General features: G+C 42.2%; 2 protein-coding genes across 5 annotated transcripts; both read right to left on the bottom strand.

Moving 5' to 3' along the window:
• Positions 1-24,360: 24,360 nt before the first annotated feature.
• On the bottom strand, positions 24,361-97,755 carry LOC148010021 (peroxisome biogenesis protein 3-1-like). Of its 4 annotated transcripts, XM_087673042.1 has the most exons (10): positions 97,336-97,753; positions 96,377-96,519; positions 47,235-47,381; positions 46,979-47,082; positions 26,202-26,372; positions 25,887-26,074; positions 25,672-25,802; positions 25,395-25,537; positions 25,073-25,291; positions 24,364-24,939 (listed from the first exon to the last, which is right to left on the bottom strand). In XM_087673042.1, exons 4-10 carry the CDS (start codon positions 46,987-46,989, stop codon positions 24,696-24,698), a joined length of 1,107 nt encoding a protein of 368 aa, XP_087529168.1. In that variant the 5' UTR covers positions 46,990-47,082; positions 47,235-47,381; positions 96,377-96,519; positions 97,336-97,753; the 3' UTR covers positions 24,364-24,695. The 4 variants fall into 4 exon arrangements, with proteins under 4 accessions (XP_087529169.1, XP_087529168.1, XP_087529167.1 ...); XM_087673043.1 differs by lacking the exon at positions 96,377-96,519 and having other exon boundaries at positions 24,361-24,939; positions 25,998-26,074; positions 97,336-97,755; XM_087673041.1 differs by lacking the exon at positions 96,377-96,519.
• LOC148010022 (uncharacterized) lies at positions 53,095-62,156 on the bottom strand. Its single transcript, XM_087672854.1, has 3 exons — positions 62,036-62,156; positions 61,495-61,994; positions 53,095-53,256 (listed from the first exon to the last, which is right to left on the bottom strand). Exons 1-3 carry the CDS (start codon positions 62,154-62,156, stop codon positions 53,095-53,097), a joined length of 783 nt encoding a protein of 260 aa, XP_087528980.1.
• Positions 97,756-144,179: the final 46,424 nt, after the last annotated feature.

Consider the following 144,179-nt stretch of genomic DNA (forward strand, 5'->3'; position numbering starts at 1 on the left):
GGTATAGATCGTAGTGCAAAATATGTCCCAAGGCTCAGGTAAAGTGCCTAGTAGAAACAAAGGATGCAAATTATCGTGAAACTCAATACCCTGTTGAAGCAGATTCTTCATGATAGAATGAAACTAGCTAAAGCGAGTAGACAATGGGGTCCCCTCCTTCGTACGGAGATACATCTCTTGCAAAGCATGGCTTTGCTTTGCATAAAGTTATTGAATCTTTTCCCATATTCATTATAAATGACAGGATCTTCTTCTTCTTTCCTTACCAAGAAACAAGCTCAGCCAGTCATCTATTGTCCTACTCTATGTCATCGCTCTCAATTATTGAAAATTTTCATTGCTGGAGGGTTATGAGGAGGGTTGCTCTATTGGTGTTAGCATTGTTGGCCCATTGGGCTCTAAAGTAGCATGGCTGATTACAATTGAGGCAACAGGGTTGGGCTCCTTTGTTGGCATTGACAATATTAGGGTTATTGTTATTGGGTTGGTAGTTAGGGGCATTGTTGACAAGGTTGAGACAATCCCAATTCCAATTTCCCATCTAAAGGTTAACTCTTGCTCTTTTTGGATAGAGAAATCCATGCTCTAGAATGTGTGGGATAGTCCAAATATTGCATCAAGAAAGGGAGCTCACAATAAAGCATTCTCGAGGTTAGAAGGATTCATGGCTTTTAGCTACCTACTCAATGGTGGATTCAAGCCTTGATAGAAATGAGCTACTTGCAGTGCTATTCTTCTCTTGGGGGCATACTTAAGGAGGGTAACAAAGTGAGAGTAGTAGCCCTCCACCGTTAGACCTTGTTGCTTCAAACTAAAGAACTCATCCATCTTTAAGATTTGGCATACTAGGGATAAGCACCTTCCTTGGATGGTTGCTTTAATATGCTTCCAAATTTGAGAGATCTATGTGAGATAGCTTTGTTGGGACACCACTATTTCCATCACAAACAGGCCTCTCCCCAGTAAGATAAAGTTGGTGAACATAGCTTGATTGGCTATGCTCGTTCCAACCACAAAAAATTAATCTTCAATTTGTTCAATTAATGTTTTAGCATTGGTTTCTATTTTTAGTCTCTCACTATTGAATTCAGGAGGCTCTACTTACTTTAAAAATAGAATTTTTTTTCTTGCTAATTAGCTAAAGAGACTGGTGATGAGGGTACTTGAAAAGTTTAATTGAATTTTAGACATGACTCTTCACACCATAAAAACCTCAAGTTTTATTGCATAAATATGTACATTGTTCAAGCTTTAGAAAGAGCTTTCCTAATACACCGAGTAAAGATCTAGTCATAGAACTTGGCAAAATATAATTCCTTATATACTAGGGGTTTTTCATGAACTCTAAGAAGACTATATTGGCTTGGCTATTTGGGACCCCTTTTATGATATATTTTCTTCCCTTCAACCTACCTGTGAGCTATTCTATCACATGCTATGATATTAGTCACTTGATCATGAATGTGTAGATCTTGATATATATTTTGATCATTTACATTTATAATGGTTTTTAATCTAGGTTCCTCAGATAGTTATATCTTTAGAAGCTTCAGCTCTTCCATCCATTGAATTCTTTTTAGATTTTTTTTCAAGGTATAACAATCTTTTGGCATCATTAACGAAGCAATAGACATCATGCAGAGTATATATGACAATATAAGTTAATTTAAAAATGGCACTTTTTAAAACAATATTGCTACTTTTAAAAAAAGGAAAACCAAATTGTATTATACCATTATTTACATACAAGGGCTTTATTTAGAAGCCATGTGATATAAGAGATCAACCATGGAATTTCAATAGGGAACAATTTCATATTTAGATGGCTCACTCCTAATATCGAAGGCTAAGTACTCAATAGGGAGATTGGGGAATCCCTTCACCTGATACCTAGAATCACATGATCAGTAGTAGGTGAATACAATGTGATTGGGTCAAATGACCCAAATAATCTTCCTATAAGGGCTCAAGTCATGGGCTCACCTTCATGATACTAGATAGGACTAGGGGGGCCAAGGGAGAAAGTAAAGAGTCGAAGAATGTTGAGGCTCTTGGCCCAACTAGTCCTCCACATCTCATACTCGAGGTTGCCGATATGATCCCCACGCATATATAATATTTTGTAGAAGTCCCATACCAATCGATATACTATATCCACTAGCAGGTGTAAAAGAACTAGTAGAGCGGTAGAACAAAAATCCAATCCATCAAGTGGAAAATGTGCTCCCACAAAGGTAGACTGCACTTTGAACCTACATGGTATACCAAGGGAAACGTCAAGCGAGATTCGTTTTGCACAAGATATCAAAAGGTGTAAGGGAGTGCCTTTACAATTACTATAAGTTCATTTATGATGTTAAATATTTTCTTTCAATTGGTGGCACTAAAACGATCCTTAGAATATTCACAACTTTATAAAGATTATCCCTTTAATATTTTTACAAGGTTATAGGTCAATATATTGGGTCTCAAATTTTATTCGAACCTTGGAATTTTCATTTGCTTACAAATGAATTAATTGGCCCAAATTTATATTTTGAAAATATATAATGATGGTTTTTCTAGGCTCAACTATGTATCTACTAGTAGCAGAACCTCTATTTACATCAATGATCATAAGGGACAGCTCGATATCTGTATATTGGGAACAAAAGAGTTGTGGGGTCACATTCCAATGTGCTTATGATTTACAACGGTTTGGAAGGACCAAATGACTTCGATCAAACTAGGTCCTTCAAGGATCTGAGCTCTCATTACATCATTCTTAATGCACCTAACAACATCCACTAAGCAGTTTTTGTTTCACAATTTTAAACTTTCAACTTGGATTTTTTACCCATCCAATCTAAGGATAGCCTTCAAAGTAACCAAGGTTACATTATATGTGAATCCAAAATTTTTAGATCCACAAGCCACATTGTACATTGCATGAAATACCTCATGGCTCAAAAGTTGGTTAAAGAAATCCCCGAAAAATCACAACTATAATCAATTGTTCACAAGCACTGAATTTTCAAGTTAATATGTTTATTTATATTTAAAAAATCAATATGTACTAACTTAATATCATTCTAATAATGGAGCATACTACAATTTACGCTCTAATACCATGTAAAATATACCTGACCCAAAATTCAAGGAAGTATAGTTTGGTAGTTGTCTAGGAACTTGATCCTAGTTGCTACCATTTGTGCTAACTATGAGCACACAAATTTAGGTGACTAGGTGTTCCCTAGGTCAACAATTTCGACATGTGGGTTATTAATCTTTTAGTATTTTTTCCTCATTGAATCTGAACTTTGTCCAACTTTAGCATAAACTTTAAAATACCACCATATTCTTGTATGGTAAAGTTATATATATGGACCATTGCAATTTGCACTCTTTTAAGATCAACCCCCAAAAAGCATGTGAAATCCTATTACTATTTATGGTTGTCCTAGCAATTGAAAGTGCAAGAGATTCATCATATCAAAAATAGTATTTTTGTGCAATTGTGAATTCTTCCCTCATTTCAAGCATCAGTCTTGTGTATGTAAGAGATGTAGAACATAACATCATGTAATACCCAAGCATTCTACTACAACCATCTCCAACATATCTTATGAAGTTGTGAATGTTGGAAAAAGAAGAAGACTTACCTATTGAAGGGTCTTTTGGATAAATATTTATATGCACCCGCAAATCTATATGCTTCTTTCGTTCAAGTCATAAAAGCTACCCTCATCCCTCTGTCTAGCAATCCTCGATGATATATACTTCTCCACTTTATATTTACATGCACATGTATATGTGTTACTTGAAGAGGTATTGTTAAATATTTTAATAGAATAAAATCAACCATGTAGTTATATACATAGAAGAAAAGCAAGTGCAATAAAGAGAATGGCATAGGAAATAAACATGGAGGAATAAACAAATATATTTTTCAAAAATCTTAGCATGCAAAATTTCACAAGCTCCAAAAGAAAAATGACTAGAAAGATGACCTCTGACATGGATTAAAGAATATGGGCATTTAATAGGACAACTGACCTCTTTAATGAACCATATATTCTCTCATCAATCACATCAAAATAACCAAATTTGGATGTATATTATTCTAAAACCTCTTCTAATTAGCAACCTAATCATTTTCTTACAAGTGCATTTTTTGAAACATTTTTAGCCTAATGGAGACCATTTATTTAAGTTAATTTATGCTTGTGGGGAGAGTTTAAGAAATAGAAAGAGCCTATAAAGTTAAGAAGAAGGAACTTGAAGTATATAAAAAGTTAGATCTCTAACAACAGCCTAGCATTGAGCTAAGATGATCATGTTTTCATGAGTTGTTAGAGAGACTAGAGGTGGCAAGCACAACACTTGGTTGAAGGAGAGTGAGAAATGAAGGGGAGATGAATGTCAACCCACTAACCCCCTAAAACAGTGCTTAGCTAATTCTAAGATTCAATCCTAGGAGTAGTCATGTTTGTGGGCTTTGTTTTTAAGCTTTGGGGAAAGCCCCCTAGCTAGCTGAGTCTACCCAACTATAGGAGGGTTTTGTTAGAAAGATTGTCTATCCACTTCTCATTAATTATGTGGCATAAGCTATATAAGCAAGCATACTACTCACATTGTGAAAGCACATAAAAACATCTTCCTTAATTACTCTTTACACATGGTTGGTTGACACATATTTAAAAACACACACCAAAACAATCCTTTTGAAAACATAGTAGCTTATATTATTATCATATTTACATCCACTTCAAGAAGCAAACCAACCCCAAAATTGGATTGCCACCCTGCCCTATTCATCCCGAGTCTTCTAGCTCTAAATCATGTTGGACTCATACATATATCCTTCCCTATATTAGGGCCGAGATCAAGATTATTACCTTAGGTAAAAGCCCACTGGTTCTCTTTCACCGTAAGGGGAAAACCTTCCTATACGGACAATTGTATGTACCTAAGTAGTAGTCGCTCGCCTTAGGTAGTCTATATATAACTTTGGGTGAGGATCATCCGAGACAGGCTTGGGGAATGGCATCACGCTTCAATCCCATTTGACTTGCTAGAGGCACAAACATAATTAGAATCTTTTTCCATAAATTTAAGGCAATCATACTCAATCAAATAATTTTACAAGAACCATTTCTTCCTGAAGAAAGATCTTTAGTAAATTTGAAAAGTTTCCATGGAAAATTTCACTGATTTTTATTGATACACTAAAATTCAACTCATAAATTGATTTTAACATCATGTCCATGACCATAGTTTATCGCAACACAAGAAATCTAAATTATTATTGTTATTTGGATCATCTTTGAAAAAAATAAAAAAGAAATAAGTTGCTATTTATTACACATTTTTCACTAACTTCAAAAAACATAAATATTATGTGTGGATCTATAAGAATATTAATGATTTTTAGGCTATGATAACTAAGTAATAATAAATTTTTGATTAACCGTTTAATGGCATTGCTAACAAAACCTATCCGAGAGTCTAATAATTTCTATTTTTTTTAAAAAAAATTTTATTAATGTATATGATGAAAATAATATTTTAATTTATTTTTTAATTATTGCTAAATAACTTAATTAATTTGTCAATAAAAGTACATCTCCAACTTTTAACTAAATTTTACATATAATTTATTTTATTTTTTAATTTTATTTTAATTATTATTTAATTAATTAAAATTTATAGTATTTAAATTATATTTTCAACATTAAACCATTAGTTTTCAATAAATTTGATATATTTTTTGCTATATTTCTATTTCAAAAAGTTAACAATAAATCAAAATATAACAAAAATCAAAAAATTAATTTTCTAGTTTATGCAAATATTTGCGATTAAAAACTAAACAATACTAATTATTTAGGATTTTTGAAAATAAAATAGTATATCTCAATCATATTCATGATATTTTGGTTGGTTGATGGTCTTGTCACATTAATGCGCTTACGTTGGGCCGCCGTGGTAGATTGAAAAGGGCACTTAGAAAGAAGGGCTTTGAAGCTAGGGTGCCGATGCACAGTAACCTTTTCTTTATTGTTGTGAGTTGAAATAGAATGAGTGCATTCCACGTGACTACATTTTGAAATGGCAACTCGTGGAACACTTAAATTGCTTCTTTAAGAAATCCACATTTAATGAATGTGCTACCCATAGAAAGATTGTTTTCTAATCTTAAGTGAATTACATCAGCATGCACTTTTCAACTTGTTTATAAGGCTTGTGTAGTATCACAAGCTTTTAAGCACAGAACAAGTAGGACAATATCAGTAGACTTGATCCATGAAAGATATAATTAAATTTTCATAAAAGTCTACAAAACCATTTCATAGCTTGAGCTCAAGAATGATGTTTTAAACAACTTTCCAACTAAAATTTTAGAATCGCAAAGGTGCTAGCAACCTAACCAAATTATAAGGTTGTAATGCTCAATGGTACTACCAACCTATAATGTTGTAATTATAATGTTGCAACCTAAATTAATTATGATGTTGCAATGCTTGATGCTACCACCAAGGTCCACTTATGGCCCAATTTAGCACCACTAAACCAATGGGACAAGTGGTCAAGGACGTAAAAATAGGGGTGGCTTTGTGTAATGAACTTAAGAAAAATAGGTATAAATATCCTTAGAATGAGTGCATTCTGTGTGACTACGTTTTGAAATGGCAACCGGTGGAACACTTGGATTGCTTCTTTAAGAAATCCACATTTAATGAATGTGCTACCCATAGAAAGATTGTTTTCTAATCTTGTGTGAATTACATCAACATGCACTTTTCAACTTGTTTATAAGGCTTGTGTAGTATCACAAGCTTTTAAGCAGAGATCAAGTAAGACAATATCAGTAGACCTAATCCATGAAAGATATAAATAAATTTGCATAAAAGTCTACAAAACGATTTCATAGCTTGAGCTCAAGAATGATGTTTTAGACAACTCTCCAACTAAAATTTTAGAATAGCAAAGGTGCTAGCAACCTAACCAAATTATAAGGTTGTAATGCTCAATGGTACTACCAACCTATAATGTTGTAATTATAATGTTGCAACCTAACTTAATTATGATGTTGCAATGCTTGATGCTACCACCAAGGTCCACTTATGGCCCAATTTAGCACCACTAAACCAATGGGACAAGTGGTCAAGGACATAAAAATAGGGGTGGCTTCGTGTAATGAACTTAAGAAAAATAGATATAAATATCCTTAGAATGAGTGCATTCCGTGTGATTGCATTTTGAAATGGCAACCGATGGAACACTTGGATTGCTTCTTTAAGAAATCCACATTTAATGAATGTGCTACCCATAGAAAGATTGTTTTCTAATCTTGTGTGAATTACATCAGCATGCACTTGTCAACTTGTCTATAAGGCTTGTGTAGTATCACAAGCTTTTAAGCACAGAACAAGTAGGACAATATCAGTAGACCTAATCCATGAAAGATATAAATAAATTTGCATAAAAGTCTACAAAACCATTTCATAGCTTGAGCTCAAGAATGATGTTTTAAACAACTCTCCAACTAAAATTTTAGAATAGCAAAGGTGCTAGCAACCTAACCAAATTATAAGGTTGTAATGCTCAATGGTACTACCAACCTATAATGTTGTAATTATAATGTTGCAACCTAACTTAATTACGATGTTGCAATGCTCGATGCTACCACCAAGGTCCACTTATGACCCAATTTAGCACCACTAAACCAATGGGACAACTGGTCAAGGACATAAAAATAGGGGTGGCTTCGTGCAATGAACTTAAGAAAAAGAGGTATAAATATCCTTAGAATGAGTGCATTCCGTGTGACTACATTTTGAAATGGCAACTGGTGGAACACTTGGATTGCTTCTTTAAGAAATCCACATTTAATGAATGTGCTACCTATAGAAAGATTGTTTTCTAATCTTGTGTGAATTACATCAACATGCACTTTTCAACTTGTTTATAAGGCTTGTGTAGTATCACAAGCTTTTAAGCAGAGAACAAGTAAGACAATATCAGTAGACCTAATCCATGAAAGATATAAATAAATTTGCATAAAAGTCTACAAAACGATTTCATAGCTTGAGCTCAAGAATGGTGTTTTAGACAACTCTCCAACTAAAATTTTAGAATAGCAAAGGTGCTAGCAACCTAACCAAATTATAAGGTTGTAATGCTCAATGGTACTACCAACCTATAATGTTGTAATTATAATGTTGCAATCTAAATTAATTATGATGTTGCAATGCTTGATGCTACCACCAAGGTCCACTTATGGCCCAATTTAGCACCACTAAACCAATGGGACAAGTGGTCAAGGACGTAAAAATAGGGGTGGCTTTGTGTAATGAACTTAAGAAAAATAGGTATAAATATCCTTAGAATGAGTGCATTCTGTGTGACTACGTTTTGAAATGGCAACCGGTGGAACACTTGGATTGCTTCTTTAAGAAATCCACATTTAATGAATGTGCTACCCATAGAAAGATTGTTTTCTAATCTTGTGTGAATTACATCAACATGCACTTTTCAACTTGTCTATAAGGCTTGTGTAGTATCACAAGCTTTTAAGCACAGAACAAGTAGGACAATATCAGTAGACCTAATCCATGAAAGATATAAATAAATTTGCATAAAAGTCTACAAAACGATTTCATAGCTTGAGCTCAAGAATGATGTTTTAAACAACTCTCCAACTAAAATTTTAGAATAGCAAAGGTGCTAGCAACCTAACCAAATTATAAGGTTGTAATGCTCAATGGTACTACCAACCTATAATGTTGTAATTATAATGTTGCAACCTAACTTAATTACGATGTTGCAATGCTCGATGCTACCACCAAGGTCCACTTATGACCCAATTTAGCACCACTAAACCAATGGGACAACTGGTCAAGGACATAAAAATAGGGGTGGCTTCGTGCAATGAACTTAAGAAAAAGAGGTATAAATATCCTTAGAATGAGTGCATTCCGTGTGACTACATTTTGAAATGGCAACTGGTGGAACACTTGGATTGCTTCTTTAAGAAATCCACATTTAATGAATGTGCTACCTATAGAAAGATTGTTTTCTAATCTTGTGTGAATTACATCAACATGCACTTTTCAACTTGTTTATAAGGCTTGTGTAGTATCACAAGCTTTTAAGCAGAGAACAAGTAAGACAATATCAGTAGACCTAATCCATGAAAGATATAAATAAATTTGCATAAAAGTCTACAAAACGATTTCATAGCTTGAGCTCAAGAATGGTGTTTTAGACAACTCTCCAACTAAAATTTTAGAATAGCAAAGGTGCTAGCAACCTAACCAAATTATAAGGTTGTAATGCTCAATGGTACTACCAACCTATAATGTTGTAATTATAATGTTGCAATCTAAATTAATTATGATGTTGCAATGCTTGATGCTACCACCAAGGTCCACTTATGGCCCAATTTAGCACCACTAAACCAATGGGACAAGTGGTCAAGGACGTAAAAATAGGGGTGGCTTTGTGTAATGAACTTAAGAAAAATAGGTATAAATATCCTTAGAATGAGTGCATTCTGTGTGACTACGTTTTGAAATGGCAACCGGTGGAACACTTGGATTGCTTCTTTAAGAAATCCACATTTAATGAATGTGCTACCCATAGAAAGATTGTTTTCTAATCTTGTGTGAATTACATCAACATGCACTTTTCAACTTGTTTATAAGGCTTGTGTAGTATCACAAGCTTTTAAGCAGAGATCAAGTAAGACAATATCAGTAGACCTAATCCATGAAAGATATAAATAAATTTGCATAAAAGTCTACAAAACGATTTCATAGCTTGAGCTCTAGCAACCTAACCAAATTATAAGGTTGTAATGCTCAATGGTACTACCAACCTATAATGTTGTAATTATAATGTTGCAACCTAACTTAATTATGATGTTGCAATGCTTGATGCTACCACCAAGGTCCACTTATGGCCCAATTTAGCACCACTAAACCAATGGGACAAGTGGTCAAGGACATAAAAATAGGGGTGGCTTCGTGTAATGAACTTAAGAAAAATAGATATAAATATCCTTAGAATGAGTGCATTCCGTGTGATTGCATTTTGAAATGGCAACCGATGGAACACTTGGATTGCTTCTTTAAGAAATCCACATTTAATGAATGTGCTACCCATAGAAAGATTGTTTTCTAATCTTGTGTGAATTACATCAGCATGCACTTGTCAACTTGTTTATAAGGCTTGTGTAGTATCACAAGCTTTTAAGCACAGAACAAGTAGGACAATATCAGTAGACCTAATCCATGAAAGATATAAATAAATTTGCATAAAAGTCTACAAAACCATTTCATAGCTTAAGCTCAAGAATGATGTTTTAAACAACTCTCGAACTAAAATTTTAGAATAGCAAAGGTGCTAGCAACCTAACCAAATTATAAGGTTGTAATGCTCAATGGTACTACCAACCTATAATGTTGTAATTATAATGTTGCAACCTAACTTAATTACGATGTTGCAATGCTCGATGCTACCACCAAGGTCCACTTATGACCCAATTTAGCACCACTAAACCAATGGGACAACTGGTCAAGGACATAAAAATAGGGGTGGCTTCGTGCAATGAACTTAAGAAAAAGAGGTATAAATATCCTTAGAATGAGTGCATTCCGTGTGACTACATTTTGAAATGGCAACTGGTGGAACACTTGGATTGCTTCTTTAAGAAATCCACATTTAATGAATGTGCTACCTATAGAAAGATTGTTTTCTAATCTTGTGTGAATTACATCAACATGCACTTTTCAACTTGTTTATAAGGCTTGTGTAGTATCACAAGCTTTTAAGTAGAGAACAAGTAAGACAATATCAGTAGAGCTAATCCATGAAAGATATAAATAAATTTGCATAAAAGTCTACAAAACGATTTCATAGCTTGAGCTCAAGAATGGTGTTTTAGACAACTCTCCAACTAAAATTTTAGAATAGCAAAGGTGCTAGCAACCTAACCAAATTATAAGGTTGTAATGCTCAATGGTACTACCAACCTATAATGTTGTAATTATAATGTTGCAACCTAACTTAATTATGATGTTGCAATGCTTGATGCTACCACCAAGGTCCACCTATGGCCCAATTTAGCACCACTAAACCAATGGGACACAAAAACTCATAAGACAAAATCATAGAATTCAAACAGTTTCCAAAGTATGCAAAAAAAAGACATTGTTGAGGTTGAGAATTTGTGTAAGGGTTGGCTATCCAAGAATTTTCAAGGTCAACCATTATAGCTTCGAGTTCCACAAGGCCTTCTTTAGAAACCTAGCCCAAGGGGGTGATGGAAAAATTGATTTCTTTAAGAGACAAGGTGATCGCTAAAAGTATTATGGACCCCCCCGGTCTCCGTCACATATCGCGCTGCGAACCATCTCAACACGATATGCCAACTCGACACAACACCTCAACACGACACAACACAGCATGCCACGGCTCCCCCTTCGGGCTAGGAACCCAACTCGACACAATAATGCCACACGAAGGTCGACATAGCACGGTATTGCGTCATGGCACAACGTCGATGCATCTCAACAGTCCACCATAACACCTCCCCCCAACGGGCATGGATTTCACCATGTCACTTGAACTTTCTTGGTACTCACGCAAGGATGCACCCCCAAAACCCTTCACTATGATGTAACACCCCACTCACCTCTCACCCCACAAAAAGGCTACCCATCACCCTCACACTCATTGTATGCACTCACCATTCCCACTCTAATATTCTTGGTGGAAGCCTTGAGCCACCTAACCATGCCCAAGTGTGACACACTTTGGTTCCATGCCGCGACGCACCCTGGAGAGCAAGGCTTCAAGAGAAAGGTACCTCCACTATAAGCTGGATCGAATTTTGATGTACATCATGTGTAGTTTATTCTTGTGTTGTCTGTTTACTTGAGGATAGCATGAGTTGGGATTTATCTTCATTGAGGAGATATTTGATTAGTATCATGCATGAAACGAGCAAAATAGGGAAGAAAGATCCATATTGGGCTACCATTTGCGAAAACAATGAACTCATTCAGAAAGTGACTCCCTTGATCACTAACCAACTCAATCAACAAGCCAAAGCAAGAGTCTTTGATGAATGAGATTTTTTGAATGATCATATTCATTAATTGGTGGGCCCAAACAAGTTTCTTTGTGTGTATTCAATGGACATCATGGAGCTAGATTTTGAGTGTAGAAATTGGACATTCTAAATCAGGTATACTTTCTTACCAATATCTTTGCACATCATAGGGATTATGGGTTCATAAGCACTTCATGTTGCATTTGTTGGATACACTACACTCGGGGTGAAAGGACCTTTTATTGTGTATCCACTATTCTTTGAACACATGAGAGGTGGGATATTTATCAGTAAATTAGGAACCTTAGCTTGAGTGGGAAATGTGGTTGGGTGAGTTTGAGGGTCGTGAAGGACTCCTCTAGTTATGAGAAGGGATGTTTATTTGATCAACATCACAAGGACCATTGTTTCATGAGTGTTTGTGATATTTGGGTGGGTGGAGCAGAGTGTAACAATTCTTTCTTCCATTGAGTGATGAGAGGTGAGGTTAAGGATCTAAAATAATCAGAGAATTGTGTTTGCATATTACATGACGCACGAGCACTCAGTAGATCAGGCTAAGCACTAATCCTTCAATGCATCCATCTTTTCATGTGTTGGTATTACTTGTATGATAGCATGGCATATGTTTTGACTCCACACTTCTTCTAAAATCATGTATGATTGAGCACGAAGTTGATCTTCAAAGCTTCTTTTTTTTTTTTTTGCTGGGACACATTGCATGGTACCAAAGTAGGTACATCTGAGAAAATATCACTTGTTGAATACTCGAGGGATGTTTGGGAGCTACTTTGACAAATTTATACATTCAAGATATGTTCATGTGAAGCTAGACGAATGTTTTTGGTGTATACATATATTATGAAAAACACATAGTGGGCTTGGAGAACAAGAGAGAGAGAGAGAGCACTTGGAAAGCACTTAAAACTTTTGGAGGGACCCTTTGAAGAAGTGAAGTTATATTGGGTACATTGTTATAAATTTAGGATATTCAAGTAGAGCCCTTTTTGTTGTACTATTTGAAGGTTTCCTTCATTTGTGGGGATATAGAAATTCCACCTCCAGTCTTACTACACCATTCTTTGTGTAGTTTCTTGCAATTGAAGGTGAAGAATATAGAGATCTCACCCCCAAAGGATGCCTCTTGATTCCAATGGGTGCCAAAACCATTTTTAAATGAAAATCTGGGGACACAAAAAATTGACGCTCCTCATGTTTTTTTTTCTTGTTTGAGTCCTTTTAAGCTTCATTAAGCTTAATCTCCAAAATAACTAGTTTCATTTTGAGTGTTTACACTTGACCTCAAGTGGATTTTGACTGAACGAAGGGACAAACGACCTCTGATTTGTGAATGAACTAGATGGCTAGCTTTGTGGCATCGAGAACTATCAACCTAGCCTTATTACATGCTTTTTGGCTTCCAGGATTAGGTAGCTACTTCATAACCATAAACCTTACAGTCGTTAAATGGAGGCTCAAACAAACTCCGATTACAAACGAATGCTTGCATTGGATTCTTGGTATGGAAATGCATCTAGAAAAACTCCAACTCCTTGATTCACAACCATTTCATTTTCCATGAAAATTTGCTCTTTTACGCCTCCTTGGGTCTTTTGCACATTAAATTAGCTACAAAAATCCACTCTCATTGGTGACCATGAGATAAAACAATTCAACCTATCAAATCAATGAACTGACCTACACATAAAGAAACCATAAAGAGTATCAAGCTGCTTCAAAGAAGAATACACAACCAAACATAAACACAGCTCTCACCCTACCCTTGACAAAATCAAGGCATGAAGATCCACAAGGGATAGGCAAGTATAGTCTAACAGAGATCAAGAGCTAGTCGCTAACCAACTGCTCCAGCATAGATCAGCTAAAAAGAACTATCAAAGGCTGGACCATTTCATTCAAGCATGTACGATGGTCCTATTTGAGTTGGTCACTAGGATGAAGAGAGTAGTGAACATGAACAGGGCTTGCTGCGAGATGTAGGTGGGATAAGTTGGTGAGCTAGAGGCTGCAGCATGATCATTGCTTTGCTGGAGGGACTAGGGCTCTTGAGTTCTGCACAAACGTGTCTTGTTGCAAGCCAGTATGTGTGTGGTTGGAAGGCATGTGCACTCATTGTGTTTGCCTAGCAATGTGTTTATGAGACTTGTGGACGTGCTTTTTGAGGTAGTCTATCACCTTGGAATGTCGTGTTTGATGGAGGTGACGACCAGCCTTTCTAATAAGAGCGAATAAAGAAGAAAAGCTTTGTAAATTCATGACATGTTAGAGAAGAGTAGAAAACTATATAAACCTCAAGAATCTAGAAGTAGGGCCCTTCCCTTATGTGACAAGTTTGTCTGTGTTGTATTAAGAGGGGGATCTTATACTAAAACAAATCGGAGATCTGAAGGTTAAGCTCGTTGAAACATGGAGATTTGTTACTCGAAGAAGCCAAGGGTTGTAGAATTTGTTCCTTGTGAAAGAGATACAATATTGTTTTTTTTAAAAGATATTTTAAAAAAAACTTGAACTCAAGATCTTCAATTTTGTGCATGTTTGAAAATTTATTTAGCTTAGTTCTACTCTTTGTCAAAGTCATTTAATTTTTTAGCACTCCTTTTCTCTCGTGTCTTTGGGTTGTGTAAGAGAATTATCTTCAAATACCGCTCGTGTGATATATTTTTTTGTGCCCTTATTGAGGAATGCCAATTTGACTTTGTTTTATGATTGATTGTTGAGACCGTTCTTAATGGCTAGTTCTTTTTTTGAATTTCATGGTTCAAAAGGAGAGGATCCTTAACGATTCCTTGAGAAACTTGAGCTTGGATACATAATCCAGCAAATCACTGACCCAACCCTAAGAGTATAAATTTTAAAAATGCAATTGTTAAATGAAGGTAGAAATTGATATGAGGATTATAAAGAGATCGAGACTTCCCAAGACCTTGTGTGAAAGATAGAACTTCACTAGAAAAAATAAGAGCATAGAATTTTTTGCCCTAGAATTCACCCAGCTTTGGAATGGTTGAGATATATTTTTAAGTACATGAGAGAGAGCACTTGAAATGTTAAAAGTAAAATATTTTGTGAAAATATTACAGGGAGGTGAGAACTAAATTAGAAAGAAAAGAACCGAGCACTTTTGAAAAAGAAGTAATGATTGTGATGAAAAATGAAAGAAATTTTGAGAAACAAAAAAAGAGAGAAATTTTTAAAACACCAAACACTGAAAGTAGAGTCTAAACTTTGTAAGGGGATGGGAAAAACTATCAACTATTAGTAAGGTCAAATGCACAACTAGCTCATGAAGAGGTAGATCAACTGTCTAGGCAAATGCAAAACATGAGGTTGGGAGCATTGAGATGAAGGCCTTTAGGAAGAAGTAATGGGGGATCGATAGGACATACAAATCAAGAAAATATAGAAGGATGAGGAGAAAATGGAAGAGGTTATTTGATGAGACCATTGGTTTGTTATTATTGTAGAGAAATAGGACATATAAGCACAAATTGTCCTTATGCACCTAGAGCAGGAGGGGATATCTATCGTTTATCCCCAAAATCTTCCAAACAAACAAAATGATTATGATATAGAAATTAAAGATCATACTTCATCTCAAGCACCAAGGCCAACAAAAGAAGTGAAAAGAGAGAGAGAGTCATAAATTGTATTCTTGTTGAAAAAAAGAGTGAGGAAAACAAAACAATTGATATGATGGCTACAACCAAACATAGGAGAGACGTGGAGAGAGAGGAACTTGAAACTAGTAAGGCTAGTGAGGAAAAAGGGAGAAAGATAAAAAAAGAAGAGAATAAAGATAATAATGAAGGAGAAAAAAAGGAAAAACCAAGGAAATATGATCATGCTTTTGATATTCATTTAGGGAATAGGGAAAGTGATTATGACTTGAGAATGGATACAATGGGTAGGAAAGTAGATATAAATTTTGCATAATTAATGGAGTTGTATGCTAGAATGAGAGGACAATGGAAAAAGTTAGTAAATCCAAAAGAGAAGGAAATAAGGAGAGGAACATTATGAGTTTTAAGTGTAGAAAAACTACCAAATATATGTGATGTTGTTGATACATGGTATAAGAACCAAAAATATAGCAGAGATATATATAGATGGAGAAGCACAAGTTAATGTGATTACTCAAGCCTATGTAGAACAGTTTGGTCTTTGAATAATTGCAAGATTTAGATTTTGAATTAAGTTTGCAAATCATGCTAAAGTGAAATACATAGGAATAATTCAAGATTTGGAGGTAAAAGTCTATGGTGTAGCCATGAAAATAACTTGCCATGTTATGCCAACAGGGTTGGAAGCTTTTCCTCTTATTCTTGGTAGACCTTGGCTTATAAATGCTAGAGCTATACAAGAGTAGGGTAGAGGATCCATAACAATTTATGAGATAGAAGAGGAATAGCAAGAAATTTTGACATGGCATTAAGAAGGGAAATGGTGAATGAAGATGATAGTGAAGAAGAAAAAGAAGTAATAGCACGGAGGAAGATGAAAGTGAGAATGAGAGTTTAGAAAGTGATTTGGATCGAGAGTTTCATCAATAATATTAGAGAGTGTATTAGAGAGAAATGAAAAAATATAACCCTATAGAAATATTTTTTTAAAAAAAGAGAAAGGACACTCAGATATTAAACAAAAATAATAGTTTCAAGACTTTCTAAAATGTTTGGTAAAGGAAAGACAATTCCTTTGGGGGAAAAAAAGGCTTTTATTTTTTCTCAAGGATGAGGAAACATCAAAAGAAGGAAGAGTTTACAAAAGAAGATGAGAAAGAATAAGAAAGGCCATATAGTGTTCAAGTATTAGATGTAAAAATGAAAGAAGTTTAAGGTAGCATAATGATTGGAGAGGATGAAGAAGGAAAACTAGGGGAATTAGGAAAATTGATGAAACGATCACAAGTTTCATTAAAAAAAGAGTTGTTGGAAAAAATGTGAGTCATGTCTTGATTGAAGAAGAGATAAAACAATACCAACAGTAAGTATCCAAATCTCTTTGTAACTTCTTACACAGAAATTAGAAATATGCAAGAAAAAGGACTCAAAATTGAACTTAAGGAAGATGCAAAACAAGTTTTTCAGAAGCTGAAGCCCTTGACTTTAGAACAAATGACTATTTTTAGAGAAGAAGTTGAAAAGTTGTTGCACGCAGGGTTGGGTTTATTTATCTGGATGCACATTCTGAATGAGTAAGCACAATATTCATAGCTCCAAAGAAAATAGGAAGTTGGCATATTTGTGTAGATTGTAAACCTCTAAATACAACCACAAAGCGAGATCATTATCCACTTCCTTTCATTGATGAGATTTTGGATTTAGTTGCTAGTAATGAAAGATATAGTGTTGTGATGGCTATTCAAGTTATTTTCAATTACCCATTGCTCCTAAAGATAAAGGAAAACAACATTTGTAACACCTTGGGGATGTTTTCATTATAGAGTTTTATCTTGGACTTTGTAATGGATCAAGGAAGAGTAAGTAAAGTGTTAGCTCCTTTCCTATGAAAATTTGTGAGAGATTTCATTGATGATGTGTGTGTGTGTACATAGTTCAAGACTTGATTAGTGTAAAAAGCCAGATAAAGCTTTCAAAAGAATGGATAGTTGTGGTTGTCAATTAAATCCAAAAAAATATAAGATAGCTCAACCAAAAGTGAAACTTCTTGATCATGTGGTTTCTAAAAATGAAATAGAGCTAGATCTTCAAAAGGTTAAAACTTTGGTCACCTTAGTGTCACTTGCAAATACTAAGGAGCTTATGACTTTAACTCATAAGGTAAGATATTTGTCAAGATTTATACCTTTGGCTTCTCAATTGCTCTACCCATTGCAGGTGGTAGCTAAGAAGGATCCTTTAGAATGGACAATAGAAGCTGAGGAAGTGTTTCAGCATGTCAAAGAAAGTGCAGGTCATGCTTTATCTGTCCAAGCACTTGACTGAGAAAGGGAATTCTTTATGAATCCTTTAGTAGGAGAAGATGCTATTGGAGTAGTTCTTATGCAACAAGAAATTCTTGATATATGAGAGCCATCTATTTTGCAAGTCCAATAAAGTTGCAAGTAAAAAGCACTTATACTAAAATTGAACTAGTAATAATCCATGTGATCTTTGCTTGCAAGATGTTCATGAGGTATTTGTTGCCTAGACCCTTTACCATTTTGACTAGCTTTACACTATTGCCATACCTAGTAAATAGCTCAAATCTTTTTAGGCGAATCATAAAATGGATTGTTAAGCTTGAGGAATTTTAGTATAAATTCCAAGTTGAGGATTCAACTCAATTAACAATAACATACCTTTTGACCTATAAGGGGAGTTCATTTTTATTAAAATGAAAATATTGGGACAAATAAGAAGCTAAACCAGAGATTAAAAATTCATTTTTGATGCAGTTTGATGGATCATATCGAAAAGCACATCAAGCTTCATGGGGTGGGATTGTGGTTTATGATCCACAAGGAAATCTATATGAAAAAAAAAAACTATGAAACTTAAGACATCCAATAATAATGAAGCTAAATATGCAACTTTGCAAGAAAGTATCTCACTTTGTTAAAGAATGGGAATTTGAAGATTAAGGATTAGAGGTTATGCTCTACTCTTAGTAAAGAAAATTCTTGAAGTTTGGTAAATCTAAAATCCCAAACTTAAGAGAATGTGTGCTAAAATCAAGAGAGACTTAAATCATTCTGAAGCATGGAAGTTGAAACACATAGCCAAAGAAGAAAATCAGGAAGCTCATAATGCTACCCAAGCTACAATCTATCAAGTGTTTGCTATTAGAGCATACTTTCCTTTCTATCAAGAAGGAGAAACACTTGAGTTGAAAGAAGAATTTATTTTGACTAGAAAGGTACCATCTAGTGTTTCTAAAGAGAAAAAGTATGGGTTTTTTAGAAGAGCTGGAATGTATAAATTAGTGAATGACATTCTTTTTGCAAAAGAAGTGGATTTGATTTTAAGAAGAGCACCTTGGAAAGTATATCATATTCTTGACAGTAACCACGAGAGAGCTTATGGAGGACATTATGTCTACAAAATTACACTCAAAAAAATTTTGATTGAAGAATACATGTGGCCAAGTTTGCCTAAAGATATAAATCACTGGTGTAGACCATGTCATGAATGTTAAAGAATGACCAAAATTTTTTGAAAAATGGAGAATTGATGCAATTGCTCCTTTACCTCATACTTTAAGAGAAAAGATTTATATTATGACTACAGTTGATTATCTTTTCCACTAGGAAGAAGCCAAAGCAGTTAAGAATATCAAAGCCACTGATGTGGGAAACTTTATATATGAGGATTTATCAAAATTGATAGATTATCTTTACAAGAAAATGAAGATAACAAAATGATTTGCTTCATCTTATTATCCTCAATAGTTTGAATGAGCAATTCAATGGTGAGCGAGTTAGAATGTTGTCAAAGATGACTAAAGATCATCCTCAAATGTGGGATATTGAGCTTCCGAGAGCATTATGGGCTTACTGTTTATCCAGGAAAGAGAGTAATGGGTTTTCTCCGTATAAGATGGTTTATGGAAGAGAAGCTTTATTGCGTATAGAAGTAGAAATACCTACTTTGAGTATGCTTGAAAAATTGAGTTAAGGATAAGGATAAAGATTATTTCAAAGAGAGATTGTTGCAATTGCAAGAAGCACAATTAAATAGACAATTTGCATGCGATTATTATGAAAACCACCAATCCCAACGCATTCAAAAAATTCCTAGTGGAAGTGAAGGGAGCTTAGATCGCCCAAGAGTAGGGACAGCTAGTTCACGCCCCCAATGCATGGCAACTCAAGTAGCAACAATACAACACTAATACCTTAAGGGAAGAGTGCGTGAAGGGGATCAAGCAACCATGTAGACACACGAGCCACACACAACTTTATCACACCAAATTGTGTAGCTAACACGAACTCAAGCTGTCTAAGGCCCTAAAAGGATTAACAATGACCTTTGCGCAAGGAGAAGCAAAGGAGGTCAAGCAAGTCTTTGTAGTGCAAGTGGAAGCAAGTAAATGGAAGGCAAGACTCAGCTTTCTAGTTATACACATGGATGACTTTGAAGTCATCCTAGGCCTAGGGTTCTATGACAAATATGTCATTACAATGTTTGAAAAAGGGATTAATGAAATGATACTAGATATGCAAGGAGAGGGCGTAAGAGTACCATGTGAAAGGATGCAACTCCTAGACATGACATCAATCAAAGTGCAAATAAAGAAGAGCAAGCATGGAGTCTCATGCCAAACTGCAAAGTCAGCACCTAATAAACTAGGAGCACTAGTCCAAGTAATGCCTCGATAAGTTATTAGTATTTGGTCTCATATCATGACCTGCAATACCAAAAAATCAGTGAAAAAGGGAGACGTGTATTTATGCATGATCCAATCTATCGAGCAAGAGGTCACCAAGAAGCCCAAACTACAAGTTGGCAACAAAGAAGTGAAAGAAATACTTGAGGACTATGTGGATGTAATGCCAATAGAACTATCCAAAGGCCTATTCCCCAAAAGGGAGGTAGACCACAAGATCGAGCTAATCCTCAAGGAAATCCCACCAGCTAGAGCCCCATACTGCATGAATCACACCGAACTCATGGAGTTGAAGAAACAATTACATTAATTGAAAAAGCAAGGATTTATATGACCCAGCAGGTCTCCTTTGGTGCCCTAGTGTTGCAATAAAAAGGATGGGGAGCTTCAATCATGTGTAGCCTATAGGGCTCTTGATAAGATCACAATCAAGAACAAGTATCCCATGCCCTTGATTAAAGACCTATTAGATAGACTACATGGAGCTAAACATTTTAGTCATATAGATCTTAGGTCAAGGTACCATCAAATTCGTTTAGTGGAAGAAGACATTCCAAAGCAACCTTTTGTACCCTCGTTATGGAAGCTTCAAGTGGCTCGTCATAGGTTTCGAACTAAGCAATGGACCAAGTTCATTTTGTGACCCAATGGTTGCAGTATTCCAACCCCCCGAGATAGATATCTTTATCATTATCTACATAGATGATGATCTAGTGTATAGCAAAACCTTGGAGAGACAAAGCAACACTTAAGATTAGTCTTTGAGAAGCCAACACAAACTGTATGCCAAACCCAAAAAATGTGAGTTTGCAGTGAATAAGTTAGAATTCCTAGGGTTCATCATAATCGAGGAAGTCATCAAAGTAGACCCCAAGAAGATAGAGGTAGTGAAGAATTGTCCGGTGCTCAAGACCGTGAGAGAAGTTCGAAAATTCCTAGGGTTCATAGTATTTTGTAGAAGATTGTTAAGGATTACAGTATGGTAAAAACTCTACTATTCCACCTAACCAAAGCATACGAAAATTTCACATGGGAAAGTGAACAACAAGCCACTTTTGAGCCGATGAAAGATTGTATGAGTCAATCCCCATCCTCAAAATGTCAAACTTTACCAAACCCTTTGAAATCTCCACAAATGCATTAGATTATAGCATTGGGGGAGTGTTGGTATAAGATGGGCATCCCATAGCTTATGAATCCAACAAGTTCATTGATTCAGAAACTAGATGGAGCACACATGAGAAGGAAGTGCTAGCAATAATTCACTGCCTTAGAGAATGTAAGCACTATGCAGAAGACAAATACAAACAATTGTATTCATAGACAACATATCACTCAAATACTTCCAATCCCAGTCCAAGTCGTCTACCAAGCAAGCTAGATGGCTCGACTTCCTAGCTGAGTTCGACTTGGAGATCAAATACAAGCCAAGCTCCATAAACAAAATAACACATGCCCTAAATCGTAAGGCCAATTTGAAGGTAGTCAATGTGGTCAATAGCAACTTCCTTGAGTTAGTAAAAGAGAATTTAGAACATGACCAAGAAATGCACAAGATCATAGAAAAAGTGAGAGCTAAAAGAACGTCTCGTGGCACGTATACCTTGGAGGAAATTTTGTTTATAGGCAGGAGATTGTACATTCCTAATAGTATGGAGTTGAAAAAAATCATACTACATGAAGTGCATTATAAGAAGTTAGGGGGACACAAAGGACAAAGCAAGACACTTAAGGCCCTCCCAAAACAATTCTTTTGGTTGAACATGAAGAGATAAGTCATAGACTATGCCAAGACTTGTTCTACTTGTCAACTACTTAAGGCACCACGCTCCAAGCCAACAAGTTCACTTCAACCAATGCCAGTACCTAACCATCCATGGGATGTCATTAGCATGGAAAGTGAAACTCCCAGAATCCCATGTTTATATGATCATCTTTGTACTAGTGGGCTATTTTTCCACACAAGCCCACTTTATACCTATCAAGCCACCATTGAATGCCAAGGAGGTAGCATGTCTTTTCTTCGCATATGTCTTCAAGTTAAATGGACCACCCTTAGCCATTGTATTAAATCGAGATGGTGGATTCATAAGTGACATATGGGAGGAACTTTTTAAGACTCTGGAAACACAATTGAGATTCTCATCATCCTCTCATCCCAAGGTAGATGGACAAATAGAAAGAATGAACCAAGGCATTGAAGATTACCTCAAAGACTATGCTAGGATGGACCAAAAAGATTTGGCCTTGTATCTTGATATACTCAAGTTTCACTATAACAGCTAAATTCACTTAGCAACAAGTTACACACCCTTTGAGTTAGCAACATGAAAAAAAGTCATCACACCCTTAGCCTTAGCCTCAAGAGCCACCAAGCTGAAGATCAGAATGCAGAAGACTTTTTGAAAAAATGAAGAGAAAAAAATGCCACCACTAAGCAAAGTTTGAAAAAAAATAAATTTAGCATGACCGAACAAGCAAACAAGAAACATAAGGCAATCCTCTTCACCAAAGAAAACATGGTCCTAGTCAACTCCAAATATATGTTCCTCCCAAAGAATATGACTCCAAAGTTCAACCACCGTTGCTATGGACTTTACTGCATCACTCAAGTCCTGAATGAGATGACATACAAGCTCAACTTGCCGAAAAGCATTTACATCCACAATGCATTCCATGCAAGCCTTCTGCATCGATTTTACCTAGACACCCAATGGAGATGGCATATTCCATTGCTTCATTCCAATGGGCCCTTCAAAGTAGAAGCAATCCTTTAATGTCGACAGACAAAGGCTACCCAGAGTACCTCACTAAGTGAGAAGAATGGCCTCTCAACGAGGTCACTTGGATTTCGAAAGCGAAGACTCGCGAACGTGGCAACGAGGCCTTCACCACTTGGGTCAAGGAGAACCCTAGTAATTCTTCCAATCCAGCTTGAGTCACCACTTAACTTACCATAGGCCTAGCAACACTTTCACTTCTCAAATGTAATTGAGTCGGGAAGCATGATAGTAAAAATAAAAGTAAAAGGAGTCTAGATAGATATACACTAACCAACTTGATAAGAAAAGTTGTATTAAGATCTCGAAGTCGTAGTGCGGTAGACACTAACCAACCTGATAGAAAAGGTTGTGTTAAAACCCTGCAAATGCGTCCAGTCCTAGACCCGGTAGACACTGACCAACTTGTTAGAAAAAGCTATGTTAAGACGTCGGAATGAGTCAATAAGCCCTACCCTTAATCAATTATATGAGAGTGAGTGTAAGAGCTTTGTAGCTATACCATGTCATTGCTACCAAAAACACCTATATAGGGAGGAGTAGTGACTCTGAGCCTTGCTTGGTTTCCACTCTATGTGTGATTCCCTATATCTAGTGGTGAACCCTCACATGTGTAGCATCACAAGGTATAGTCATAGGATGTGCCTATGTTGTATTGTTTCTTTCATTGAATAATACAAGACTATACCTTGCTCTCACATATCATGTTACCATTCTATGCCATGTCGAGTGAGTAATTGACTGCAAGTGGATTACAAAAATGTTGCTAGCCCCAATCTATGGACCTCAACATCATGTGTCTCTTTAATATTCTCTATTTCTTCTATGCTGGTGCAAGCTTCCAAACTAGAAGCAAAGCTGATTGCATTCGGAGTAAGGCCTTCATCTTGAATGTGCCTAAATCATTTTAGAGCTTTAGCATCATATCCGTGCTTTGCCTACTAACTAGAGGCCAATGATCAAGGCAATACCCTATGGAACATGGTGGAATTTCACCAAGGCCTACCTTTAATAAAAAAGAAAGGGATTGCAGAGAGAAATGTTAAGTCTTACAAAAAGGCACATAATTGAACCTTTGAAATTTTCCAGCTCTACACATGCCTCTTATAAAGATTTTTTGAAAACAATAAAGAGATGTAATGGTTAAGATTTAACGCTTCATTGTGATTAGCTACATGTCTTTATTTTCATAATGTTACAAATGAACCATAGTAATCTTGCACAACCTGGCAACTGCACCATTGACCTCTCAAGCCACATGCGAAATGCATCCATGCAAGGAGAGAATACCAACTAGCATCAATTAAACAACGAATGAGATTGAAACAGGAATCCCTCAATGATCAATTTACTTCCAAAGGAGATTCTCTAACTAATCAAAGATTATGATCTCACTAAAGCACATGACAAACTCGGATAGAGATTTCTGAGTGTGCCATGCTGCATTAAGGATGGCTCATCCATCGTTACCGTTGCCTAGCAGAATAAACAAGCGCACAGAATGTTTGCAGCTGCTGCTGACTGGTGATCGATTCAATAACGTCCCAAGGTTGCTCAAGCAGCAACGACCCCACCTTTGCTACAATAGGGAGCAGCCTTGCGAAATGCAGAGTGGTCGTAGATCTCTCTTGGTACATAGCATCAAGCTGCTCCATTGCTTTCTGCAGCACCACACTCGATGACAAGGCCAGTACCTCTCTAAACTCTTTGCTGAACAAGAACCCCAAGATTCATTAACTCCGATGACCGTGAGAGATGCATTTCTCATCCACCCCCATACTTAATTGATAATGATAATGGAGACATCAAACAGCCTTTTAGGATACATGACTTTGAGACTTACCTTTCCAATATAAATTTGGTTTCACTGCGCAATTGCTCTAGCTTTTCTTCATCATCTTGTGATAATGTAGAGGAAACAGTAGCAGGATCACCAGCGAATACCTTGTGTGGTGGAAGCACAAAAGAGATCCAGTTTGCTTCATCGCTTTGAAACTCTCTCAGAATACATTCAAAAATCTCCTGTACATCCGCCAAGGAGCACACCTCTCGCAAAGACTTGCTGTGACATTCAAAAGCAAAACAACCCAAAGGTACAGATGTTCAAAAATACTTCTTTCGAATTTCTAAGAGTTTGACAAGAGGTCAATGATTAGTATACGTACCTCCCAACAGTTCGCTCCACTACTGATCTTCCAGCCAAAATCAGCCCATCCAGGCCTCTGTTGGAGAAAAACTCAGCATATGCAATGTACTCTTGTTGGGAGCTCTTTGAAAGTACTTCTCTTTGATCTTGTAAGTTCAGATCCTACATGTATAGATCAATTGAATGTAATACAAGCAACTAATGTAAAAGCGCCGCAAGTCTGAATCCGTGCATTACAGCATATTCACTTTATCAGAGAGTACTGGAGGCATTTAGATGTTCAATTGAGGTTTTACCCTTGGATCTACAGTCGAAATCTCCCGGGCTGTATCCAAATAGATATGTCTCCCTAAAATGTTGATTTGAACACGAACAAAAAGAACAAGCAATGTGAGTGCCCACATCGAGCAAGCTGCACCTGTAAAGCCTGTGCATCAATTAGGGACATTGAAGTTAGTCAATAGAAGGCTTCATAAACAACTATAAAATGTGATCTTAGGTGGAAATTTACTTAGAATCTTCAATTCCTGCCATAGTTCAAGCTTTTCTTCCCGAGAACTCTCTCTTCCTTGTGCCAGCCTTTCAGTTATAGTTGAAATATCTAACTGATCAAAAAGTTGACCTTTTAGAGAAGGTAAAATGGATGGTAAAGTAGTTGTGTCTGAAATCCGTTGTATATTCTGAAAATGATGTTGCAACCTGCAGCAATCAACATTGATGGCCGTAGCAAATACATTAATTGTTGAATTCCTGAATGCTATTCTTCCCAAAAAAAAAAGACCACCAACAATGATTTTGGTCAACTCTTAAGACTAGATATGCTTACTGATACTCAGCATGTTGTTCAGCTTGTTGAAGGAGAGACATGTTCAGTCCTCTTTCCTCAAATTCAGTCTGTCTGCCATAATGAACCTTGACAGCTTGATAGCAAGCATACCCAACAACGACTGCACCGGCTGATAGAAGAAGTTTTTTCTTATGACGTCTAACCCAATTCCTGCAGCCCGAAAAGTACCAACCAAATTAGACAATTCAATGACCCTACACTGAAAAATACATCTACAACAAACAAGATCTTCAAAAACAAAAGATGCTGCTTTCAAATAGATGTTACTTCTTAGAAACTAGAGAACCTTAAAATTCCATGCAGACAGAATATACCTACATCACCTCAAGCATGACGTCAAGTTGAGGTATGAAGTGGCAATCAAGCCATATGCACAGATTAGCACTTACATGACAATGGCCTCTCTTATACAATGAAAAGGGTAACAATCAATTCTCACATTAGGATTTTTCATCTTCTCTGAGTCTGCCACAATTTTCTTGTGGCCTCGGTATAATTTGTCACAATTACTAACTGCCAAACAACTCTCGGCAGTGTATTTAGAAGGTACAATTAAGCCCTACTACATGAGACTTTTAGACCTCCCTCTAACTGTGATGAACCACCATGGCACTTGAAACTAAGACTGTTGAGGCGGTCCTCTAGCCTCTGGAACCTCCTGGTCACACTCACATCAAATTCAACTCACTCTCCACTCTCAAATTGGCCCCCTCTAGCTCTAGCATACCAATTATTGTTGACAATATCTGGTGGACGACAAGCGGAGATGAGGGTGGTAGAAGTATAGGTGATCTTTACAAATGTTGATGACAACACCACAAGGGAACAATGAAAGTGCAAATCGTCACTAAAATGAGAAATGAGGGCTGGCTGATCTGATGGATCAATAAGTGAGGGGGCAGGCAGCCTGTAAACAGCAAATGGAGGCCGCAACTGGCATACAAGCTGCGGCCAGCCCAAAATGTGGGTGCCTATGTCAGCCTGTGCAACTGACCAAAATGGTTGATGTACCAAAAACAAAATGCAATAGAACCACCTCCGTTGATAGTTTCTAACATACATAAAATGATGGATAATCATAATATCGCAAAGCTCCTAATGTCCTTGTTTGACTCAAATTAAGGCTTGTAGATAGGGGATGACCATATATGACACACATGACTACTAACACCCCTCGCACATCTTGGATTTGGTGGAAGGCCAAAGGAGATGGAATGGATCCAAGGGAGGCAATACCAATGCCAACACTAATCAAGTTTGTCGATGAAGAATGCTAGCCAAGGAGCAAAACCAACTCCAAGGCCGCCATAGGCCAAGGGAAGCAGAGATCCCTCAAATGGATCACTCCAAAAAACTCAAGTCAGAAATGGGTGACCCACACCTTTGGCCCAGCTACTAGACAATGGCAAGGAGACATCAAAGGCATTGTAAAAGGCCAAAGAAGAAACAATAGGGACCAAGGGCCATATTAAAAGGGTATGTAAGTGGCAGGGGATGGTGGCTCAATGATGAAGGAAAGAAGCCACCACATGAAGAAAAGGCCCGAGGTGGATTGTAATCCCTAAAGAAGCTCCTCATGATCCAAAGAGTCCCCCCTTTGAAACAAAAGGCCAAGGAATATACACCGACATCACCGATATCGTCCCCCTCTAAAAGGGACGAGGGGTATGAGAACCACAAGAGGAGAAACTGGGGAATGGGATAAAACCTATTGGATGCGTGGTGCACAATTGGGAACCGGTCCAATAGAAATCTGCCTCAAAAGGACCTTCACAATGGAAGGGGAATGGAGCCTTACAGCCCCCTCTCTTCCCAATATGTCACAAGAATGTACTCCTGAAGAAGAATCCTCAACAAATACTGCCTACTCTGTGAAGACAACCCAAGTACTCAGTCTTGTAAGGCCATGAATTGAGAGGAGTTGAAAGCCCAAGTCCAAAACATGTAGGAATTCTCAAAAGAGCTTGATGGACAATCAAGCAATAGTGGCAAGGTGCCATTACTATAAATAGGCACCACTGAAATGTCACATACAATGATTGCATTCTCATATAAAGGAGATCCTGGAGCCAAACTCCTTGGGGAATTATATGACTCGGTACATTGTTGTCAATAAGCCAAGGCCTCTTAACAAACGAGGCAGCTAAAGAAGAAGACTCCATCTCCATGGATGTGAAGGAACAAAGAATCGTGAGTAATAGTAGGTGTAGATTGAGAGGTAGAGGTAGAGAAAGGCTCTGATGTCTCTTCCAACACTTGTTCTCAAGGGCAAGGTCTTTCTAAAGTGTGGACACTCTGGATATCCTTTGTGCTTCCCATGTAAATCTATATCAAAGTCTAAAAGAGAATCTAATTTCTTGGACTTCTTCTTCCTCCCTTTATTCTACTTGGCTTGTCCTTTACCTGAAGATGATGCTAAAAGGCATGGCTCTATGCACTAGCTCTACTACACACAGTCTCCCTATGCTGCGCATCCTACTCAACCATCATCAAAATAAACTCCTCCCAAGTGACAGTGCCTCTCATCTGGGAAATGAGGAGACTGGAATAAAACAGATCATACTTTAGTGATACGAGATGTGACAAAAATGTCATAGCTAGGTCCTCCAAAGACATGATCTTACCAATGGATGTAACCTCACCCCAAATCTCCTCCATCTTATTGATGTGGTCCTTCATCATAGGAGAACTATGCAAATGTATCTTACATGGATAATGTCAAAAGACAACATACCATTGAGACAGTAGGGTTTGTGGGGAGGAACACGGAGTGAACTCAGTAAACACTGAGAAGAGAGAAGAAACTCTGATGAATGGAATGAATGAAGATCTAAATCATGGAATGCCATAGCACAATATGATGAAGACAACCATGAACCATGAACCGCAATGTCCTCCTGAAGGGGTGTGAAGGTAGTGGAGAGGCTGGAGAGAAGAGGTGACGAACTAAATGAATCAGCCGTGAAGAATGAGTGACAGAGACAGCCTATAAAAAGGCAAGAGACTGTCTAGGGTGGTGCCCCAAGGGAGAGTGTCAGCTGTCTAGGGTGGTGTCCCACTATGGATGCCCAACCCCTTTTTGGAGCTATCCACTGTGAAACCCTAAACGCAAAACATAGAATGCAAAACTACGGGTGAAGGGTTTCTCAACACCCCCTCTTAGGCCCAAAAAAGGGGAACGAGAGAAGAGAGAGGTGGAGATGCAATGCTACATGCTGAAGAATGCCCATGCGGCAGGTGCCACTTGGATAGTGTCCCTCGTGGGAAAATTGTTCACTTGCCCAAGCGCCCTAGTACAAAGATGATGAAAACAGGCAATGCATAGGAGAAATGTCGGACTTTGTGTAGTGCCGAGAACCATAAGGATACGCCCGTACTCAATCTTGACAGTTGGCTCCATGCTGACCAAACGACGAAGAAAATCCACCCTGGAATTCTAGAATACCACTTGAAAGGAGACCTTTGAAGATAGTCATGAGATTGAATGAGCTATAGAACCCAAAACTCAACCTCGGGAGAGAAGCCACTAGCTCCGTGACTCCATGCTGGAAGGAATATGAAGGCCTAGCCACCAAGTCGTTGCTAAAGACCCAAGGGCCCTAATCTAGGTAGATCTTGGGTATGAGTAGAGGAAATGATTGCTCAAAGGAGAGCCACTCCTCGAAAGTGAAAGATGGTGGTGTGAGAAGAACTTCATGGCATCTCTAAATCTGAAGGAGTAGAAGTAGGAGTCCCCCTTTGAAGCTGAAGAAGAACTGGAAGCCCCCCTTGGGGACGAAGTAAGAAAATCCCCCTCTGAATCCTAGTCTGAGAGAGAAAGGGAATCCAACCACTCATGGCTCACGGACTGCAAAGCATCTGATGACAAAGGAAGTGCCGCCGGTTGTGCCGAATAAGGTATATGGGGCTCAAAATAAGATGCCGAAAAGCACCCAAAAGTGGCCTCTCGAACTTGAGTAGAAGAGGGTAGGGAGAAGAAGGCTCAAGATGAGCCAAGGATGGGGAACAATTGTACGCTCTCAGGAGAGTGAACCTTGGAGGAGATGTGGGCCGTGGAAGCCATTGTACCTGAAAGTGGGTGGGGGAAACCTCCGCCCAGTGGGGTGGTCCTCCATGAGTGCTTATCGCCTCGTAAGGTCTTAGAGCCTCTGTGTGCTCGAAAGGACTTAGTGCGCATTGGTTGCGGCTTATTGCCTTGAGCATAATACTGTGATAGCCGATGCAAAACGTTCTCTGTGGCCTAGAAAGAAAAGGTGGCACAGGAAGTGCCAAGTGGGAGACGCATATACTCCGGGAGGGTGGGGAGCAAAGGTCGAAGTCAGCAAGCATCGGTGGAATGACCGTTCTTGCGCCGTAGGAATATCCAATAGACTGGTCATTTGTTGGAGAAGAAGCCATGGGTACCATTGTGCCTTGCACAATGTGTGCAAAAAGGGATATAAGTGCAATGGAAGGACTAATAGTGAGCTGCCACTTGCAAAGAACAGCCGCCAGCAATCTGGCTGAGCTACTAGCAGCAAGGAGGAGCTACCAACAGTCTGGCTGAGCCGCCAATAGCAAAGAACAGCTGCCAAAAACAGGGAGGAGCCGCCAATAGTTTGGCTGAGCCGCCAATAGCAGAGAACAGTCGCCAACAGTCTGGCTAAGCCGCCAGCAACAGAGAAAAGCCACCAACATTCTGGCTGAGCCGTCAATAGTAGGGAGGAGCCGCTAGCAATCTGGCTGAGTTGCTAACAGCCGTCAGCAACAAGGAGGAGCCATCGGCTGATTGGGAGGTGGAGGTAGCAACAGCAACCCTGAACACAGGCTGAAAAACAGCAAACACAGAGAGCAGCCGCCAATTAGGATGTTGATGCATCGGAAGAAGAGGAGAAATGGATGTTGAACCCGCCACCAATCTTTGCCTTCACTAGAGTGGAGGAACTTTGCCATTGTTTGAGCGAATCCAACTCTAATACCATTTCAAAAGACGACATACCAACGAGACAGTCGGATTTGCGGGGAGGAACATGGAGTAACTCGGTAAACACTGAGAAGAGAAGAGAAGAGAGAAGAAACTCTGATGAATGGAATGAATGAAGATCTAAATCATGGAGTGCCGTAGCACAAGGAAGATGATGAAGACAGCCACGAACCACGAACCACAATGTCCTCCTGAAGGGGTGTGAGGATAGTGGAGAGGCTGGAGAGAAGAGGTGACGGACTGAATGAATTAGCTATGAAAAATGAGTGACAGAGGCAACCTATAAATAGGCAAGAGACTATCTAGGGTGGCGCCCGGAGGGATGGCGTCAGCTGTCTAGGGTGGTGCCCCACTGTGGACGCCTAGCCCCTTTTTGGGGTTGTTCACTATGCAACCCTAAACGCAAAACACAGAATGCAAAACTACGGGTGAAGGGTTTCTCAACAGATAACGGATAATCAATACAAGCTCAAAAATAGAAAAACGCAGGCTCTAACATTCAACTAATCCCATAAAGTTGTGGAGTCTGCAGTCGATCCAACATGGGAATCCATGGAAAGTCAATAAATAGGGACTATCGCAACATCCCAAAGGTCACAAATGTCAAGAATCTAGTCAACTTTGCACGACCATAGAGGATAGTTTGTCCCAACCAACTTCTCATATGGGGGAAGAAAGGGCACACTAGGTACCATAATCACCAATGGAAGACTAGTTGCCCCAAAAGATTGAGAAGGGAGAGAATGATGAGATGGTGGTCGGAAAGAAACCCAATCACAGTCCTGTCCTACAAACCGCATCATGATCATTGTGTCGATCTTAACCATCTAAACACCAATCCTCACAATCACAGCTTTGTACATGTGAAGATATACTAGGGTTTGCATAAGAGAACACACACATGACACAATAACTCAAACAGTAACATTATAAACGCAAAACACAAAAACTCAAGCACAAACAAAGAAGAAAGAGAACTTTGAAGTGAATGAAACAATGCTGTAAATGATGGAAAGAGTGTACAGAATGCTCAAAGGCTAATTAATGAATGTAGTTAGAGCGTGACTGGAGATACATCCCAAGTGTTGTAACCACCAATTGCAGCTGAAAGAGTGTTCAATTGGAAGGACAACAGGCTGCTAACCAAAACACAGCAGCTTGGAGGCTGAAATCTAGTAAATGCAGTAGTGTACCACCAATCAAAAGCTGGAAACTGATCACCAAGGCTGTAAATAGCAGGACAACAGCTGAGGAGGGTCAGTGAACAGGCCTGCATTGCCAAAAATGCAAGCTGGCTGCTGATACAGGTGATGATGTTGATCAGTGGGGCAGCTGGCAGAAATAGCAAACATGACAGTTCTGAGGCAGATTATGCAATTGCCAGCAACTAAATGCTATTGCCAATAGTAGTGGAGAAGCATCTAAGGAAGGGGCTGCAGTTGATGAGGGTTCTTGAGTTTGGTTCAATCATCAATTTCGACGGTCCTCATGATCCCAATCCACATGATCGCTGAATTGTTCTAGTCAGCCACAGATATCTTTCAAGAAACCTGTTAAAAAACACAAGAAAAGAATTTGCTCTGTATGTCCTCCACCTGTTTGAGGCCTGGGGGTTTGCTGTGCAATAAAATTTAATGTGCAGCAGTGGAAGAAAAGAATTTGCTCTGTATGTCCTCCACCTGTTCGAGGCCCAGGGGTTTGCTGTGCAATAAAATTTAATGTGCAGCAGTGGAAGATAACACATGGCTGGCTGAAATGCAGACAACTCCTCTTCATCATCTCTTGCTCCCAGGAAGGCACATGATACCATGTGAGTGTGTGCAACAAAAAGGAAAACAAACAAGAGCCAATAAAGGAGACTGAATGAAACGCAAGAGAAAGAAGGATCAAACTGACAAGAAGATTGAATGATACAAGACTGTAATGGCCAGCCCCAACATGCACCACTAAGCATCAGCATGGATGCCAAAGAGAAAGAGACCAACTCTAAGGTAAAATGAGAGGGAAAAAGCCTTATTGTCCCAATAAAGTTCTATTGCTGTTGGGTTAGCCTTGTTTTGAGGATAAGATATTAGAGTGCTACTCTAGTTAGAGATGTGATATTGTGATATTCTAAGAGTTAAAAATTCATAGTTCAAAGGATACGAAGACTCATAAAGGGGATGACAGAAGAATGAAGAGGGCTAGTTGATTTGATGAATCAGTCAGTGAGGGGCCAAGTTGCCCATAAGCAGGCAAACTAAGGCCACAATTGGCATACAAATTGAAAATGTGGGCGCCCAAGCCATCCTACCCAACTGACTAAAATGGTTACCTATCACCTCCACTAGAAGTGTCTAAAACACATAAAATGACAATAATGACAATGTCAAAGCTCCTAATGTCCTGGTCTCACTCAAACCGAGGCTTACAAGTAAGAGATGACTATACATGTGTCATGACTACTAACAGGGCCTTACTTTCATGTAGCAACCTCTTTCCTTCAACATTGAGCCACCATACCCTACTGCTTGCATGCCCATCCCATTGCCCTTGGTTCCTATCTTTTTTTTTTGGTAGGTTACAACGCCTTTGGTACCTCCTTGCTTTCCTTTCTCAATTGGGTTAACATCTTGACTCACCCATGTTAGGTCAATGCTCAAGTGCATGCATGCACATAGACTTACAGTCAAGAGTGAATAGGAAAAGAGGAGAGTGCTAGAATGCCACATCCACTATGCGAGAATGATAATGAAAGTACAATCCCTAAAGTACTAAAGTACCACACCTACTAACAAGTGTTCACACAAGGAAAAACCCTTCTCCAACTAGAAGGTAAATAGTGCCCATGGATAAGGGAGCGTTTGCACTAGAGCTACACATGAACATGAAAGTGTAACAAACCCCCCTTGAGTGACATATACAGGGAGTCAACAAATCAATGAATTCGGGGCTTTTTCCAATCTCCATCAAAGCGGGTGAAGGCCAATTGACTACCTAAATCAAAGGGCACATCAAATTGAAGACTTACTGGTCATTTTGGACACCAACAAGGGGAGTTGGAATACCACAAGGGATTGGGAAAATTCCATTGTACATCAACTTTTTCTTCAATTAAGTTTAAGAAATACTAAAAGGGGTGCCAGTTTTCGAGTCAACAGCATGTCCATTGTCCAAGATTATGAGTTAATTTGCATTTCTCAGTTTTGTAATAAATGTTGTTGTTGTAACTAAGTTGTAATCAAGCAATTACTACTCATCCACAAACGGTTCATTTCAAGGTTCCATTTCCGGGATACCATCAAATACTTTGAATTGATGGGCCTGTGGCACTTGATTGCAGCTTAAGACTATTGCATTAGTACTGGAATTGCTCTCAGCAATGAATTCCAAGAAGCATGTCTTCACATGGTGATATGGGATCAAGTGGGGAGAATACATCACTCCTTGGTCAATCATGTGTTGAAGGGGGAAATGCAATGACCGATGTTGGGCATGGTTCTCAACATGGACAGCAAGCTGAAAATGTGGGAAATGACCCAAATGTTGGCACGTCAATGCATAAAGAGATTGATGACCAGTTAGGGGCTAGAAAATTTGATGATAGCTTCAAGGATCAAATGCGTACAACAGCAAATCTTTTTGCTGAATTGGTAAAGAATCCTCATTTTTCTCGATTTGTGAATGCCCCAAGGAAAGACAGTGAAGGCAAAGAAAAGGAGACACCTTCTATAGCTTTGGGGACAGCCACAAGAACCAAAGGAAATACCTAAGCCTTCTTCGAAAGAGCCCAAAATGCCTAATGAGCACAAACACTTCGTACCCGTGGGGTAGTAAGTGCAAATGCATGGCCAACTTGGTAATGCCAATCCATGGAAACATGGGCAGTAAGGTAATTATGCATATGCAAGCATGGCACAACAAGGATACTTTGGTGGTGGTATCATTTTTCATGCTATGGTTGGATGGGCACCACATACGGGAATGTATGGCTCAAAACCCTATGGTATGCAGCAATCATTGCATGGCTCACAACACCCAATGTATCCGGGTAATGCGAGTGGAATGCCCTATCCCATGTATGGCAACATAGGCATGATGCCTGGGGCACAAAGCACGCCATATGGATATGTATCGTATCTGCACCCCTAGGGACTGTTGGACCACACGGATTTGGTAATGGTCATGTAGGAGATCTAATAGTGCTAGTTATCATATAAATACAGCAAATGTACCCTTTTTGCAGCAGCCTATTTATGATAACTTGACTCCCACAGCGGTAGAAGAGAAGGGCTTGCCAATCACACTAGGGTTTCACCCCCCTTTTAAAGTTGTTGGCACCATCAGAATTGCTGTAAGAGCTACCGATCAAAATATACTCCTTTTAGTTGACTCTCTCTCTCTCTCCTTTGACAATCCCTCAGCCATTCTTAGCAATTTGCAGTTTGGGGTGAAAAGCAAGTGGAGAAATTGCTGCTGAAAGCCCTAATTTACAGCTGAAATTAGGATTTCCACTGCCACCTCAAGATCAATGCCCAATTACTGAAAACCCAACACTTGTGTTGCAGCTCAAAGAAAAAAGATTTGCGGCTAAAGCAAGGGGTATCCCATTCATCAATTATTGTGGCCCACATGCCACCTCAAGATCTGTGCCCAATTATTGAAGACTCAACACTTGTGCTGCAGCTTAAGGCAAAGAGATTTGTAATTGAACCAAGGGACATCCCATTCACCAATTATTATAGCCTGCATGCAAGAGATTGAAGACCCAATCTAAGCCCAGATTGTATTACAATCAAGGGGTAAAGTGTGCCCAAGTAGTGCTGGTCATTTTATGACAGCCAGGGTAATGAATTTTGAAGGAGATCAAATTAGCTTAATATCTCATTGTACTTCAACCTTAGAACAATACAAGATAAAGAAATACCACAAGGGGAACCAGTTGTTGGGCCCAATCCAGTGTTGCTTGTCCAAGATTTAGTGGTAAAGCAAGTATTTTCAAAATTTTGTATTTAATGCTTGTTGTAATTCGAGTTAAGTCATGTTACCACCACCCTTAGCAAGCACGAAGGCTGTGTTGAGCTAAAAAATACACTAGCTTTACTTAAACAGCCCCAAAACTTGCTTAATTAATGAAAAACCTTGTTTATTTTATAAAAACGTGATCCTAGAGAGTTTCTGTGTCCCATAGCCACAAACCCACTTGGGAGGGCCCAAACTTTCTATAAATACGTATGCTGCCCTCCATTCAGTCCTCAATCTCGTTTTTATAGATTTCAGGTATTTCAGCTTGCTGCCCACACCCCGTTCGCATAGGACATTTCAGCCAAAGCTGTCCATTGCTGTCTACATCAGTTGGCACCTGATTTCCAGCCCTCTTCTCGCAGTTTGGAGCTGATCCCAGCCAAGCAACTGTTGTTCCTACACAGACCTGCTTCCATATTGCCTGCCACATTATCTGCAGCCTGCGTTTGGCAGTTTTCTCTCTCCTCCAGCTGTCGCCCAGCTTTTGCAGACTGTCCAGCCTGCATTTGCCAGTTTTCTCTCTCCTAGAGGTTGTCCTACCTGCGTTTTAGTCTTTCTCTCTACTACAGGCTGTCTTGCCTGCGTTTTTTAGTCTTTCTCTCTCCTGCAGATTGTGTTTTTAGTCTCTCTCTCTCCTCACTACTGTCTGCATCAGATCCAACTTCTCACTGCTGCGTTTGCCGGTGTTCGACATCCGAAGGCTGCCTTGCTGCGATTCAAGATCCGTTCAAAGTACAACATACTCTCCAACTCATTACCCCTGCCATGATCCTTGAGATATAGGAGTTCGAGGTTCAATATTCATTCGCTGCATAGTGTGTTTGCTACATGAGCGTTGTATATCTGGCAGTTATATCACTTCAATTATTTTTTGTGTTCATTGTCTCTGAGTTACCCTAACCCTGACTATGTTCTTTTATCAGTCTGTGCTTTGTCGTACGATTGTTATTTGTGTTTCTGTTCAGAGTATTTCTTAACATGGTATCAAAGCCTGGTACTCTCTGAGAAACCTAGGCCTTGGATCTAAAAGCTCTCTGCAAGAAGCAAGAACAACAGTAGGTTCAAATGTGACTTCGAACACATCAACACTAATTCATTCTCCAGAACAATCTATGCTGAGAACCGAGCAAGAGTGGGTAGAACAGCTTGCTCCACAAAGTTCCGACATGGTGGAAGACACTTCTGACAACACGGAAGAAAGGCTAGACAAGCTTTCCACTGAAGAATATCATGTGATAATGGACTTTAGACGAAAGAAGATTGAAGAGCTCGATCGAAGGATTGCCCTTCAAGAGAAGCTACTCAATGAAGGTATGCATGAATTTCTCTCTTCATATGTTCCGCATAAATCTGATGATATTGCAAGATCGTCGAGACCTCCCTCAAGGATGGGGTCCCCCTGTTGAAGAAAGAGATCCAGATTATGTTCTATTCTTTCATCCTCTCCCGTCCACTCCGGTGCAAGGTACTTTAGATTCGTCTTTTGTTCCTTCGTCTTTTACCTCTTCGGCTTTGCAATATACTGGTAGAAATCATGAGAAAGATAGAGTACAATCTGTTGACTATGGAAAAGGTTCTCTTGAGGACCAATTCTTGTATGTTAACACACGTCGTGGGGATTATAAGAAAAAGCCAAGTACCTCTTCTTCTAACCTTCTTTCTTTTCAATTTACTTCTCAAAATCAAAATGAATTTGGTGTTCCTATTTCTACATTGCTTGGTGCATCATCATCATCATCATTTCATTTTCAATCATTAAATGGTAAAAATGAACAAAATGCATCTGCACCTTTCACACCACGAATTCAAAACCCACCCATCCCACCACATTCTTCTGTTGCTTCTCCACTTCCTTTTACACCATTTGCATTCCCCTATCAAACACCTCATGTTGCACATCACACCGCACCGGGGGGTTATGGAAACATAGGCACTGCCTTTAGAACCTCATCCTTTCCTCAGTCAAGTGGTGTTCCACCTTCTTCTCACACACTTTCAGGATCATTGCAACCTGGGTATCCCCCCCAGTCTCTCCCGAGTGTGGATCAGTTGGTACCACAACTTGCCTCTATAGCATTACCTAGTGGACCTCCTGGTCATGTTGTCGTGCCCCAGCCAAGCTTTGGACAAGGCTTCCATGTCCCAGTGTCTCCACCTCCATCCGCACCTTATAGAAACATTCATGTTCCAGTGTCTGTGCATCAATCGGCACTCATTGGACACTCCCAGCCTATTTCTGCCTACCCACCTTTTCCCCCTCATTCTTTCTATCAGACACACCCACCACCACCATCTTATCCTCCACCTCCATCTTATCCCACTTTCCCAACACCTCCTGGTTCCAGCTCATATTTTGCCAAGCATGCTTTCAACAATAAGACTCATTTTAACGGGTTAAACTTTACCACTTGGTCGAACTTCATGAGACATGCCCTTGACTCCCAAAACCTATGGGATCTTGTGCAGGGGTTGGAACCCCAACCCGATCCCGCACTTGTTCCATATGAGGTTGTCCGCTCATGGAAGGCTAGGAATGCCTCTACTATTGTCGGGCTGATACAGGGCTTATTTCTTGAGTTTCATTCTTGGCTTCAATATTTTAACTTAGTGTCAAAACAATGGGCACACTTGACTGACCGCTATGCGGATCACGATAGAACCTGTCATACAAATCTTAACCATAAGCTCCAACTCTTTAAAATCAATGACCGGGATGACTTGAAAGTCAAGTTGGCTAAGTATTGGCAACTTCTTGCCAAATTCTCCACTACGTAGACTCCTAAGTCCTTTGACGATCAAGTCACATTGTTTCTAAACAAACTCCCCAGGAAATATTTCAATTTTGTGGAAGGTATGGTTTCAAAGCCTACCATGCCTACTTTCTATGAATTTGAGTGTCAGATGTTGCGTTATGCACAGTTGTTCGACCAATTTTATATGAATTTTTTCTCAGAGGGGACTCTTGTTGCTCATTCTCAGAAGGGGCAACAAGGAAAGGGTAAACAAAATTAAACCTCCACTCAAAATCAAAAACAAAATCAATCTAGGGAATCCCAAGGAAACTCCCAGTCACAACTCAAACAAGGGTGGCAGAATGTACCTAAAAAGAATAAGTATTGTCAACATTGTCAAAAGGCTAGTCATTTTGACGAGTGTCGATCAAAGGCCAGAGACACAACACCCAAATCTAAGACTTAAACCTTCGCCCCTCAATCGAGCAACCCCCAGTAGGGGAGACAGGGCGATGCCAAGGGGCAATTTAAAGGTCAGCCTCATACTACCACCACTCAGCCATCTCAGTCAACAACATTCTCAACTCCAGAGGGCTTGTCTAACTAGTCTACAAAGGCCCACATCATCTTCATAGAGACATCAGATGCGAGTCTCGTCCACATCTGTGAGTTCCCTCCTGACCAGGTTACCGCAAAGGCCCACTCGTCACATTCGAGCACTTCAACTCCTGTTTGGATTGTGGACAGTGGAGCTACACATCATATGACCCCTATAGAGGACATTTTCCGTTCCCTAGCCCCTGCAGCCGGGGGGATCCGCATAGAAAACAACTCCTCGATCAAGATTCACACTCAAGGTAGCATCAATTTTGCTGCTAACAAGGGTCCGGATCTGGCTTCGCTAGACAATGTATACCATGTCCTCCAACTTGGGGTGAACTTGTTATCTGTTCAGCAGCTTTGTCAATTGGGGCAAGCAGTTTTCTTTACAGTGATCACTATCGAGATCCTTAACTCTCAGACTAATTTAGTGATTGCTCACGGTGAGGCACAGCCTAATGGGCCTTTAGCATATGACTCACTTTCTGATCGAGTCGATAGCCGAGGGCTTCATGTTCCACGGCTTCCAGGCATTAGCCACATCTCGGGAGCCTACGAACAATGAGCGTCTTTGGCACTTTTTCTTAGGGCATATTGGTTATGACTCTCTTTATGAGTTATCCCGTCATCAATTGGTTGAGGGCCTTCCCTGTCTAAAACTAGCTCACAATGTCTATAAAGCTTGTCAGCTCGGAAAGCAGCACCGTACCCCATTCCCTCAGCAGTCCACACATCGTGCTGAGGAGCCTCTTAAATTGGTTCATATTGATCTTTGTGGGCCGACATCCACTGCCGCCTTAAATGGCGCATTGTACTTCTTTTTTATAGTGGATGATCATTCTAGATACATGTGGGTGTTCTTCCTCAAGCATAAGTCAGATGCTTTCACATATTTTTCTACTTGGGGGCTGCAGGTTCATAACCACACTGGTTGTCATGTTGGTTGCATGAGGAGTCATAGCGGTGGTGAGTTTATCTCCCACAAGTTTTCCAAGTTTCTACTGAAGCATGGCATCTCTCGCCGGCTCACTTCTACTAACTCCCCCTCTTAGAATGGAGTCGTAGAGCGTAGGAACCGAACAATCATGAAAATGGCACGCTCTATGTTGTTCGCAACGAAGCTTCCTGAGCGCCTTCGGCTCAAGGCTGTTAACACTTCAGTGTACATCCTCAACCAGCCGATTGCGGCTCTTCTTCAGAAGACCCCGAATGAGGCATTTTTTGGCTCTCTGCCTGTCATTTCTCACTTCAGAGTCTTCGGGTGTCATGCCTACACACACATGCCTAATGATAAGATAGGAAAGCTCACTCCCCAAGCTGATCTTATTTTTGTCGAATATTCCTCTGAAGGAAAGCCTATCGTTTGTTCGATCCTCGAACAAACAAGGTAATCGTTAGGAGGGACGTCATTTTTTGCAAGAGGGATATCATGCAATCCCCTGCCACCTATTATATTTCTCCTTCCACATCATCGGGGATCATGCCTACTAAGCCTCATCTACTTTCCGCTCCTGACATTAATGCAGATTCTTCATCTCCCAGGCCCCTTCCGTGAGATCCATTACCTCGTTGATACCAGTAGACCATACAGGATTCGAGGGTCCTACCACTAGATTCTTCTCCGAAGGAACCTAGAAGATCTACTTGATTTGCTCCTCAAGCTTCATTTGTGTCGCTATTTACAGCCAATTACATAGCGCATTCTGAGCCGGATACATGGCAGGAGGCTCTTCAACACCCTCAATGGCGAGAGGCCATGGAGAAGGAACCAATGGCGAGAGGAACACTACTTGGCATTGGTTGAGTATGCATACAATAATACGGTACACTAATCTACTAGCAAAGCACCTTTTGAGATTGTGGAAGGTGGAAAGAAACTGCCTCCCATTTTGCAGACAAAAGATAACATTTTTGAAGTAGATCGTTATATAAAAGATTGGGAAGAAGCATATGAAAAGGTGAAGTATGCCTTAGAAAAGTCACATGCTAAACAAAAAAAAGCTGTTGATAGTCATCGTCGAGAACTCTTGTTCAAAAAGGATGATTGGGTCTTATTGCGTTTTGAAAAGGCACGTTTGAGATAACAAAAGGGCAAGGAACGTTTGTTTCCAAAGCTGAGTAAGCATTACTATGGTCCTTTTCAAGTCTCAAAGAAGATCAATGACGTGGCATATAGGCTGAAATTGCCAGAGAATTGAAAATTTTATAATGCATTGCATGTGAGTCTATTGAGGTCTTTTATTGGTGAAGTGACAAAAGATATGGTTCAAGAGGAACAACCTGAAGTAGAGGAATTAGATGAGATTCTAGTTCCTGAGCAGATCTTGGCACATAAGGATAGGAAAGTGAAAGGTAGAGTTATAAGAAGATTTTTGGTGAAGTTCAAGAACTATTCACCAATGGATGCCAAATGGATGGAAAAGGCTGGAATTAGATGAGATTCTAGTTCCTGAGCAGATCTTGACACATAAGGATAGGAAAGTGAAAGGTAGAGCTATAAGAAGATTTTTGGTGAAGTTCAAGAACTATTCACCAATGGATGCCAAATGGATGGAAGAGGCTAAATTGGCACATTCGCCTCAGTTATTGCAACTTTACCGAGAAGCTTTCTAGCTGGAATCTACAGTGACTTAGAATGCTTTTTAAAGCAATGTACATTCTCTATTGTATAGTTGAATACTGCATCTCATTGAATAATGCACAATGTATGGTTTACACTTAGCATTAACATGTGTATCATTGAATGAAATCTCAGTGCTTTGAAGTTATATTTGTTACACTTCAGTTGAATGATTATACACGTTGTGACACTAATAGTTCAGGGATACATGCCATTGCCCTATGTTGCATCTGGAAACATGTATATTAGAAAGGCTCCTAGTAACCATAGTTGGATACAGGATGTGATCCACCATCTATGTGAGAGTTGAACTTGCAATGGCACAAATGGTAGTGGGAAAACTCCTACCAAATCCCAATGTCCTCTGTTAGCAAGTGATACATGCGATGGCACTAATAACATGGAGAATCTTGTTATCGTCCTATGTAATCCGTTAGCATGTGTGGCATGCAATCGAGGTCGCTTGCTTCTTTCAAGAGGGGGGTATGTCACCAGGTGGTGATACTTTTTGCAGTTGCTTTCCTTATTTACTTATATAAATATTTTATTTTTCTTTTCTTTAGTTGCTATTGCTTTCTACCCCCAGAATTCTCTTGGATTAAGCCGAGATCTTTGCATGGCCAGAAGAGGCAGTCATTGGGACAAATTGGACTAATGGTTTGTCTGAGCCTTGCGACCGGTTCCATATTGAATGGGCACTGAAGAATAGAATGCCAGTGGTTTGAGACTCGGTGCTTAGCCATTGGAGTTGGTGCAGGACAATGAGCCTGGCCAAGACAGAAGATGCACATGTGAGAATGCTCACGGAATAAAAGTCATCATAACTGAGCCATATTACACTTTTTGATGTGGTTGCAATGATAAAAGTTGCTCAAAACAACTTAAGGAATGCAGCGGTCACCATCCCTAAAATTTAGGGAGTTACTATTTTTGGACACCAGAATCTGTTCGCATCATTATCTTCGTTTTTGCACGAAGATTAATTCTCTGGTCTATGCCGAGGCCAAATTTTACACCGATCATGGAGAATTTTAGACCAGAAGGTTTAAACGGAAAAATTGTTACATGTATATCATGTGTCACAATTTGGGCAAAATTCCCGAGAGAGAGAGAGAGAGAGAGAGAGAGAGAGAGAGAGAGCATTAAAAAAAACATAATAGGCAAGAGGGGCAAATCTGGGTGTGAGGTACTTCTTGGGCTGAGGGCAGATTGCTGCAAATACATCAACTATGGAGAGTACTTCTTCGTCTCTGACTCATGTACAGAGGTAGAGCTTGCTCCCTCTGGTCAACTCTCTCTCTATTCTCAGGGAAAATGCTTTGCATGATGGGCTAATTCCATCGAACGTACACTTCTGTGTTTTCTTTGCACTTTTGTTGAGGCAAGAGCCTCACTGTCCAGGTTCACGAGCAACTGACTGCTTCTCCAATGCAGAAACTAAAGAAAGTGATGACCACGCCACACGGGAACAGGGTTTTCATAAGGCTGAGAACAGTTCAAGAAACAGGTGAAAAACAGTAAATACAAAGTTCTGCAAATTGCAATTCTACACTTAAATTATTGAATTATGGTCACAGACAGTGTTTTCCTATTTGGGATGTGGTTCTGGATACGATGTACTGTCCTTATACAGCTGAAATCTGCTCAGAAAAGATGAAAGCCAATTGTTTACAGGTTTTGTACTTTGGAACGTTTCATTTTTGTAACTTTCCATCTTTTAATTGATAAAGAAATACCAAAAGGGGCGCCAATCTTCAGGGTCAATCTGGTGTTGAGCGAGGTAGTGAGGTCTCTATTTGTGTGTATGTGAAAAGACCAGGTATTAATTGAAGGGACTACAGCTTTATGTGAGTCATAGACCGGTTTCATGTGCTGCCCTCCATTCAGTCCTCAATGTCGTTTTTGTAGATTTCAGGCGTTTCAGCTTGCAGCCCACACCCCGTTCGCGGAGGACATCTCAGCCGAAGCTGTCCATTGCTATCTACATCAGTTGGCACCTGATTTCCAACCCTTTTCTCGCAGTTTGGAGCTGATCCCAACCAGGCGACTGCTGTTCTTGCACAGACCTGCTGCTGTACAGTCTGCCATGTCTTCTGCAGCCTGCATTTGGCAGTTTTCTCTCTCCTCCAACTGTCACCCAGCTTCTGCAGGCTGTCGCCAGGCTGTCCAGCCTGCGTTTGGAAGTTTTCTCTCTCCTACAAGCTGTCCTACCTACGTTTTTATTTTTTCTCTCTCTTGCAGGCTGTCCTGCCTGCGTTTTTAGTCTTTCTCTCTCCTGCAGCCTGCGTTTTTAGTCTTTCTCTCTCCTCACTGTTGTCTGCATCAGATCCAGCTTCTCACTGCTGGCGTTTGCTGGTGTTCGACATCCGGAGGCTACCTTGCTGCGATTTGGGATCCGTTCAGAGTACGACACACTCTCCAGCTCATTACCCCTGCCCTGATCCTTGAGATACAGGAGTTCGAGGTTTAGTATTCATTCACTGCATAGTGTGTTAGTTGCATGAGCATGGTATATTCAGCAGTTATATCACTTCAGTTATTTTCTGTGTTCATTGTCTCTAAGTTACCCTAACCCTAATTGTGTTCTTTTATCAGTCTGTGCTTTGTCATACGATTGTTAGTTGTGTTTCTATGTCAAAGTATTTCTTTACAGGCTGATAGCACTAGCAGTCCAAGGAGACATGAAATGAAGCCAGCAAATGCAACAATGGAAATGATGAACAAGTAGCCGGAAAATACAGGTTGGGCAGCTCCTCTGGAACAACAGCAAGCTAGGCAGCAACCATTTGAATCAAGGCAGCAGCAAATCAGGTCCAGCAGGCAGCACACGAGCAACTCCCGCAAGAAACATCCACCAAGCGTTGGAGAGGTGAAGGTGTGATGGGGGAATGATGAAGAATGAATGAGAGAGTGAGTGTGGAGTGAAGTATGAAAGGGAGATGTGTAAAGTGATGAATGCCCATGTCCTATTTATAGGCACATGAGTCAAAAAATTGTCTAGGGTGGCACCCCAACTCTCTCAGATGGCACCCAAATACTTTTTGATTATACAAATAAAGCTTTCTTGGGGCTATGAATGGAAAGCAAAATAGGAATAATGTAATACAACGAACTTAACGACTTTGGTATCTCAACAAGCAAAGGGATGCAGAAGATGTGCAAATAGCTAGAGAAGTAGGGCGGCGGACTGCAGGCTCTAATCATAGAAGTAAGAGGTTGGCGAGAATGTTCAACGTACTACCATGACTAGACAATGATAACATGTGAGATAGTAATAGAAGAGGAACACTCCAGCAAGAAGAAACGATGAAGGCAATGAAGAGAGAACTCAATTGAATACTAGATGAAAGCTGGATAAAATGGTCAGCAACTTCAAATGCTACAATGGAGCTGCAATAAGAGCACCAAACATGAGCGATGAAGGCAATGAAGAGAGAACTCAATTGAATACTAGATGAAAGCTGGATAAAATGGTCAGCAACTTCAAATGCTACAATGGAGCTGCAATAAGAGCACCAAACATGAGAAGGCGAGAATTGTAATGACCAATTAACAAATGTGCTTATAAATAGAAAAGAAACCCTAGCAAAACTCTCAGGTGGTTTAACCCTAAAGAAACTGTAAAAGTGCTCTCGGGTGGTACCGCGGGCTAAAAAGATGTGCAAGGCCTAAAAACCGGAGCAAAGGACAATAAGACCAAAGTGACCAGAATGAGTGGACCGGGACACAGCTCCTAATGTCCCTGATGAACCCACTATCAGGTCCATATCCAGGAAATGAACAATCAAGTGACCCAAGGCTAAGGCCAATACTATAGCACCCATGTTAGATGTCCAAGGATGCAACAATTGCCATCCTCCACTCTTTTAATGGTAGACAAATTGCAAGTTTTGTGGTACACAACATTATGTTTAGAGAGAGGGTCGCATTGAAAAGATAGTCAGCTTGCGCAAGCAACATCATGCATAGAGAGATTAGCTATCCGAAGCAGCAACAAATACTTCTTTGTTGTAACAATCAAATTTATCTAGCCATAGTCAAAAACTTGGCGCTACACGCTTGCACGAAGCACAATGAATTTCAGTGTCTACATTAACTTGGATCAAGAGATAGAGATTATATGTGTATTGTTCTACAAGAGTGATGTTGCAAGCAACTTTACACATGTGCTTCATTTCCTTCAAACTTATGAGCCAAATCACTCAAGGAAATTAGGAGCTCTATCCATTTAATCGTATTTTTTGGGCATTGCACCCATGTAATTTATCTCTATCCACCAATCAATGCCCTCACTATCAATGCAAATAGCACATCGTGCAATTTGTTCATGCCTCATCTTCAACAACTTTCATTTTGCTTGCAAAACAAGAAGCTCACATCCCATGCCCTAATCTGGAAAACAAAGCAGAAATCATCCTAGTCCCTCTTATGTATCTTTCAAGACCTAACTAATAATTGTCTCTAGGAGCTGCCTCTGAAGTGTCTCCTAAACCTGATGTAACAAAGACAAGAAGATGGTCATGATCCCCCAATAAAACACATGCAAGGTTCCCTTAACGTCTACAATGAACATTTGCATTTAACATACGTGTAAAAGACTCAAAAAAGTCCACAAGACCACAAGATTTATGCTTTTGAATTCACTCATATCACTCAAAACACCATGCAGATCTGTAATCCTCATTCAAGCCATTGGCTGCACCAATAGGCCATCACTTGATGATTAACTTTGGAATTAGCATCAATAACACTATATGCTTGTATAGCTCTGCTTTGCTTTACTTGAAAGTTATCGATCAAAAGTAGCTTGGCTTTTGAATGAGGGATTAATACTTGCATTATAGCCATGATGTCTCATTCGGAGACCATCCAATTAACTCTGCCACAAATCCTTAACGATGCAGCCAACTCAGCTTCAAAGGTTTTGGATGTCCCCACTAACTGTATACAGACAAAGACAAAAAATGTCATGGATTTTATGGTGTAGCTTTGCAAAACACAGACTCACGCTGTGTGCGCGCACGCGCGTGAGAGAGAGAGAGAGAGAGAGAGAGAGAGAGAGAGAGAGAGAGAGAGAGAGAGAGAGAGAAAACCTGCTCATGGAGCCTCTAGTCGCATCCCACTCTCTTGTAATCCACCTATGCTATATTGCACATTGGCCTCTCTTTTTGTTTTCGACTTTTGACATCTGAATTACTGTTGGTTATGTTTTGTTCTTGATTTCGAGATTGGTGTTATTACTGTATAAGTATCCAGCCATAATCAAGTTTTGTTAGCATTTATGTTTGACAAAATACATTTCAATATCTACATACTCCATATCATTTCTATATACTGAATATAAATTTTAATGCAAATAAGGAGTATAACAAATATACTTACATCAAAGTAGATATCACTTGCCCATAGAAAGTTGCAAAAATTTGTGGAACACTGACTAGCTATAAGGCTAAGTTAATACCAAGTTCATACGAGTTTGATAACAAGGTTACATATGTTATGTGCATTTTAATTTGCACTTTTTCGTCTCATAATGCGCTACTATTTCTGACTCCTTTATCCTATGAAGATGAGCAACATTAGCAGTTTGGTACAAAGATGATATGACCCTACACATGCAGCCACAGTTTGGAGTCAGCTTCAAGTATTGGTGCTGTCTTGCTTGGCTGTATAGGTCCAAATCCTTGCAGAGGTCAATCAGTCTCCTAGCCATCAGAATAATCCAGCTTGTACTTCATTACTAATGCAAGGCAATTGCAGGACACTCTTTCTGAAATATTTTGTAAAGCCCACTCAGAGATTTAATATGGACAGAGATTGATCTACTTGGTGCTAATTACCAGTTCTAGATACACAATTGGAGATGTTTCAACAACAATTACTCTTCATAGGAGGTGGCTCCCATTATTGACACTTTATACAAACACCATACAATGTAAGCTGTGCAGGAACTTACCCTGAGATATCAAGGAGCAAGTGTCTGGGGGCAAAACATTTACTTTACTCTTTGAAGATATACTGCACAAGAAATTGGAACAGATGCCCATTGCCCTGCTTTTAAAGCAGCTCTTGTTCAGCTAAAGAAGGTGCATTACACATTCAATCTACCTTAGCTCATTAAACAGCTCCAAAACTCAAATTCACTAGTGTGTCTCAGTGTCTCTCAAGAAAACACCCCAATTTTTTGTTGGTTCCTCGTGTATATATAGCAAGTGTGCTGGGTCACGTGCATCCCTTGTATTGCAGGTATCCCCAGTCTATCCCAGTCTCTCCCCAATTAACATCACATGACTGCAAGCTCCTCCTCTTCCTGCTGCCCACTCGTTCCTCATCACCTCCAGTTACTGCCACATTCTTCAGCTGCCCTTCCATCCCTGGTGGACTGCATTTGTCTACAGCCAGCTGTCGCCCAGCTCGAGATTACTACACGTGACCAACTGCACTACTTTTTCAGGCAGTACATTGCTGTGTTTACCAGCTCTAGCATCAAAGACTGCTGTGTTTTAGTTTCCAGCCTGCTGCCGTGTCATTTTCAGCATTATCTCAGCTCTAGCTGGTGATTACGTGCCTCAGGATCCATCTCTAGTGGACCTCTCTATCCGATTCTCCCTCAACCCACTCCCACGAGAGTCAGTCGTTGTTTGACAACTCAGTCTTTGAGCATCTTGTCCAATCATTCATTCATTTATAGTATTCATTTATTTTCATCTAAGTATCTTTCTTCTCTACTTGTGTTTTTATATTTTTGTCTGAGTCATTGTGTTTTAGTCATGTTCATACATTCTGCGTTTTCTCAGTGAAAACTCTAGCATACATCACATGGTATTAAAGCTGGTGCTCTTCCAAAGATTTACGTAAGGCTAGCATGGAGTGCTTGGTTTGTTCTTGATTACACTATATGTCACATGGTGACACACAATTGCTCAGACCACTCCATTTTGGGATCCTCTAACACTCTGTCGGGCTGCTCATGCAATGAGTCCTTGTTGAGGCATTATGGTGCTGATTTGGAGGACAATGCTCCACATCATCGTCTGGCGCCTCATATTGCTCATAAGGTGCATATCAATTGGGAAAAAGTTCGATTTCTTCGCACTCAAGCCAAGTGGTAGGTTCATGCGATCCATTATTGTGTGATTTTGATTATGTCTACACTCCTCCTTCAGTTATGCAAGGATCAACACCTAGGAGACCCAAATCGGTATCGATATGATTTTGATTATGTCTACACTCTTGCTTCAGTTACGCAAGGATCAACACCTAGGAGACCCAAATCGGTATCGATATGGATTTTAATTACACTGTGATCAGAGAAGCTCAACAAGGCAATCCTTTATCTTTTGTTTCATTTGAGTATGAGTTGGGTACTTCACAATCACCCTCACATTTCCCACCCTTTTCTCCCACTATCACTTTACATTTAGATTTATCTACATTCCATCTAGAATCCTACTTTAGAACTACCATCAGTTATCTAATCTTAGCATACATCATCTTTGATGAAAATTTATGTCGTAGGCCATCATTACACACTCACAGGTGTACCACTTTGCATCATGATGTTTTGCAGCCGAGAATGCCACCGGTGTACCATGCACCTCCCTCATATCCACAAGTGTATCACTCTATCCTTTGGCCGGATGCCATTTCCAATAGTCATGGTCAAGTTATATTATTGAATAAAAAAAAGAGTACTAAAGTCAAAACATCAAAAAGGCCCTTCTAGCATTACTAGCCTTAAAAAAATAGTATTTCTCAATCACAAGTACGTGAATTTTTGAGAGAAATCACAAGGATATGAAATTTTGATACTCTACTTAGTATTTAGTTGAGAGTTAATCAAATGTACAAATGTGACTTGCACATGTGATGTGCAAGTTAGTCATCTCACAACGTGGGATCCACAACTTGCAAAAATCAATTGGTGCCAATAGCAAAAGTTATGGCAAGTTATGCTTGATAGGTACTAGATGGTACCTAGTGTGAGTTTGGGCCTAGAACAATTATTTGACCAATAAGTATCAATGGTGACACTAGAAGCTAGACATTAATTAATTAATTAATGCTTGCTCAAGGATAAAATAATGCACAACATTACTTGGGGGGCAAAATGGCCTACTCAATTAAGTTGTGGATGGATGCAATTAATTTTATGGGTAGGGTCAAAGGGCTGATCCACTATTTTCCCCACTTGCCTTGCGTCTAATCTCTTCATTGAGAATAGAACCATGCAAACCATCAAATATCAAGTTGGGGTTGTTATTCAATGACACAACCAATGCTTCCCATGAATCAAGCAAAGTCATGAGCAAGAAGATAGCCCTCAGTTTAGGATCAAAAGTTAGCAAGCCTGCATCCTGTAACTAACTCAAAATACCATTGAAAGCATTTAAATGCTATGAGACGGGCTTAGACTCATGAAGCTTCAAGTTGACCAACTTTTGCATGAGATGTATCTCATACGTAGCCTTGAGTTTCTCCCAAACTGCATAAGCAGTAGTTAGTCTCATGATATCAACCGAGATATCATCTGTGACAACCATTTTAATGTAAGTAATGGCCTTTTTATTCATTTTAGCCCAATCCTCATCTGACAAAGCAGCAGGCTTATGTTCTCCCAAAGCATCATCACAATCCTTCAAAAAAAGTATACCCTACATATTATCTTTCCGAAGATCAAAGCCATTGCCATCAAATTTACGAATCTCAAAGAGATTATTTGTGTCTGATGTAGATCCACTACTAGTCATCTTCAACAATAAAGGATTGCAATAAAATGTAGAATACTTTCAGCCAATAGCAAGGTTGCTGAATATAACAGCAAGTACACATCATCAACAAGACATGTTTTAAAGGGTCAAATTTCACCACTTGGTCAAACTATATGCAACAAGTGCTTGAGTCTCAGGGTCATTGGGACCTCATTGTTGGTCTTGAGCCTATGTCTCTAGCTATCATGAGAACATGTATTGTTAAAATCTCACTTAACATGTGGATTAATTTTTAATCACATGGTTAAGTAAATGTTGCACATGTGAGCTGTAACTAGGGTTAGAGTAAGTTTATAAGCCCGAAACCTAAGGAAATCACAAGATATCAAAGGCAAAAGTTGCTATAAGTTATGCCGCACAGGTACTTGGTGGCATCTAGTGCCAATTATTGGCCTACGTCATTGGTTTGGCCATAAGTGTCAGTCGGTGACACTAGAGAAGTGGCGTTTAATGGTACCTAACGCCAATCTAATGGTCAAACATAGTGTAGAGACACTCGGGAATGGAAGTTGCCTAGCCAATTTAATTATTGGCCAGTCAAATTATTTTTCTAGGTACCGAAATAATTATTAGATTAATTTTTAATATTTCGAGACTGAAATTTGATATTTAATTATGGATAATGCTGGAAAAACCATTTGGAAAGGTTGCCATTATGCAACTCTTAGTCTTTACAGGGGACACCCACAAGCACTTATAGGAAAGTGAAAAATTCTTGCGACAATTGAAACTGAGAGCTTGCCTATTCTATTTCATGTTCCTCGAAATAGTGCTAAGTGCGGAAAGGAAACCCTCCTAGGAAGACCCTTCAAAGGACGATCAAGTGTGAGGCTGATTAGATAACACACAGAGGATACACTTGACACTACCAGGTGTGAGGATAGTCACAACCTTTAGCAAGGGTGACCTCATCGAACCTCGAGGGAAAGACAAGGTACTAACATAACAGGCAAGCCTAGTAATGAGAGCAAGGACTTGTTGAAAGAGTTGATACAAGCACAGGTTGAACAACGAGAACGAATGAGTGAGGCCATGCTTGAAACAAGGAAATCGAGAGACAATGTCGAGGATGGGCTTTGGACTTATAAACATAGACCTTGGGAAAGCATTGCCATGGATTTTATTTTTGAGCTTCCTAGGAGATCTATAGGCAATGATGGAATATGGACTATCATTTGCAAGTTGAGCAAACAGGCCCATTTGATTTTAGTGAGGAAGAAAATAAAGGCTAATTATATGGCACATTTATTTTTGTAGTATATCTGTAAGTACCATGGTATGCCAGAGTCGATGATCAGTGATCGAGATCCTTGGATGACTAGTTTATTTTGGAAGGGGTTGTTTGAGAATATGGGTACCATGCTAAAATTCTCACCATTCTTTCGTCTGCATATATATGGTCAATTTGAAAAGGCTAATTCCATAGTCTTAGATCTTTTGAGGTGCTATGTATTAGACCAAACACAATGGGAGCAGTATTTGCCATTGGAGTTTGCATACAACAATACAGTGTCAAAAATGCCCATGCAAGACTAAAAAACGTCTTTAGAGGTTGGAGAGAGACATTTGAGAGAGGGAGAATATACTGTTGGTCTGATTTGCAGCCATTGGAGGACCTTTTGAGGTAGCCAAGGATAGGAGAAGACCAATCAACAACAGGTGACAGCATCTACAAGCTGTTGAGATAGGACAGCAGCACTAAATGACTGATTTTCTTTAGTTCTTTGCATCTACAAGCTGTTGAGACAGAGCAGCAACAGTAAATAACTGATTTTCTTTAGTTCTTCGCAAAGAAAGTCTGAATTTTCTCTGTCCTCAACATTCTCTCTCGTCTCCTAGCCTTTCCACCACCCTACTTTGAAGATTATAGCATTGAGATTACCAGAGGATGAGAAATTTCAGATTTCTCTACTATAAATCCTAATCTACAACAAAAACAATTAGGGTTTAGCAACAGCCTCACGAAGCGTGCCAAAAATTGGAAGCTCTAAGACTTGGATTTGTTGGGATATAAAGGCCCGGTAACCTTCGTGTATAGTGCACACACATTGTACATGTAGATGCACCCTTTACGTGCCCTAAGTATAAATACATTTTATTCTTTGTGTATCAACACATATTGTTGGTACACTCTTATCATCTCGTACTTTCACTCTGCTCACACTCTCTTAAGCCATCACACTCACTCGTTCACTCCTACTCGAGCTGCGTCCCTATCACTTCCAACAACTGGTATCAGAGCCAAGACTCTGCACGCTTCCCAAGATTCAAGCGACGACTGCTGAGCTTGCAGTAGCAGGCGTACAGCAACTGACGGCAGGTACAAGACCAGACAGCTGGGCGACTACACGTTGAAGTAAAGGACCAAGCGGAACCAGGATCAGGCGAGCAGTTGAGCGCGTAGCGACCAATAGGCAGTAGTCACAGCGTGGAGCAGGCAAGCCAGCGGGCACAACGATTCAACAAGCAGGCGACAGGGCAACAGGCGCCATGTCCAGCAGCGACCAGCGCGAGTAGGCAGGAGTTGACGCGAGTCGCTAGCAACAATGGGCACGACACGCATGCGGGGACCAGGTAGGAGCCGACGCCATATGACCCGCCTGACCCCCTGACGACCCACGTCAGTTTTTTTGGGTTAAAAATTTTTATTAAAAAATCAATCACCATTTACTTCTTAGAGGCAGTTCACACACAGGAGACATAGGTCTCAATTCTGTGCAAAATCGAGCCTAACATTTGGGGCTTTTCCCAGATTTGGCATCATTCATGCCTGTCAATGACTTTTGGGTCAGAAATTGTAGACATCGCGAGCAGTGACCTCAATTAAATTGGGGATTTTGCTAATTTTGTCAAAATTTTGCTTTTTTTGTGTAAAATTTTCTGACATTGAATTCCAGAAATTTAGGGCTTTTCATGTATTGGCAAAGCTTTACTCAGCTAGGTCAGATTGACTAACATTAATGCAATTTTGAACTTGAAATTTTGGGGATTTGCACAAAATTTGGTAAATTTCTGCATCTTTTGCCCGTTCGTCGGCTGGTTCATGTATAAACAACAGAAATTTACTTATGGTTGAGAAAAACAGGAAGGTATTTTGCCGGTTCAACTTGTGCTTCCGCAGATTAGTGCATTTACTCTTGTTTCCGTAATAAAATGGCTGCAACTTCTTCCAGTTCAGAAATCAAGAGTTTGATGGAGATTAAACAGTTTGATGGTCATGGATTTGACCTTTGGAAAGACCGTATGCAGGGCATTTTGTTCCTGAAGGATTGTGAGGATGCTTTGCAGGAAGATAAACCCGCACTAATGTCTGATGCAGATTGGGCCAAAGTGAATAAAAAGACTGTGGCTTACATAAAGATGGGTGTTACTAATGACATTCTGACAGACATTAAGGGTTTAGACACAGGTTATGCAATATGGGAGAAGCTGAAAACTACTTATGAGATCATCACACCTATTAATCAGGTGCATTTAATGCGCAACTTGGTGAATATGCGACTAGATGAGTCAAAGCCTGCAGCTGAGCACTAGAGTGCATTTACACAATGCAAATGTAGGACACAGAAACAGGAGCAAGAGCAAAGGAAAGGATAAGAGTGACATTACTTGCTATCACTCTGGTCAGAAGGGCCACAAGAAACCTTATTGCAAGTATTATAAGAAGAAACAAGAGAGAAAGAAGAATGCAAGAGATAAAAAGAAAAGGGAAGAAAAGACAGATGCATCGAAGACAACCAAAGGCAAAGAGAAGGCCAATGTGGCCTCTAGCGTGGTCATAGAAGAGCTTTTAGATACAGAGGCTGATGTATTATGTGCAATTGATTATGATACCCTTGTATGTCACATGCAAGATATGTAGATTACCAAGGCTGATGTGATTAATGTACTCTTGTCAATTGATGATGGTGTCACTCAGACTTGGATTATAGACTTTGGTGCCTCTTTCCATGTAACTCCTTGCTTGGAGAGTTTTACTATGTTCAATGCAGGCAGTTATGGAAAGGTGTACCCTGGAAATAATCATGCTTGCAGCATTGATGGGATTGGCACCGTACACTTGTCTTTAGACAATGATCAAGAGCTTGTGTTGAAAGATGTCAGATATGTGCCTGGCATTAAAAAGAGTTTACTGTCTGTTGGTCAACTTGACTTGCATGGCTATACCACACTGTTTGGTGGTGGTTTGTGGAAAGTGAAAAAGGTTTCCATGCTGATTGCAAAAGGAACCAAGAATGGCACATTGTATTGTTTGCACTATAAAGCCTTGAATGGCAAGTTTCTTGCAGTTGCTGAAATTTGCAGCCACTTGGAGTTATGGCATAAGAGATTAGGCCATATGAGCCAAAAAGGACTTGATATCTTTACCTCTCTGAAGAGGGTTGATGGAAAAGGCTCTAAACTTGATTTTTGTAATGAGCGTCAATTTGGAAAGCAAATAAAAAATTCACTTTACTCTGGTGTCTCACGTAAGCCCAATGTCTTAGACTTAGTGCATTTTGATGTATGTAGTATGCCCATGAAATTGTTGGGTGGTGCTACATATTTTGTCTCCTTTCTTGATGATTGTTCCAAGAAGATATGGGTGTATTTGCTTTAAAAAAAAAGCGAAGTGTTTGCTGTTTTTAAAACTTTTCATGTGTTTGTGACCATTCAGACAGGTAGAAAGCTAAAATGCTTGAGAACTGATAATGGGGGTGAGTTCACATCGACTAAATTCAAGTCCTTTTGTGACTTGCATGGTATTAAGAGGCTTACAGCCCCTTACAACCCTTCTTCAAATGGGGTGGCTGAAAGATATAACAGGACTTTATGTGAAAGAGTGTGGTGCATTCTGTCCACTACTAATCTCCCTCATGCATTTTGGGGAGAGGCACTCAAAACCGCGGTTCACATTTGCAACCGCTCTCCAAACAGGTCCTTAAATAATGGCATCCCTGAGGAGGTTTAGTCTAGCAAATCGGCCTCATATGACCATTTATGCATATTTGGCTGTGATGCTTTTGTGCATATTAGGGATGAGCTAAGGAATAAACTTGACCCAAAATCCACCAAAGGCATTTTCATGGGCTATGGTGATGAGGGTGAATTTGGCCTACAGAGTGTGGTTACCTCAATCCAAAAAAATTATTCGCAACCGTAATGTTGTGTTTAATGAAACAAAATTGTTGAAAGGCTCTTTAGCCTCTAATGAAGATCTGAAAAATGTGAAATTTTAAAGTTTGCAGCCACCCATTACTTCAGAAAATGAGCCTCAAGGTGTTGTACCACATGTTGAAACTGATGATCAGCCAGTTTCTTTTGAGCCAGATGATGATGGACAGCAAATAGAAGCACAAGGAGGTCATGGACAGCAAGATAGGCTTGCTGGTTATGAAAATGCAGGTGCTGGAAATGAAAATGAAGGTGTTGTACAACATGAACAGCATGCTGAAAATGGTTTACAGCAGCAAATGAATGCTGAAAATAATATACCTCTTGATGTAGACCCAATTCTTGAAAATGTTGATCATTGGGTACGCAGGTCTACACGCGTAAGAAGGCAACCACATAGGTTTGACCCCTCCTTGCATTATGTGATGCTTACAGATGAAGGTACGCCTCTTACATGCAATTAATTCTTTAACTACTTCAAGATGAATTCCTTGTGAAGTCAGCTTCTCTTCATCCTGCACAAAAACTCAAAGAACTTGCAAAAAAGCATGCACTGTTTCTTCAACTTTATCACCAACATATTATCTTTTCCTTTTGATTACATTAATAATTACATCATGGAATTCACGTTTGGCAATTCCAAGAATTTCGCCTAAGGTGAATTCGATTTTGCTTCCTAGAATTCGTTCTTCTAGGACTCGTTTGAGATCGGTTGCAGATTCTATGTCAGACTGTAATTTGTAGCTTGGCTGCTTGCCTTTCTTCTTTCCTTCGGTCTTCTTTATTTGTGGCGCATCTTCCATCTTTTGATCTGGGGTTATATTTTCAACAAGCTTTGGTTGTTTAGGCATTCTTCTAGTTACCCGTTTTGGAGGGCCAAAAAAGGAAGGCCCTGGTTCATCTTCTCTTCTTCTCTTTTCTTCAATCAAGACTTCTTTATGATTGACATCAGCCAAATATGCAAAGGCAAAAAAAGAATCTATTGGTTCTTTCCAACCAGTTATTCCTCAAATGCACTAACTGGCGTTAGCCAAATCTTCTTTGGCTTTACCACGTTCCATTTGATCTAGAGCCTGCATCCATACTTTAGATTGCACATTAGCTTTACATACTATCAAACTTGATTTAGTTGGCTCAATTTGCAGCCCATAGGTAGCTGCATCAATTGCTGCATAGACATTCTTTACAGCTAAATCTTCTAATCTTTTCTTCATTCCACCATTGCCAAAATTTGGCTCCAGTGGAAGACCAGTTTCAGCTGCATGGATTTTTCCGTCTTTCCAAAAGACGAGCTTTTGTGCTTCAGCCTCACGGAAGGCAGAACACTCCCTCTTGTCATGTTGTTGGCTGTCGCACCAAATACAATGCCTCTTAAAGCCTTCTCTCATGGATCTTTGAATTGATGATCATCCTCGTCCTTCAACTTTGACATCCAGCTTCTCTACTTTGGAACTAGTTTCTGTAAGATTCAAATGAAGGTCACGCATGTTTTTAATAAGTTTATCCATGACATCATTTTTAAAAGGAACAGAAGAAGAAAGAGTTGGTTGATTAGTCAAAGGAATAGGGGATTTTGAAGATGGAACAAGCTCCATCAATGGAGTTATTGAAGTTGAAGTAGAGCCCAATCTTAGTCGCATCCGCTCTCTTCGAGCAATCATGTTAACTGCATCAGTAACATCTGTCCATGCAGTCTTGACTCCTGATTCAGAGGTAGCATCTTCTAGGCGATCAGCAAGCTTTTCTTGTAGAATGGGATCTGCAGCCTTAAGGAATAATTCAATCTTCTAACCTTCCATACTTTGTTGGTCTTCAGCATCAAGTTGTCCAAATTTACTTTCAAATTCATGGTATAGAGCTGTTGCAGCTGAACCTTTGTTGGGTTTTTCAACCCATTCAGTGAAACTTTTCTTTGTCATAAGACCAGAGTCTTCTAAGAAGAATTCTTCGTGTAGGGCTTTTTTAAATGCAGCCCAATCCACATCTTGTTGAAAAATACCATAGATTCTTTCTTGAAGACCATGCTTGGCTAGTCTAGCAAAATAATAGCTCCATGCATGTTGCAGTACACCAAAGAAGAGCATTTTCTCAACATACAAGCAAATGAAAACAGAGACATTTTGACCATTAAATTGTTTTAATTCACGCCCAACTTCTTCTGGGGCCTTGATAGCTGTCGAATCAATATTCTCTTCTTCTTGCCTTTGTTGTTGTTGTTGTAACATTTGGATTTGTTGTTGTTGAGTCTACTGCAGTATGCGCACCAATTGTTGTAGAGTATCTCCTGAAGAATCCCCCATCTTGGAGTTCTCTTACACCAACCTTCACGTTGGGTTCACCAATGTTGCAGCGCGTAGGGTTTAAGGTCAACACAAGGATTTGGCAAGAGAAAAATGTATGGGGGTTCAAGAGCTTAGACTCCAGAGATGGTAGAGATAAGAGAAGGGTTGAAGGTTTCAAGCCAAGTTCTTGAAGATAAGTGACAACAGGGTGAAGGTACTCACTAGTATGTCATCTTTTGGCAAAGTGTATCCTTGATACCTTCAATCTTTGGGAGTTTGTTACACACCCTATTCCTTGTCCAGTGGAGGATCCTCCCATTGGATCATCAATGGATTGTGCAGCCTTATGGGATCGGCTCAACTCTAGAGTCTAATCTTCCCTCTCTATGAGCTTACAAGATTCTATCCTAGTGTATGTGCGCAAGTTGCAAAAAGCAACAGAAGTGTAGACAAAGCTTACTTCTTTGTACCATTAAAAGACATTTGCCCATCGGATTAATCTCACGAAGAAATTACGGATCCTTGCTATTAATGATTCTCCTTCCATGAAGAATCGTATTAACAAGTTGGAGTATATGAGGGATTAACTTGCATCCCTTGGAAGGATGATCTCTTCACAAGATATCGCTATGATTCTTTTGACTTAGTTGTCATCTCCATGCTTTGATGTATTCTACACCAACCCACTTACATCAAGGACCCGTAAGAAGCTTCTATGGGAGGAGTATGACGAGCGTGCCAAAGAGGTTGCCAATGGATTCACCTCCACTAAAGCTTTTGTTGCAAGTTCGGAAGGGGGAAAGAAGAAGAAACAGAAGTCAAAGGCTAAAAGATAGGAGAGTTCTTCAAGCTCACTCCAATTTGGAGAAGCCTAAATGCCCATATTGAGACGAGGGGACACATCCAAAGGAGAAATGTTGGAAGAAATACCCTCACCTTTGTCCAAGGGCGAAGGATGGCACTAAAACATCCGAGCCTTCTGCCCATAGTTGTCAAGTACGAAAGGTATGATACGGTACGGTACGATAAAATACGGTACTAATTGGTACCTTATGCTTTTATAAGGTACGATATGATATTAGTACGAAAAAAAATTAAGATTATTTTTTAAATAACAAAAATCATAAATCATTAAATGATAGATTATAGAATACATGTTTAAAGTGGAAATAGCCATTTCATTACAGAATAAGATGAATACATAAGAGTGACCATCACGGTCAGCAGTCGCATGGGCTAGCCACTACGCAAAACATGCGATACAACTACAGTCTAGTATATCTAATACAAAAAAAAAGAGACCTATGTCATATGAATCTATGATGAAACATCACTATCATCATCATCATCATCATCAAAACCGTCTGAGTGCTCATCAAGAGAGTCTGAAGATAACTTCTCAGCATCCGATGATGAGACACGCTCATACTCATCCTCACTGATGAGATTACCATCATCATCAAATGATGGCTCCCTAGGTGGCGGCTATGTAGGCAAGGGAGGGATGTTATCATGAGGCACAGGATGTGAGCTACTAGAGCCCCGCCTTACATATGTCTGCAAGCCACTCGAACCACCCATCCTCAATGATGGAGGGCGTTGAATGACCATGCCCTTGCTACCACCTACTCAAACTCCTCACCCACGAGCACGCTGACTGCGAGTGTCACGAGTATCTGCTGCTATAAGCTCTCTATAGAGCCCTGCGAAAATCATCTCCTCCTCCTCGTCCACCTCCTTATGTATACTCGGAAGAGTGTCGCCCGTCAACTTGAATGTATCAACATTCACCTACACAATGCAGTGATGCACGTAAGATTGATCATAATAAATGCTAAAGTCCAAATTGTAAAGTATAAAGTTTAAACTTCAAAGTTCAAAGTTTAAAAGTTAAAATAACAAATTTTAAATGTTATGGTTAAGTGTTTAAACTTTATTTGCTTTGGACTACCCATGCTCATCATAGCCCTCATCATGCGTAGGTTAGTGCGGCAATAGACTAGCCGCTCTAACTGTCGTATGCTAAGCCAATTACGAATCTTTGTGTGAATGAGAGAATAGGCACTCCAGTTTCTCTCACATGCACCCGAAGAGCAATCCTGGGCAAGGACCCTCATGGCTAAGGGTTGAAGGGTCTCCAATGCGTATCCAAAGTTTTGCCACCAAAATAAAGGCTTCACAAGTAACTCTCTCCTCCAACAAGTGGGAGAAGCAAAAGCCACATGTCCTCTCTGATCTGCATAGCATCCTAGCTTCTCTAGCACTGCATTGTGGTCATCCACAGAGACCACACGAGTCAAATAAGCAAGTTGGCCTGAACGGAACTCTCTATCATCCATGATCGCCAATGACTTGTAGGCCAAATGTACCAATGCGGCAAAACCATGGATGGGCTTATGCATCCACGCTCATCTCCTCTCTGCTATCTCTAAAACATGTGCACGCTGTGTCTCTGTGATCATTGTACAAGCACGTGCCTCCGCCAATGCCGCTCTAAAGAAGTGAACGAGAAGGCCCATGGTGGACCCCTCACAATCACTCATACATAACACCCTATAAAAGGGAGTCACAACAATAACAACGGCACAAACTTTTTGCCAAAACTGCTCATTAAGACACAAGCACTGCATAGCTTTGGCCTCCTCTGTGTCATGCTCATCCTACTCATTCCATAGAGTGGATACCACTGTCTAGCGCAAGGCGGGACCGCATCTCATAAAAGCGCTCCAGCAATAATCACATGTAAGCAAAGCGAGTTGAAGAAGGCTTCTTCAACTCCGTGTGTTATGCTCACAATACATCGCAAGCACTTTACATTTACTGTGAAGAATGTGACAATTGATGTAGCTTTGCGGACCACCCTCTTCACCCACTTGAGCTTCCCAATGTCCTCCATGAGCAAGTCCAAACAATGACTTGCATATGGAGTCTACACAATTGTAGGGAACCTGGCCTCAAGCAAACGGCCCATGCGCCGACAATTTGATGCATTGTCGATAACAACTTGCACCACATTTGAGGGGTCCAGCTACAACCACAATTTACAAATTACAAGTTATGTATAAATCAAATTTCAATTATGAATCATGATATTATTATAATGAAAGAAAGTGAAACAAATTTAAAACGCAAATTGCAATGTATACCTCAATGATGGCTTGTCGAATGTAGCAGTAGATGAATGCGCCCATCGTTTTTCTCCCCCTCTTGCCGGTATCTACAGCCCCCAGAAAGTAAGTGCCAAGGGGACATGAGATGAGTATGTTGATGATGCCCCGTTTCTTATGATCACTCCATCCGTCGGTGAGAATGAAGCAACCATATTTTATCCATGCGGCCCGAATAGGATCAAGGGCTCTATCAATCCTCTCCTTCTCTTCATCAATCTTTCTTGTCCTCATGTCGTTGTATGTGACACCGGTCCATCCTTCACATGGACCGACATTGGCAATGGCATTTACCATCTTCTTCCATTGCTCTTGCTTTAGGACATTGAATGCAAGATTGCACTCAATCACCGTGCGTGCAATTTCAATGTCCGCAAGTCGTTGCCTTTCTCTAAGAAAGGCAACTGATCCATGCACATGACCGGGAGCTTGAGAGAGGGATGATTGTCTCTCTGGCACCACATGAGCCTCCACTCTATCTTTTATTGGAGCCGGATGCAGATGTGGAGTCCCCCACTACCAATGGTAAAGGCCTCTCCCGCATCAATTGAAGATACACCCACATTGGATGCTTCCTCGTTAGTAGACATAGGAGTTGGTGCTGATAAGCCACTTCCTTCTCTTGTGGATCCCCCTCTCATCTTGGCGAGAATCTCCTCCGCAATGTTTTGAGGGATCTCCTTGCACGGAGCAACTTAGCCCCCCGTCTTGGAAAGATGTTGGAGAAGTCGAGTTGCACCACTTGTATAGTGCTTCCCACAATACTTGCATGTCCAGTGGTGGGAGTTGGACTTCTTTGTCTCTCTCTCCAGATGGATCGCATGCAAATTGAAGGCCTCGTGCTTCTCATGAGTCATAGTGCCGATGATGGATAAAGAGGCCCCACAGAGAGAGAGAGAGAGAGAGAGAGAGAGAGAGATGCTTGAGTCTCAACTCTTGAAAGTTGAGAGGGAGACTTGAGAGGCCCGAGGGTTGGGGTAAAGTTGAAAGAACAAGAGTGAGAGAGAGGGGATGGAAGATCAGAATGGCAAATGCTTTGATAGGGTGCAGGATAGAGAGGATGGGAGATGAGATTTGAGAATGGCAAAAGCTTCGATAGGGTGTGGGAAAGAGGGGATGGGAGGTGAGATTCAAGAATGACAAATCACAAGTCCATTCAAGAATCAAGATCCAAGAGAGGAAGGCGAGAATGGTAAGTCACAAGTGCTTGCTGAATTGGTGTGGAAGCATGGAGGAGAGGAGCACCTTTTGTAGATGAGAGAAGGGTCAAAGTTCAAATAGTCAAAGAGGGGTCAACGGTCAATTAGAGAGCTGCCACCTAGAAGGAATCCAAAGAGGGCTAGGGAGGGGAGTGCATGGCTGGAAAAGGGGGTGGGGTGAGGTATCTAAGGCTTCCCACCCCCCAAAAAGTGCCACGCAGGTAGGTGGAGTAAAAGCGGGGGTGCAAAAAACGTGAGATGCGGGATCCAGGTGCCGCAGGCAACGTGGCCCAAATAGGCCCAAAATAACGTACAAATTCATACGGTACGAACCGTATAGTACACGTGTGATCCAAGTGGCATAGGCGACGTGGCCCAAATAGGCCCAAACTAACGTACGAATTCGTACGGATACGTACCATACGGTTCATACTGTACAAACCTGTCCGTACGACGTATGAAGGCAACTATGCCTTTGCCTCTACTCTAGCAATTACCCATGAGTCAGTGTTCCTTTATATTTTGAGTTGGAGGAGCCTTCTTCAATGGTTGCCTCGTCTTCTAAGAGGCCTTGGCTGGTTGATAGTGAAGCTTCTAGTCATATGACTCCATGAGGTAATTTGTTGTAGGATCTATGTCCTTTTGAGGGTTCAGTCATTATTGGTGACATTGTACCTGTGCCTATTTGTGGTGTTGGTGCTTTGCCTTTATTTCATGTCCGTGCTTCAAGCTCCCTTTCACAAGCCCTTTATGTTCCAGACTTCCGCCTTCCATTCCTCTCAATTTATGGCCTTACTAGGCTTTGTACCCAAGTTATCTTCACCAAGCAAGCCGTTTGTATTGAGGATTCTTCTACAGGGGCTATTATCGCGACAGGTTGACATGAGAGCAGACTTTACAATCTCCATTTCTCTTATGGAGGGTCCTTTGAGGCAATCATCTGTTGCTATACCCGTTCCCCCTTATGCATTGCCAAACTTGCCACTTTGTGCCCCAGCATCATGCCAACATTGCTATACATGGGGTTATGCATATTACCAGCCATACCCGAATACCTTGGGCCTTGCACACCACGCATTGGTTGCTGCATATCATAAGGAGTTATGTCATACATCCCCATATGTGATTCCAAGCCCACCATAGTATAGAAACTAGTGCCACCACCAAGGTACCTTGGTGGCCCCATCATTGCATGCATGTCTTACTATCCAAAAAGCATTGGATTGGCACTTCCAAGTTGACCTTGCATATGCATCAATTGCCCCATTGGCACCATTTTATTATGTGCACTGCCCACATTTGGAACATCACGTTGCTGTATTACCTCTTTCTTCGGTGCATCTTACTGTCCCGAAGCTCTTGAAGATGATTTCCTCTTCTTGCCTTTGTTGCCCTCCTTTAAGGGATTCAAAAAGTGCATGAATTGAGCATCATTTGCCAATTGTATTAACATTTCAGCTGCTGTTTGATCTTTAGACTGGTCATCAAATTCTTCTTCCTCTTGCTATTCATCAGCTTCTAAAGGCCTAGAAAGACCCATCTATTGCCAAATTCTCTCATTCTCAACTTGCTTCCCATGCTTCATATCTTGTCCAAGATCAAGCATTGTATTTTTCCCAATACTTTGTGAATTTTTAGATTGAGAGGCATCATCTTTGCTTGATCCCATCTCACTATCTGAAGACATTCTTGCCATAAGGCTCAACTAAATACAATTCCAACACTAGAGCAAAGTTTCTGACCTTCAATCAGGTACCTCGAGCCTACCAATTCAAGGGAATTGATGGTACCCCGGCAATGGAACCTTGCAACCAGCCTTCTTCCTTTGATAGGGTGGTAAATAACCTAATTTAACACTAATTACAGCAAGCATAAAATTCACATGAACTAAAAATGCACACTTTACCACTTTAATCTTCTACATTGGACACCTTATTGGCCCCAAAATTAGCGGCCCTTGCAATATTTATTTATCTTATATTGCAAATGGAAGGAGTACAATTGAGATCCTCTGATCTCCTCCGCTAATCCAAGTGCCTTTTGCTATCGACATTGACTAGCAAGAAACCAATTTGCCCCTTAGTTTGCTTGGGGATTGGCCTTCACCCTACTCCTTAAAACACAAATTCAGCCCCAAATCTAAGATTGCCCGGATGACCTCTTAAATCTCCCTAAAATTCCTCTATTTCAGCTGCTAGAATTCAAGTCCTAGGCCCTCAACTCTAAGCACGCATCCCAAGGTGGCTATCAAAACCTTGATTTCTATTGTAAATTAGGATTTACAATAGATATTGACTGAAACATCTTCCCCTAATGGCTCATAACTTGAGAGATGGTTGAGGGATGATAGAGAATGCTGTAGGGAGAGAAATTTCAAAGTTTCATCATGAGAAACACTGAAAAATTGTTGCTGGCCTACTCAAACAGCCATGAAAGCTATCACCTATAGCTTAGGACCACTAGAAATATTGTTGCCTCATCCTATATGCTGTTACCTGCACCAGAAGGACCTTGGGCTGCTGTCACTTGCTCCTAGAGGACTCCAAATTGCTGTCACTTGTTATAGGACTGGTCCATGCTGGCTGCAAATCACATCAACAACCTCTCCTTGCTCTCTAACAGTCTCTCTCTCTCTCACAATGGTTGGAATAGACTTCCACAGCCCTTAAAAACGTTTTTTCCACTTGCATGGGCAAGTTTTGCCGAGTGATAGCCTTCTAATCCCATTTTTCAGCATGAGTTTCATCGCGAGAAACACTGAAAATTTGTTGTTGCTCTGCTCAAACAACCATGGAAGCTATCACCTATAGCTTAGGACCACCAGAAAGATTGTTATCCCATCCTATATGTTGTCACCTGCACCAGAAGGACCTTGGGCTACTGTCACTTGCTCCTAGAGGGCTCCAAATTGTTGTCACTTGCTATAGGACTAGTCCATGCTAGCTACAAATCACATCAACTGCCTCTCCTTACTCTCTAACAGTCTCTTTCTCTCTCACAATAGTTGGAATAGACTTCCACAGTCCTTAAAAACATTTTTTCCACTTGCATAGGCAAGTTTTGCGGAGTGGCAGTCTTCTAATCCCATTTTTCAACATGAGTTTCATCGCAAGAAACATTGAAAAATTGTTGTTGCCCTGCTCAAACAACCATGAAAGCTATCATCTATAGCTTAGGACCACCAGAAAGATTGTTGTCCCATCCTATATGCTATCACCTGCACCAGAGGGACCTTGGACTGCTGTCACTTACTATTGGAGGGCTCCAAATTCCTGTCACTTGCTATAGGATTGGTCCATACTAGCTGCAAATCACATCAACAGCCTCTCCTTGCTCTCTAACAATCTCTTTCTCTCTTATAATGGTTGGAATAGACTTTTAGCCCTTCAAAACGTTTTTCCCACTTGCATGGGCAAGTTTTGCCAAGTGGCAGCCTTCTAATCCCATTTTTCAGCATTACCTGGCTTATTAAATTAACTTTTAAAATATTACTTTTGAAAATTAATTGAATAATTATTCTAGTACTCAAAATATTAATTTCCCTAGCCAATAATTAAATTGGCTAGGCCAATTAGTCTTCCAAGTATCCTGAGCAGTTATTGACCCTTAGAGCACCATTAATTAATTGATTAATGCCTAGTCTTCAATGTCACCACTGACATTAGTGGCCAATAAATTAGTCTAGGCCCAAATTTGACACTGGATACCACCTAGTACTTGTCAGACATAACTTATTATAACTTTTGCCTTTGACACCCACTGCATCCTCAAGGTCCTTGGCCTTACCATGAAATAACTGCGATCTGCATCACATGTGCTAACTAACCTTGTACATTTGATTAATAACATAATCAAATGTTATCAACAAGATTAAAGCATCTCAAAATTTCACATCCCCATGACAGATTTTGTTAAGTTGCCACTTGGCAAAAAATCCATTGGTACCAAATGGATCTATAAACTCAAGTGCAAGGCCGATGGTAGTATAAACAAGTACAAGGCACATTTGGTAGCCAAGATTATGCATAGAAAAAGGACATAGATTATGAGGAGACATTTGCTTCTACATTCCATACAACTATAGTTAGGTGTGTCATTGCTATGGCTGCAAATTATGGTTTGAAAGTATATCAATTAGGCATCAAGACGACATTCTTAAATGGTGACCTACATGAGGATGTTTATGTTCCACAACCTCCAAGGTTTGTCGTGAAAGGCAAGATCACACAGTTAGCAAATTGCATAAAGCGCTTTATGGCTTAAAACAAACTCCTCGTGCATGGTATGCTTATTTGGCCAGCATTGGGTTCACAAATAGTCCAACTGCACCCACTCTCTACATTAAGAATAAAGGGATCTACTGATTTCATTCTATATGTAGATGATATGCTACTCACCAGACCAAAAGAGCAAAAAGTTGCAGATTTTAAGGCTGAACTGAAACATGTATTTGCTATGTCAGATATGGGCTATTTACACTACTATTTAGGGATTACATTCACCCAAAATCAGCATGGCATCATCATGTCACAATCACAATATGTAAATAAGCTTTTTTATAGGTTATGCACTCCTATGGAGGCTCAAGCTATCTATGCATGATGGTGAAGAGACTTATGTACCTTTGCAACACATGTCCTAACATATAGTTTCCAGTATCGTAGGTGAGCAAGTTCACACACAACCTATTAGTAGTCATGTTTGTCATGCCTTGTCATCTCCTGCCTGTGAGCCTCAGTCTGAGTCAGACGAGGACTTTAGTGTCAGAGTGCAGCGATGCGGAAGCGTAGGACTGAGAGAGAGAGAACGCAGAGAGAGAAGGGAGAGAAAGAGACAGTGGACGATGAAGATCTGCTGTATATAGAATGCTGAATACAAAGATATACAATGGGCGCAGTGCACTGGACTGCGTGTCTCCACCTCGACGATGCGACCTGCTGTCCACCTTGAAGTCTGCTGCAGTCTGCACTGTCTGCTGTCTGAAATCTGTGAACAGAGACAGAGACTGCGCATCACCGGTCTGTAATCTGCGTCAGAGAAGAAGTGTGTAGACTGCTGAAAGTGTCGACTATTAAATAGTCGAAATCTGCCACGAACTGGGGCGCCAGAAACAGGGCGCAGCCTGGAAACAAGTCGGCTGCATTAAATGCAGCCGACTGGGCTGCAGACAGTCGGATTGCCACGTGGCAGTCCGACTGCACAGTCCGACTGACTGTGCAGGCTATGATCTCTAACACCCCCTCTCAGAGCCTGGACAGGGCAGAAGCCTGAGGGATCGGGAATGTTGCCGAAGTAGAGCCTGAGGAAGCGCCTTCGTAAACAAATCCGCAAGATTGTCCTCCATCTTGCAATACTCCACAGTGATGGTCTCATCCAGAAGCTTTTCTCGGATGAAGTGGTACTGAATCTCCATATGCTTCGTCCGGGCATGAAAAACAGGGTTCCTTGCCAAGGCAATGCAACTTTCATTGTCACATCGCAGCAATGTAGGACGAGCCTGGGGGCACCCAAGCTCCTCCAACAATCTCTGAAGCCACACAACCTCGCATGTGGTGGAAGACGCGGCCCGATACTCCGCCTCAGTAGACGAAAGGGCTACCGTGGGCTACTTCTTGCTACTCCATGAAATAACACCTGCACCCAAAGTAAAGCAGTAACCTGTAGTAGACCGCCTGTGGTCCACGTCACCGGCCCAATTCGAGTCGCTCCAACCTGCAAGTACAAGATCTGACCCATCTGTCCCTGCGGGGTAATGAATCCCTAAATCAGACGTCCCCCTCAGATACCGAAGTATCCTCTGAGCAGCCTGCCAATGCACCGTCTTAGGTTCACTCGTGAACCCTGCCAAGAGCCCAACAGCAAAACATAGATCAACCCTCGTGTTGAGAAGCCAAATCAAAGACCCAATCAACTGTCAATAGCGGGACGCATCCGCCAAAGGAGAAGCTGAATGGGAAGTGGCCTTCCAGTTCAGATCCATAGGAGTAGAGAGGGCCCGACAGTCTTCCATCTCAAAAGACACCAAGAGCTCCTGTACATATCTCTGTTGAGAGATAAAGATCCCCCTCTGAGACTGATAAATCTCATGGCCCAAAAAGAAATGGAGTAGCCCCAAATCCGTCATCTCGAACGTCCGATGTAAAGCTGACTTTGTCTCCTGGACCTGCTGTGCATCATCACCTGTGACAATCAAATCATCAACATATAATACAAACAACACACAACCATCCTCGGAAGTGTGAACATACAGCTGAGGATCGGCCTTGGACCGCCGATATCCCAACTGAGACTGGAGGAACGAATCAATCTTCTCGTTCCAAGCTCGCGGGGCCTGCTTGAGGCCATGCAGGGCCTTCTTCAACCTGTAGACTTTCCCATCGGAAGAACCAAAGCCTGGAGGCTGCTCAACGTAGATCTCCTCCTTCAAATCACCATTCAGGAAGGCCGACTTCACATCCAACTGATAAACAAGCCATCTCCTATGGCCAGCCAAAGCAAGAACAGCTCTAATGGTTGCCATACGAGCTGTGGGGGCAAAGGTGTCATGACAGTCAATCCCTGGGCGCTGTGCAAAACCCTTAGCAACAAGGCGAGCCTTGTGCTTATCCAAAGTACCATCACTGAGATATTTGGTCTTGAAGACCCACTTGACTCCAATCACTTTCTTCTTCGGGGGGCGTGGCACAAGTGACCAAGTGCCATTCCTCTCAATAGCCTCCAACTCAGCTTCCATAGCTTTCTTCCATGGGGCGTACTGTAAAGCCTCCTTCACGGAGGTGGGCTCTCGATCCTGCATAAGACGGGACATCAAACAATAGTTGGAGCAAACAAGCTCCGAAGAATACGCCTGGTGCCTCCGTGACCGCCGCGGACCATCCTGCGGTCCCCACTCCTCAGGAACCCCCTCGATCCCTGGATCACGGAGTGTGTCACGGGCCCAGCGAGGAGGAGGCCGAACCTCCCCTCGTCGTTCTCCATCAGCAGAAGACTCTGGAATATCCACCGGTGGTAACTCCTCAGAGGTGACCGGTGGAACAGTAGACTCTGTGTCAGAAACAGAATCATAATCAAAAGGCACGGGCTCCAGTGGAACGGTAGAAGGAGCCCAACTCTCCCCTAGATCTCCAAGAACGGGATGCTCCTCACCCGTTGAAGTAGCCGGAACCTCCACAAACCGCACATCACGGCTAGTGTACACATCCCGCTTGACGGGATCATACAGTCGGTAGCCTTGGGACTGGGAGCTGTAGCCAACAAATACCTGTTTTCGGGAAGCCACTTCAAATTTATCACGGTGAGCCTTGGGAATGTGAACATAGGCATCACACCCAAAGACTCGAAAGTAAGAAACATCTGGCTTCGCCCCAAAATAAGCCTCAAATGGGGTCATCCCTTCCAAGGCCGAAGTAGGGGATCGATTAAGGATGTGGACTGCAGTAGCCACAGCCTCGGCCCACAGAACCTGCGGGGTCTGTCGGTGCTCCATCATGGTGCGCGCCATCTCGATCACACTGCGGTTCTTCCGTTCTAGAATACCATTTTCTTGAGGAGTATTGGTATTGGCAAACTCCTGGTGAATTTCTCTATCTGCACAAAACCGAGCAAATTCATTAGACACAAATTCACCTCCCTTGTCGGATCGCAAGGTCTTCAACTTCCGGCCTGATCGGTTCTCCTCAAAGATGAGCCAATCCTTGAAGTGCGAGAAAGCTGCTGACTTTAATGCCAAAAAGTAGGCCCAAGTCATCCTGCTGTAGTCATCCACAATCAGCATGAAGTACGAGCTCCCACGCAGGGACTCATTCCTCATAGGGCCACATAGATCCGTAGATACTAGCTCCATCGGTGAAGTAGACCGCCGCAAAGCTGTGTGGGGAATAGCATCTCTATGCTGCTTCCCCCGAATGCAGGAGACACATGGCTGCTGGCTCACCACTATATCCGGCAACCCTCGAACAAGCTGTCCACGTGACGCCCTCCGAAGATAGTCATAGTTCAGGTGACCAAACCGAGCATGCCATAACTCTGACTGTGACTGTGAGGTAAGAAAAAGAGTAGAGAGGGCGGTGAAAGACTTCAGTTTGTAAATGCCGTTCTCCTCATATCCAGATGATAGAACCTTCCTCGATTCACGATCAAGGACTCGCACTGTAGTACTGTCACACTCCACCAGAAGACCAAGGAAGCAAATCTTATGAACTGAAAGGAGATGGTACCCTAGTCCTGGTACATGCAAAACCTCTGAGGTATGGGTACCACCTCGTCCATCCGGAATAAGCTGCATCTTATCCTGACCTGCAACAGAAACCGAAGAGCTGTCTCCAATGAGAATCTGCCCACGCGAGGGTGCAGCTGGGCAACACCATCTGATGAAGGAGTCATGTGCCGTGAGGCACCACTATCAACAATCCACTCTCGAGCTTGGGGAGCCGTCATCGCAGCATCAGAAGCATTCGGTGAAGCGTCCTCAATGACAGCTAGATGAAGAAATGCAGCTGATGAGGGTGCAGCCACCGCTCCAGAATCCTTGGTATCCTTCTTCTTGGTGTCCTTCGTGTCTTTGTCATGGCAATCCTTCTTCCAATGGCCAGTCTTTCCACAAATATGACATGTGGAGTCTTTGTCCTTGTCCTTCTCCTTGTCCTTCTTGGACTTGTTATCCCCCTTCTTCGTCTTTTGGTCCTTCCCCTTCTTCTGAGAGGCTTGACCTGTCAACGCCTCCGACTTGGAAGCATTCTGTCCCTTTAACTGTTCCTCTTGGTCCAAGACCATAGGAACCAACTCTTCCCACCGAAGAGTAGACTCTCGCCCCAAAGCAATGAGGGCAGAGTAAAATGTACCGAATCGTGGCGGCAACTGGGACAGTAGTGTGATCGCCATGTCTTCGAAGGAAATCGGCTTCCCCGCATTCTGAACCTGCATCTGAAGTTGCCTTAGCTTGTTAATGTGTTCCCTTAGCGAAGAAGACTTATTGACGGACAAGGTCCGCATCTGTACCTCCAAAGAAACCCTCTTCATCAGGGTCATCCGATTGTACATTTGATCAAGCTCCAGCCATATCTCACGAGCCACCGTCAAGTGCTCAATGTGAGCGATCACGGCTGTAGTGCATGATAGAAAAAGAAAGGATCGAATCCTGGCATTCAGTTTGTCCCAATGAGACTGGGCCCTGGCCAACTCCGCACGAGCATCGGAAGAGAGTTTGGACTCATCTCTTACCGAGGGCCGGTCAATCTCCTCCTGTACCAACTCCGCCAAATCATAGGACTCAAGGATGGCCAACATCATGACACGCCAAATGCGGTAGTTGTCGCCGTCGAGCTTCTGATCTGTAGGAAGAGCCGGTAAGACAGGCACCTTCCGGTCCATAATCGCCTGGAACTCCAAGTCCATCTCTGTAGACATCTTCACCTGCAATGCCTTCTCAAACGCAAAAGCAGCCCCCTCTGACTGGGTAAACTCAGCCTGCTAAGGCTCTTCCGCGTCCTGAAGCTTCTTCACCCGCCGGAGGCGATGAAAAAGCAAAACCTGCACTATTAGGCTGAAAACTCAAACTTCCTCCGCGTCAAGCAGCAGTAAACAGCAGCAAATCCACCACCTGTACTCCTTTCCTGTGCGCCCACACTCGTTTCAGCCTTGTTCCAAGGCGCAGCCCTCCTGTCTGCCCTTAAACGCAAAAAACGCAAATTTGTGTCGCGATGGAAACTCCTCTTCAGATTGATTCTGCGCTCAGTCAGCCCTCAAACACTGCTCTGATACCATGTCAGAGTGCAGCGGTGCGGAAGCGTAGGACTGAGAGAGAGAGAACGCAGAGAGAGAAGGGAGAGAAAGAGATAGTGGACGATGAAGATCTGCTGTATATAGAATGCTGAATACAAAAATATACAATGGGCGCAGTGCGCTGGACTGCGTGTCTCCACCTCGACGATGCGACCTGCTGTCCACCTCGAAGTCTGCTGCAGTCTGCACTGTCTGCTGTCTGAAATCTGTGAACAGAGACAGAGACTGCGCGTCACCGGTTTGTAATCTGCGTCAGAGAAGAAGTGTGTAGACTGCTGAAAGTGTCGACTATTAAATAGTCGAAATCTGCCACGAACTGGGGCGCCAGAAACAGGGTGCAGCCTGGAAACAAGTCGGCTGCATTAAATGCAGCCGACTGGGCTGCAGACAGTCGGACTGCCACGTGGCAATCCGACTGACTGTGCAGGCTATGATCTCTAACATTTAGAAGCTCTAACTTGTCTATCACTTGTTTTGAGAGAGGAGGTAGCTCATTCTAGAGCACTCAGTTTATTGCATTTCAGTGCATTTTCTCCTCTAGTCGAGATTTTATGTGCATTTCCCGAGGCAGTTTCTGCATTCTTCAGCCTGCCTCACCTGCCAGACATTGTCCACCCTTTCCGGGATTTTCTGAGCATTCCTAGAATTTTTACCAGCATTAAATGCTGGTCGGATCAGTATTAAATGCTGGTCGGACATATTTATGGCCTCAAATTTCAGGTCGGCCAGTTTTTGGGTTTTTTGGCTATTTATAGCCATTTCCCACTTGGCAGTCAGTTGTATTATCATCTTCCCTCCTTCCTTGGCAAGTGCACACTCCAACTCCGTCATCTTCCTCCGTCTTCGGTGCTGCTGTCATCATCAGCCTGATCTGGTGCCCTCACTGACGCTTCGGGCTGCGTGCAGGGACTGATCAGTCCACAGTTTTGTGTTCAGCATTCATTACAGTCAGTGCAGATTTTCTTCCTTCATTTTCTGCTTTCTCTCTCTCTCTCTCTCCCTCTGTTTTCGTGTTTCTTCTTCCGTTGCGTACTCTCACATGGTATCAGAGCCAAACTGAGAGCACAGAGGAGAGCTTCCATTGTAGAGGAGGACACCATCAAGTGCAGCCTTTCTTCCCTCCTTTCCAGCCCTTGGCGGTGCTGTCCAGGCTGAAACGCAGCCTTCCATACCTGCATTTTGTTGTTTTGCAGCATCAGGAGGAGTAGGTGACAGTTTTCTAGGTGTTTGCAGGCTGCGTTTGCATCAAACGCAGCCAACAGGAGGTGGTCAACATTAGCAGAGGAAAAGGCGTCATCATCTGGAGGATAGGCGTCAGTTTTTCTCTCCAGGCGGCAGCATTTTCTCTCTCCTCTTGCAGGCGACAGCATCTTCTAGGTCTTTTCTGACATAGGCAGCTCCATCTTGATTGTCTGTTGGTCACAGATTGTTTGGTGATTGCAGATATATACGAAGATGTCTTATCACCAATTCTTTGCTAATTCAGAGGATGAGGTCTCTATTCCTTCCTCTGAGAGACGGAGAGACTTTCGTGCTAGTTCACGCGACGACCGGAGGTCACCTAGCCCATTTAACCGAGATCCCTCTATTCCCCATTCTCTCCATGTTTCACAGAAGGCTCGTTCTACTGGCCTTCATATGCCTTCCATGGCACCCTCTATACAGGTGCCTGTACTCCGTTCTTTTCCCAAAGAAGACCAGCTTGATGGTTCCAACTACTCGCTTTGGTCGTGTAAGGTGGAGTGTATCCTTGATACCTTTGATCTTTGGGAGTTTGTTACCCACCCTATTTCCCGTCCAGTGGAGGATCCCACCGTTGGATCATCGATGGATCATGCGGCCTTATGGGATCGGCTCAACTCACGAGCTTGATCTTTCCTGTTTATGAGCTTACAAGATTCTGTCCTAGTGTATGTGCGCAGGTTGCGGAAAGCAGCGGAAGTGTGGACAAAGCTTGCTTCTTTGTACCATCAGAAGACTTTTGCCCATCGGATTACTCTCGAGAAGAAATTACGGATACTCGTTGTTGATGATTCTTCTTCCATGAAGGATCATATCAACAAGTTGGAGGACATGAGGGATGAGCTTGCGTCCCTTGGCAGGATGATCTCTTCCGAGGATATGGCCATGATTCTTTTGACTCGGCTGCCATCTCCCCGTTTTGATGTCTTCTACACCAGTCTTCTTACATCGAGGACCCGTGAGAAGCTTCTATGGGAGGAGCTTGCCCTGCTTGTTTTGGAGCATGACGAGCGCGCCAAAGAGGTAGCCAGTGGATCCACCTCCATCAAAGCTTTTGTTGCGGGTTCAAGAGGGGGGACACAGAAGAAAGGAAAGTCACAGGCTAAAAGACAGGAGAGTTCTTCAGGTGCTGACTCTGACTCGGAGAAGCCTAAATGCCCATACTGTGGGAAGGGGACACATTCAGAGGAGAAATGTTGGAAGAAGTACCCTCACCTTTGTCCAGGATCGAAGGATGGAGCTAACACATCCAAGCCTTCTACCTCTACTCCGACGATTACCCATGAGTCAGTGTTCCTTCATATTGAAGACTTGGAGAAGCCTTCTTCAGTGGTTGCCTCATCTTCTAAGAGACCTTGGCTGGTTGATAGTGGAGCTTCTAGTCATATGACTCCCCGATGTGATTTGTTGCAGGATCTATGCCCTTTTGAGGGTTCAATCACTGTTGGTGACATTGTTTCGGTGTCTATTTGTGGTGTTGGCACTTTGCCTTTATTTCCTGACCACGTGTCGAGCTCCCTTTCCCAGGCTCTTTATGTTCCTGACTTGGACTTTCCACTCCTCTCAGTCTATGGCCTTACTAAGCTTGGTACCCGGATTGTCTTCACCGAGCACACCGTTTGTATTGAGGATTCTTCTACAGGGGCTGTTATTGCGACAGGTTGGCAGGAGAGCAGGCTTTATAGGCTCCATTCTCCTTCTCTTATGCAGGGAACTCCGAGACAGTTGTCTATTGCTACACCCGTTTCCACTTGTGCACCCTCTTTTCCACAGGTTCCTTCCCATCCCCCACCCTCTCCTTCGGTGGTTCCCTCGTACCCCCCATCCCTTTCAAAGGGGGACGATCTCGGTGATGCGGCTGTGGATTTCCTGGCCCCTACTGTTTTAGAGGGGGCTTCCCAGGATCGCAAGGAGTTTCTTCATCGGCAATCTTCATCGACGGACTTCATCGACCTTGGCATTCCTCTTGCCACCCCATGATCTGTTTCTCCCTTGGCCATCTGCCACATCCAGGATCTGAGAGGAGGTGTTAGCAGTCATGTTTGTCATGCCTTGTCATCTCCTGCCTGTGAGCCTCAGTCTGAGTCAGACGAGGACTTTAGGAGCTCTGACTTGTCTATCACTTGTTTTGACAGAGGAGGTAGCTCATTCTAGAGCACTCAGTTTATTGCATTTCAGTGCATTTTCTCCTCCAGTCGGGATTTTATGTGCATTTCCCGTGGCAGTTTCTGCATTCTTCAGCCTACCTCACCTGCCGGACATTGTCCACCCTTTTCAGGATTTTTTTGACCATTCTTGGCATTTTTACCAGCATTAAATGCTGGTCGGACATATTTATGGCCTCAAATTTCAGGTCGGCCAATTTTTGGGTTTTTTGGCTATTTATAGCCATTTCCCACTTGGCAGTCAGTTGTATTATCATCTTCCCTCCTTCCTTGGCAGGTGCACACTCCAACTCCATCATCTTCCTCTGTCTTCGGTGCTGCTGTCATCATCAGCCTGATCTGGTGCCCTCACTGACGCTTTGGGCTGCGTGCAAGGACTGATCAGTCCACAGTTTTGTATTCAGCATTCATTACAATCAGTGCAGATTTTCTTCCTTCATTTTTTGCTTTCTCTCTCTCTCTCTCCCTCTATGTTCGTGTTTCTTCTTCCGTTGCGCACTCTCACACAACCCACACACAGTACATTGGCAAGCTATCAAGGGATCTTTAGATACATGCAAGGCACTTAGTCATATGCTTATTATTTTCCAAGGAGGAAGACTTGCACTTACAAGCTTATAGCGATTTAGATTGGGCTAGTGGTTCAAACACTAGGCAGTCTACAAGTGGACATTATTTCTTTCTAGGGCGCTCATGCATTTTGTGGCTAAATAAGAAACAAGTAACTACCACTACCTCGTCTTATGAGACTAATTACAAAGCAACCTTCACAGCAACAGTGGAATGTGTATGGCTACATTGATTGTTGGCTAATCTACAAATTTCTTTGGAGAGTCCTACACCCATTCTTTCTAACACTCAAAGTGCTGGCATAGAATCTTGTGTTTCATGCTCAAATGAAACACATTGAGGTACATTAACATTATATTAGAGAGAGATGCTATGTAGGAGAGATTAGTTTGATGTATGTTCCTACACAGGAAAATGTTGCTGACATTTTCACCAAAGCACTACCTTGTGAGAAATTCAAGGCTTTTCGAAAGTCCTTGAACTTACTACCCTTTAGTGATTGATCTTTCTGTACTCCCATCACATTGGCACTACAAGGGAGTGGTAGAATTTGCCAATTCTATGCGTAGTGCCCAATGATTTAGCCAATTAGTTTGGAGTGTGACCACAACTAAGTTAATAAGTTATGTGACTACATGTAGAGTTAGTTCAAGAGTTAGCTAACTTCAATTGGATTAGGGATTTGGTCACCTAAGACTGTACTTTCATTCTATCACTTTCAGTTCAGTAAGTACAGTCTATCATTTTCAACTCACATGGTCTACTCCACTGTCTACTCTCGCTCTTTTGTTTCTCTCTCCTCCATAGCCAGTTTAGTCTCCAATATGGCTACCAAGTTAGTGAAGATAAAATTAACTCTTGCTTCGTTGTCAAAGAATATCAATGCATGCTGGTCCCTAATTTTCCCCCATGCTCTAGAAAGCTTAGTAGCATTATTATTAGGCTGATCACTAACTACATCAAGTACCAATCCAGCTGATAGTTTAGGCCTCTTAACCTTTGCATCCTCTTTATTTCAGCCTTGTCTTCTTGCTATTTATTAAGACAACTCCTAGCTATGTGTCCCTCTTGCTCACAAATGAAGCATTTATTTTGTAGCTATAAGTTTTCTATGCTAAGCAACACTTTTCCAAGTTCTTTCTTCCCTTTTTTGCTTCTTTTGGAACCTATTTGCAGATCTGCCCTTCTTTTCAGCCTTAAAAGTCAGCTTTCATGACTTTTAGCCATCACCTTGAAAGTCTGAAGACTTTCCATGCAGCAAAGCATCAATACTAGTACATGCTGTCCCAATGAGTTGTGACATGCTGGTCATGATGGTTTTTATGCAAAAATCCTGAATCTCTTTAGGCTGCCCACAACAATACTTTTCAATCTGCTCAGAAAGGGAGACAGCACGATAAGAAGTAATGGGCAACAACATCTCCCAAATCTTCCTATTATATTGCTCTAATTCTTGCATTGCAATGCTTTAAAATTATGCCATGTGGTCACCACATCCACTTCAAAAGTACTCGTCAACCATGTAGAAGCAAAAATTTGCTTAAATTGAATCCACGATGACGGAGCTTTCCTTACATCAAGATGGTAGACCACCACTACACTGCATTCCTTTTCATAAAGCAGCTTTCAAATTGTTAAATGAAAGTCAACATTTCAATCTATCTTGTGCCCAACTAAAGACTTCAAAGTTTCCTTATCCACCCTTATTGTATTCCTTTGCTTTGCTCATCAGTGCCGATTTCTAAATTGTTATAAGCAAGTGGCTGCAAAAAGGGTGCACTTGCTGTTCCAACATTTTGACCAGCATTAAAATGCGCATTTACATAACCAGCCGTTGTTCCATTTGTCTTAAACATACCAAGTTGCATGGATGCATTACCAAACATGGTACTTTGTGCCCCAAGCATCATAAAAATATAACTACACACGGGATTTTGCCATTCACAAATATACTTGGCTTCTCATTCCTTGCATTGGTGGCTGCATACTATGAACATTCAGTTGAAGCATTTCCATGGCTGAAGTATTTCCAGCCATTTGATTGGAAAATTGCTGCTGTCCTCAATCAATCTTTGACTTTGTCATCATATTCTTCACTTTCTTGCTGATCATTAGTATCAAGAGGCCTAGAAGGACCTGCATTTTGGTCAACACCGACATTTTCAGATAGTTGCACATGTTGTGAGTCTTGTCCAAGATCAGCCAATGCATTTACCTCTTCATTTGTGAATTTTCAGAGCAACAAGCATCATTATTACTCAATCCCTTCTCACTGTATGAAGACATTTCTTGTTGTAATGCTCAATTGAAAACAATTTCATCACTTAAACAATGCCTCTGATTTCAATTAGGTGCCATGGGCCCACCTATTCCCTAAAATTCCAAATTTCAATTGCAGAATTCCAAGTCCTAGGCCTTGAATTCTGAGCACACTTCTTGAGATGGTTGTCAAACTCTACTTTTTGTTATAAAATTAGGGTTTATAGAACAAGAGATCTTTTGAGACAAGCTATGAAATGGCTGAGCGAATAGAGAGGAAACAGCAGAGAGAGAGATTTTAGAGATTTGTTGTTTACAAGAAATTGGTGAAATTGAGGCTTTGTCCCTATTTTCCAATCCAAATGGATTCATCAGCAACAATAGGAGCATCAAAGGCTATAATCTTTAGGAGAAAGTGTATCAACAGCAATCACCAGCTTCCCACGGTCAAGATATGCAGTCGTCTTCACCAAAATGGTCTCCAATGGTTGGGAAGCAGCCCCAAAAGCAAGTAGCAACAGTCCAACCCCTCTCTTCAACAACTCGCGATTGTAAAAACGAGATTTCCTACTCTCTTCAGCCTGATTCAGCCTCCCCAAACTTTGAATAGGAAGTTTGGCCTAGTGACGGCCTTACTTATTCATTTTTCAACAATTTACAACCTTATTAAATTAGTTTTTGGAGTATAATTAATTTGTGCCTAGAAAAATAATTAGACAAACCAACAATTAAATTGGCTAAACCAATTTGTTACCCAAGCATACTAGAGCATTTATTAGCCCATGAACTAACATTAATTAATTAATTAATTAATGCCTAGTTCCTAATGTTAACATTGGCATTAATGTCTAATAAAGTTATCTATGCCAAAGTCTATCACTAGGTGCCACCTATACCCATCAAGTACAACTTGTTACAAGTTTTGCCTTTTGCATCCACTGACTTATTAGGGTCCTTGGCTTACCAATGTGAAATAACTAACACAACCTTGCATATCACACGTGCACTTCACATTTGCACATTTATATAACAATTAATCAAATGTTAAGCAAAGCATAAAAATTTCGCATCCCTATGACAACTTCCAAACTTCGTTCAATGCGTCAAAAGGAATAGCCCTCTTTAGATCCTATGCATTGGTATACTTGTATAGATGAGGCTCGCTTGCCCACCTCATTGTCCTCACGGTCCCTTGTTGATATTAGAGAGTCATGAGGAGTGACTCTTAGCAATCATGATTGTCATGCCTTGTCATCTCCTACCTGTGAGCCTCAATCTAAGTCGGTCGAGGACTTTAGGAGCTCTGACTTGTCTGTCACCTGTTTTGACGAAGGAGGTAGCTCATTCTAGAGCACTCAATTTATTGCCTTTTAGTACATTTTCTCCTCCAGTCAAGATTTTGTGTGCATTTCTTGAGCAGTTTCTGCATACAACAATCTGCCTCACCTGTCGAACATTTGTGAGAGTGCGCAGCGAAAGAAGAACACGAACACAGAGGAGAGGAGAGAGGAAGCAGAGAATGAAGGAAGAAAATCTGCACTGACTGAGATGAATGCTGAATACACTGGAATGGACAGAACAGTCCCTGCACGCAGCCCGGAGCGTCAGTGAGGGAACCAGGACAGACTGGAAGCAGAGGCAGCACCAATGCCGAAGACGGAGACGGAGGGAGCAGTGCTGAACCTGCAGAGCATGAATGAGATGAATGCTGGACTGACTGGGGGGGCAGCTATAAATAGCCCCCAGCCAGAAAACTGGCCGACCAGCTAAACTGGCCGACCTGGCCAGATCTGGTCCGACTGGCCAGATCTGGTCCGACTGGCCAGTTCTGGTCCGACTGACCAGAACTGGTCCGACTGCCCAAAATAATGGGCAGTCACCCCAAAAACAGCCCAGAACTGGGCTGTAAAATGCCCAGGGCTGCATACATACAAAGGCAGCCTGAAAACACACTGACAGAGCTCCTCTGTCTCCTGTCAGACTCTGACAGGAGCTCACAACCAGGAGATGACAGTCTGAGACTGAATAAGAGCAGGCTAACACCCCCTCTCAACTCCTGGGAGAGACTGAAGACCCAAGAGCCGCATGTGATGAAGCAAAGAAGCCTGAGGCAAAGGCTTCGTAAAGAGATCAGCTGCATTGGCCGCCGTAGGACAATAGACCACCACCAGCTCCGAATCCACGATCCGCTCTCGAACATAGTGATACTGAACCTCAATGTGCTTCGTACGAGCATGAAACACCGGGTTCTTGGCCAGAGCAAGAGCACTCTGGTTATCCACGCGCAGCTCCGTAGGTCCGGTCTGGGTAAAGCCAATCTCCGCGAGTAAGCGACGGAGCCAAACTGCCTCCATAGCGGTCGAACATAGGGCCCGATACTCAGCCTCTGTAGAAGAAAGTGCCACAGTAGGCTGCTTCTTGCTGCTCCAAGAGACAGCACCAGATCCAAGGGTGAAAGCATAACCTGTAGTGGATCGTCGCGAATCCACATCACCTGCCCAATCAGAATCACTCCATCCAGAAAGGGTAATCCCATCTCCATACATGATCCCAAAGGATCGAGTCCCTTGCAAATAGCGAAGAACCCGCAAGGCCGCCTGCCAGTGATCCTGGGTAGGAGTCTGCATAAAGGAAGACAATAAAGCCACCACAAAGGAGATATCCGGCCGAGTGTGAAGCAGCCAGATAAGAGAGCCGACAAGGCACCTGTAACGGGTGGGATCGGTAAGAGGAACGCCAGCTGTCAAAAGCTTGGACTCAGGGTCCATAGGGCATGAGATAGGCCGACACTCAGCCATATCAAACTCCGAAAGAAGCTCGGAGATGTACCTGTGCTGCGAGATAAAAATGCCCTGTGCCATCTGATAGATCTCCAGACCTAGAAAGAAGTGAAGGATCCCTAGATCCGTCATGTCAAACTCCTGCTGTAGAATGGACCGTGTATGCTCCACCTGCTGAGTGTCGCTCCCTGTAATAATAAGATCATCCACATACAAGATGAGAAACACCGAAAGAGAATCCACAACCCGGAAGTAGAGGTTGGGATCATAAGCGGAGCGCGCAAAACCACTCTGTAGAAAGAAGCGGTCAATCCGCTGGTACCAAGCACGAGGAGCCTGCTTTAGGCCATAAAGAGCCTTCCGCAGCCTGTAGACATGATCCTCCTTCCCCTGCACAAGAAAGCCAGGAGGCTGTGAAACATAAATCTCCTCTTCAAGAACGCCATTCAGAAAAGCAGACTTGACGTCCATCTGATAGACAGGCCAACGGTGATGTGCAGCAAGAGCCAAAAGCACTCGGATGGTGGACATCCTAGCTGTAGGAGCAAAAGTCTCAAAGTAATCCAACCCTGCACGCTGGGCAAAACCCTTGGCAACAAGCCTAGCTTTATGCTTGTCCAAGGAGCCATCTGCAAGATATTTGGTCTTAAAGACCCATTTCACACCAATCACCTTCCGTTTCGCGGGACGCGGTACAAGCTCCCACGTATGGTTTCGCTCGATGGAGTCGAGCTCGGCCTGCATAGCCTGTCTCCAAATATCCTGTGCAAGAGCCTCCTCCACTGTGGAAGGCTCAGAATCCTGAAGAATCTGTGACATAAGAGCATAGTTCACACATAGTGAACTGTCCCGCTGGGCCTGTAAACGGGCTGATCGACGAGGACCTGTAGAAGAGGCAGGAAAGTGTGTAACACCTGAATCCTGCATGAGCCGGCGATACCATAAAGGAATCCTGAGAGACTCCTTCTGTGAGGGAGACCGGGGGGTCTCCGGAACCTGTAAAGCACCCAAATCGGAGAGGGACTCCCCCTCACCGAGTGAAGGTAAATCCTCCGCATCTGAAGAAGGCTGTGTATCCCGTAAAGATCCCGAAGAGGCGGTAGAAGAGCTCGTAGAAGACGAAGGCACATCCACCAAAGGGGTAAGGGAAGCCGAAGGAGGAGGAGGAATAGGGGGGGTGCTAAGGGTGATCCTGGAAGGAAGTGAAGGGAGAGAAGGTGGGGGGGGGTCCATCGATGATGAAGAAACATCGGAAATAGAACCATCAATCGGATCCTCAGAGGCCGAAGCCTCATCAAAGATCACATCCCTGCTCACCTCAACCTGCCGCGTCGTCGGGTCGTAGAGCCGATATCCCTTCGTGGTCGTACTATAACCAACGAAGATAAGCTTTCTCGACTTAGAGTCGAACTTCGTCTTCCTCTTCTTCTTGTCCACATGGACAAACGCATCGCACCCAAAGATGCGAAAATGGGACACGGAAGGCTTCTTCCCAAAGAAAGCCTCATATGGAGTCATGTCCTGTATCGCCGAAGTCGGAGAGCGGTTGCGTATATGTACCGCTGTAGCCACCGCCTCACCCCAAAGGAAATGAGGAAGACTCCTATGCTCCAGCATAGATCGGGCCATCTCAATCATGGTCCGATTTGCACGCTCCACCACACCATTCTCTGATGGTGTGTTCGGATGGGAATACTCCACCCGAATACCATGATCCCTGCAAAACTGAGAGAAAAGGTGAGAAGTGAACTCTCCACCGTGATCAGCTCGAACACCACGGACTTTGGAAGTTGTTTGGGTCTCCACAAACACCTGCCACTCACAGAAACGGGAGTACGCCTCGCTCTTGTACTCCAAGAAATAAGGCCACACATAACGACTAAAGTCGTCCACAATCAGCATCAAATACTTGGCCTTCCCAAGGGAGGCCGTGCCCATAGGTCCGCAAAGGTCGGTATGAACCAACTCAAGCGGTGAAGTAGCCCTCCTAGAAGCAACCTGCGGGTGAGGCTGCCTGTGCTGCTTGCCCCTCAAGCAGCTAGGGCACAAAGTGTGAAGAGGAGGGAAATCAGGAAGTCCCTCCACCATCTTCCTCCTAGAAGCCCGGCGAAGAGAATCAAGGTTCAAATGACCATACCGAGCATGCCAGAGTAGCCCAAGCTCATGGGAAGTCCGCGCAGCCAAGGCTATGAGCGTATAAAGCCCACCCTCCTGTGTACCTGTCCAAAGGGCATCACCTGTAGAAGCATCCTCCACTGTGACTGCATCCTGAGTAAAAATAACGCGGGTACCTAACTGAGTAAGACCATGCACAGATAAAAGGTTAAAACCCAAATCAGGCACATAGAGCACTTTGGCGGAGGAAGACCGCCTGTCAGAAAACATAGGTAAAGTCCCCACTCCATGAACAGGAACTGTAGAATTGTCACCAATGGTGACTGTACCCCCTCTGGAACGAAGATCCTGAAGCCAATCCTGACGGAAGGTCATATGTGAAGATGCGCCACTGTCGACGAGCCAAGGCTTCTCCGGAGTGGTAGAAGCTAGGGCAGTGTCTTACTCAACAAAGAGATGCACAAACGCAGATTCTGTTGTGGCTGGGGCAGCCTTCGAGTCCTTCTCCTTAGGCTTCAAATGGGGATACTTCTGCCAACACTTCTCCTCGGGATGAGTGCCCTTCCCACAATGGGGACACTTGGGCTTCTTCTCCTTCGCATCCTTCTTATCTTCCTCCTTCTTGTCCTTGGACTTCTCCTTCTTTTGTTTCTTCTTCTTGCCACCACCTGTGGCAGCCGTAAATGCCTTGGTGGAGCCACTGGCTCCCACCTCTTTGAGTCGCTCGTCATGCTCCAAGACAAGCGGGGAAAGCTCCTCCCATAGGAGAGTCTCACGGGTTCTCGTGGTGATGAGGCTGGTGTAGAAGACATCATAGCGGGGTGATGGCAGCTGAGTCAACAGAATCATCGCCATATCCTCAGACGATATCAGACGACCAAGAGAGGCAAGCTCGCCTCGCATATCCTCCATCTTCGTGATGTGCTCCTTCATGGAAGAAGAACCATCAAGACTGAGCATCCGCAACTTCTTCTCCAGGGAAATCTTGTGGGCAAATGTCTTGTGCTGATACAAAGAAGCAAGCTTTGTCCATACTTCCGCCGCAGTTTTTAACCTGTGAACATGTACAAGAACAGAATCATGGAGACTCATAAAAAGAAAGGAACGGGCTCGAGAGTTGAGCCGATCCCATAAGGCTGCACGGTCCATAGAGGTGCCATCGGACGAATCCACGGGGGGTCGGTCGATGGGCGAAGAAACAAGATCCCACAGATCAAAGGTATCAAGGATACAAGCCACCTTGCATGACCATAGGGAATAGTTGGAACCATCCAACTTGTCTTCCTTCGGAAAGGAAGGGAGAATCGGCACCTGGATAGAGGGAATCAAGGAAGGCATCCGCACAGTAGATGCAGTCTTCACTGAAGAAACCTTCGCAGTAGATGGAACCCTCTGAGATGCATGGACTGAAGAAGGCCGAGTGCGAGGAGGGTCATCCCGTTGTCGAACTTCACGATAGTCCCGCCTCCGCTCAGAGGAATGATGAGAAAGAAGCTCATCCTCTGAGTCTTCAAAGCCTGAAAACTGGTAAGACATCTTCCAATCTGCAAAATACCAAAGAAAATTGTGCCGCTGACGAAATAGGACCAACAGTGTGGTCACCAACCACCAAGATGCAGGCAGAAAGTGCCTACAGCCACCTGGATCTGCAAAACGCAAATAGATCTGATGGCGAACACCAGAAACGAGACCACCAGCACCGGGAACTTGCCCAGACAGAGGTCGCCTGCAGGAGAGGAGCAGCCAGGGTAGAAGCGACCTGTAAAACAGCAAAACGCAGGCTGTAGGTGGGTCGCCCTGCAGCAGAGGAGGTCGCCTGGCAGCAAACGCAGGGTTGCTGCGTCACTGGATGATGTGGCAGCCCCTGTGTACAGCAAACGCAGGCTGTACAGCCTTCTGATGCAGTCGCCTGGCTGGTGTAGACCTGTTGGCAGCCTCCTGAAGGAATCGCCTGGCTGTTGTGGGACTGTGAACAGCAGCAGTAAGGTATTTCTCGCGTCCTCCGTGCTCTCAATCAGGCGATGATACCATGTGAGAGTGCGCAGCGAAAGAAGAACACGAACACAGAGGAGAGGAGAGAGGAAGCAGAGAATGAAGGAAGAAAATCTGCACTGACTGAGATGAATGCTGAATACACTGGAATGGACAGAACAGTCCCTGCACGCAGCCCGGAGCGTCAGTGAGGGAACCAGGACAGACTGGAAGCAGAGGCAGCACCAATGCCGAAGACGGAGACGGAGGGAGCAGTGCTGAACCTGCAGAGCATGAATGAGATGAATGCTGGACTGACTGGGGGGGCAGCTATAAATAGCCCCCAGCCAGAAAACTGGCCGACCAGCTAAACTGGCCGACCTGGCCAGATCTGGTCCGACTGGCCAGATCTGGTCCGACTGGCCAGTTCTGGTCTGACTGACCAGAACTGGTCCGACTGCCCAAAATAATGGGCAGTCACCCCAAAAACAGCCCAGAACTGGGCTGTAAAATGCCCAGGGCTGCATACATACAAAGGCAGCCTGAAAACACACTGACAGAGCTCCTCTGTCTCCTGTCAGACTCTGACAGGAGCTCACAACCAGGAGATGACAGTCTGAGACTGAATAAGAGCAGGCTAACAACATTGTCCACCCTTTCCGAGATTTTTCTAAGCACTTCTAATATATTACTAGCATTAAATGTTGGTCTATCATATTTTGGTCCCAGATTGCAATCAGCCAATTTTTTTGGTTTGCGTCTATTTATTTGGCACTTCTCCCACCTGGCAAACAAATATCTTTCTCATTCTTTGGCAAGTGTATACCCAACTCCGACATCTTCTTCCGTCTCCAGTGCTACTGTCATCATCAACTTGATTTGGTATCCTCATTGACACTGTGGGCTGCATGCAGGGACTGATCAATCCTCCTGTATTCAGCATTCTTTCCTGGTTCAATGCAAATTTCTTTTTTCTTTACTTGCAATCTATCTCTATTTCTTTGTCTCTGTGTTCGTGTTTCTTCTTCCGTTGCGCACTCACATGGTATCATCACCACAGAGAGAGAGAACATCAGCATTTTGCAGAAAATGCATCTTTCTTTGTGCAAGTGACAATATTTCTCCCCCAAGTAGACCCTCCACATTGACTTCCTTGTGATCCTATAGCCATTTCCTCTTATTTTGGGGCTATCTACCACCAAAACGCAAATTTCTTGTGGGTGTCTTGCAGGACTTTGAAGATGCCTTACAACCAATTTCGTGGCTTTGATGATACAGATGAGGAGCCCCCTCTGCACTTCTCCGGATAGCAACAAGATTATCACGCAGATCGTGAAGACCAAAGGTCACCCTGTTTGTTCGGGAACCCTCTCCTCCCCATTCTCTCCATGTCTCACAAAAGGGCTATTTTGCTAGCCTCCATATGCTATCCATGGCACTCTCTATAGAGGTTCCCATAATCCCTTATTTGCCTAAAGAAGACCCACTTAATGGTTCAAACTACTCACTTTGGTCATGTAAGATGGAGTGTATCCTTAATATCTTCGATCTTTGGGAGTTTGTTACTCATACTATTCCCCACCCAGTGGAGGATCCCACCGTTGGATCATCGATGGATCGTGCAGTGTTATGGGATCAACTCAACTCTAGAGCCCGATCTTTCCGCTTTATGAGCTTACAAGATTTTGTCCTAGTGCATATGTGCAAATTGCAAAAAGCAATGAAAGTGTGGACAAAGCTCACTTCTTTGTACCATCAAAAAACATTTGCCCACTATATTACTCTCGAGAAGAAATTACAGATGCTGGTTGTTGATGATTCTCCTTCCATGAGGTCATATTAACAGGTTGGAGAAAATGAGGGATGAGCTCGCGTCCCTTAGCACAATGATCTCTTTAGAGGATATGGCTATGATTCTTTTAACTCAGCTGCTATCTCCCTGGTTTGATTTCTTCTACACCAGCCTTCTTACATCAAGGACCCATGAGAAGCTTCTACGGGAGGAGCTTGCCCCGCTTGTTTTGGAGCATGACGAGCACGCCAAAGAGGTTGCCAGTGGATCACATCTTTTGTTGCAAGTTTGGGAGGGGAAAGAAGAAAAAGAAAGGAAAGTCAAAGGCTAAAAGACAGGAGAAATCTTTAAGCTTTGACTCTAATTTGAAGAAGCCTAAATGCCCATCCTGTGGGGAGGAGACACATCCAAAGGAGAAATGTTAGAAAAAGTACCCTCACCTTCATCCGAGAGCGAAGGATGGAGCTAAAATATCCAAGGCTTCTATCTCTACTCTAGAGGTTACCCCTAAGTTAGTGTTCCTTCATATTGTTGAGAAGACTTCTTCAGTGATTGCCTTGTATTCTAAGAGGCCTTGCCTAGTTGATAGTGGAGCTTCTAGTGACATGATTCCACAAGGTGATTTGTTGCAAGATCTATGCCCTTCTGAGAGTTCCATCACTATTAGTGACATTGTTTCAATGCCTATTAGTGGTGTTGGCACTTTGTCTTTGTTTCCTCACCACCCTTCAAGCTCCCTTTGACAGGCCCTTTATATTTTGGACTTGGGTTTTCCACTCCTCTCGGTTTCTAGCCTTACTAGACTTGATATCCGAGTTGTCTTCACTGAGCAAGCCGTTTCTATTGAGGATTCTTCTACAAGGGCTATTATTGACAGGTTAGCGAGGGAGTGGGCTTTACAACCTCCATTCGCGGCAGTTGTCTACTGCTACATCCGTTCCCGCTTCTGCACCACTTATTCCACAGGTTCCTTCCCATCCCCCACTCTCCCCTCTGACGGTTCCCTCATAAACCCCCATTCCTTTTAGAGGGGAACAATCTCAATGATGCGGTTATGGATTCCCTGGCCCCTAGTGCTTCAAAGGGGTATTCCCAGGATCATGAGGAGCTTCTTTATCGGTAATCTTCATCGCCAAGCTTCGACATTGGCAATCCTCTTTCCACTCCATGATCTGTTTCTTCCTTCGCCTTCCGACACAACCAAGATCTGAGAGGGAGTGTTAGCAATCATGATTGTCATGCCTTGTCATCTCCTGCCTACGTGTCCCAATCTAAGTCAAATGAGGACTTTAGGAGCCCTGACCTATTTGTCACGTATTTTGACAGAGAAGGTAGCTCATTCTAGAGCACCTAGTTTACTGCCTTTCAGTGCATTTTCTCCTCTAGTTGGGATTTCATGTGCATTTTCTGGGCAATTTCTACATACAATAGTCTGTCTCATCTACCAAGCATTTTCTCCTCTAGTTGGGATTTTGTGTGCATTTTCTGGGCAGTTTCTACATACAGCAATCTATCTCACCTACCAAACATTGTCCACCCTTTCCGCTATTTATTTGGTACTTCTTCCACCTAGCAGACAAATATCTTCCTCGTTCCTTAGCAAGTGCACACTCCAACTCCATCTTCTTCCATCTCCAATGTTGCCGTCATCATCAACTTCATTTGGTACCCTCACTGACACTGTGGACTACATGTAGGGACTGATCAGTCAATGCCAGGATTATGGTGGATCCAAAGTCAACTAGTGACAAAAAAAGGGATAAATGAGCACATATGCATTTTTACATGAATAGAATGTCAATGCATGGGGTAATGCTAATAAAGATGCAAGTATTCGTGCTCATACAGAATGAGATGCAATGGTATCACTTGAACAATTCTCTCGCAAGGGAATTGTTCACTTGTCCAAGCACCCTTTTACAATCATATCATCCTAACAGTGCGGATGAAGTTACAAATGTCCATAATACATAATACATAATAAATAGATGATTGAAAGTGTAAAGTTGTAAACATCATCACTGTCACTACCAAGAGAAGGAAACTGCCCCCTCTCAAACTAGAAGAAGTGAGAGGAAAGCATCCTCTCCCCGTCAATCGAAAGAAGTAGAAGAGGGTGTACCCAAGCCAATCCATGGTAGAAGATATTGTAGAACCGGCCAGTTGACTACCTTGATTAAAATATCTGCAAAATTATCGCTTGACGCCACAAACTCTAGGCGAATGATACCTAGCTCAATCTACTCTCTGGTGAAGTAGAGAACCACTACGTGCTATGTCCGAGGGGTGATGACAGGATTGCCCGCAAGGGCAATGACACTTTGGTTGTCACAATAGACAATTGTTAGCAACTCGCAAGGGAATTGTAATGCGGCCAACAAGTTCCTCATATAGATGGCCTCCATAGTACCATCAAAGAGAGTTCGATACTCTATCTCGGCCATGGAAGCTGTCAGCGTCTCCTGCTTAACGACTAGCCCAAGAGATATGGGTCATGCCCAAGGTGGGTAGCCTTCATGGGAACACCGAGTGTCAGGATCTCTTGCCCAGTCAAAATTAATATATCCCTATAAGTATAAGTCATGACTATAAATGAGCCCATAATTATAGATATACCTTAAATATCTTAACACACGAAGACAAGCAATCCAATAAGACATTCTAGGTACATTAAAATACTAACTACGCAAACTAACTTAGAATACAAGATCTAGCCTAGTATGAATCAACCAGAGTAACTTTCCTACAATAAAACGATAGGTATGAGCATCAAAAGGCTGACCCGAGGTATCCTTGTACAGAAAGACATTGGGATCTAGAGATGTAGCCGCTGGCCGTGTTTGATCAATGCAATACTAGTCCACTAGCTATAGGGCATACTTCTACTATAACAAAACGATACTTTTCTTGAATCTAACAATCTCCATCCCCAAGAAATAAGATAACGATACTAAGTCTGCCATCTCAATATAGAGCAAAGTTGTGCCCTAATTTCTGATAGAGCCGCAAAATCTGAGCCAATGAGTAATATATCACCAACATACAACGGGTTATAGCTGACCCTCCGCACTAGAGGAGTGAGCGTATAGATTTGGATCATAGGGGATAAAATGGTATCCATAAGTCCATAAGAACTCGTCCATCCTATGGTATCAAGACCTTAGCGCTTGCTTCAACCAATAAAAAGCTATCCGTAAGCGAAATACCTTGTTAATCCGGTCAACAAAAGAAAAGCCGAGAGGCTGCTATACATAGACTTCCTCTAAGTAACCATTCAAAAAGACACTTTTTACATCTATCTAATAAATCAGCCAACCGTGATAAGCGGCAAGCACAACCAACAAACGAAATGATGTTAATCAAACGATCGGTGCAAAGATTTCTTCATAGTCAAAGCCGTGCTTTTGTCCAAAGCCTTGCACTACAAGGCGAGACTTGTATTTGTCTAAAGTACCATCAGCCTTTAGCTTGGTCCTAAAAATCGACTTCGTCCCGATAATTGGCTTGTGATGAGAACAATCCACCAATGTCCAAATCCCATTGCAATCAATACTATCCAGTTCCTTCTCCATGGCCTCACGCCACAAAGGATCCTAGAGCACCTCCTGCCAACTGTCTCACTCAAAATGTGCAATATAATCAATTGTAAATAGCAATACATATAAAGCATGAGAGGCGAGCCAAGCAGATCCTAGAGCCCTTCGAAGTAAAATCTGATGAAAGGATTTCCAAATCTTACATGGTTTGCTGGTACCAGTGAGATAATGGGTCTCGGGGAGGAGGCCTAGGAGAGCACAAGTGAGACTGTTGAGGAAAGGGTGTACGATGCTGCTCACCGAGTTGACATACTTTACAAACCTCTCGAGATAGTTTTAGGCATGGAAGGCCCTTAATTATCCCCAAATACAATAGCTCATAAAGAGAGTTGTAGCCAAGATGTCCTAAGCAAAAATGCCAAAGACGCTCAAAGTCCGTAGGCTTTCATATAGTAGCCAAAGCCTGGAAGCGATGGTGCATCAAATCATTGGCAGTCGGCTCGATAAAAAAGTATGTCATGTGGTAAAGGCCATTAGGCTATGCCTTGTCGTAAGCAATCCCGAAACTAGTGCGAGAGTTAAGAACCTTGACTGTGGTCATAATGAAGAAAACTACTCGCCCCAACTAGCAAAGCTACTGAATGGACAAGTTCACTCCAAGTTGGGGGACACGATAGACATCATCCAGTGAAGCGAGATCTGGCCCTAAGTCAATGGAAAAACTACCACGACCCTAGGCTTGAATCTTGACCGAGGAGTTGTATCCTATGTGAACACTCTCAGCTACAAGGGCTCAAGAAATAAATATGTCCGCTCTAGAAGTCATGTGATGGGTAGCTCCACTGTCCACAAGCCAAACATGTACTAATGTGCTCAGATGTGACGACTAGGCTTCTTTAGGCACCTCATCAAGAGGCAACTCGTAGATGTGAACAAGACTCACATTCGATGTCTCTAAGGAGACGATGTAGATCTCTACAAACCAGTCAAACAAACCCTCTAGAGTTGAGTAGTTCGCTCACTGTGATGACCGCCGACCAAAGGTAGTGTGAGTCCGACTTCGCCACTGCTCCTATTGAGGGTTGCCACCACCCTGCTTCCCTTGTTGGGAGTTACCCAACTGGGGTGCGGGGATCTGATTCTTGGATTTTGGTTGTGTCTCTTGCCTTAGATCAACACTTATCGTCATGATGGCCAACTTTTTCACAATGTTGATAATACCTATTTTTCTTAGGTAAATTCTGTCATCCAAGTTTAAGTATAGATTATTTGGTTTCTTAGGATTCAATAGCCCTAGTGTGATTTTGATTTTGATTTTGATTCGAGTTTTGTGTGCCCTTGCCCTAGCACCCCTCTGCGAAGATGCAACTAGAGCTCTCCCTATGAAGGATGTATTATAGAATTGATCAAATAACCGTGCATAACGCAACAACTGACACTCAAACTCATAAATGTGGGCATTGGAGGCTATGAAATCACTTGCTGCACAAAATGGAAATATTTTTGTGGCAGTTTGTTAAGCAACAAGATAACTTGATTGTCTGAGAACTTACGAGTCCCAATGATTGAGAACTCGGTGAGGAGACACCAATACTCAGTCAACTTGACTTTCAAGTCATCCTTGTCTATGATTTTGAAATTTTGAAACTCATGATCCAAATTCATACAATGGATCCTATCCCAAGCTACATAGCAATCAACTGAGTGTATCCAACACTCAAATGCTAAGTCGAAATGCTAAATCTAAGAGTGAAACTCAAGCAGCAAGCCCTGTATAAGCTTAACAATAGCAGAGGCGTTACGAGTCTTCCATGAGCAGATGACCTCATAAAGAACAAGGGCAGAATTAGGCTGGGATTCCAATCCCTGCACTACATCCCATAGATTCTAAGAGTCTAAGAAATGAATCATAAAATTTGATAATTGTATAGTTTGACCCATTAAAATGAGTCTTGTCATTAAATGCATGCTTGGTAGACAAGGAGCTAGAATCATGAGATGTCTGTGAAGATGGATAGATGGCATAAGATGAAGGAAAAGATGGCGGTGGTGATGGTGGATAAGGAGGAAGGGGGAGTAAAGGTGGATAGGCAGAAATAGGCTGTTGATATCCAATGAGTACCAACTACTGCAAGGTACCGAAACGAACATAGGTCCATATAATACTGTAGATGTAGATGGAGGCATTGGGACATAATAGCCTTGTCCAAATGTCGGTAAAGGCACAATATAATTATCGAGTGGTCCACTAGGTTATGCCATAGAAACAAACTAATATACCAAACAATTCACACTCGTGTATATCTAGGATGCACTCCTAGAGGGATAACCTAACTGTGTGTGTGTGGGAGGTCAAGCCTCTATCACGGGTACACCACCCAAAAATAGATGTATAGAGGTCCTAAAAGCTATGCCTACATGTGCAAAAACCCCCCTCCCCCCGGTGTGGTGTGTGGTGGATAATGTGGTACACTTTAATGGAAGTAGAAAGAAAGGTGCAACAAAAGATGAGAGAAAGATGGATAGGAGCCCAAATGGATTTGTGATGGATGTTGTTGCCGGAAACATGGTTGGTTTCTTTTGTCCAATAGATGCACTAGATGAAGATGTACCTATTTCATATTAACCATGAGAAATAAAATCATTTGAAGAAAAAGTAAAAGTAGAAATACTTACAAGTTTTTCTTTTAGCTTCTTATCTAGTTTTAAGTTCATAAAAAAATACACTTCCTCATTAATCACAAACCAAAGCTTGTTTTGAAGAGTCTCTTCTTGATGAGTATCTCCCAAATCCAACAAAAAATACATAATCAGTTGGCATAGAACCTGAAATAATAGAGTTCATACCTAGCATTGGAAAAAAGAAATATTGTGAAGTGATATGTAATCCGAGCCAGGTTCCACTTGTGGATGGCTGGTCCTAGTGGAGCTTCTGAAGGTTCTACAAGAACATGAGTTCTGTGTACCGAATCTAAAGAAGAAAACTCAAGCTTACCTTCAGCCTTCTGCTAAACCCTATGCATAAGAATGAGATCATACTCAACGGTAGAAATTTAATATGGTCTGTGGTCTCCATGATAGTCCAAGTTCTCTGTCCATGTCAAATCAGGTAGTAGCAAGCTGGAAAGTCTACTCTTGATAGTTTCTATCCTTTGCCTGTGGAGACTAGAAAAGTGTTATGAATGTATTTGAAGTCATTTAATCCTTGTATTGTTCCTACTTTCGTGAATTAGCTCTCCAATCAAAGACCAAAGCTTCTCAGAGAGTATCTGGCTCTGATACCATGTGAAGAAATACTCTAAACGCAAAAAGAACGAAACCAATCGTATGACAAGGCACAAACTGATAAACTCAAAACACAATTAGAGTTACAGTTAGAATAACTCAAAGATAGTGAGCACAATGAATAATGAATATACAATGCTCAAGTAGCAAAACACACTATGTAGTCAAATACTAAACCTCGAACTCTCATATCTCTAGGATCAAGGCAAAGGTTATGAGCTGTAGAGTGTCATACTCTGAATGAATCCCAAGTTACAAAAAAGGCAGCCTGTGAATGTCGAACACCAACAAATGCAACTAAGAAAGGTTGAATCTAATGCAAACAACAACGCATAAGAGAGAAATATTAAAAACACAGATACCTGAGCAAAGAGAAAATCTAAACGACAGTTGTTAGGTGCAAATGCAATAGATAGAGATGAAAGAATGTCAAGGCGGCAACCTAAAACTAAAAATGCAACATTCAAAGAAGAGAGAAGATTAGAGATACAGTTCCACACTGATGGCAATAGCACCGATGTTGACACTAGCATCAAACACAGCAACAAACTGTAGGTGACAACCCCTAGGAACCTAGCGATAGCTGCAAGTAGGAGGCAAAGGCTAGAATCAAGCGCTAGATGGTGGCAAATGGCTGGGGGAAGTTTTGACTACGATGTCCTCTACGAATAGGGTATGGACAACAGAGATACGTCTCTTGAAACCTACAAAAACGAGATTCGGAGAGTGGTGGACTGCATGTCTACTTATAGAAAGTTTGGAACACCCTAATATAAGACACAATAACTCTCTAGGATTACACTTTTTTTTTAATAAGAGGTTTTTTTTATTAGTTAAACGTGTTTTGGGGCTATTTAAGTCAAGCTAATGCATTCGTAGCTCAATACAAGACTCTCAACAAAATTACAATTCGAAATAGATTTCCCATTCTGATGATCGATGATATCTTGGATAGATTGGATGGATCCAATCTATCCAAAGTACTCAACTAGATTAACGTGAAGAGTAGCTACCATCAAATAAGAATTGCTCCTCGAGATATTCATAAAACAACATTCAAGACAACTTTTTGTTTATATGAGTTTCTTGTGCTACCATTTAGTCGCACCAACGCTCCTCTAAACCTTAATAGAATGATGAAAAGAATATTTAGAGCACATTGAAAATTTATAGATACTTTCTTTGATAATATTTTGCTTCATTCAAAAGATAAATATGAGCATAAGCAATACTTAAAAATAGTGTTTCAAATACTCCACAAACATAAACTTTGTGTGAATGGCAAAAAGAGCAAATTTTTTCTAGAAGAGATTTACTACTTGGGTCATATTGTATCCAAAGATAGGATTTTGATGGATTTAGCAAAAATCAAGGCTATTGTAAAATGGCCAAAATTGACTAGTATTCATGAGGTTCAAAGTTTCTTGAGATTGTGCTCTTATTATAGAAGATTCATTAAATGGTTTGCAGTGGTTGCTGGACCATTGCATATTTAACTAAGAAAGTTGTGGCATTCATGTGGACCAAACTAGAAAATGAAGCTTTTGAAGCTCTAAAGTTTTGTATTAGCAAAGGACCTATTTTAATTATACCTAATTTATCAAAACCTTCTTTTGGACTGCATTGGTACAGTCTTAAACCAAAAAGTATATGCAATTACTTATACAAGCAAAACGTTGCAAACAGCAGAAAAGAATGCTACTATCTATATGAAAAAAAAAAAGTTAATGGCCATCATTCAAGCTTTAAAAGATTGGAAACACTATCTTTTAGGTAAAAAACTCTCATTAAGACGGACCATGATAGTTTGAGTCATTTTCTCAACCAAGCAAAGATTTTTTAGAAGCATATTCAATGGGCTAATTATATATCTCAATTTAACTTTTAAATACCACATATTCTTGAGAAGCAAAATAAAGTAGCTAATGCCCTGTCAAAAAGACCTCAGATTCATGTAGTGTTTATGATTCATCATAAATATTTCACTACTATGAGAGACATGTATACTTTTGATGAAGATTTTAAAATCATCTAGAATAGTTTACAGCTTGGTAAAAGGATAAACTCTTATATTATCAAAAATAGATTTCTTTTTATGAAGAATAAGTTATGCATTACTAAAGATTTCATGCATAAAGTAATAGAAGAATGTCATGTAACTTCTTACATATCGCGATATTTTGGCCACAACAAAGGCACTTGAAATGTATTTCTTTTTTAGCCAAGTTTTCGACGAAACATTGAAGGATTTGTCAAAGAATGTCTTGAGTGCCAAAAGATTTAGCTTGATCGCCAAAAGCCCGCAGGTTTCTGCAACCATTACCGATTCGGAGCCAACCTTAAAAAAGCATTGCTATGGATTTTATTTTTGGCTTACCAAAAATCAGTAAAGAGCAAGACACATTTAGCAAACATGCTCCTTTCATTCCAGACAAGAAGACTCTCCTTGAGACACTTGCTTCAAGCCTCGTTGCCCTCCTATCATTTTTGCATAGCTGCTCATAGATTAAACATAAAAAATCCAACAGGCATAATGAGGGCATAATGGCATCCATACATTATTTGACAAGTGGTAAAATATTAAAACACATCTTATGCTTTTTCACAAATTCGAGCATGTACGACCAATAATCTAGTTTTGAGACTTATTCTAACTTCTTGAGACACTTGCTTCAAGCTTCGTTACCCTCCTACCATTTTTGCATAGCTGCTCATAGATCAAATATAAAAAACCCAATAGGCATAATGAGGGCATAACGGCATCCATACATTGTTCGACGAGTGGTAAAACATGAAAACACACCTCACTTTTGACAAGTGGTGAAATATGAAAAAACACCTCACAGCAAAAAGATGAGACAAAAAGGAGTGCCACTGAGAACAATCACTTAAGCAAATCAAACAATCTCAATGAAGAAATCTTCTCTATCCGTGACAAAAGCAAAACAATCAAACAAAAGCTGATGCCTCTTGTGAGTCAATGTAGAACATCAACCAAATCTACTCCTCTTTCTATTTGAAACAGACCCATTTTTCAAGTATCAAAAGAATTTCTTTTAAGCCAAGAGAATGGCATCACAACTATGTATTCCAAAACAATACACAGTAACAAGATAGAATTGTCACCTTCCAAGGCGTCAAAGGTAATCCTCCCACTATATCGCTATATTACTGCCACTTTGGTCAGTAACGTCGGTTCTAGCCCGCCACTATAACCCGTAGAATAGCTATTTACAAGGTGCCGCTGACGTAAAGACGAAGTATGACTTCCTCCAAGCTCTGTTTAGTCGACTGTCTCCACCAGCCCAAGCGCCACAACCATCACCTTCCTGAGCATGTTGCCACACCACACAGCAGACTTGCCGTCGACGAAATAGCCAGCGGCCGCCTCCAAAAATCCTCCCTGGTTGCTGGGACCTTCTCGCCACTAGCGAATGGGAAAGGAAGGAGGGAGCTTTGTTCGAGCCTTCTATTTCTATGCTTGATCTTTGCTTTTCTCTCTTCTTGTCCACCTTGCGTTCAGGAAACACAATTCACTCCTTTACGCGTCCAGCTCTTGACTGTGTTTTACTTATCTTTTTTCTTTTTTTTGGGTTTTCTTAATTAAAATATATTTTACAAAATCGTCCCCGTATTCACGACTTTTTATTTTATCTTTTTTTTTTGTTTGTGCACATGTCGTTTAGAACTCATACAAAATACAAATACTAATGAAAATCAACGCTGGAAAAAAGTTATTGTATGCTAGTGTCTTTTAATGCTACAAGTATTACAATTATCTACTCATGTAATGCTCCTACTCTCCAGTTTTCTTATGAGATTGATGTGAGCTACATCCATTGTTGCTGTCATCCTCAACACTCTGAGCTCCATCAATGTTGTTGTTCACAAGGCTACTCTCATTTGTTGTTGTTGTGGAGTATCCATCTGGCTACTCTCATCCGTTGTCATTGTGGAGTGATGTGAGCCTGTTGATCCATTTCGTGAGCTCCATCTGTTTGCTCCTATCCATTTCATTTTGTTCATTGATGATGTCCATCTCATCGTTAGTCCCCATTGTGAATGTGCATTGTTTGTTGCCTATGGAGGTGCATTGTTCATCATCATCTTTCCATTCCGCCTTTAGTATGCCTTCAATACATACAAAGACACTGGTTAATAATTAACTAATTAATTCCTTTAATATTGCACAATATACGTATTATGTTAACATAGTATTGCATGTTTTGTTAGTAGTTAACTAGTACTCTAGTTAATAGTAATTAACTAATAAATTAACTTAATAACTAATTAAGTTACTTTATCCATTATTAATTAATTAATTAATTATATGCAGTATTATTAATTAATAAGATATATAGTAGTTCTCAGTTAATTATATATTGCTTTAGTTCTTAGTAGCTAATTAATTATTAAAAGTTAAATTATGTGTGTTACTTTAGTAATTATTGCTATGTGTGGTTAATTAGTTATTAAGCAGTCTATCAAGTTTAGTTACACATTACTATATCACTATTGAGTGTTTTTTGCTTTAATGTATTTTAAATTAAAATATATTTTAGAATTGATACAAAATTATCCAATTATTGATTGTTTTATTTATCTTTTTTGTTTTCTTGATTAAAATACATTTAAGAAATGATGCAAAATACGAACACTATTTAAATTCAATGCTAAAAAATGTGAACTTTGTTCTTGTATGCTAGTGCTTTTCAATGATACTAGCATTGTCATTATCTACTCATGCAATTTTGCTACTTTTCAATCTTCTTGGGAGATTCATGTGAGGTACATCCATTGTTGCCCTAATCCACAACACCACGAACTCCGTTTGTGATGTTATTCATCAAGTTGCTCTTATTGGGGGTAAAGGCGCCTCCGCCTAGCCACCCGTGTATTACTACATTAACAGTCACCGCCACTGCACACTGCAAGTGGCAAGCGCCCGTCTATTCTTTATTCTTTTAGTGACAGTTTGAATAAAGAAAGGCCCGGTCACACATTGTGACTATTAGAGTTCCCATTTCTTGTCTCTCTCTTTCTTGCTCTTGCTCTCCCGCCATAGCTCTCGAGTGCAAGCTTCGATCCTTCTCACCTTTCAATCGATATCAGGGCATGGCTTCCGACTCTTGAGCTTGGCTCGTGGCATTCTCAGCTTCCCATCGACTCCCCACCTGCATTGGGTCTCCTTCCCGGCAGCCATAGCTCTCGAGTGCAAGCTTCGATCGTTCTCACCTTTCAACTAGTATTAGAGCACGGCTTCCGACTCTTGAGCTTGGCTCGTGGCATTCTCAGCTTCCCATCAACTCCCCACTCGCATTGGGTCTCCTTCCCAGCAGCCATAGCTCATTCTCTTGAGCTCCAGTCACTCCCCGGCTTCCTGAGCTTCTTCCCGGCCTATTGAGGCACCATCAGGGCATTCCGCCTTTTGAGCCAGTGGGAGCATCTTGTATGCTTGACCGACATTGAGTAGGAGGTTTATGCTATTTTGAGCATTTTGCAGATACTTGAGACTTCAGGATTTCTTACACTTAAATGTTCCATGATTCATGCACTGATATCTTGGAGTTGCTTTTGACCTGAGCTTGGGCTTTGTGCTCTTGTGAGCATACACCTACTGGTGTTAGGTCTTGCCAGTGTTATGTATACTTTGCCCTATTGTCCAGGGGGTATGCCTACTCACTAACGGATGCTTTGGTACATGTTTGGGTGTTTGCTAAGGGTCTTGATGACTGTTTGGTGCTGATTTATGCCCATTTATGGCTGGTCATGCCTTGGCTGTCATTTCTTGACTTGGTACAGTGATTTGGTCAGCAATTGCCTCTCACAGTACCCTACTGTCATTTTTCATGATGAAATATTCTAAAATGATGTACTTTCACTAATACTTGGTGGACAGTAGCTTTGGTTATACTTTTCTCGCCATTTTCTCTTAATTTTTGTGATTTTTTGGTCATCTTCTGCAGTAAACAGCAAGCAGTTTTGAATTGCCTACAATCTTCCAACCTGCATTATGGCGATTTCGTCCACTGATCATGCTATTTTCAACATCACTAAGCTTGATGGTACGAAGTACCCTTATTGAAAGAGCCAGATTTGGCAGGTCTTGGTGTAGAAATCGCATATCAAACCATTGAGGTTGAGCGGGCATCCGACTGCAACTATGCCAGATGAGGAATGGCTTGAGCTTGATGAGTTATGCAAGTCCACTATTGTATTATCTCTCACAGAACATGTTCATTACAATGTATTTGAGGAAGAACAGAGTGCATGGCAGTTGTGGGATAAAATCAAGAATCTCTATGACAAGAAAAGTCCAGTGAGTCAGATGTATTGGCTAAAGCAGCTTATGGATCTGCGCATGAAAGAGAATGTGACTATGTCTGCTCACTTGAGCCAGTTCCATGCTATACTCAAGAACTTGACTTCGTAGGACATCACTTTTGCAGAGGATGTTACTCCTCTTTTCTTGCTTGGTACTCTTAATGAGTCATGGGATGTATTTCACACTGCATTATGTACCTCTACTGCTACCTTGAAATTATCTGATGTTGAGAGTGCTCTTCTATAGGAAGAGGTTAACCATAAGAATTTGGATGCCTCTCGTGTGTCGCATACTATGATAGTTAGAGGCAGGAATGATGGATATGGAAAGCATGGCAGTGGCAGTGGCCATGGACGGGATTCTGAGAAATCTCGATCCAAGTCTCATGGGAAGTCACATAGCAAATCCCGTGGCAGGAATGCAGATGTTACTTGTCACCATTGTGGGAAAAAGAGCCATATTAGGCCACAATGCCATGAACTGCGCAATGAAAGGCGCAAAGATAAGGGGAAAGACAAAGTGCAGGATAAGTCTTCTGATTGCAGCATAGTGCCTGCAAAGTCCAGTGTTAAAATTAAAGAGATTAATGTTATGCAGCCTGAGGATATTGATGATGATTATATCCTTGCAACTTCTTCTATTGCTTCGCAAATGACAGAGATATACTCTATGTATGCACAGTGTTGGCTCTTGGACTCAGGTGCGTTTTTTCATGTGACACCTTGTCGAGAGTGATTTCATTCATATCGTACTGTTTCGGGTTCTGTGCGCTTGGGTGATGACAGCTCTCTTGATATTGTGGGCATTGGTGATATTAGGCTGCAGTTTCCTTCTGGCAACAGTTTTGTTATGTAGGATGTACGTCATGTACCTACTTTGATACGCGGTCTCGTGTCAGCTGGACAGCTTGATGACGCAGGTTATCATGTATCTTTTGGAGACTCTGCATAGAATATCACTCGTGGCAGACTTGTGATTGCGAGAGGTGCCAAGGCTGGCAGCCTCTATCCCTTGATTGTATCCGCTTCTTCCCTTGATCATGTTTTGTCTGTGGGTTCTATCCCACGTGTATCTCTTTGGCATGCCCGTTTGGGCCATATGTCTTTGAAGGGAATGAAAATGCTTTCTGGTTTGAAGTACTTACCGCCCCTTGATTATGCATGTTTTGATTCATGTGAGCATTGTCTTTATGTCAGGTAGACTAGGTCTGTGCATAAGAAGTCTAGTAGGCCACACATGAGTGAGCCCTTGGCATTGGTACATTCAGATGTCTGTGGGCCCATGCCTTGTCAGTCTATGGGTGGTGCAAAGTATTTTGTTACTTTCATAGATGATTTTTCATGGAAAGTTTGGGCTTATCCCATTAAGCTGAAATCTGATGTCTTGGCTATGTTTCATAAATGGCTTGCATTGGTTGAGAACCAGTTTGGGTATAGGCTAAAATGCCTCAGAACAGAAAATGGGGGTGAGTATGACTCACGTGCTTTTGAGTAGTTATGTAATGAGAGGGGTATTAAGCGTCAGTTGACCGGCCCCTACACCCCCCCCCCCCCCAATAATGGTTTGGCTAAGCGAATGAATAGAACCATCCAGCAGCGTGTATGCAATATGCTTAGCCATGCATGCCTACCACAGAGCTTTTGGGCTGAGGAAGTTAGTACAGTTGTGCATATCATAAACAGATCACCTTCTAGTGGTTTGGATTTCTAGGTTGCCGAGGAGGTATGGACTGAAAAACCTCCCTCTTATGCGCATCTCCGTGTCTTTGGATGTGAGGCATTTTGCCATGTTCCCAGGGACAAGAGAAGTAAGCTGGATGCTAAGAGTGTCAAATGCATTTTCCTTGGTTATGGAGATGCAGGCGAGATGGGTTACCGTCTCTGAGATCCGCAGGAACAGAAAGTCATCCGCAGTTATGATGTAGTCTTCCATGAAGACAAGATACATAGGCAGCCTGAGAGAGTTATTGAGATCCGTAGGGTCATATTTCAAGAGGAGTCAAGAGCGTCCGCACAGCCAATTGGACAGCTTACAGCTACAGCATATACTCATGGTGAGGGTATTGGACAGGCAGTTGGGTAGGCAGCAGAGCCTGTCGTGAGATGGTCTACTAGAGACAGACGTCCACCTGATAGATTTCAACCCTCGATGCATTATGTCTTTGTTACAGATGCAGGAGAGCCTTTCACTTATGATGAGGCTATGTGCAGGGGTGACAGTCACTCCTAGGAGAGGGCTATGCAGTTTGAGATAGACTCCTTGCATAAGAATGAGACTTGGGATTTGGTTTCCTTGCCTAAGGGCAAGAAGGCTTTGCCATGCAAATGGATATACAAGCTGAAAAGTATACCCCTGGACACCCCAAGCCAGCATACAAGGCTAGATTGGTCGCAAAGGGTTTTAAGTAGGAGCATGGTGTGGACTTTGATAAGGTCTTTTCTCTTGTGGTTAAGATGACCACCCTGTGCTTAGTCTTGGCTTTGGTTGCTCAGCTTGACTTGGATTTATACCAGATGGATGTCAAGACGGCTTTCTTATATGGGGACTTGCATTATGAGATTTATATGGAGCAGCGTAAGGGCTTTGCAGAACCTGGTAGGGAGCACCTAGTGTGCAAATTGAATAAAATTCTTTATAGCTTGAAGTAGGCACCTAGGGAGTGGTATCATAAGTTTGATGCCTTTATGCAGTCACAGGGCTACAGCAGGAGTACTATGGATTCGTGTCTTTACACAAAGAAAGCCCGTGATGGTTCTTTATTGATTTTAGTACTCTATGTGGATGATATACTGATAGTAGCAGGGAAAGCTCATGATGAGCTAGATGCTCTTAAGGCTCAGCTCAAGAAGAGCTTTGAGATGAAAGATCCAGGATAGGCCGCTCATATACTTGGTATGCACATTAGACGTGACAGGCATCAGGGACTCCTCTACTTGTCACAGAGGGAGTACATTCATAAAGTCCTTGAGCGCTTCCGCATCATGCAGGATGTAAATCCTATTGGCTGTCCATTGCCTTCTTATGTGAAGGTATCACAGGCTGATTGTCCGCAGATAGATGAGCAGAGGGCCGAGATGGCCAAGATTCCCTATGCATCCGTAGTGGGCAGTCTTATGTATGCCATGATAGCCACTTGTCCAGATATTGCCTTTGTAGTTGGTGTTGTGGCACGCTATATGGCTACACCTAGCAAGAAGCATTGGGATGCCGTGAAGGGTATCATGAGGTACCTGAAGGTCACTGCAGATATGTGCATATGCTATGGCAGCCAGGATACAAGAGTCGTGGGGTACACTGACTCTGATTATGCAGGACATATAGATAGTAGGAAGTCCACTTCCGGCTATGTATTCACCTATGTTGGAGGTGCTGCTTCTTGGATGTCCAGGGTGCAGAAATGCACGACCCTTTCTACTACAGAGGCCAAGTATGTTGCAGGCAATGAGGCTTGCAAGGAGGCCATTTGGTTGGGTCGTTTGGTTGCTAACCTTGGTATTGATGCTATCCCTACACTGCATTCAAATGAGATCTGCTCACGAAAATCCTCTCTACAGAGCGCTTTGCCTTCTCAGGAGGTTGATGGGCGTGGGATGAGATGACGTCTTTCCTCATCCTGCCGTACATGTGTACATGTTGTACTGTCTTTCTTCTTTTTTTTTTCTTTTCACTCCTCACTGGGGCAGATTCACCTTTAAGTGGGAGGTTGTTGGGGGTAAAGGCGGCTCCGCCTAGCCGCCCATACATTACTACACTAACAGTCACCGCCACTGCACACTACAGGTGGTGGGCGCCCATCACCGTCACTTTATTCTTTATTCTTTTAGTGACAATTTGAATAAATGAAGGCCCGGTCACACATTGTGACTGTTGGAGTTCCCATTTCTTGTCTCTCTCTTTCTTGCTCTTGCTCTCCTGCCATAGCTCTCGAGTGCAAACTTCGATCCTTCTCACCTTTCAGCTCTCATTTGTTCCTATTGTGGAGTATTATGAGTTTGCTGATGTTCGTGGGCTCCGTCTAGCTACTCTCATCCTTTGTTGTTGTGGAGTGCTATAAGCTTGTTGATGTTCATTTTATGAGCTACGTCTATTTGTTATTGTCCATTCTGTTCCATTTACTAATAATGTCCGTCCCATTGCTACTCCCTATTGTGAATGTGTATTGTTTATTGCCTATGGACATGCATTGTTCATTGCTATCTTTCCATTTCACCTTTAGTATGCCTTCACTATGTACAAAGTCACGGGTTAATAATTAACTAATTAATTTCTTTAGTATTTCACAATGCACGTATTATATCAGTATAGTATTAAATATTATGTTAGTAGTTAACTAGTACTTAACTAGTACTTTACTTTGTAGTAAATAACTAATTAATTAATTAGGTTACTTTGTCTATTATTATTTAATTAGATATATGTAGTAGAAGTATTAATGAGTTAGACATATAATAGTTCTCGATTAACTATGTATTACTTCAGTTCTCAGTAGTTTATTAATTAATAAAAATTAAATTATGTGTGTGTTACTTTAGTAAATATTGTTCTGTGTGGTTAATTAGTTATTAGGCAAGTTATTGAGTTTAGTTATGCATTACTATATTATTTTACTTCTTAGTAATTAATAAAGTATCTAAACAAATTAGATAATTAACAGTAGTAATTAATCATTTTACTACTGTACATACACTGGGTAACGAGCTTTTAACATGGACAGTCTATGCCTAATGCTCTTTCATGCTATTCGGTCATTCTATCAGATATATCGGTGCATGACATTGAAGATCTATGCTTGGTTATGCTATTGAATGAATTTAAGCTTTAATTTGAGCTTGGAACATTTGATATTGGTTGTCTGTTACTTTATTGGATACTTCAAAGGTCTATGACCTTGAAAGGTGAGAAGGATCGAAGCTTGTTTGGAAGAGCTATGGTGGGAGAGCAAGAGAAAGAAAGAGAGAGAGACCAAATGGAAACTCCAACTATCAAATTGTGTGACCGGGCCTTCCTTTATTCAAACTATCACTAAAGGAATAAATAATGAAGTGACGGTGACGGGCGTCCGCCACCTACAATGTGCAGTGGTGGGTACTGTCACTATAGTAATACACGGGCGGCTAGGTGAAGGTGCCTTTACCCCCAACAACCTCCCGCTTAAAGGTGAATCTGCCCCATTGAGGAGTGAAAAGAAAAAGAAAAGACATTACAATGTACACATGTACAACAGGATAAGGAAAAACATCATCTTATCTAATGCCCATCAATCTCCTGAGGAAGACAAAGCGCTCAGTAGTGAGGCTTTTCGTGAGCAAATCTGCAGGATTTTCATTAATGGAGATCTTGACAAGATCAATAGACTTGTCCTCCATGACCCCACGTATGAAGTGATATCTCACCTCAATGTGTTTCGTCTTCGCATGAAATACTGGATTCTTAGCTAGCTGAATAGCACTCATAGAATCCAAAATGCAATGTAGGTATAGTATCAATCCTGAGGTCATCAACCAAACGGCCCAACCATATGGCCTCCTTGCAAGCCTCAATGGCTGCAACATACTCGGTCTCAGTGGTAGAGAGAGCCGTACACTTTTGAACCCTGGACATCCAAGAGATAGCACCTCCAGCATAGGTGAATACATAGCCAGAAGTGGACTTCCTACTATCTGCATGTCCTACATAATGGAAGTCTGTGTACCCCACAACTCCTGTATCTTGGTTGTCATAGAAAATACACATATCTATTGTGCCTTTTAGGTATCTCATGATACCCTTCACGACATCCCAATGTTTCTTGCCAGGTGTAGCCATATAGCGTACCACAGTTGATGCATAAGGGACCTTCGCCATCTCGGCCTTCTGCTCATCTGTCATGTGGACAATTGGCATGTGAAACCTTTACATAAGAAGGTAATGGACAGCAAATAGGCTTCACGTCTTGCATGTGGAAACACTCAAGGACTTTATGAATGTACTTCCTTTGTGAGAGGTAGAGATCCCTAATGGATGCCTGTCGCGCTTAATGCAAATACTAAGAATGTGAGAGGCATGTCCCAAATCCTTCATCTCAAAGCTCTTCTTCAGCTAAGATTTAAGAGCATCCAGCTCATCATGAGCTTTCCTTGCTATCAGCATATCATCCACATAAAGTACCAAAATAAGCAATGAGCCATCACACGCTTTCTTCGTGTAAAGACACGGATCCATAGCACTCCTGTTGTAGCCTTGTGATTGCATAAAGGCATCAAACTTATGATACCACTCCCTAGGTGCTTGCTTCAAGCCATAAAGACATTCTTCAACTTGCACACAAGGTGCTCCTTACAAAGTTCTGCAAAGCCCTTAGGCTACTCCATGTATATCTCATCATGCAAATCCCCATGCAAGAATGCAATCTTGACATCCGTCTGATACATGTCTAAGTCAAGCTGCGTGACTAAGGCCAAAACCAAGCATAGATGGCTATCTTGACCATAGGGGAAAAGACTTCATCAAAGTAAACTCCATGCTCTTGTTTAAAACCCTTAGCAACAAGTATTGCCTTATAAGCCGACTTGGGGTGCCAAGGGTACTTTTCAACTTGTACACCCATTTGCATGGCAAAGACTTCTTGCCATTAGGTAATGCAACCAAATCCCAAGTCATATTCTTATGCAAGGAGTCCATCTCAGACTGCATAGCCCTCTTCCAGGAGTGACTATCACCCCTGCGCATAGCCTCATCATAGGTGAGAGGCTCTCATGCATCTGTAACCAAGACATAATGCATCGAGGGCTCAAATCTATTAGGTGGACATCTAGCTCTAGTAGACTGTCTCACTGCAGGCTCTAATGTATGTCTAGCATCATGTCCAACACCCTAGCCATGTGTACCAATTACTGCTACAGGCTGTCCAACTGGTTGTGTAGGAGGACGGGGCTCCTCCTGGAATATAACCCTGTGTATCTCTACCACCTTTTCAAGCTACCTATGCATCTTGTCTTCATGGAAGACTACGTCATAGCTACAAATGACTTTCCGTGCTTGTGGATCCCAGAGGCAATAACCCATCTCGCTTGCATCTCCATAGCTAAGGAAAATGCATTTGACACTCTTAGGATTAGCTTACTATGCTTGTCCTTGGGCACATGGCAGAATGCCTCACATCCAAAGACACGTAGATACGCATAACATGGAGGTTTCCTTGTCCATACCTCCTCTGCAACTTGTGAGTCCAAACCACTGGAAGGTGATCGATTTATGATATGCACAGTTGTACTGACTACCTCAGTCCAAAATCTCTATGGTAGGCTTGCATGGCTAAGCATACTGCATACACTCTCCTAGATGGTTCTATTCATTCGCTCAGCCAAACCATTCTAGGGTGGGGTAGAACTCCGCATTAAGGAGTTTCAAACACTCATGTTCAATTATCGAATCCAAGACAAAGGACATCTAATAATATTCTTCAACATGATGTTAAAAGGAAGAGCAGCAGTATGGTACCACGGTCTCAAAGCCGGAACCATAACTAGCAGTGCCCAATTCTTTACAGCTTTCTATAGAGAGTTTGCCCTTGAGAAGGGTGGACGATATTGGTTGCGTGTCTTGAATGTACATGCCAAGAGCCAAATGAGAATGTCCAAGCCTATGCCAAGAAATTAAAGCAAGTTCTTCGTAAACTAAATAGTTATGCCCAGTTACAATATTTTCTACATGGATTGGATTTTAATATCTAGGTGCAGCTAAGTAGTATTGCTTTGGCCGACATTGACATTGCTATTACCCAAGTAGAAGGAGTAGAGTCGTGCTTGCAAGCGGCTTATGCAGCAATGATAAATTGAAATGGTAATAACTTGGCCTTGACCAATGGGAGTCAAGGGGATCCCATGTCAAACACGAATGGGAGAGGAGGGATCATGAAGAATTTGCCTATGTTACCAGCTCCTCCTAGCATGACTGGCAGCCTCACTAAATAGTGGGGGCCAAACAATGAATCCTAATATTGTCCTAGTAGGTCAACGGCCAATCCCTAATCAAGCGGTTAGGCCCATGGGATGACAAAATGATGATCGCGGCTATGAGTCAAGTGCCTCTAATGTCCTTGGTGAAGTTAAGGACATGATGAAGCACTACATCGATATGATCTCTGAATAGTATCGACAAATAGTTGTGGATGTCAATTTCCTTAAGAAGCAACAAAATTTGATAGGGAGTCGACGCCCTGAAGAGGGTGGCCCCTCAAGATTCAGTTGTAAGTGGTGTGGTGGCCACCAACATTTCCCTAGGAATTTCCCGAATGTCAAATGTGATATTTGCAAAAAGTCTGGCCACTTAGCTGCTACCTGTTGGAGTAAGATTAGTTCTCTCCAACAAGGAAGTAAACAACCTAGTCCAGTTAATCATTGCGCACAAGGGAATAACCTCCAACAAGATGAGGGACCAAGACAAATACTGCAACGAGGAAAGGCTATTGTAGAGGAGTTGCCTCACGGTAGTGGAGTCAACCTTATTGAGGCTCTACGTGTTAATGATGCTGAAAATTCTAATCTACGATCCGTAACAAGAGGGCAAAAGATTAAAGAGGGTGATAAAGTAACTGTAAAACCTATCGAGGGAAACCCTAAGCAGGATGCTAGGGAAAAGCGAGTCCTGAATCCAGCTATGGAGGGTGGACCTCTAAGACCTGATGACGGTAAAGTGGATCCCGAGAAGGATAGAGAGGTGCCAAGAAAGAAGACAAAAGTAAAAAAAGAGGCACTAAAGCTGGCGGTCCAACGACCAAAGGAAAGAATGGTTTGGCACGGGAAGACTTCCTTGTTCAGCATACTGAATGGTGCTTACCAATTGTGATCACGAAGAAGAAGAACAATCAGATTCGGCTTTGCGTAGATTTTAGAGAGTTGAATAAGCAAACTGTTAAAGATTACTACTCGTTGTCATTTATTGACCAAATTTTGGATCAACTACCAGGTAGGAAAATCTATTTGTTTATGGACTCCTTTGCAGGGTATAACCAAATGGCGATTGCTGAGCAAGATAAGCTAAAAACGACATTTATTACTGTTTTCGGTACCTTTGCGTACCATGTGTTGGCATTTGGGTTATATAATGTACCAGGTTCGTGGCAGAGAACAGTTGACAAGACCTTTGGTGACATTTCCCCCGAGGAATTGAAAGTATTCATTGATGATCTGGGGGCAGCCACCGTAAGGGATAGACAATTAATTATCTTATGGAAGTGTTTTGAGCGTTGCAGACAATTCTACATAGCACTCAACCCATGGAAGTGCATCTTCGGAGTTCCTTATGGGCTCTTGTTAGGCCATGTGATCAGTTCCATAGGGATTGCGACTGATCCTGAAAAGATCAAGGTCATAGTCGCCATGAGTCCACCGCGTACTCCAAAGGAAGTGCATAGCTTTCTGTCATTGATAGGGTATTATCAGAGGTTTATCAATGCCTTGGCAGAAAGAATGTTTCCACTGACGAACCTATTGTTCTTTAATTGTCAGTTTTCATGGAGTGATGCTTGCAAAGTATCTTTTGACGATGTAAAGCAGGAGCTTGCCAAAGCACCTATTTTAAAAGCACCTAAAAGGGATGAAATGTTCTATATATTTTCAGCAGCAACTATATATAGTATCAACTGCTGTTTGGCCCAAATTTGGGATGAAAAGTGGTACCATCCGATAGCTTTTGCTAGTCGGAAGTTGGACATATTGGAAATTAACTACACCTATATGGAGAAGTTGTGCCTTGCGATAGTATTTGCGACCAAGAAGTTTAGGCACTACATTCTTTATGAGAAAGGGTGGTTTTTTATACGAAGGCGGAAGGGCTTCGATTGTTGTTGAATAAGTTAAAGCCGCCTGATCATTTAGCAAAGTGGTTAATCACTTTGCAGGAGTTTGATTATGAGATTAAGAGTAAGCCGCCGAAGCTTTAGGGCATTGTCGAGTGTCTTGTGGATTTTGGAGAGCCAAAAGAGGTCGTGGCTGAAGGAAGTGACGTGGAAACATTATTTAAGATTGATACATCGTCTATTCCCTCCTGGTATGCTGCTATAACGCACTACCTTTCTACGCGAGAGACTAGAGCTACTCTATCAAAACCCGAGAAGAGGAAGATTAAACAACAGGCATTGAAATTTTCCTTGATCGCAAGGACATTATATCGGCAAGGTGTTGATGATATCTATTGCAGATGTGTGATGCCTGACGAGGTTCCCTTTATTTTGGAAGAGTGCCATGACTCCACTTGTGGAGGGCACTTTGCTAGGCGGTTGATGGCACAGAAGGCTTTACGAGCTGGTTATTGGTGGCCGTCCATCTTCCAGGATTCATTTGACTATATTAAGAGATGTGGTACATGTCAAAGACATGACAGTCGAGAGAATAGGAAGCGTCCACTTACACCTATTATGGCTATCCTTCCATTTGAGAAGTGGGGCATCGATTTTGTGGGACCTATTACCCCGTTGTCTACTACTCGGAAAAGATACATTATAGTAGCAACTGATTACTTTACAAAGTGGTTAGAAGCATGGGCATTGAGGCAGGACAATGCAAAAGAGACTGCTAGCTTCCTACTTGAGCAAATCATCTGCCATTTTGGTCCCCTAAAGGAAATAGTATCGAACCGTGGAACTCACTTTTTGAATAAGGTAATTAGAAGCCTGACTGAAGCATAGAGCATTAAGCATAACAAGATAACCCCCTATAATCCGTAAGCCAATGGACAGGTTGAAAGTACCAATAAGCAGCTTGTGGGTATCCTATCCAAGATAGTCTCTGAAAAGAAACGGGACTGGGATACAAAATTATATGTGGCGGTTTGGGCATATAATATGACGTTTAAACGAGCCACTAGCCACACCCCATTCAAATTAGTTTACGAGGAGGAGTGTAACTTGCCCTTAGAAATTGAGTTTCCGACCATAAGATTCGCAATCAATCATTCTTTGGGTGATGAAGATGCCTTATTTGAGCGGTTTACGACTATAGCCCACTTGGACGAGCTCAAATTGCAGAGTTTGTTGCACCAGGAGATAGCTAAACGTCGGATGAAGTGGTTGCATGATTTAAAGGTGAAGAAGTATACCTTTAAAAAAGGGCAATTAGTTCTGTATTACGATACACATAGGGAGCTATCTCTAGGAAAGCTGGAACCTAGATGGGATGGCCCTTACAAGATAGTTTGGATAGGTAAAAATAAGTCCACAGTTTTATTAGTTGATCTACAAGGAGTGGAATTTAAGAATAAGATTAATCTTAATAAGATTAAACCTTATTATTTCTAAATATGCTAACGCGCTAAATGCATTGCAGGTCCATGTGGGGCTGATTTGAGACCTGCAGGAGCATTTAAACTGGTTGTTGATGGGACAGTTAATCCCTTGTTTGGAGCACCCATATCTAGAGCGAAGATATCATCAGGGGAGGCTTATTTGGTGGAGCAAGGGATACAAAGTGGTTGAGCAAGAAGATGGTACCTTTGTGTGGGAGATTAAAGTTTTCTGCCATCACTGTTTACAAATTTTGACGAGCATCCCTGTTGAGTTTAATGGAGAAGGTGGGATGGACCCGTCAGTTCATCCTCTAAATATGTTGAATTTTGATTATCATACTTATGAATAGAGGAGTTCCTGATGGCTGGCTGTGTAAACCCATTGTGGATGTACACGTTATACTTTGATGGAGTGTCCAGGGAGCCTAATCGAAAAGGGAGTGTTGGAGTAGTCATCCGAGATCCCCGACGTAGAGTTACAATGAAATTAGCTGCTTATCTCAGGGTGGGATTCACTAACAACATGGTGGAGTATAAAGCCCTGATTATGGGATTGAATATTGCCAAGGAAGGTGGCATTAGATGGTTGTTAGTAGAAGGGGATTCCCAACTGATCTTAAATCAACTTAATGGGACATATACAATCCGGAATCCTCTCATTCATATGTATCATCGCACTACTATAACCCTACTTGATGAATTTGAGAGCATATCTCTTCAGCTCATTCCACGTTATTGGAATCAGTTTGTGGATTCATTAGCCAATCTTGCTTATGAGGAGGACCTCTTTTCAGCTATGGTCCTAGTCCGAATGTTGTTATTGATAATGAGACGAGACCTGGTCGCTTGTAGGGAATGTTATCAGACCACGCGTTATATGGCAGGCAATGGTTGATATGGGTAATGAGAAGAGTAGCTGAGACCCATCTAGCACTATTATCTTGGACCCATAGGTTGATTCGACGACATGTTATGCGTACGCCTCTTGCTGTATATGCAGGAGGTATGGGTCATAACTTGATGCATTTAGTTTAGGACTGAGTGCCCTGTCTTTCCCCTTGGAGTGGAGCGTGCGTTTGTATATCTGCCTTCTTCCAAGGAGGGATCTATATGAGCAGGTTTGCTTGATTTCTTTAGACCAAGAGGGCTGGCTAGTTTGTAGTGCAATGTGCTATTTCTTTAGGCCAAGAGGGCCATTCATATGTTTGGTGCGGGTACGGTTAATGGGTTTTTATTGTAGTGATTGCATCATACAGGTTCATGAAGTCACTGGAGGGAGCCTTTACTGCGAAGGGGTTTCTTGTGGCTATTCCAGGTGGTTTCATCCCCTTTCCAAGTCTTTTCCCTTAAGCAATTAATGAAATATGTGTGTGTAAGGGTTACTTTCTTTTGTTTGTTGGGGACCGGTACTCAAGGCATGAAGTCCCAGGATTCGGCTCTGTATGTCTGGGGGTGGTCTCAGTAGCCATTGCCTCCTGCAAGGCATTGTCAAGCATTGTAAGACCTGTTTTAGATGGGAATTCTAGTGACTCTGTTCTGCTGACCTACTAGGCGGCCATTCTAGGAGTTCCTGTTAGTTGTGAGACAGTTAGAGAAGCCTACTAAAATACTGATGGAAAGAGACAAAACCCTAAATATCTGAAAGACAATATATGAATATACGAAGGTGTGTAAAAAGGGGTTCTAACCCCTATAAAAATAGAAATGGAAAGAAAGAAAATTCTTTGAGCAGTTGTTTATCGCCTTGCGAAGGCCTGGTAGGTGCTTAGGGACGAGACAAGACCCGGGGCCGATGCCTTGTCTTCCTAGGGGTGGCTTCTAGTTGGAAAAATAAGAATAAAATAAGGTTGGAGTGAAAATAAAAGTGAGCGTTAGAAAATGATTAAGTGTCGTCTTGCGCGGGCTTGGTAGGTTCTTGGATACTGAGACATGACCTAAGGCCGATGCCTTGTTCTCCTTGGGTTACTACGCTCAACTCCCTCCTTTTTACACGCCCGAATATGGAAAATAAGAGGCTAAAGACCCAATGTACTAAAAGATAATATTTGTTGATTAGGCTATAGGAGTCCTCACCTAGTAGGAGCTCCTAGTTGAGTTGTCCTTAGTTAGGTAGGTAGTTCAGACCACTACTGAGGATGACCTCTTTGATAGATCTTTTTAGCTTGACTGTGTTGGAGCAGTTGGTTAGTGACTAGCTTTAGGTTTCTGTCAGATTATGCTAGGTCTACTCCTCATAGATTTCATGCCTTGGTTTTGACAGGGGGTAGGGTGAGAGCTGTGTTGTGTTTTGTTGTGTGTATCTATTTTGTATCAGCTTGATGCTCTTCGTGGTTGTGTTTATGTGCAAATTTATTCGTGGGATTCGACGGGCTGAGTCGCCCTATCCTGTAGTCACCAATGACAGATGATTTTTGATGCCGAGAAGTGCTTAAAAATAGCCAAAAATTCTGAATTTCAGGGAAAAAATAGACTTCGTTGAAGGCGGCGGTGGCAATCAGTACGATTTTAAGCGGCAATGCTTGAAAAAGGCTTAAAAGACCCACTTGACGACTGTTGATGAATTTTCATAATTATTTGGCATGTCAGACAGGACCCTGGGAGATGCCTGGTAGTGGAGGACTTCAAGACAGATGCCGAGGATTTTTCGGACTGCGATTCGGGTACCGGACGCGGGAGATAGGATCCGGGAGGCCAAGGCCAAATGTCAAGTGAAAATGGACTTAAAGGATGCCAAAGGGTATGCCTTTTGGGGGCTCCCTGGAGCCCCGAGAGGAACACCAAGGAAAAGGGAATTCTCTTGCAAGAAAATCTATCTTGTAACATCAACAAGCTTGTTTATCATGTTTCATATGATCACAATGAAGAAAAGAACACCAAGCACAACAAATCTTCATGCAGTATCATGTAAATCTCCCACGGTTTTTAATAGAATCAACCATATTCTTCAACATCCTCATAAAATCCATCAATAGAACAAAGAAAGCAAAGAAGTACACCATCTTTGAATGGAAATACATCACATAGTATTCATCTTCAATATCTTCATAGTCTTCTCTCTCAATCTCTCATATACAATCACTTTGTTTCAATAGAATTGGCTATCTCTGACTCTCTCTCTCACACTCCATCAATAATACATCATATCCTCACTACAATCTCTCAAAATTACACTCAATAATCACTCTTAGGTCGTGGATACCCCTCCCAAGAGGTATGTCTGATATGAAGGGTCACCAGAGCCACTACAGTGTCTCTTCACGGCTCACTACTGTCACTTCACTCTAGTCTTCTCTTGAGTCTTCAACAGCTACTTCTTCCACTTCTTTCAGCTCTTTTGCACTTGTATTCACCTCTTTCCAAGGCTAGAAAACTTTCCCCAAAGTCACACATACATTCCACAGAACACTTACAGAAGCATACAGAACAGTACCCGAACAGCTACAGTACAGAACAGAACAGAAACAGAAGCTCTACAGAAGACCTACAGAAGGTTACAGAAGGTCATCAAAACCTCATAACTCATTCTCAAACTATTCAAAACTCTCACAAACCATTCACTAAGCTTTCACAATATCTCATTCTTCATCAATCAATACTTCATCCCTCCTTACAGAAGACAATCAGAACAAAACAGACCAAAACAGAACAAAACAGAAGGTATACAGAACCAATCAGAACCTATCAGAACATCACAAAACCACCAACAATCATCATGAACTTCCAAAACACAATCAATATCATCCAAAACACTCTCAATCCACTTCCAAATCAATCAATCATCCCATAAAATCAACCATTCAGCTCTCAAAAACAACAAAAATCAGCCAAAAAACAAGTCATTTCAACACTCAACATATCCCCACACTTAATAAGGAAGCGTCCTCGCGACCCAGGAAAAAGGGAATACAAGTTCATAGAAAAGCTTCACTTTGATTTTCAATATCTTTTCACAAAGAATCCATCCACCACGACCCCATCTTATAACTTGTTTCTGATAGAAAAATACAAAGAAAGGAAAACTCTTTTGAAATTAACACCTCTTATCAAACTAAAAATCACAACAAATTGGTAAAGGATATAAGAGTTTGCTTCTTCGTCATCTGCATCAGCTTCAACTCTCCAACCACGACCCCATCTCGACAAATCTCCAAAACATAGCTCGTACACTAAATCCAATAGGAAACCACCACGTTCGTTTGACATACATGAACTCACAACATAAACACTAATACACAACACAACCATCTGAATGACTTCCTCAAAAAGAGAGTTTGGCATTAAAAGCTTCCACCATACATTGGAAAGGCATCAATGAAGATGATCCCTTTTAAAAGATTGATGTTGTCGGAATCGATCCATAGATAAGGATTCATCTACAAAGTTTTTGGGAGGGTTTTGAAAAAATTGGAGACAGCACATCCTTTCCAACAGGACCAGGTATCTGCTAGGCAAACAGAGGGCATGAAAATACAGTATCTCCAACTATTGGGAATCAATGCTAACATTGACATTCATGCACAACTTTGGAATAGGCTTTGAATCAGTATGAGAGTGCCTATGCATATACGCCAGGTACCAAGCAAAGTGAGTAGTTAATCTCACTGAGGGATCTGCAGACTGTGAATATTGTTGGGCAAAATGAACATAGTTTTGATAAGCTTGACTTGAAGCTGTCCATTCCCCTGGAATTACTGGCCAATTAATCTGCGGTCCTGTAAGGCAATCATCCGAACTCCATCCCCTTCTTCTGGAAATCTGAGTATCAAAACCGTCACAGTCACTAACCAACTGAGGTGGTTGAGATATGGAAGTGTTAGGAGAGGGTAATGGAATAAGGGAAAGTGGATGTAGGGAAGGATAGGAAAAATCAAAAAAGGAAGAAAAGGTTAAAGAAGGAGTGGCAGAAATTTGTAAGGAATCACTAAGAAACGGTGTTAACTGATAAATAGGAAATGTAGAGGGTACATTAATGAGGGGTGAAGGACAGGGTGGAGAAGGGGAAAATACCCTATCCTCAATAAAGGAACAGTAAGTGAAAATAGGAATTTGAGGGAAATTGGAAGGTTGGAAAAGAAGTGGTAAAATTACTGTGGAATTAGTTTGACAAAGGGAAAAATATATAGCATAGCGGTGAGCCAATTGTTGGTAATAGAGGAGGCTAGGAACAGAAGGTCCTAAGAGAGATCGTCTATGATAGGCATCAAAGAAGATAGCATCAAATGGATTATGTTTTGAAAGATAGGTTAAGAGATCCATCCTCAGTTGGTTAGTACTCTGGGCAAAGGTAGGAGCTGTGTTTTGTCTTTGATTTAGGACCACCGAATCAATCATGGGATGCCACGAATTATCTTGACAATCAGCCACTTTGGAGGAATAACTCTGAAACATATCAGCTATGCGCAACTCCAAATGATTGACATATAGAACAGCCTGTAAGACCACATCCCCCACATACCATGCCATATCTACCTCATCTGGAATTAACAAATCTCCTCGGAGATACATGTATGACATCAACATGGTGTCTGGCGTGACAGAATCTTCAAAGACCATTCTGACTACCTCTGTCAACAACTCAGCAGACCAAGCCCCACTCCAGCCATCCTCTGGAAAAGGTAAATCCATCATGGAAAGCTTCATATAGAAGACCAACTTCTGCAAGTGGTAGTGGACAAAGAAAGAATGGTCTGGTAGGACAAAGTCCTGAAATTGTTCAAAGGTAGACCATAACAAGTCCATTCTGGACTGCAATCTTTCCACTTTGTCTTGGAATAGAGGGCACAAAGTAGCCTGTCTCTGTAGGGCAGCCAAATCCTGCTGTGAAAGAGAAGGAATTAATGAAACAGGAGGGCTTGGAGGAACAGAGCGGGACTTTGCAAGCTGATCTTGCAACTGCTGGATTTGGGAGGCTTGGTTGGCCACTGTGTCATTAGCAGTCTGTAAAGCTGAAAGCTTGTCATCTAAAAGAACTTGGAATTCTTTCGCTTCGTGGGACATCCTCTCCTTCTCTGCTAAAAGGCTAGTAACCTGTGACTGAGCCTCGAGTAACTAGGTCTTCAATGAAGAAATCTCATCACTTTGGGTGGCAAGCAGTTGGGTTTGCTGTTCCATTTGCTTAAATAAATCTGCTAGGGTATCCTTAGCAGATGCTAACTCAGATGTTGCCTTATGCAACTGGTCTTTGGACTGCATGAGCTCTTCATAGAAAGATGCGTACAGCTGTTGAATACAGGCTGTCACTGACAACTCAATGGAACTTTGAATATCCTTGCAGAGGAAAGGAATGGCATCTCCTGAGACGAGACTGTTCAGGGAGGGAACTGAGATCTCCAAAGATCCTTCTCTATGTGCTCGGAACAGGTTATTGCAAGTGAGATACCTAGGGAGTTCACTGCCAGAAGTAGCAGGGATAGGCACTGAGGGAAGTACAGCAGGGGCTTTATCCGCTACCCGCTTCAAGCGTTTGCGCTGTATGACCAGGGGAGGCGGAGAATCATCATCCTCAATGTCAATAGGTGCTGACTCTTCTGAAGGTGGAGGAGGAGGTACTGGATCTGATGGAGGAGGTGGAGGCACAGTCTTCTGTAAACCTGAATAGGTCAAGAAGGCAGACAAATATGATCCATAGGTAACATTGGTAACATTACCCCTGGTGACTTTAACAAAATGCTGATCCATTTTAGTAAGGAGGTATGTGCTCCAATCAATAGCAACTCCTTTTAGCACCATCCTGGAAGCTGTGAAAAGCTCTTTGGACAAATAGTGGGATGGCGTTTTGGCAGGCATGAACCTGTCCTGAAGGAACTGACACATTGTCTTCCATACAGGATCAGTGATCATAGAAAACGAAACTCCTGAAGAGTTTATCACTTTCTTAACATCAAGGACTTCCCTTGTCTGCTTCTGCAACAGTTTGAGAATCTCTTCATTAGAGAAGAGCTGACGAGTGGTCACAAAAGGTTCTCCTTTGAAGGGTAAAGACAGAGCCTTCCCTAAGCCTCGAGACGTCAATGTCATAGACATGCCTTGGACTACTCCTGTCTTCTTGCTGTAAGAGGCCAGGAACTCATCACATACGGACGGATCTTCTGGAAGTAATGGAAAAGGAGTGGTCACAAAAGCAGTAAGTCCCGCCTTCGTGAGGGGCTCAAAAGTAAGTAGGGACGAGTAATCCCTACTAACTAGTGGGACGTACTGGATAGGGGGAGGAGCATGAGAAGGCGCCATTCAGATGGTTACACACACACCACAAACACAGACAATCAAGGAGAATGCCTGCAAAGCAACAGACAAAAAACCAAGGATAAGAGAATTACCAATCAAAACGTGACACGACCTACTAACCCCAAGCAAACCACATCCTAGAAAAAATTTGACATGACCTTGAGACAAATGCGACCGAAAGCTTCATGCGATGCATCAGACAAACACCCTGAACCCCGTATCAGGCAATAAAAGAAAAAAAACGGCATACCGTACCCGTAGCCGTAACTAAGACAGGAAACCAAAACCATACCATATCCGACACATATCAATACGACATCTGTGATAAACCAAGACTGGACCATGGAAAATAACACTAAGAACTGCGTATACCCATCCCACGAAACGGTTCATTAAAAATGGGAATTAAGTGCAGTGAGGGGGGAATTAATTGAATGAAGGGTTGATTTTAATCAATTATTAAAAATGGGTAAATTTTTATTAGGTGATAAACCTTAATAAGAAAACGGCGGTTCCTTATTAGGTATTTAATTACCAATTATTAGGTTAAACGGTGCAGTTATGCGATTCCCGGACTTCGATTCCCGACGGGGTCTCTAAATGCAATTCATTGATTACAATTTAAGGTGATGTGGAGCGCTTTTTTGCCAGCGCGTGCTCATGTGACGGCTGGTTAATTTTAAATTAAAATTTTACAGTGCCTCTGTAGCGCACGTAGCGCGTGCTAAGTGAACGGCTGGTTGATTTTAATTTAAAAAGGATGTGTGTTTAGCGCGAATGCGCGTGGAAACTGTGGGTGAATGAAAGGGTTCATTTTAACAATTAATTTTGTGATTAAGGGGGAAATGAAAATAAATAAAGCACATAAAAGAAATACCTGGAAGGGGTGTGTATGTAATGCAGAAATGCGCACTTCTCAATCCAAAAATATCTGGATTTTGTTTCTAGACGGTTAGTTGGTGTGTTGAAGGAAAAAGGTTTGACTGATTATTGTATTGTATGTTTAAGGAATTTAGGGGAAAAATTAAATATTATGATAGCTAAGAAAAAGATACCAAAAATAAATAAAAATGTGAAGGGAAGGGTTAGGAATTTTTCAGAAATTAATTTGAAATTTTTTAGTATTTTAAATGAATTTTTAGCATATTTTTGGGTATTTTGAAAGATTTTGAAATTTTAAAATAGGCAAAAATATTTTTTTCTGAAATTTAAAGGTTGAGAAAAAGAGGGCCATGGATTGCAAAAATAAAAGGAAAGGTTTCTAGATTTTCAGTAAATTTTCAGAATATAAAGTGGTTTTTTAATGATTTATTTACATTTTTCAATGGTTTTGTGTGTTTTTTTATTGGGTTTTTAAATGGAAAAAAGGATTTACGGGTGTGTTAATGAAAAATGTGGGAAAAATACCCAGCAACAGGCTGCGTGGCAGCTGCGTGGTCAGCAACCAACTGATGATCTTCCGCACTCGATCCCGCACAATCACACGATCAAACACGAACAAGCACCCACATGCGCGTGCGTCAAGGGCGGAGAAAATGTATCGGCGGGTTTCCACGTGGTTCGTGAATGGCGGCGGGTGCGGCTGGTGTCGGTGGATGAAAGGGGCGTAAAGGGGATCTTCTGCAGGGGACACGGGTGGGGTGAAGTTCAGCGGGTCTGCTGGAGGGAAAAACAGGGGTTTAGGAGGGGGTTGAGGCGTATAAGGGGGGGTGTTCGGCAGGGTGTGTGTGAGTATCCCGAGGGGGGAAAAGGGCTTAGGTAGGGGTGAGTTTAGTGGGTGGGAAGGGGGGTTAGTGGGGGGGGGAAGGTTGAGTAGGTTGCAGTGGGGGGAATGGGGGTTAGTGGGGGGGGAAGGGGGGCTTGGTGGGGATGAGCACGTGGGGGAAAGGAGCCGACAGCGGGCGCGTGGTGGAAAGGACAGCCAGGGGCGGCCGGGGCACAGGGCACAGACGGCGGGCACGCGGCGAAACGCCAAGCGTCAGAGGCAGACAGCGCGGCGGGGTGTGAGGCAGGGCCCACGAGGAGGCGCAGTGGCGGATGGCGGGCAGGGCGGCCACATGGCGAAGGCGGGGTACTCGGCGGGCGTCACGGCGGGCACCAGAGCGGCGTCACCACAGGAGGGGGCGGGGCGCAGCACTCGGCGGCGTCGGCAACGGACAAAGCGACGTCACCTCAGGAGGGGGCGGCAGGGTGCCGAGGTGGGGAGGCCCATGGGGCGTGCAGAAGAGAAGAGGGAGGGGGCATGAAGGAGGCGCCGTGGAGGAGGGAGGGAGGAGAGGAGGAGAAAGAGAAAGAGGGAGATGGAGGTAGCGGGAAGGAGACACGCAGGGGGAGAGAGAGAAAGAAAGGGAGAGAGAACGAGAGAGTGAAGGGCCGTTGGGGAGAAGGGATGGGCAGTTGGGGGGGAAGGGGTGGGGGGGCCCATGGGGTGGGCAGGTGAGGGGAAGGGTAGGGACAAGGGTAGGTACCACATGTGCGGGACGGGGTAAAAAAATTTGCCGTGACGGGATTGAAATGGCACCGGGAAGACGGTACGGGTTTCGCGGACACGACCGAGGCGCGTGGAGATTCGTAAAATCGAAAAAGGGCGCGTTCACGCGCAAAACGAGCGCGAGAAAAAACGGAAAAATAAAGAAAAATTAATAACTCCCAATCCGGACGTGAAAACGAAATATCGTAAAAACGAAAAGTGGGCAGGACGACAGGGGGGAAACAAGGAAAATACGGGACGGGGGTTTCGGGAGGGGTAAAGGGCGTTCACGTGCAAAAACACAAAAAAGAACCAAAAACACAATTTAAAAATTAATACCGAAAGATCCGTGCATCGGAATGAGGTGCAAAAAAAAGGAAAACTGTGCAGAAAAATGTGCCCGACAATCCTATCACGTCAAAACATAATTCCGACTGAGATAAGATGTGTTCACATGGGAAAAACCCAAAAAACAAACCCAAAAATGGGATCGGAAATTAATATCGGACAAACCATTCACCGGAATGACATGCAGTAAGAAGGAAAAATGTCCGCAGAAAGGAGTGGCACAGGGTTATCACGTTAAACCGCAGTTCCGGCGGAAGGAGGAGGGGTTCACATGCAAAAAACTCCAAAAATACTCCCGAAAAGTCATTTAAAAATTAATAAGTAAAAATCCGGAAGTCGAAAAAGGGTGGAGGAAAAAGGAAAAAGGTAGGGGAAGGCACAGGGGACACGGTTGTCAAATCAAATTGGAATTCCGATGCAAAAAGGGCAGGTTCACATGGAAAAATGTCAAAAATACACACGAAAAAGTCTTAAAAAATCGGAAAATTAATAACGGACAAACAGTGTAGCGGAATGATGTGGAATAAAAAGGAAAAATGTCAGGGGAAAAGCGCTAGTCAGGGCTATGACGTCAGAGCATGATTCGGAAGCAAGAAAAGCGCGTTCACATAGAAAACCGTCTAAATTGCGTAAAATGCGTAAAAAATTAATAACTCAAAAACCGTACACCGGAACAGGGGTAGGTAAAAAGGAAAATTGATCAGTTCAATGGGGGAACAGGGCTATAAGGTTGGATTGGGACTTTGGTGAACGTAGGACGCATTCACATAGCAGGACCGTAAAATCAGGGAATGAAGGAAAACTGCAAGGGAATAGCCCCAAGGGTGGGTGGAACATAACCGGGTGGGTGGGAAGGGACCCCAGGAGGGTAAAAGTAAGGCAAGGCATTCATGCATGAGCAAGATAAGGCATATGCAGATGGGTATGCAATGTAGACGCGCAGGGACGCGTCCCCACACTTAAGACCTTAACGGATAGGGTTAACCGAACAACAGGGACCTAGGACCACGCCACAGACCATCCACTAACTTCCCCACACTTAAAACATGACCGACACGAAAAAACCAAAGTGTAGGGTTAGAAGAACTTGGCCCATTTCGTCAAGAATCAAGGTTGAGTGTCGATGGCACGTCCAGTGTTGTTGTCGGCGCTGGAGGGACCAAGGCATCTTCTCGGCACACATCCGTCATGGAAGGGACCACGCGGCAGCACCCAGGGAGGTAGCTGATGGAAGGAATCGCAAGAAATTCGTCGATGATGAGGGATATTGCACTCAACTCACAGTCACTCAAATGAAATGAAAGATCAGTCACTCGCCCCATGACTAATATCATTCAAGGAAGAATGATTGAAACCCATATCCCATACTCGGTTTAGAAATCGACAAGGGGGAATGGTGCAGAAGGGGTATGCCAGGGTGCACAGTTGATGGTGCATTAGTGCATCCAACCCGTCTGGCATAGGTGCAAGAGGAAGGCAAGGGAGCCTTACAGTGCAGTGTACAGAACAGGGTGATGTGTCTTGTGAGGACGGTAAAAACCCATCCCGTGGGTGCATAGGGAAACGGGAACATACCTGACTCCAAGTGTCGTAACGTCCCTCAATCTTCACCTCTCGGTATTTGATTGAAGAAACTCCAGTCACACTCAACCCACCCTCTGTCTCACTCTCTGTTGATAGATACAGGAGGGCAGCCTTTTCCTGAAACCCATTGATGTAATCCTCACAGTCACTTGTGCAAAGGTTGTATGCCTTGTGCGCATTTGATGGTGCAACAGTGCATCCCGCCCTGTGCCGGCATACGGTGCGAGAAGGAAGGCAAGGGAGCCTTATGGTGCAGTGCACAGAAACAAATCGTGCGTTGTGCATTGAGAGGCCCATCCCGTGCGTGCAACACTTCATTCACACTTCTCTCCTCTCATTCGATTTGAAGGGAAAAGACTGGTCACTCACCCCACCCTCTGTCTCACGCTCTGTTGATAGATACAGAGGGCAACCGTACTCACCTCCCCATCCGGTTAGGATGAAAGCTCAAATCACTCGATTGTTTGTCGATGAAGATCGCTTCATCAGTTGTTGAAGAGGCGTACCCAGGGAGGTAGCCATCAAATCGAATGTTGTGTTGGATAGGAACATGTCGTCTGCTAGAGGACAGTTAGTCACTTTGCAAAGAGACCCAGGACACAGCGTACCAAGGGAGGCAGCTTCGGAATTGAATCCTAGGGATATCAATTAATGAATCCGCTTTCTGGACTGCTAGGTGTTACCACCTTTTCCACAGCCAGCTTCTCGCCCAAGGGTGTTTACCACCCTTTTCTTGGAACGAGGCCCGCTATGACAGGGAATTGCTTCCTTTTCTCTCATAACAGATTTGTTTATTTGTTTGTTTTTTTTCTTTCTTCTTTGTTTTTTTTTTATTTTTCTTATTTTTCCCTATTCCCGAGGGTGTTTCCACATTTTCTCGAAGAATAGGTCGGCATGACAGGGACCTAAGTCCTTTTCTCCCATGACCGATATGTTTTGTTTTTTTTTTTCTTTTTCTTTTTCTCTTTTTTTTTTCGAATTGAGCAAGAGAATGGTAGAACTACCATTTGTCAGAACCCACCTCGCCACTGATGCTGGTGGAAAATAGAGGACAAGAGATCAAGGCTGGAAGGGGGGTTTGAGGGGACAGAGGGTTGCGTCCACTTCATCAGGAGTGAGTGAAGAACGGCTAACAGAAGTAGCATCATAAGAAGTACAATGCCGTGCCAACGAGGGAAAAGATCAAGTGTCCGTAATTGTCAAGATCCCCAAGGAGGGAAGTATTTCTTCAGGCGATATCCATTGATCAGAAAGGGATCATCAGAGGCATCAACGGTCTGTATTTGGACAGAGCCATTAGGGTTGACTGCAAGTACCTTATAGGGGCCCATCCACCGCTGCTGGAGCTTGCCAGGAAACTTGCCAAAGCGTGAATCATAGGCTAGGACCAAATCACCTTCTTTGAACTCCTTGTGCTTGATGAAACTGTCATGGTAAGCCTTACGTCGAGCTTGCGTGGCTTCCATGCACTGTAGAGCCATCCTACGAATTTCGTCCAAACATTCCAAATGCAAGAGACGGTGTTGCAGTGAATCGTCATCCCCCAAACGCTCTTTGATAGCCACTCTCAAAGAGGGTAGTTCCAGTTCAACAGGAAAAACTGCTTCTGTACCATACACTAGCTGGAAAGGTGTCTGTCCCGTTGCTGCTTTATGGGAAGTTCTGTATGCCCAGAGGGCCTCTGTAAGTCGATCGTCCCAATCACGACGATGTGCAGCAATTGTTCTTGTCAGAATCGAGCAGAGGATGCGATTGGTGACTTCGACTTGGCCGTTGGCTCTGGGGTAATAGGGAGTGGACTTGCGATGGCGGATCTTATACAACTCTGTCAACTCTTCCATGACTTTGTTAAGGAAATGAGTGCCTCTATCACTTACCAGCTCTAAGGGACTGCCAAAACGGGTGATGATATTCTCATACATGAACAGGGCCATGCTGTTACCATCGTCCCGCTTTAGGGCTTTAGCTTCACACCACTTTGTAACATAATCCGTACATACGAGGATGTATCGGTTCTGTTTCCTTCTGGTAGGAGGATCGATCGGACCTACGAAGTCGATGCCCCACTTCTCAAACGGCTTTAAGGGAAGGATAGGTTGCAGTGGCATGGCACTTGTCTTCGTGGGTTTCCCCATTCTTTGACAAGCATCACATCTTTTACAGTAATCATAGGAATCCTTATGAATGGTAGGCCACCAATATCCTGCTAGCAGAGCCTTCCTGGCCGTAGCTTCTCCTGCAAAGTGACCTCCACATGGCTCGTCGTGGCAAGCCTTCAGAACGATCCCAATCTCTTCTCCTGCAACACATCTTCTGAGCACTTCATCTTTGCCCTTCTTGTACAGTGCACCACCTAGCAGGGTGTAGGGGGATGATTCTAGCATGAGCTTCTTCCTTTCCCGACTAGAAATACCAGGAGGGTACTGTTGGGTTGCCAGCAGATTGGCAATATCCGCATACCAGGGAGTTACAGTTTCTACCAAGAATAGGGAAGCATCAGGGAGGTCTGGATCATCCTGCTCCTCGTCTGCAGTTTGTGGGATACGCGACAGATGATCAGCCAGAACATGGGAATGACCAGGCTTAGTAATCACCTCAAAGTCGAACTCCTGGAATAAAAGGAGCCATCTCATCAATCGTCCTTTCACATCTGCTTTGTTCATTAAGAAGGATAGGGCCTCATGATCCACATAAAATTTAAAGTGAGTAGATAGGAGGTAATGGCGAAACTTCTCCAGGGCAAACACCATTGCCAAGCACTCCAGCTCGGTCACTGTATAGTTCTGTTCCCTATCAGTGACTTTTCGGCTTGCATAATAGATCGGTTGATCCAACTTTGAGGAGCCCTTTTGGCAAAGGACAGCACCTAAGCCTTCAATTGATGCATCAGTGTGTACGTGGAACTCTTTCGTCCAATCAGGAGGTTGCAGAATGGGTGCCTCTATCAGACACTGCTTCAGAGTGTGAAAGGCTTTGTCACATTCTTCCGTCCAAGTAAACTCTGCATCTTTCCTCAGGAGCTTGTGCAAGGAGGTTGCCTTTGTCGCAAAATGGGCTATGAACCTTCTGTAATAACCCACATGGCCTAGGAATCCCCTCAACTGTTTGAGGTTGGTGGGTGCTGTCAGAGCGGCGATCTTTTCGATCTTTGCAGGGTCTGTTGATATCCCTTGTGCAGAGACAATGTGGCCCAACAGAACTCCAGAAGAGACCCCAAAGATGCATTTGTCGGGGTTGAGGGAAATCCCATACTCCCGGCATCGGTCAAAGCATTGCTCCAGGTGCTCCCAATGTTCACGGATCAAACTATAGACACAGAAGTCATCCAAATATACCTCAATGAAGTCGTGCAGATGATTTTGAAATGCAGCCATCATGACTCGTTGGAAAGTAGCAGGGGCATTGCAGAGCCCAAATGGCATCACTCGGTAAGCGTAGGTCCCCCATTCTGTGGTGAAGGTTGTTTTGGATTGGTCTTCTTCTGCGATTTGGACTTGGTTGTATCCACTGAATCCATCCAGAAGAGAATAAAGTTCATGTCCTGCCACTGTGTCCAACAGTTGGTCTGTGAAAGGTTTAGGAAAGTGATCCTTCTTTGTCTTGGAATTAAGCTTTCGGAAATCCACACATATTCGCAATTTGCCATTCTTCTTGGGTACAACCACGATGGGTGAAACCCATTCACTATTTGCCACTGGATAGATGAACTCGGCTTCCAGAAGCTTCAGCAGCTCCGCTTTCACCAATGTGGAATAATTCGGGTTCATTCGCCTCTGTCGTTGCCGTACTGGCTTGGCATCAGGCTCCAAGTCAATATGATGTTGACATATTGTGGGATCAATCCCCTTTAGGTCTTTGTAAGACCATGCAAACACGTCCAAATTTTCTTTCAACAAGTTGTACAAGGTTGACAACTCCTCTTCTGGGAGACTGCTACCCACCTTCAAGTGGCGTTCAGTGCCATCTGCATCCACAAAGGTTAACTGCTTTTCACCTTCTACTTCACGGATAAAGGTCCCGCGGACTGCTTCTGGGTAGAGATCCGACTCCTTCAAGGGAATGGTATCCTCTTCTGATGTCCCACTAGAACCAATTTCTTCTTTTGGTGGAGACTTAGGTTGTTCCTTAAGACGTTGGAATGGGATAAGAGCCATTTCGGGTTTGGTTTCAAAAGTAATTACCTCTTGGCTTGAGGACTCATCTTCTGAAGATAACACATCCAGGAACGTCACATAACAGGGACCCTCTGATGCTTGTTGGGTTGGTGGGACTGGTGCTTGTTGGCACGGTGCATCATCATCATCTTTCTTTGGCAAGGACGGGTTAGGACGGCAGGAGCCACTCTCAAAAGACGGCTTGCTCTTCTTAATCCATTTCTTATAAAGGTTTTGCATATGAGAAGATCCATTTACCAAACCAAATGGTACCATTGCCATTCTGTCCCGTAGCATGAGCTCATCGGCTTCTGATACTTCTGGAACTTCTTCTTCAAATGTATCCTCTTCAAGTGGGATAGACTCTTCCGGATTACTTTCACCATCTTCTTCGTCCATATCATATCCATCCTCTTCTGTCTCTGTCTCTGTCTCTGCGCCTGCTTCTGCTTCTGCTTCTGCTTCTGTAGGAGCTCTGTAACAGAAGAATAGATTCTCTGGTTCATGTCCTGCCTCTGTCTCTGCTTCTGCTTCTGTTCCTGTTGCTGCTTCTGTCTCTGTTTCTGCTTCTGCTTCTGTAGGAGCTCTGTAACAGAAGAATAGATTCTCTGTCTCCTCTTCTGCCTTTGTCTCTGGCTCTGCTGTGGCCATATAACAGGGAGAGCAGTACATCCATGCTTCTATCTCACTGTCAGAGGTGATTTCAGAAGTCATGCCTGGTTCTGGCAGGAAGTATTCACCCATTGATAATGACTTTGCATCTGTTGGAAGTCGGCTTACAGTATCCACTGTTAAGGAATGTGCCATTACTTTCTTGGGAAGGATCTGTTTGACAGCATCTTCGTCTGCTGACGTTCCATCTGCAACCTCATTAGGGGAGTCAGAAGATAATTCCAAGGAGGTGGATCCATGTCCTTTTTGAGAACCATACAGTTTCAGCACCACTTTGTTGGGTCCTCTGCCCAAGGTCAAGGTTCCTTTGAACCAATCCGTCCTTGCTCTGGCTTCAAAAAGCCATGGTCTACCCAGTAACAGAGGATAGGATGTACCATAAGAGTTTGGCTTCACCACCAGATAGGTTAGCCAATAATCTTTTCCAGCCACTGTAGTCTTCACATATGGAAGAATGCCCAAAGGCTTGATTCTACTCTGATCTGCCAGTCTGATGAGCCATTGGGTTGGTTGCACACCTTGTAGGCCTAGATCCTTCATCGTCACATCCGTCATAATGTTCACTGAGGAGCCTCCATCAATCAGTGCATTTGCGATGAAGCAGCCTTCTATCCATACGCCAGTCTCTGGAGTACCCGGGTCTAGGAAAGCATTAGCCACATCCACTTCTTTTACAGGCTCTGGAGCTTTGTTGGACTTTGTTGCTGTTGAGGGAGCAATCCTTAAACCACGTCTTTTTGTCAGTATACTTTTGAACCTTTTCCGGCAACTGGGAGACAACATCAATAATTGTCGGAATGTGAGGTTTGGTTTAAAGGTATCTAGATCTCTAACCAGATCGTATTCCTTAATAGGATCCACTGGCTTCTCTAACCGATTAGGGAATGGGGCAACACCCATTTTCATTTTCCCTCTTCCTTCCATCAGAGGAATTACAGGAACTTCTTCTGCCACTTGTGGCACTTCCTCCTCTTCTGTATCCTGGAGCTCTGGTCCTGCCTCTGTAACTGTCTCTGTAACTCTCTGTGGCACTGTAGGGCTCTGTACGGCACTGTTAGGCTCTGTTCTGTTCTGTTCTTCTGGTGGAAGATTGAACTTCACTGTTCTGGCAGGAGGGTTATTTTCTTTCTGGATAGGTGGTTCCTTCTGCTTTGCACGAGTGATGGCAGCAACTTCCAATTCCACTAAATTGGAGGTAGGCTCTTGGGCCTTGGACGGACTATCAGTAGCACTGTTTTTCACTGGGGCTGGGCTTGGACAGTCTTTTGCAGTGTGGCCTTCTCCTTTGCATCGACTGCATAAGGGCTTGTAATCCACTGACCTTCGAGGATTTGGACAATTTGGTGAGATGTGGCCCTTTTCTCCGCATCTGTAACACTCCACTTCTGATCTCTGACCACCGCCAGACTGTCTTCCTCTGTAACTTTGAGAGGGAAATCTTCTGGGTCCAAAATTAGGACCAAACTCTCTAGGCTTGGGTCCAATATCTTGTGTTGTCATTTTGGATTCCAACAAGTTAAATCTTGCGTCTTCTTTCTTTCTTCTCCTATCATGCATCTCCTTTAGAGAGCAAATGTCCTCTGTATGATTCTTCCGCAAACAGTAGGAACAGAAGGCTCCAGGGATGGTTGGTTTTCGTGTACATTCAGTGGCTAAATGGCCTGCTTGATGACACTTACCACACCAAGTATTTGACCGCATCACATCTCTTCCTGCTCCTGCAACGTTGGATATGCTTGCTGTGTTCACTTTCAGCGTCTGTAGTTGCTCTGTAATCACATCCATCAACTCCTTTTTAATGTTTGCAACTGAATTGGATAAATAATCCTTCAAGCTTTCTCCTCCTGACGTACTGGCAGGAGGGTTTTGAGGAGTCTCTGTAATCACTGCATAAACGGGTTGGGCTGGTACAGAGGGGTCTCTGTTCTGGTTCTGATTCAGAGCTCCTGTTTGAACTGTTGGCTGTTGGCTCCAGTTGGTAGGATTCCACTGTTGCTGCTGATTTTGCATTGAGGAGATTGGTTGGGACCATTGTTGTTGTGGTGGAACCACCATTTGAGGCATGGATTGTGGCCACTGAGGATTTGGTGCACTGTACTGTGATACCGGGGGCATCTGTTGGTAGGGATAGGGAACAGTCCCTGGAACTGCATTTGGTGGGTACATCATTCCTGGCATCAGAGGAGGTAGGACTCCTCTTCCTGAATTCATCGCCAATCGAGCTTCCACTTCATCGTACAGTCTTGCACCTTCTGTTGCAGCTTGCAGTGTGGCTGGTCTTTGCAGCTCCACAAACTTACGGACTTCTGGTTGTAATCCTCTGAGAAACACTCCCTTCTGAATGCCATCATCCAGATTATGGTTAGTCCATCTCTTCAGGATGGATTCCATTCGTGAGACATAGGCTTCTACTCTTTCTCCAGAGGACTGACTTAGGTTCATAAATTCCTCTCTCATCCGCTCTTCAAAACCTTCACGCCTGAATTTAGTGAGGAAGGCCAACTTCAGGTCGTCCCATGTGCCAAAAGTTCCTGCTGCTTGTCTCTCATACCACTGAAACGCCGTGCCCTTGAAAGTGGCGGGGAATATTGCTAACCAATGCTCAGGGGTTCTGGCATTGTTAGCCACACATGCTACCATAAACTCTGCTACATGAAGATCGGGGTCTTCATTGTACTCTCCCTTAAAAACTGGCAATGGGACTACATTCGCTGGCCTGTCATCAATATTTCCAGGACGGATCTGGCTTGGAAGTGGACCTCCAGCAGAAGGAGGAAGGGCTTGATGTGCCATTGGGACTTCTGTAAAGAGTTTCGCAAGGGCATCAAAGGCGGCTTCTGCTGCGAGCTCGCTCTCGGCTTTGATTCTTGCTTTCTCTCTTCTCACGTACCTTTGGACTTGTTCTAACGCTTGCCTTTTTATTGCGTCATTCATCAGGGGGTTGACTCCACTATGTTGTTAGTGCTCCACAGAGGGTTAACAGAAGGCTTCAGTCTCTGGAGGACTCTCTTGCCAACATTTCTTCTACTTCTTTCTTCTCAACGTCCCTAAATTCTGCTTTCATGCCACTACACAGAGGAAGGTATTCGGTTCTGAAGGTGTCAAAATGCATACGTCTGAGCATTGTGGTGGTGCCATCATTATAGTAATGCCAGCTTCTGATGGTTTCAATAGTGTATGTTGTGAAAAACACTCTGTCTACCAACTTCCAGTGGGTTGCTAATTGAACAAACAGAAGATTATCAGTACACCAAGCATCCCATGTATCTTGCTGTTGAGCATCCACGAACAAATTCCAACTCTTTTCCTTCTTGTCCCTGTGAACCTCTACAGACCAAGACTCCTGAAGCTTCTTCACAATCTCCCACTTGATGTTGTCTGGAAACTTCTCAATGAATGCCAAATCTTCCATGGATGTTCATTCTCTCTGTTTTTGTTCTTCAGTTTGTTCCCAAACAGTTTGCCACCAAGATGCAAGTTTCTGCTGCTTCAATAGGGAGAGGAAACTGTCCACCACATAGAGCATGCATCATGATGGTGATGTGTTTCCGCCATTGTGGGATGAACTTTTTGTGGAAAGTGGCTTTGATTATGAGAAATTCCAATTCTTCAGTGGAAGAAAGAATTTTACAGACATCCATTGAATTCTTCTCTTCTTGGCAATGCCAATTCCTTCATTTTCAGCCTCTTTTGGTGCTTGTTGATGGCAAGTTTCCCCGGCTGCGCACCAAAAACATGGAGCCCCGAGAGGAACACCAAGGAAAAGGGAATTCTCTTGCAAGAAAATCTATCTTGTAACATCAACAAGCTTGTTTATCATGTTTCATATGATCACAATGAAGAAAAGAACACCAAGCACAACAAATCTTCATGCAGCATCATGTAAATCTCCCACGGTTTTTAATAGAATCAACCATATTCTTCAACATCCTCATAAAATCCATCAATAGAACAAAGAAAGCAAAGAAGTACACCATCTTTGAATGGAAATACATCACATAGTATTCATCTTCAATATCTTCATAGTCTTCTCTCTCAATCTCTCATATACAATCACTTTGTTTCAATAGAATTGGCTATCTCTGACTCTCTCTCTCACACTCCATCAATAATACATCATATCCTCACTACAATCTCTCAAAATTACACTCAATAATCACTCTTAGGTCGTGGATACCCCTCCCAAGAGGTATGTCTGATATGAAGGGTCACCAGAGCCACTACAGTGTCTCTTCACGGCTCACTACTGTCACTTCACTCTAGTCTTCTCTTGAGTCTTCAACAGCTACTTCTTCCACTTCTTTCAGCTCTTTTGCACTTGTATTCACCTCTTTCCAAGGCTAGAAAACTTTCCCCAAAGTCACACATACATTCCACAGAACACTTACAGAAGCATACAGAACAGTCTACAGAACAGTACCCGAACAGCTACAGTACAGAACAGAACAGAAACAGAAGCTCTACAGAAGACCTACAGAAGGTTACAGAAGGTCATCAAAACCTCATAACTCATTCTCAAACTATTCAAAACTCTCACAAACCATTCACTAAGCTTTCACAATATCTCATTCTTCATCAATCAATACTTCATCCCTCCTTACAGAAGACAATCAGAACAAAACAGACCAAAACAGAACAAAACAGAAGGTATACAGAACCAATCAGAACCTATCAGAACATCACAAAACCACCAACAATCATCATGAACTTCCAAAACACAATCAATATCATCCAAAACACTCTCAATCCACTTCCAAATCAATCAATCATCCCATAAAATCAACCATTCAGCTCTCAAAAACAACAAAAATCAGCCAAAAAACAAGTCATTTCAGCACTCAACACTCCCTTTGGGGGCCCCTTAACAAAAAACGAATTTGAGGGGGGGGGGGGACAATTTTCACGGTCGTGAGCAGGGAGAAGGCGCCATCTCTCCAATGTTTGAGATGGGATATGGAGCTGTAAGCAACCCCCCCAACTGGTTACATGCCTGAGATACCCTTGATTTTCGCTCCCCATTGCTCTAGACCGCACGTCAAATGGCTGCTTGGTTGTGGAGATCAGATTTCAGTCTTTCTCTCTCCTCCCTCTCTCTCCTACAAGGGGTAGTTCCTACGTGTGAAGAAGAATGAAACCCGGTTGGTGAATGCTCATCCGGCGTGGTACCGGATTGCTTCCAAACTGAAGGTGGGCTGAAGATGGCAATGTGGAGGTGGGCTGAGCATCAAATGGGGCCTGGTTTGTAGACCCACAACAAGTTTCAAAACCAGAAATAATAAAAAATACACGATAATGGCATTTTTACAAAGAAAATGGCTCTTTTTTCACATTTGATGAGGTTAGTAATATTCATATGGGCTGAAAATTGATGGACATGTTGTTTGCTGCTAGTTTTAGTCTTTCATAATAAAAAACTCAGAAACTATATACTTAAAGTGTGGGAAATAAATGGAAAAAACTTGAAAAGCATGGTTTTTAGAGGAAAAATGGGGTTTTTGGGCTTAAAATGGGAAAAGCATGAAACAAAACACCAATAAAATCTACATGGTTGCTGTCCAAGGACTCAAGAGCCACAACTTTGAAATAATGCTAATTTTCTTTCATTTTTGATGATAATTAATAAAGAAAGATAAGAAAAAATGGAGAAAAATGTTTTTTAAAAGGGGAAAAAATAGGGAATGGACGAGGAAAATTATGGAAAATTATGGATGTGTCTATGAGTGTATAATGAGGATAAAGCATGAGGGTTTGCCTCAGTTTATTCCCATTTATATATTTTTATGAGTATTTACTGCTTATTTCGTGCGAAATATACATGAAATCACCCCTTTACCTATGCAACGAGGCAAAACCTTAAACGGTAGGGGAGGAGGGAAGTTTGAGTGTTGAAATATAATATAAAAGCTAATGTATTTGCTGCATTATTCATATAGGATGGTGCTAAGTTAAATAAAGGGAAGTACATGCTCGGTATTTTCTCTCATCGTAGCAATTATGTGTTAGTGTATGGAAACATGGAAAGAATGGATTTGCACAATGCACGAGGCTATTTTTCAATTGTTTGAGCACTTAATCATATACACATTTGCATCAAGCATCGTTAAATGGTATCAATAACAAGCTCCTGGATGCATAGCACTTGGTTTCTTTAGGACTTGACCCACGTAGAGAGAGTGAGCAACCCGGCTATAGGTCTAGACGGTGGGTCCAAGGGGACGAATAAGTGAGGATAAGTGCATTCTTGGAACGATAAATATATTGGCACTAAGAGGGGATTTTGTTTCGAATGTGTCTATATGTGGAAGTAACGCATCGAGGGGCCAATCCCTAAGATGTAGGAGAGCTGCAGTAGGGCCACGGCAATCAGCCGGTGGGGTGCCCTTGTGTCTGTGATATGTGGCATTTATTGCCGATATATGTATAATCTCCCTCCGAGGAGATGGAAAAGGAAATATTCGTTGGATTACAGACTATAAACGCGTAGTGATTAGTGTTTAGGATAGTGTATCCCTCGACAGACGCTTCTGGCCCACGAGGCCGTGAGGTGGGGTTGTCTGTTGAGGGCATGAGGTCCGGCTAGTGCCTTAGCCAGTGCCGACCCATTTTAGGGTCCATCAGTTGTAGATCTCTGTCATGTTGGAAAAAATGTCTGTCAACATGGCGTGATTGGCTAGCTGTAGATATGGGGTGGGGGCTGCTACGAAGGTTGCAAGTGGTGGGGGAGGAGGGGTCCCTAAGGGGCCAAGGAAGGCCACAAATTAAGCTAAGTAAGCAACCAAGCTCTCCAATGGCAGCCACAAGCTCAAACCATGTTGTGAACATGTGAGCTAAAAACTAAGTGAGAGAAGGACTCCCATACTTCATGTCGATGCCGAGAAGCGCTCGCGAAGGACCGGCTATGATACTAGTTGAAAGGTGAGAAGGATCGAAGCTTACTTGGAAGAGCTATGGCGAGAGAGCAAGAGCAAGAAAGAGAGAGAGACCAAATGGGAACTCCAACCATCACAATGTGTGACCAGAGCTTCCTTTGTTCAAACTGTCACTAAAAGAATAAAGAATAAAGTGACGATGACGGGCGCTCGCCATTTGCAGTATGCAATGGCGGGTACTGTCAGTGTAGTAATACACGGCTAGCTAGGCGGAGGCGCCTTTACCCCCAATAGACCTTACGAGCTTGAAGATTTTACGAGCTTGAAGCTTTTACTGGGTCTTATGCTCCTGCCTATGTACTTGATGTATCTTGGATGCTTGGATGCCACTCATATGAGGATTTGAGCTTTGTTTGCTCGTTTGGCACTTGACTTTTGTTCTAGTGGGAGCCTCTTGCTTGACACTTGGATGTTACATTAAGCTTTGGATTTTATTTGTAGTTGAGCTTAAGCTACTTCAACTTCGGCTCGTGTGCTACACACTATTATATTATTTATGAGAGCAATCCCCTCCATTTGATGCTATTTTGGTCATAGTTTGTGGGTAGCTAATTATTTGGTTTGTACCTCTTATTTTTAGCTTGTTTTGGTAGTGGTTTTGGGGTTGTTTGCATGCATTATAACAGCATGTTTGGTCAGTACTTTGCCTCTTTTTCCTATAGTATGACTGGTCATTCAAATGACAGTGCCATCTTCAATATTGAAAGTTTGGATGGTAGCAATTATGGCTATTGGAAGACCCAAATATGGCAATTTTTGGTGTAGAAATCTCAGATTAGGCCGATCAAATGTAAGAGCATTAAGCCTGAAGGTCAAGATCAGGATGCATGGGATGACTTAGATGAGCTTTGCAGGTCCACAATTATCATGTCCATCAACAAGCAAGATTATTATAACGTTGTCATAGATGGGTAATTTGCACAGGATCTTTGGGAGAAAATTTGTAATCTCTATGATAAGTAGAGCTTTGCTCTTCTCAGATGTATTGGCTAAAGCAACTTATGGACCTTCGTACAAAGGAAGGTACTGATGTTTCTCAACATTTGAGTGAGTTTCATGCTATCATTAGCTAGTTATCATCGCACTGTATTGACTTTAAGTCTTCCACCTTTTTTCTTGTTGGTCACACTGCCTAAGTCTTGGGACACATTTTGTATTGCTATGTGTGCAAATATGCCTAAGAATGGGCTGAAATTGTCTTGTAGAGGGTGCACTCTTGACATAGGATATAAATAGAAAGAATGTGAATACTTCTCATGCTTTGATTGTTCGGGGTCGCCATGATAGCAAGAGTGAGAATGATCGTTGTGGTAGAGACTTGTAGAAGTCTCATTCTAAGTCCCATGGTGGACAATCTCGCAACAAGTCCCATGGACGTAAGTACAATTTGACATGCCATTATTGTGGGAAAGTAGGACATATCAAGCCAGAGTGCCATAAAAAGCGTCTTGACAAGCACAAGGAAAAGGGCAAAGGGAAAGCACATGACAAGTTTGATGATCACAATATTGTCCTTGCTAAGTTCAGTGTTAAGATTGAAGAGATCAATGTAGTATTGTAACATGACTCAGATGATGATTACATACTTGCAGCTTCTTCTTTGGATGAGTCACAAAGCTGAATGATGCCTTGCCTGGTTTTATTCAATGTTGGTTGATGGATTCAGGGGCTTCCTTTTATGTGACCCCTCAAAGAGAGTGATTTCACTCCTATCACAATATGACTGGATTTGTTTATTTGGGGAATGACTTGGCATTATAGATAATTGGTATTGGTAATATCTGGTTGCAATTTGGTTCAGGCAATCTGTTTACTTTGCATAATGTTTGACATGTACCGGCTCTCACAAAGAGTCTTATCTCTATTGGCACACTGGATGATGAGGGTTACTTTGTTTCCTTTGGGGACTCTTCTTGGAAGATCACCCATGGGAGCCTTGTTCTTGCACGTGGTGCCAAGTCTAGCACTTTATATCCCTTGGTTGTATCTAGATCCATAGATCATGTTTTGTCGGTGGTTGCAATTCCACATGTATCTCTTTGGCATCATCACCTTGGGCACATATCCTTAAAGGGAATGAAAATGCTTACTCATTTGCAATATCTTCTGCCCCTTGACTATAAGTGTTTTGAGTCATGTGATCATTGTTTGTATGGCAGGCAGACATGTAGTACACATAAGAAGTCTAGCACTCTTCTGCGCTCTAGCGAGCTCTTCGACATGCTACTTATATAGGATGTTTATGTGTTTCTTGTGTTATTGTTGAGCTTTTACGAAGTTATAAGTTAATTGTTAACCAAAAAATTAGTTAAACATGAAAGCCACCATATCTTAGACTTTGACCAAGCAACTTTCTTTTTGGTTGGTTTATATTTTGCAAGATACTCTTCATCGACACGAGATCTCAAGATATATAATAACATTTTGACCAAATATGATTAACTTCAAAAACTTGTGAGTAGTTAAACTCCACCAAAATATTATTCAAAAGCATGTAAATTTTTCAAACATAGAGATATAGATGTAACATAATATTTAATTATACAATAGTATTATTGTCATGAATAAATATACGTTGTTATGCTAATACAATAAAGAGCGTCAATGCACTCCATGTAGATGCTAAATCACATGACCTCACTAAGCTCTTCTAGGAAAGGAAAACATCACTAAAACTAGATACCATAAGTTGGTAGGATATATACAAATTGAAATCAACTTGGGGAACCACCCTGCTCAAAGTCACGCTGTTTGACATGCTTGTCAAACTATCTCTTGAGTCTTGCCTTCTCACATGATTAGTACATGAGTAGCTAAAAGTCATGTCGTCTTAGAGAGATGTTCTAGCTCTACTAGGCATTCCGTCCATGCCTCCTTTCCATCCCATCTCTCTTGACACACCTACTCTCAGGATAGGAACAAAAAACTCTATTGGTAGGATCACTTGAGCCTAAATCTCTAACCATGTATTACCTAACCTTGTTGTTGTGCTGATCTATTGATATTACCCAAAAAATTTGTAATAGAGGGTGAGTTGCCATTCACTGAGTCACTAAACTACTAAGGTAATCCCTCCCCATTCCATTAAATTCTCCATTCCATGCATCTCATGAGAAAGAAAAAAGTTTGTTTCCATGAATGCATTTCATGCTAAGTTCTTAAATCAAAAATTTATTGCCATCTATATGCTAGTGAGGAAATAGCCGATGCCAAGCAGCAAGGTAGTAAGATAAAAGAGAGGTGACCCTCCCTTACCACTAAAGGGATGCACAACCTATCCCACTTTTCTCATCTCCTAGTTATCCGAAGCCCGATAATTATGTGTAGTAGGTGGGGATACATTTGATGGATAGCCAAATTTTGAATGGAAATGCTAGACATGAGTGAAACATATTGCCTGACCGTTAGCTTTAGGGTAGTATGGTGATTATTTTCTATCGATGATCAAGAAGGTGGGAAATTACTTCATTAATGAAGTTAGTGCCTTGGTCACTAACTGCTTCCAAAGGAACTCAATCGTTGCCCTAGCATCGTCCTTCCTAGTGGCTTGAGCTTTGATCCATTTCATGAGATAATCTATTGCTACAATGATGAACTTGGACTGAGAGTACTGTGCTACTGGGTTGATTGGCCCAATGAAGTCAATGCCCCATTTTTCAAAGGGTTGTTCTTAAGGATGAGGCACCTTAGCATAGCCTTCTCAATAGGCTTTTAGGCAACCTGTGCTCTAGGATTTGGACTATATCATCTGCCCAATAAGTGTTAAATCAGCTATGAATAAATACTTTTCATTGGACATGCTAAAAATATGTGCATTGGGTAGGTCATCTACAATGCCTTGTCCAATGGCTTCTCCTGTGGGTATGCAGGACATGTGGTCTGCCATCTAATGTTGGTTACCCTTGCGTACAACCATAGAGAAGTCAAACTCTAAAAGCAGAAGCAACCATCAAGCTATGTGTCTTGTAGCACAAGGTTTGTTGACAAGATAAACTAAGGCTTGATGGTCAACAAAGAAGGTGAAGGACGTAGCCAAAAGATAATGCCGAAATTTCTTCACAAAGAACACCATGGCTAGCCCTTCTCTCTTTTCCATGGAGTAATTAATCTCAGTATCCATTGGTTTTTTGCTAGCAAAGCTCACTAGATAGTCAAGGTTATGTTCAGTAGGCTAGCATAGAGTAGCTCCCATGGCGAACTTTGACGCATCAGTGTGCACATGGAATGTTATGCTGTAGTTTGGGGCTCGTAAGATTGGTGTTTGGTGGTAAGAGCCTTTTTCAATCCCTCATAAGTGCATTGGCACTCTTAGTCCACTAGAATACAATCAACAACTTGTAAAGTGGTCTAGCAATCAATGCATAGTTCAAGACGAAGCACCAATAGTACCCTGTGTGTCCCAGGAAGCAATGAACTCCCTTATAGTTTGTTGGGGGTGGCAAGTCAACAATGACCCTAATCTTGGAGAAGTCACTAGCAATGCCATTCTTGGACACCATGTGCCCTAAGATACATTTGTGCTTCACCCAGAACTGGCACCTGAAGGGATTCAAAGAGAGACTATCAAGGTGTTCCTTCCAACTGGAGTGTGTGCATAGATCATCAACAAATATCTCTAGCTCTCACCTAAGCACGTCCTGAAAAAGGGCACACATTAGACATTGAAAGGTAGCAAGCGTGTTTTTCACTCCAAATGGCATGACTATGTAAAAGCAAATATGTCCCATTATGTGGTGAGTACTGTCTTATGTCTATCATCAATGTAGTGGAAGCTCACGCTCAACCGCCAAGTTCCACGGACCGCTTATTTCTTCAAGCTTTTCAAGTGAGCACAAATGGCTATCTCTCATTGAGCACCTTGCCAAGGTCCTCTTTCCCTATTCCCTTCCAGTTTCCTTATCCCTTTACCTATGTCCATTTAGACTTTACAACTTGCACAAGAGGGAGCCTAGCGCTCTTATAAAATGAAATACATTGCGCCCTGCGCTTTCTTTGTGAGAGCCCTTGGAGGCTCTCCTTGATCCTTGAGAGAGCATCCTTGATCCTTGAGAGAGCCTCCTTGATCCTTGAGAGAACCTCCTTGATCCTTGAGAGAACCTCCTTCATCCTTGAGAGGACCTTCTTCATCCTTGAGAGAGCCTTGCTAGAATATTTGGTGCTCTCCCACATTTTTTTTGAGCTTGCCTTCTCCTCCACTTTTCCTGCTTGAGCAGAATGAGCTTCTTCATTCACTTTTTGACTTGGGCTTCCTTGGCCTTTCTTTGTGTTCGTGACATGTCTTGTAACATCACCCCCTCCTAGACGAGTGCCAGTCCCATGGTAGTTGCGAGTTTGAGCTGATGAAGATCTGGTGATTTGACAAATAATCATGTGAGTCGATGATGATGGGGCCTTCGAAGTTGGTGGCTTGCATTGTTTGGAGTTACCTGTAAAGAAAATAAGGTGCAATGCTGCATAGGGGCGTGTCTACCTTACCGTGTGGTGCATTTTTCTCATGCTAGTGGAATTGGGAGTTGGGTCGATAGGCTTGGGTGTTGTCCCACACTTGAGGACCTGGTTCTTGCCTAGGGGAGTGCAATGAGTGTGGCTTAGGGAGATAGGTCTAACCATAGGTGAGGGTGACCTCCCTAGGTATGTCTTGCCCTTGATGTGCCCTAAGCGTAATGTGGGGAATCAAAAAGGGCTAGGGGGTTAGGTAGGAACGGAGCCGGCAGACCAAAGCCACCGAACATTCCTAACTTGGGGACCCCTAGATGCAGTGACTGTGGCCTACATGTAACGAGATCATTCCGTTGCTTTTCCTATGATTTCCTTCTAGTGATCTCTTATTTGTTCCTTTCCTTTTTTTTGTGTATTTTCTCTTCTTTTCTTTTCTTTTCTTGTTTGTTTATTTATTTTTTTCTCTTAAAAAATAAATAAATATAAATAGACGAAGAACTAGTCCTCGTCCACCATTAGAGTCATGAAAGGGGGAGGTTGGAGGCTTAATGGATTTGTAAGAAATTGTCTACTTTGGATGTATCCCTTTAGGCCTATTCGAGTGTTATGAGGAGTGGTAGATAGGAAGGGATGGTTGTAGCTAGTGAAATGGCTGTTGCTCATATCCTCTAAGAGGGCTATGCAAAAAGATGGTAGGAGGGTAGCGCGCATCATTAGCCAAAAGCCATTGCACAACTATCTATGCCGGCATTGAGACAAAAAAAGAGTGGCGTGAGGTGGTGCTCCTGTGGCGTAGGCTCTTGTCTAAGTAGTACCCTAAGTAATCTCAGATAATTACAAGTAGTAAATAAAGGCCAGATCTAGGCAAAAAGTGAACTCATTGAAAAAATGGGCAATTGAGTCCCATAGATTGGTTTCGGAGAAGATCCTTCGACTTGGTGGCATTTATGTTATATATCTTTGGAAAATCATATCTGCCATGGATGTCAGGGTTGAAATCCACCCCTACCCTTGGATATGGCATATGTGTGGGGTCATTTCTCTTGAAAGGTAGTGTATTGCAAAATGACATCCATGCGTCCATGTTGCCATCCTAGATTCTCATTTGCCATTTTGATTGGGACTTGTAGCCTTGAATTGTCCGAGGCACCTCCATGGCTTTGTCTTCCCAATATTCGAGCGCTTCCATTCCCCATCGTGTCGGGTTCTTCTCCCTCTCCTGGTTCCACCTACTACTCTGAGCCTTCCTCCCATGCTTATTACCTCCTCCTCCACTTTGGTCGATAGCACTTTGCATAAGGTGGAGGGGAATTCGAAGGTGAAGTCAAAGGGTTGGCGGCCATTTTCTTTTTGCTCCCACACTATGAGCTCCACATTCCAATCCACTAGGAAGCAATTCACTTGTGGTGGAATGGGTGATTTAGGGGCTATTGTTGGTTGGGCCTTTAATCTTCTCCTTGACTGCTCCAACATCCTCACCCTTTTCTTCTTGAGTTCTCCTTTTCTCTTGGCAATGGTGTCCACTTCTTGCTGCATTTCTAGTTGTGGAGAGGAAGGGAGGTTGCGGTACTAGTTCCTCTTCTGGCCGTCTTGTTTCAAACTCTGGCTTGGATTCTGGGAGTGGCCTCTGCCTTTCAACTTCACTCCTAGACTCTTGTGGCTCCACTTCATTGGGCCCAATAGCTTGTAATTGGACATGCAGCCTGTGTCTTAGAGCCTTGTAAGCGATCTCCAACTTTCTCCTTAATGATTCAATGACCTCCTCCTCTTTTGATTGGGTGGCGTTTAAGAGAGTATTGAGGAAGGCATGTTGTTGGGCTTCCAAGCTCATTTGCACGGCCTTTGCCTAGCTTTCTGCTAACACCTTGTCACCTTTTGCAAGGGCTAGTCGGCTTGCTAAGGCTCTTATCCATCCTTCACTCCTGCTTACCCATTCGTTTGCTCTTCTTTTCATCTCTTCCAAGCTTTTCGTTATGTCTTTGGGCTAAGGCCCTTATTCACCACTCTTGCTCCTCGATTTCTCTTTCTAGTCTTTTCTACTCATCTAGCTCCACATCCACTGTCTTCTCCAACTTGTCCATGTTTTCTTGGTACCTTTGGGCTCTCTCTTTCTCCTCAGCTATGAGCTCCTCCATGGCGACTTGGATCCTCTTCATCTGTCCTTATAGCTCTTCTTGTTGTAGGATCAGGAGCTTGTACTCCATTTGAAGCCTCATTAGCTCTTGATTTTCATCTTCAAGTTTTCTTCGCCAGTTGTCCTCCTACTCCTCCTTAGCCCTGAGCGTCGTCTTTAGCTCACTTATTTCACATTGATACCCGGCTACTTAGTGGGTTTTCTCGAGCTGGATAGCCACTAACGTGTCTTTCTCCTCTTTTAGCTCGGCAACTGCCACCTTCTTTTCCTCTTTTGCTCTTTCCAACTGTGACATGAGTTCCTAAACATAGTCATTGTAGTTTGTAGACAAGACAGTGCAAGGGGGTAGTAGTCATAGATGCTTCTATCTTTTGCCTTTTGGGGTCCTGTGTCTGGACTCCGCATTCTTAGCTGCTGGTCTTTTTGCTCCAGTCACTGGAGTTCCTCCACTTGCACCTTGAGTTGTCTCTTTATTGACTAGGAACAGCACCCAGGCCACAAGGTTACTAGCATCCATCGTGGTAGAAGAGGCTTGGGTGGGTGCAAAGGCTGGGGTGGTGGGCACTAGGACATGTGGGATGGGGTTAATTAGACCCTTTCCCTTGCCCTTGGCTATTGGGGGTGGCATGTTTTTGGGTGCTTGGGAGCTTGTGATTGGGCATTCTTCTTTGTGAGGGCTCATGGGCTGCCAGCTCTTATTTCCTCGGAAGGCTACTCCACTGAGAGGCGAATGGCTAGGGCTATGTCTTCTTCTTCCTTCCTCCTTAACTCCTCGACCTCTCGCTCTACTTTCCTCCTCCTCTCCTCTTAAGCTTTCCTGGATTCCTCTTTTATTCTTTTTGCCTCTGCCTTTTCTCTTCTGTTTCTTCTTTCTTTAGCGCTTTTGGACTAATTTTGGGCTCTTAGTAGATCTACTTTTTCTTTCTTCTTGCTCTCTTCTCTTCGGCCTTCTTATGTGGAGTCTTTTTCTTTGAATTTTTAGCCCCTCCTTGGCTAGGTTGTGCTTCCCGCTCTCCTTCTTTGTCACTCACTGTCCTCTTGCTGGATTGCTCTTGTTCTTGGTGTCGAGGGGATCTGTTTGGTATCTCGCTGACTTTCTCATATTCTTGCGCTTCCCCCAAGGCCCCACTGATGATGGCCATCAAGACCCCTTCAAAGCCAATGGCAGAGGTCATTGACAATTATGGCTTCCTAGCTTTGGAGGCCGAGAATTCTCCCCGTGTGGGTCTTCCATCTCTCACCTCATCGAAGGACTTGGTAGCGATGCTTTCCAGCATTGGCACATTGATTCTTCTCATCAATGCATTATCACTTTGGCTAGAGAACAAGGCGTGAATCATTTTTGTCTGTAGTTGGTATGTAGTTGGGACTTTGGGGTCAGGGATGTCAACTAGGCCGATGCCATTGTTGGTGTGGACCATCACTTTGT

Source organism: Lygodium microphyllum, chromosome 30 (genome assembly GCF_053477565.2).
Source record: "Lygodium microphyllum isolate KBCC chromosome 30, Lygodium_microphyllum_v1.1.10, whole genome shotgun sequence".
Lineage (NCBI taxonomy): Eukaryota > Viridiplantae > Streptophyta > Polypodiopsida > Schizaeales > Lygodiaceae > Lygodium > Lygodium microphyllum.

Bases quoted from the DNA above. Each gene is read 5' to 3' on its own strand.
- LOC148010021 (XM_087673041.1), bottom strand. The intron at 26,075-26,201 runs GTAAGCATATCT...TGATTGCTGCAG, and splicing joins GAACAACATGCTGAGTATCA to GTTGCAACATCATTTTCAGA. The intron at 25,538-25,671 runs GTAAAACCTCAA...CTATACATGTAG, and splicing joins TTTCGACTGTAGATCCAAGG to GATCTGAACTTACAAGATCA.
- LOC148010022 (XM_087672854.1), bottom strand. From the start codon at position 62,156: ATGAGAGGGGGATCCACAAGAGAAGGAAGTGGCTTATCAGCACCAACT. The intron at 61,995-62,035 runs GTAGTGGGGGAC...CTCCAATAAAAG, and splicing joins GGGAGAGGCCTTTACCATTG to ATAGAGTGGAGGCTCATGTG. The intron at 53,257-61,494 runs GTATACATTGCA...TTCAACGTGTAG, and splicing joins TTCGACAAGCCATCATTGAG to TCGCCCAGCTGTCTGGTCTT.